This window comes from Pezoporus wallicus, unplaced genomic scaffold (genome assembly GCF_028554395.1).
Source record: "Pezoporus wallicus isolate ANWC-B61680 ecotype Strahan unplaced genomic scaffold, APGP_CSIRO_Pwel_v1 contig_1438, whole genome shotgun sequence".
Lineage (NCBI taxonomy): Eukaryota > Metazoa > Chordata > Aves > Psittaciformes > Psittacidae > Pezoporus > Pezoporus wallicus.
The window spans coordinates 1,257,235-1,383,682 of record NW_026638681.1 but is presented as its reverse complement, the minus strand read 5'-3'; the positions used below and the strand labels follow the sequence as shown (position 1 = coordinate 1,383,682).

The 126,448-nt window shown below is 41.3% G+C and overlaps 3 protein-coding genes and 1 long non-coding RNA gene across 8 annotated transcripts; 3 read left to right on the top strand and 1 right to left on the bottom strand.

The window, feature by feature from the left end:
* Window positions 1-23,277: 23,277 nt before the first annotated feature.
* On the bottom strand, window positions 23,278-25,032 carry LOC130600485 (uncharacterized). The gene is made up of 3 exons (XR_008972463.1): window positions 24,905-25,032; window positions 24,107-24,223; window positions 23,278-23,693 (listed from the first exon to the last, which is right to left on the bottom strand). It is a non-coding gene; the product is annotated as an uncharacterized LOC130600485 (long non-coding RNA).
* A 1,697-nt stretch (window positions 25,033-26,729) lies between these two features.
* On the top strand, window positions 26,730-58,589 carry LANCL3 (LanC like family member 3). The gene is made up of 5 exons (XM_057411846.1): window positions 26,730-27,404; window positions 52,866-52,989; window positions 54,758-54,955; window positions 56,986-57,193; window positions 58,286-58,589. The coding sequence occupies exons 1-5, from the start codon at window positions 26,856-26,858 to the stop codon at window positions 58,443-58,445; spliced, it is 1,239 nt and encodes a 412-aa protein (XP_057267829.1). The 5' UTR covers window positions 26,730-26,855; the 3' UTR covers window positions 58,446-58,589.
* Window positions 58,590-67,137: 8,548 nt separating this feature from the next.
* Window positions 67,138-84,650, top strand: XK (X-linked Kx blood group antigen, Kell and VPS13A binding protein). The gene is made up of 3 exons (XM_057411845.1): window positions 67,138-67,388; window positions 76,436-76,698; window positions 83,244-84,650. The coding sequence occupies exons 1-3, from the start codon at window positions 67,144-67,146 to the stop codon at window positions 84,068-84,070; spliced, it is 1,335 nt and encodes a 444-aa protein (XP_057267828.1). The 5' UTR covers window positions 67,138-67,143; the 3' UTR covers window positions 84,071-84,650.
* A 9,495-nt stretch (window positions 84,651-94,145) lies between these two features.
* Window positions 94,146-114,888, top strand: LOC130600481 (cytochrome b-245 heavy chain). Of its 5 annotated transcripts, XM_057411839.1 has the most exons (13): window positions 94,146-94,370; window positions 96,763-96,858; window positions 98,296-98,406; window positions 101,991-102,075; window positions 103,700-103,845; window positions 104,662-104,852; window positions 108,577-108,706; window positions 109,531-109,623; window positions 110,197-110,450; window positions 110,742-110,904; window positions 111,746-111,892; window positions 113,081-113,205; window positions 113,906-114,888. In XM_057411839.1, exons 1-13 carry the CDS (start codon window positions 94,326-94,328, stop codon window positions 114,030-114,032), a joined length of 1,713 nt encoding a protein of 570 aa, XP_057267822.1. In that variant the 5' UTR covers window positions 94,146-94,325; the 3' UTR covers window positions 114,033-114,888. The 5 variants fall into 5 exon arrangements, with proteins under 5 accessions (XP_057267822.1, XP_057267823.1, XP_057267824.1 ...); XM_057411840.1 differs by lacking the exon at window positions 98,296-98,406; XM_057411841.1 differs by lacking the exons at window positions 101,991-102,075; window positions 103,700-103,845 and having other exon boundaries at window positions 94,147-94,370.
* The last annotated feature ends 11,560 nt before the right edge of the window (window positions 114,889-126,448 follow it).

The window sequence follows — 126,448 nt, the reverse complement described above, 5'->3', positions numbered from 1 at the left end:
GTTGCAAGGTAATAAAGAAACAATCTTCTTGCTTTAAGGACTTGAGCTAAAAACTAAATGACTGTAGCAGCTCAGATTGTAAAAGCAGTGGGAAATTTAATGAACAGTGACCCCACAAGAAATCCAATCTGTCTGTTAATGTTTAGTTTTGTCATTTCTTCTGAAAAGTAGTAAACTTCTTTATATAATCTATTGGTTATGGGACCTGGGGTCAGGCTCCCATTGAGCTTAACTCTGCCAATCTGTCTCAGCTTAAATTGCTGACCTTCCCTGCGTAATAGGTAAACACCCCAAGCAAGAAATAAGTATGTGAGCACTGAGAGAAAGAGTTATGGTTGTGGGTTAAGGAAATTGTCATGAACTTGACTGCAAAAGCTGTAATGGTTTGTAAATTGCCCTACTATTAAGCTGATTCAAACAGCTAAATTATTTAAAATGTAAAGGATGAAATTGTGATTAATAACTAGTGGATGATGCCGCAGTTCTGTAACATGTCATTCATCTGGATGCTGTAGAATTATTTATTGCAAATCTCATAGCAAAGGTGGTAATCAAATAAGAGATAAAAATATGAACCTCTTTGCTTATGTTTAGCTATTAAGAACACGTATTTACTTAATCAGGTAGCGGAAAGAGGCACCTTGAAAACTAGCTGAAAGAAGTGTATTTTAGCTAAAATAATTAAGCTAAAAGCAGGAAAGCTGCAAACTTTAGATAGCACTATCCACACAGGTCACTGTGGTGAGCACAGTCGTGGAAGAGGCTGGAGAGGTTGGCTGCTCCTGCCCCCTGCCACAAGGCGGAACCAACCTTGTCCTGTAAAGTTCTTCATTCAGGCTAACGTTTCCGGTTGGTTTCATTTTAATCTTATCTAATTCTTAAATCAGAAGCTGATCCTCTTTGGTTATGCTTTGTGACCAGCATGTTCAAGCGGCTTTGCACAGTAGCTCGTCCTGTGAGAATGTGACCGTGTGTGCCTGGGATGTGACTTTGGAAGTGACTGAGCAGACAAAACTCTCCAGGGATTCGCCACTCTTCTTTTTTTTTTCCCCCAGTGGAATAGTGGGGATTATCCAGAGTCCAACCTCTACACATGCACATCCCTCAATGTTCAAATTGAACTGGAGATTTATGAATTGGTTACATACCACATGTCACACCTCTGTTATCTTCTTTATGATGCTTTCATAAAAATTGTGGAGCCCTATTTACATGTGTGTCTTAGATAAAATTTATTTAAAGTCCAATCTATTTTTGCTTTTAAGCCTACTTCAATTTGTGGTCAAATATATAACATAAGTAAAGCTTCACGTTTTAAAAGTTACAGAGCTTTATACAGTTTCCATCTTTTTCACTTTTCTCTTTTTTTGTTGCTGGCTGGCATTTGGTTCTGTGGACTGGAAAAACTGCTTTCCCCAGTAGTAACATCCTTTTTCATTAAGCAAATCTTGTTGCTGTAAAGGAAATTTTCCAGCTGGTGGTTTGCTATTGCTGAAGTACAGTGAAAAGTTGGTAAAAAATAGTCTGGAGAAGGCCACTATTTTAATGAAAAAGAATGAACCTATAAAGGGTGGTACTGACATACAGGCTGTCCTGGCACCCAGGCAGCCCTGCGCCAGAGCCAGATGGGAATGGTGACTGGGGACCACTGCAGATCCAAGGATGGCCAGGAACCACTGGGGATATGGGGCAGCTCCATGGCCAAGCCAGGGGCCCAGCAAATGAAGCTGGGGCAGCAGGGTCTGCTCCCAGCCCAGGGCAGAGGCCCCCAGTGCTCTTCCTCACCAGCTTTCCCAAGCGGAGACAGCCGTGGGAAGGGGCTGCAGATACCCAGGCACCCCAACCCTGGACCAGGCCATAGTTAGATACCTGTAACCAGCAGGATCCTCAGGTTGCCTTCTGCCTCTTCCACACAGATGTGATGGGGCAGGCAGGAGGACAACAGCTTCCCAGACTGGCTCTGGTGTCCCCTTTGCTTCTTCTTTGCACACCCAGGCACAGTCGTTATACACCACTATTTTTATGCATGCTTTAATCTGCTAAGCATTCTTATCAGAAATATATTATCTCTCTTTGCCCTGGTAGCGTTGTGCCTGTTCAGTGTGTGCAGGCAGCAGCAGCCACTCGGTTGTATCCACTGCTCCCACTGCACCTTTTTCTGAGCAGAGCTTCCTAGTGTCTTTCCTCGTAAATCTGGAAGTAAATTTGGAAACTAGACTTACTAAAGAGCTCTTTCAAACATACCTTGTGGGGAAAAACACCACACCTTGAGTGCATGGTGTCTCTCCGGACAGCAGAAAAGCCTTGGGCAGGAGAAGTGCTCCCTGCCCGTCCCTGGTGTCCAAAGGAAAGAGAAAACAGTATGAAAACAATGTAATTTTCCACTTTTCATGATGGCAGCACAGTCACTCCTCACAGTGGGGCACAGGACTGTTAGAGACTGATCTGTCCTTATCCATACAGAAGTACTTGCTTCATCCAGGTAATTCTCTGAGTGCAGTTTCTTCCCAACCTGCTGAGACTCCCCTTCAGTGCTGCCACAGTCTCTGTGGCACAAATGGCTCTGCTTTTCACCCTCTTCCCTCCTGCCCTCGGAGGGCGGTGGCACGTCCTCAGCACTAATGACAGCTTAGCGCATGTGTCTAAACCCCTGTGTTCAGGGCACCACGTACGTGAGCGACAATTTCACCGACAGTGACTAATCAAACTAGTTACTTCCTCCATTCCACAGAGCTGCCCAGTGGCTTACAGCAATTAAGCAGCATGATATGTGGGAGAAGCACACACAGTAACGTCTATGTCACGCTAAATATGTTGACCCTTTTGCGGCCATGGGCCTGGCACAACCTGCATCCAGGTCCCTGTCACTGCTGCCTGCCCATGCTGGCACAGTCAGCTGCAGGCTTACTGGCCTGTTTGCTCTGGAGGAGTCAGTGCTGCCAAACCTCCCTGTGTCCCTGCAACATTCTCCCTGCCTTCCTGTCCTCATCATCTGCTGTTCCTCCTGCTGCAAATAGTGCAGTCATAGCCTGTACAGCCCTTTATCTCACCTTATTTATACATTTGAAGCTGTTGCTTGTAAGGTGGTGTTTCCATCTTCTAACAGCATTACTCATAGCATTTCTGATGTGGTTCATCCCTAATTTAGCTGTCAAGACCTGGTTAATGACTCTGTTCTCCTTTCCAATAGTTGGTGATGTTGCAAATCACTGACAGAGCCTGGAGCTGGCAAGTAGCTTCTGTGTAATGCAAAGCAAAGACAAATCACTCGTCTAGAGATGAATCACTCAGAAGAAAAATATTTCAGCTGCATCTGATAAGCAAGCTGCAAAATATGTGTGGCCTTTTGGAACATAAGACAGAATATGAAATATGTGGAAAAAAAGCATTTCTCGATGGCACTATAAAAAATGTTTAGCATATGGTTAGCAGTTTCCAGTCAAGTGGGAGATAAACCTTTTATAGACTGCTGTAGGAGCAGTGATTTGCTGTCAGTGGCAGTTTCAAAAAGCTCATTCGGATCAACCAGATTAGGAGGTGGAACAGAAATTTGTCAGCTAAACAAGGGAGGTTACAGACCCGAGGAAGAGATACAAAATAAGGTATTTAATTACATGAGGGTCAGTGAAAGTAAGGACATGAACCCATAGAATTTTATTCATCCTGTTAGTCCTATTAAAACAACTAATAAAGGGACTACCCCCTGAGGATGAGTTGTAGCACTGCGCCTCCAGTTTATCTGTTTTGCTGAGCGTCTGAGATAGGAAAAAACTGGAGTTTTCTTCTGATGTTTAGTTGTCCTAGATTGGATAGCAGCAGAGGGTCATATTAGCTTTCATGAGATGAAAGAAATTTAATGCATACTGATTATATGTTACTGCTATGAGCAAAACAGCAACACTTTAGAAAAGTAAATGCTCTTTCTATAAATACTATGCATATATTGTAGAATGAAATTTTCAGCGCAAGAACCTGATCCTTTATTAAGCGAGGGAAGCGCAATGGATGTTGCTATATTGCCCTCTCGTGGGAACAGCGGCTAAAGGCTCCGGAGCTGCGAATTCCCCTCCCTCAGCGACACGGGTTTTCAGCGGCCTAAACTGATGGCCAAGTGATGATCTGCCCGAGGAGAAAGTGCTGAGAGACCTGCCCGTGGTAAATTTTTAGTCAAATAAGTCAATTTTCCCTTAAACCTTCGGTTTCTGCATAAAAGCAGCTCTGAGGCTAGGTCCCTGCTGGAATTGCAGAGGTTGTCCCATAAAGTCCCAACAAGAACCAGTCCAAGGATGGTACAACTCCTCTTCCCAACTCTCTTTCTGCTGGACTTGATGTAGCAAACCGAAATGAAAAAGCAGGACAATGAAGAACATTATTTCATGACATAATGCACAGACAAAGTGCATGCCAGAAGTGAAGAGAGCATACTAGGTATGCAAACCTACAGACATCCATTTTGCCTTATTGTGAATGATGCCATCTATCACACAGATTGCTGTAATTGCCTCCCACATTGCTATATCTCATCTCTATTCTGTGCTGCTCTTCTGGGAATTTTAAAGCAGCATATTCCTGTCTAGCCAAAGTACTTTTGTCACCCGCACTGAGAGTTGTCTGAGTACTTCATAGTCTCTTGAAATATTTATCCTCACACTTTTCTTGTCAGGTAAGGAAATTCTCCACTTTGCAGATGACAAACTGAGGCACACAGATGAATTCTGAGCTCCAAAAAGAGATTTATGCATTCAAAGTGGTGCTTAGGCAGAATTTAAGAGTCTATATCCAAAATGTATCTTGTGAAAAGCCCCTGCTGGCATGCAGGAAGCTGGCAGGGAGTTCCCTTCTCTGCCTGAGGGAGAAGGAAAAGTGACAGAGGTTCAACTCCTTGTTACAAGCCATTTATTTCTGTATGTGAAACAGAAGTTCCTAAATAAAACTGCAGATAAGGCTTCACGTGCAGCCTGTGTTATGCCTTAGGATGGAGGAGGAGGCAGAGCCCACAAAGCTACCCTGCTGTCAGTAGCTGAGGGAAACCCTTTCTCTCTTGTTTTATGCGCATGGGACACCTACAGCCCGAGAGAAAATCTTCCCTGAGAGCCTACTACAGTGTCCACAGGCATGCCATACATGGCCTTGGCTTCTCTGACACGACCGGATAGGTTTATGCTTACTTGTGAAATTGTCTGGGCCTGACCTGCTGCTCAGAATTAATTTCAGAAGCCTGAGCTATCCTGGAGCTCAGTTAAGATGACTTTATCACAAAGCAGGATGCCCTACTTCTGTCCAACAACCAAGAGCACTGCTTCAGGAAACATAAAACCTAAGGTCTTCTAATACCATGCAAATTGAGGCCCCACCTCCCTAAGCTTAGAAGAATACCCTAACTGTCAGGCACTGTGTATTTGGGGTCGGAACGGTCCCCATTTTTCTTGGGCCATTGTACATGTGAGAAAGGAAGGACCACGGCACCAGCAGAGCAGCCATGACCTGGTGCTCAGTGGGCTGTACGTTCCCTGAGAACAGGTCTCTGGCTCCTATTCTGGAACATTTTTCTCTGTCTTATGAGCACAATGTTCCAATTTTCTTAGCAGCCTGAGAAACCACAGAGCACCCCTCCCCAGGTGCCTACAGCCCCCCTCCCCATGGGGGCCCTTGCCTTCAGCTCTCACAAATTCAGCACTTTTGACTACAGAGCACCCCGAGTGCAGCAGGAGAGGTGGGGATCCCCTCTATACAAAATGCCCCATAAGCTGGTAGCTGACGTGATTTTCTGTAATGCAAAGCCATTGGTTCAACTCTCAGCAACGGTGATGCTGACTCAGGATTTAGCCTCCTGGGCATGTCCCTGGCTACAGAAGATGGCAGGCAAGACACCGCAGACTGTGCTTCCAGGGCTCTGAATCCCTGTTTCCCCAGGGAAACATCAAAGACAAGGTTTCAGCTCTCTCGATGCTTCTGACTGACTAGTTTAAAACTCCCCTGTGCTCAGCAGTTTGGCTTTCAGACGTTCCCACATGGATATCTGATTTTCCTGTCTTAAATGGAGAGTGACTGTCACCCCACTACCTCACTGTTGCAGATGGCATGGCAGGGCAGATGCTGACCACATAAATGCCACCTGCTCTAGATCGCCAGCCCTACAGCCCATACAAAAGCTGAATGCTTGCTAAAGTGTTCTGTTGAAGGCAAACAGCCATGCTGAACAGACTCCTTTGTTTTCTTTCTTGCCTTTATGACAGTGATTTTAGAGCCCATCTTCCCTAAAATGTTCTTTCTGAAAGAGTTATTCACCTTGCTTACCAACAGCACTTAAATTTAGGCAACTAATTTAGACATCTACATGGGGAGACTAACCTGCCTGATGTCCCTTGTGCAGCGTATGGAGAAACAAAAGCTCACCCAGAAGCTTTTCAAAGCTAGAACTAAAGGTCAGAGCCTGTTTTAAAGTCACCAGTGGTGGGTTATATTAAAATTCAGTGCCACATCTGGATTTCCTGATTTGTCCTCAAGGATTCTCTCATCTTCAACTGTTAGACTAGGCATATATAAGACTAGGCATCTCCTTCCATTACATAATGCATCTACCTCCTAAATGTAACTGTGTGAGGAGGAATACCATTAGCACTTTTCTACTTGATAATGCAGTGCAGCAGTAAAGGAAAATGTTACATTAGAGAAGAGATACGGTTTTTCTGTAGACTGCAGAGAGCTTCTTTTGAAGCCTCATTCAGCAAATCACTTGGGAGTTGATTCGAAGCCCACCCAAAGAAGATCACATCTTAGTATGTACATGTCTTTAAGCAGATGTTTAAGGACATCTCTATTCAGCAAAGAACACAAATGTGTGTTTAAATCCCACTGAAGGCAAATTTCCTCCACAAGTGCATTATTGAACTGGGATTTTGAAATACATCATCACCTCTATTTGAAATCCTTCCTTACTTTGGAGCTCTACTTTTTCACAAAGAAAAGCCATATGGAACTAATCATGCACATTTTGTCTAGCAGATAGGCATTATAGCAGGTTGTGTTTTCCCTTCAAGTGATTGTCCATATGATCACACAAACTGTGCTGTGCATATATCCAAAAATGCAAGACAAGATTGTTAGCCCTAACACCATCCATACCAATGTACCTCCTGCTTAGTTACATAGTAATTATGAGATGAGCACACTCATCACTGCTTATCTGCCAGCCAAATGAGGCTTCCTTTCTTTTTTTTTATCTAACGTGTGTGTGTCCTGCCCTCACACAGACCTTACTCTTTTTGAGATCGTTTTCATCCTTATTTTCTTTCATTTAACAACTGAACTTTTTCCCTTGTCTGTTGTCTCCTCAGAAACATACAGAAGAGTTCAGACTACAGGAGAGAGATTTTCCTTTCTGGCAGATATGCTATAGACTACTACACTGCTTCAGAGAAAAGTACGTTCCTTCTGGGCACGTTTTCCTGAAACTTCAGTACCGGTTTACAAAGAAACAAGGGAGGACCAACACTGCAGAATTTGTATCAACCATAACTCCAGTGCTAGCAAGGAGGCATCAATCACCTGCAAAGCAGACCAGGAAAGTGGCTCTCTGCCACTATTGACAACTTCATGATATGAGACCTCTCTTTATTTCTGAATCATATAAAGAGGTTTGAAAGAGCTACCTTTCCTTATCAGTGCCTCTACCTCTATCATGTAATGAAAATCAAAGACAAGAGAAGAGAAGAAAGGAGAGGAGAGGAGAGGAGAGGAGAGGAGAGGAGAGGAGAGGAGAGGAGAGGAGAGGAGAGGAGAGGAGAGGAGAGGAGGGGAGAAGAGAAGAGAAGAGAAGAGAAGAGAAGAGAAGAGAAGAGAAGAGGAGAAGAGAAGAGAAGAGAAGAGAAGAGAAGAGAAGAGAAGAGAAGAGAAGAGAAGAGAAGAGAAGAGAAGAGAAGAGAAGAGAAGAGAAGAGAAGAGAAGAGAAGAGAAGAGAAGAGGAGAAGAGGGAAGAAGAGAAGAGGAGGTTCATAGGTTCCTTGGCTCTTATGAGATGAAATAGTAGGTCCCCTCAAATTGCCCTATCATAAGACTCAAGCATGATACTCATTTTATATCCATGTGCACTATTTCAAATGGATCAGTCAATCCAAACATGGTGGGAACAGCTTTCTGAATCTGGAAGACCTTGCGCAGCACACAAGTCAAAAAGTGAGCCAGTGATAGCAGGACCATGCATCTGAAATCAGTTTTCTTTAAATTTACCTTACCTGGAATTATAAGTGACCAAAAGAGCCTTGAAAAAGACTCAGCTGTCCACCAATCCTTATATGAGAGGTCTGAAGAGAGATGATACAATAAGTATGTACATAGAAAACATATTTATGCTAATCATTAAGTATGGCGTTCTTTTCACCATTTATACGCCTCTCCTTCGTCTAAATGACAGAAGTTGCCGACAATCTGTCTCAAGGTTAATCTCTTAACCTTTTCCTTATTCAAGCTGTTGCCTTCATGAGTGTTTTACAAGTGAAATCTGATACCATGGTCTCTACCATTTAATGCTTTGTCTCTTCAGTTGTGGTAAAATACATGCATAGGGATTGCCAAGTGAAAAGCAGCAGGCAGCTGCCTGGAGATTCTTGCTCTAAGAAAGGATGGGACTCTGGTCCAAGAAGTCAGAGGGTACCATTTGATCTCTAAGAATATATAGAATCACTAAGCAACAGTGCACATTATGTTTATCTTTTACTGTGGTCATTCCAGAAGCCAGTCACCCTGCGTGACAGCATATCAACGTAATCTTGAGACACTAAGGTTCAGTGAGACACTGCTGCTGGAGGCCGCCATCTTGCACCTATCAGCCTCTGACACCTTCATATTCTACAGAATAGCTTTGGCAGCTTATTAAAGGATACAGTCTTTCTCCACACTGTCAATCTTCATTATCAACCCCTTTAAACTGCTAATTAGCCAGGTATCTTTCCACATTGGAATCAACCATTACAGAGGCTGAAGTGTCAGACAATGCAACTGTGGAGAGAGACTTCAGTCCGCTTTCTTTGGTGCTACCTATTCACCTTCCTCATCACTTTTCTGGATGCTTCTCACCAGTTTCAACTTTTGTAGAAACTGGCTTATCTTCTAGCATAAAGGCTAGAAAACCAGCCCTTCTCATTTCCCATCAGTAACCCATTTCCCTTAGAGAATGGATTCCTTTTAGATCACCAAGCCGCAGACTCTCACTGTCAACTGCTTTGACAGTCCCCTGCCTGATGGTATGCCCTCTTGTAGTAGCATGAACTTTTAAATAGCTGGAGGAAGTCTGTTTCAAAACAAAACTCTGACTGATGCAATCTGTAACGGATGGCTCCAGGTTTGAACACACTGTATACATTTGTTCACTCTTGTAAAATTGGGTTGCCTGTCCACTGAAGTGCTTGTTTGTGCATCAGTGCTTTAGACAGAGATGTGGACTGTCTGGAAAAGTGTGCCAGCCCTTCCTTTCATAGAGAAGCAATGATGCCTGATGCTAATTCTTACAAGCAAGAAGGGAAGTACCAGGAAATTTTCCTTTGTTGAGGAGAAGCAAACCTCTGTATCTCTCCAGGTGTGATGTCTCAGTCCAGCATTCTGCAGTCTACCCTATTTACAGGAATGTCACCATTCCTGCAGAGAGCCCAAGTCAGTACCGACAGTTCAAGACAGTATCTTTGCAAAATTTTCTATGATCAGCGATGTCCCATGGTCAACTTCTTATGACTTGGAAAGGTAGAAGGTCCCAAACTTCCAGTAAAGGGATGTTGGGAAGCGTGGCTTCATCTACATCATTGCATCCCACAGCACTGTGGCTGGAAGACTCTTGGGGTGAGAGCATGAATGATCTTGCCTAGAATGAAACCTGTTTATAGAGAACACAAAGTAGTCTACTAGATCTGAATGAAGGCCAGTGACATTCTTGACATTATGTATGTGACACACAGGGGGATTCTTTAAGCATGATCCTACAGTACTTGCTGAAACTTAAGAATATAGAGCTCTTCATCAGTCTGTTGAAAGTGCACCTGACAGCTGCAGCCACTTTGCCCTTTCCTACAGGAAAGTGCTTTGTTTTTCCAACTGTTACATCTCTTCAGAATTTCTCTTCCAGTCAGGCATCTGCTCCCTGACTGTGACCAAAATTTGGTTCTTGCAATGATAATGGACCATACATTTGAACTCATTACACCCAGTATCTGCCCTTATCTCCCGTAACTTTAGATAGAGATGTCGGGGAGATCCAGACTCTCATGACTGCTGTGACTGTTACTCCTTGTATAAGCTTTTCTATGGCACAACATTTAATTTCAGATATATCCAAAGTTCTTAAAACAGTTCTCATTCCTTCCTAACTGAAAGAAACCCATCCTTCTCTGGTTGTGACTAAATAGCCTTTATGAGCAACAGAGGCAACACAACACAGAATAGTTGTAAAACTTGATGGGGGTTTTATTTTATTTTAACAGAATACAGCTCTTCCTCAGTTCTTTATATCCAATACAGAGAGATCATAATTACAGTAGCAAGCTATTTGAGATAAGCCAAATGTAGCACCTGTGGAATATATAGCACAATAGCACAATTTTTAAAGTAGCATGTAATTACTCCTGTTATAACTCATGTGGTGAGTACTGGGTTCATCTAGAGTGAGACCTTATTGTGATTTAAAGAGAAATGGCAGGTTGTGTAAATCAGATACCAATAACGACTAAATAGCAAAGTTATGCACCTCACAGTGCACACTGCGTTCTTTCTCTTTAAAAGCGATGGGTATAGTTCCAACTCAAATTGCTGTGTCTGTCATTGTGTCATTCTTGCTCATGTCACAGCACTGGGGCTATGAGACAAACTCATCTCAGTTCTTCTCTCTTCAGGCTGCTTAGCATGAAGCATTCTGAGCATTTTATTAGCAGTTTTTTGGACTCTGTAAAGATGACATGTTCATCCTGCGTGTTGTAAATAGACCTCTGCATTATGATGTGATGCTGTCTAATTTGCACACATATAAACACACCTAGCACAGACAGATATGTGTGTACAGTATTTCCTACTGAAAAGTTGTACTTTAAATATTTTTCAGACATTTAGTGTTTGGGGAGGTGAATATTTAATGTAAGTGTAAAGATTTGCATTAATCCTTGTCTGTAAATCAAAAGGAGAGAGAAAACCTAAGAGTAATACAGCCAAAATGTCTCAAAAATACTATTCTATGCATTAAGTTTCTCTGTGTTTAAAGTATATCTCAGCTCTTTCCAGTTACCTAAGCTAGTATAGTGGGTATATATTCTGGGAAACTCCAAAGCTCTATGTTCCATTACCATATCAGCTCTGAAATGCATTGCATTGATCCTACCACAAATATTTGTCTACTGTAGAATATCTAATGTCAGGAGAAGGTAATGTTGAGGAACTTATATTTCCTACATGGGAGATGGATACAGAGAGGGTAGGAATTTATGACAAAGAGAAAATTTGAAACACTTTTGTAATGGCTATCATTTAGAATAGACAGATGATTGTAACGTTAAATGGGCATCCAGCAGAGTGAGATGGAGAAGTTGAATTGTTATTAACAGCTCTAATTTGTCATATAGCTGTACTTGTGAGTGGGTGTTTGTTATTTGCTTAATATACTTGTAAGAGAATGAAAAAGGAATGTTATCAACATTATAAACAAATATTAGTATTTTTCAGTCCCAGGTGGGACTGAATGAGTATTTTGTTTACTGAAAAGGCAGCTTGGATTCTCGTCTCACAATTCACATGGCAGATAATTTGGAGTTGGCCTTGATTTGAGCTGTAGGGTTAGCTGTGAATCAGAAAAGAACTGAAGGAGGTAGGTGTGTGTGCTTCCTTGCATGCTGTGATACTTGGCCTCGAAAACTTTCACTGAACCTTCCAATTTTATATAAAATACTTAAAAATTAATGGACACAATGGCACAAATGCGTTTCTTCCGTCAGCAGGCCAGTGCTGCAATGACCATGCTATAGGCGTGCTTAGTCCCTAATTCTGGCCAGTGATAAAGGTGAATAGATTTACTTCACTAGGAATAGGCAGCAATGATGATGCTTGCCCTTGCTTCATAAGGTTGTACAATCCAAGGTGGGGAGTAACCAGTCCTTTGAGAGAGAGCAACAACTGATCCAAATCTGAACCAGCTCTATTAATCAATTTATGAAAAGTGCCTGAATATAAATCACATTTTGTTTTTCAGTGGCATAAAATACTGTGGAGGTTGGGTTGATCTGCAATATTTTCATTGCTTAGCCATTTCAGTGAGAAATCAATCATTTGAAAAACATGGGTGGTTAGAAACTTTCAACTAGCTTTCGATTAAAAGAGGAATACAGCAGAAAAATGATTCTCTATTTTTCAGGTGAGTTATGTTATATATTTTATAGTGTTGTATGATTTGATCATTCTTGACAACTTTCCGAATATAATGCAGAATTCTCCACCTGGAAGCAATACTAACTCGTCTCCCTTATACAGAATAAAAAGAGCAACGATGGTTGGGTTTATGCCTGTGAGCAGAAAAACTGTGTTGCACTCTCTGAGGACGTGAAGAGAACAATGTCTAAAGGAATTATTCTGGAGTGGTTAAATAATTATAAAAGATGTGATGATTGTTTTATCTTGGCTCTTATGTTTACCTCTTTCTGATTTTCCGAACTGTTGCGTGTGTTATTCAGAATACCAGAAATTAAAAAAGGCACATGCAGATGTGTATTTGACAAACACGAGAAATAAGATTTTACTTATAGTTCTAATTCTCAATGTTTGCATTCCTTGCAATAAACACATAAAAGATAGTTTACAGATAATTACAACATATCATTCTTTGGTTGCTTCATTATTCAATGAGGTTATGAATGTTAAATATGTGACTGAAAGTAGTATATCTTATTTGAAAAAGCTCAATACCAGATTCCAGAGGCATTCAAAAAAGTCCTAGTTTGACTTTCATATGTCTTAATAATATTTCACTTTTAATTTAGAGATATCATTGTTCTTCATCTTGGGAAATTAAAATATAAAAAAATCACAGTAAGATTTGAGAATATTTTTCACCGGAGTAGCTCTTCTTTTTATGATGAAAACCACATCCTCCTCTCCCTGCTCTGTATCTGAGAAATTGCCACAGAGACTGAAGGCACACAGTAGATCATGAGCTAAGGCAAGAACTGAGATGAGTTTCTCTGATTTGTGAATCTCTGTCCTAGCCACCTAATTAGGTAACTTTCATTCAGTAGAAAATCCTCAATCTTTATTACATGCCCTGCTGTACAATCTAGGAAGCCACAAGCAGGGGCTGTAACCTACTGTTTTAGGCACTCTGAAAACACGAACAAAAAATAGAGTAGAGAAGGGTAAAAATGGAAGATGAAAGAGCAGTGCACAGTACTGCGTTTTTTCAGAGGGCATTCTTCATTGGTTTTCCACGTATCCTGGCAATACTACAGCCTTAAGATGAATTTGACAGTTTTCAAGTCTTCTTTCCATTCTTTGTACAACTGATGATGACATAGGATTTCTGAAGTAAACAGTGGCCATACAGAAGCTACCATTCAGTACCCAATACGCAGCAAGAGCTACAAGTACCAATTTCACACTTGTCTCAACAAAATGAGCAGTGACTGGGAAGGCAAACATCATTAAACTATAGTATGAAACTAAAGTCTTTTTATGATGTCTTGTGTAAAGTGAGTGGTCTCAAACATCACTTCTGAGACTCAGGAAATATTAACCAGCAGCTCGCTGTGCGCTCTGTTCAGCAGGGGCTATCAGACACTGACAATGAAAAGAGTGCACACAGGTCTGATTGATTGATTGATAATTTTTTGTTGTGTCTATGGCAGATAAGAGAGTACTAACATTACGGCCGGCCTTATCTGCAAAAACCAGCACCTTTTGTGGAAATTTATGTTATTTTTAGCGTATGTCATTATAAGCATTGCACGGACCTTTGGTAGTGCATATGAATGTAGTGCCTATGAATGGTAGTGCAATGCTTTATGAATGCTCACAGCTCTGAAGACCAGAAAAACCAGGTGAAGCAGCAGTGCTAGCGGTGCAGCTCCAAAGAAAGGACAGTGAAGGTCAGGCAGCATCTCAGGTGCCTGGGAGAACAGAAATCTGGAGGGCAGCTGAACTGAGCGTGACCCCAACCAGAGTCTGACAGCACTATAGATAGATACCATAAAGGTTATTTTAATGTGGGGGGCTTGGGATTTTGCTGGTTTTGTTTAGGGGTTGTTTTTTTTTGGGGGGGGGGTGTTTCTAACTTAAGATTTATACAAAGGAAGAAATCTGGAAAACAACTGTACTTATCAAATGAGCCTCAAGTGAGGATTCACCTTGAGCCTAATTATTACATTAGACTGCTGCAATAGGATCGTAGAATCATTTAGGTAGGAAAGCCCCTTTAAGATCATCAAATACAACCGTTAACCTAACACTGACAAGTCCACCACTAAAACATGTCCCTAAGTGCTCTTCATATCTTTTAAATACCTCCAGGAAAGGTGAGTCCACCACTTCCCTTGGCAGCCTCTTCCAATGCTTGACCATCCTTTCAGTGAAGAAATTTTTCCTAATAGCCCATCTAAACTTCCCCTGGCAAAACTTGAGGCCTCTCCTCTTGTGATGCATCCTTCTTTCAGGTAGTTGTAGAGAGCAATAAGGTTGTTTTGAGCCTTCTTTTCCCCAGGCTAAACAAGTCCAGTGCCTTCAGCTGCTCCTCATAACACTTGTGCTCCAGGCCCTTCACCAGCTTTGTTGCCTTTCTTTGAACGTGCTCCCATCCAAGCCACAAGCAGCCAGGAGAATGATGTGGGGAACAGCATTAAAGGCTTTACTAAAGTCTAGGCAGACAACATCCACAGCTTTTCCCTCACCAACTGAGTGGCTCACCTTGTCATGGAAAATCATATTAGTCAAGCAGGGCCTCCCTTTCATAAACCCATGCTGTCTGGGCCTGATTATCCGGTTGTCCTCTACGTGCTGTGTGATGGCACTCAAGATCGTCTGCTCCATAACCTACACCAGCACCAAGGTCAGACTTATAGGTGTATAGTTCCCCAGGTCCACCTTCCAGCCCTTCCTGTAGATGGACATCACATTTGCTAAACTCCAGTCAACTGGGACTTCATCAGTTAGACAGGACTGCTGGTAAAGGACAGACTACAGATATCAGATCTCATAACATATATGTCTACAGCACAGGACAAGTCATCCTGATGGATTTCTACTGAGTTGATCAGTTTCTAATTGTGGGTGCAAAATTCTATAATGCTTGCATTGTTTCTTATGTGTGGTTACCAAAAACGTTTCTAGCAATTCAAACATAGAAAATACAACAAAAGTGAAACCAGTCATCCAAGTCTGTTACACAAATGTCACAGTAAATTTAGCATTAGCTTTATTTTTTCACTCCATCTTTATGTTTGTATAGAGGCATACATCCAAAGATGTACATTCAAATGGTGTTAAAACAGGTGGAATTTTACAGTAGTAAAAATGTCACTTCCAAATAAATGCTTATGGACTAAACTGCCATGGTAATCAAGTATTATTAACTTTCCATATCTTTATTAAAGTTTTACACTTTTCAGTCTCATGTATCAAGAGACCTGAGCATGGTCTCATGGACATGTTCACAGATGTCAGCCCTGAAAACAGGCATTCCAGTTCTCTGTGCTTTATCCAACAGGTAAGCTGCAGAGGATCAATTCGGTTCATTCTGCAAATGAAAAGAAGGGCTGGGAGCAGGACCCAGATTTTTTGGAGTCATGTTCAGTGATTTCACCAGCATGACCACACTTTCCAAAAGCAGGGTGCACCAAAGGACAGGCCTGAGGAGCAGTCTATGTTCCTGGCTGTTCTCTGTCATAGGATTAGCCTGACCCAGTCACATGGATGTTTTTCCTCATTCCATGAGCATTAACTTAGAGTAAAAAAAATATTAGTGCAGAATAAGTGAAACATATTTGCATTTCTGTCTCCATTAAACACAGCAAATTTCAAGACGATCACAGTCTGTATGTGCAATCAAGAGCATTTGCCATGTCAGCCTTAAAATTAAATACAATATTCACCTTTAATTCTGGGAGAGTGTTCCCACCCTATAGCACCACCAGCATTTGAATTACATGCCTCAAAAGAAAGAATAGCAGGGGACTTGTGAAAAATAGAAGAAACTGATTGTGTGTGCAGATGTCAAAGTGAAGCATAAAATACAACACACAGAAATTCTTTTTTTTTTTCTGTTTGTCCTTTCCCTTGCCTTGCCTTGCCTTGCTTTCCTTTGCCTTGCCTTGCCTTGCCTTGCTTTGCATTGCCTTGCTTTCCCTTCCCATTTGCTCACCCCCCCCCTCAAGAGGGATGGGAGGAGAATCGAAAGATAAGAACAGCTTAATAACTAAAGTACAATATACTACTACTATTACTATTACCACTACTACTGCTACTAACAATAAGGGAAATAACAAGGAGATATAAAATTAAAAGAGAAGAAAAAAAAAACAAACAAACAATAAACTCAAGTGATGTACAACACAATTTCTCACCACCCACCGACCGATACCCAACCCGACCTGAGCAGCTATCTAGCCGGTCCAGGTAACTCTCCCCAGTTCATATACTGGGCATGACATGCTGTGGTATGGAATACCCCTTTGGCTAGTTTGGGTCAGGTGTCCTGTTTCTTCTTCCTACCCAGCTTCTTGTGCCCCTCCTCACTGGCACAGCATGAGATTGAAAAGTCCTTATTCAGGGTAAGTGCTACTTAGCAACAACTAAAACACTGGTGTGTTACCAGCACTGTTCTCAGACTAAAGCTGAAACACAGCACTGCATCACCTACTAGGAAGGAAAATAACTCTATCCCAGCCAAAACCAGGATGCTCATCTACAGATACATTTGAGACCCACTGAGGAATTCTGTACTGAGCAAGGCAAGGCCAGCTCCCCTTGCTGTGAGCCTGACAGTGCAGAGGCATGGCATTACGGGGATATCTCACCAGATGTCTCCCTTGTATCAAATTCTTAGGTGCAAAATTTATGTTAAGGTCCAATTAGACAATCTTCATGAATTCCATTTAAAAGATGTTATATATGACTATGTAAATATTGCTGCATAGTCATTTGTTCACTAGAGAAGACAGTTTTTATAGTAGTTTCTTCATTTTAAATTATAATGTTCCTTAAAAGAGCATCCTTTGCTGATTAGAGGTATCAGTTTGTTTAGCTGCAATGCCTGAAGCTTCAAATTTGATTGCATTCATTTTAATCACATAACTGATCTTATTTTCAGTAACATGGAGTTGTTTGTTCCAAATGCATTTATGAATTCTAAACTCATCTTAGTTCTCCCATATGCTGGAAATGATACTACTCTTCCTAATTCCCGACATCATAAAATCCCAACCTACACAGAGCAGAATGTGCTGGAAGAAGGTAGCATCCTTTGAATTTATTTAAACTAAAGAGACTAAATTTCAAGTCTTTAATCCTGTTTATGCTGCCCTAAGGGACAGGGTCCAAAATCACACATGACGCTTGTGCCTCTGATATGAAAGACCTGTCAAGTCTCACACATTGAAAGTGACACTAATATGCTTGACTCATAGAATTATGTCACACTTCCTCGGGCTATGGCTATATCTCACCTGTTTGCCACGATCTAGCATCTTCTTTCTTACTAGATGAAACCTAACTCCCAGAAGCAGCCAGCTGCCATCCTATATTCCTCCAGCTGACGAGGGAGAAGAAAATAGACCAAGTGAGGGAGCATCACTTCACAGCACATTTTCCTGGCTCCTGTTATTAACCTCTTCCTCTGCTCTGTGATTGGAGTGCCTCCCTGCCCTGTGTATGGGATCTTACTCTTTGGGAATAGAAAATCCTGAGCTTTCTGGGCCTGCAAGGTAAGCACCAAAGAGGGTAAGCCTTTAATAATGCTAAGCAGGGAGAAGTTTTGGTGATGGAAGAAATCACACTTGGCAAGTCACTGTCTACAGAACTTGCCTTCTCTCTGCAGCATGCTGGAGTCAGAGACGGCTTTTCAAGAAATATTTACTTTCAGCCAGGGCAAAGAGAGGGGCCTACAATGCATTAACTAGTAATTTTACAAACAACACATGTAAACTTCTGTTTCTAACCTCACGTTTATTTCCTACATAATTTCCTTTATCTACATTGTCTTTTTCATTAAAGAACCTGAATTACCCAGCTTACATGGAGAACTTTTAATAACCATGTTAGTGTGGAAAGGCTGTGGTTTTTTTCTGTCATTCACTAGTGTCACTTTGTGAAGCCTTAAGTGGTTTAAAATGCCCTTTAAACAGACTTATTTCTGCCTACTTCACTGAAATCTCAGCTCACAGAAAGCTGGAAGGGGAAAATCCTGTGCCAGAGCAGTATATGATCCACTCAAGCACAGACTTTATATCAAGTACGTGAGCAATTCTGACCTGTACAGCTTATTGAATCACAGCCTAATTTTGTAACATCCCATCCAATTTTATATCTTAGTACCTGATTATTTTTCCTTATGAACAGGGAACTAGAATGTCTCCCCTGCATAATTCATTAAGCTGTGAATTATTTTTATATATCCTCTAGCTTTTTTTAATAACAGCATTTGCAAACTGAAGGCTAGAAAAACAAAAACGCTTAACAGCATTCCAAAACAATCTTAGACCATGATCTTGCAAACCAGATTTGCTGAGAGGAGTGAGGGACCACTCAGACATGTAAGATAGACCCCAGGTGTAAACATTTCCTGGATCACAGCTTACACACTTCAGAGTGCAAAAATAAAACAAAATATTTTTGTTCAAAGTCCAATAACAATACTACATATTACTTTAATTTATAACTTCAAACCACTAATAAGGCTTACTCCTGCTAAAAAAACAAACCAAACAAAAAACTAAACAGAGTATAACGTATTTTACATTTCTGTTACCTCCCCTTGGATGCTGAAAAAGCAAAATATCATAAACTGCTACAGATGGATCTTCATCTAGCACAGTTTAACAAAGCTTCTATGCATCCCATCAGACTAACATACAGAACTGAAATGAAGACAGACAGTGTACTAAGTGCAAGAGCTGTAAATGAATGTGAACAGAAACTGATTTTGAAATGTTCTTGGCACTTTTCCAAGAAAACATTATCACTGTGTTTTAAAAAAGTGCTCCACTCATTGTTTCAGGATGCCTGAGTTAAAAACTCTGACCTCCTTAGTTATTTTCTCTTCTGAGACCTATTTTCAGCTCAGTTGCAACATCCACATAAACAAACTTTTATGGACTATTAAAATTTAGTAGACCAAGAATATTAGGTCATTAGGGACTGTAGTGATAGACAAGTGGTAACGGGTTAAAACTAAAACAGGGGAAGTTTAGACTGGAGATAAGGAGGAAGCTCTTTACTGTGAGGGTAGTGAGGCACTGGAATGGGTTGCCCATGGAAGTTGTGAATGCTCCGTCCCTGGCGGTGTGCAAGGCCAGGTTGGACAGAGCCTTGTGTGACATGGTTTAGTGTGAGGTGTCCCTGTCCATGGCAGGGGGGTTGGAACTTGATGATCTTAAGGTCCTTTCTAACCCTAACTGTTCTATGATTCTGCTATCCTATGATATTGCTGGTGTACAGTATCTAGTTCTGGGATCCCCAGTACAAGATAAGGAGTTACTGAAGAGAGTCCACTAAAAGTTCACTAAGATTATAAGGGACTGGAGTATCTCTCATATGAGGAAAGTCTGAGAGAGCCCGTATTGCCTGGCCTGGAGAAAAGAAGGCTCAGGGAAGGATCTCATCAGTGTATAGAAATACCTGAAGGGAGGGTGCACAGAAGATGAAGTGAGGACCTTCTGAGAGGTGCCCAGTGAGAGGCAAAGAGACAAAGGGCACACAGGAACACAGGAGGTTCTGTCTGAACATCTGGAAACACTTTTTGACTGTTAGGGTGACTGACCACTGGCACAGGCTGCCCAGTGAAGTTTTGGAGTCTCCATGCTCAGATATTCAAAAGCTGCCTGGAGATAGCCCTGGGCAACCAGCTCTAGGGAGCCCTGCGTGAGCAGTGGGGTTGGACCAGATGATCTCCAGAGATCTCTTCCAACCTCAGCCATTCTTTCATCCTCTCCATATTGAGAACTGTGCTTTAAAATGTGCAGTCAAAAAAAATTATGAGGAGACTGCAGTTTTGCTGAGTATCAACTTCATTAATTTTCGAAGTCTTAAATTAAGCCATCTGTTCATTTTTTGAGTGGACAACTATACATGCAAAGTCAGGTTGTTCTGTGTTTTCCTAGGTCTGCAGTTGTAAGGGATAATTCATCAGCATCCCATAGAGAGAAGTCAGTATTCTGCAGATTCACAAAACCATCTAGACCAGGCTGCTCTTACTTGCACAAAGTTGGACTGTGCAATTTTGCATGACTCGGTGTTCTCTAACCTAGGGTACTTTACTCCTTAGATTGTGCTGAAAATAGGTGGGATAGGAAGTTCTCAGAAATAGTCTCATTTCTGTAAACCCAGCCTTGTCTTATGGTTTTGCTAGTTTAACAAAAAGCTCCCACAACCCCTCCCCCAAAGTAAATAAAAAAATATCCCAAAAACCACCACAAACCCCAACCAACCAACCAAAAATAAAACTAAACAAAAACCACCCAAACATTAAACAACAACCAAACAAAAAAAAAAACAAACAACAAACAATTCCCCCCAAATAAACAAGCCAACCAACTACAATAAACTACCTGGAAAAGGTTTTGTTCCTGGACAATATTGTATTTCTATGCGTGTGCACCTCTTGTAACACACAGCATATCACCTGCCCCTGTAAATGTCTCAGATATGGCAAGGTAAGAAATTTAGACCAGGTCAATACAAATGGCCAAGATGGAAATTTTACAAAAGGTCAAATGCTGCACTAGTTTTGATGATTCAGAACTTGGAAATCTTCCATCCACATTAGCATATATCTAGCTGCCTAGCATATCATTAAACATTAACTTGTTTCTGGAGGTGCTCTCTTTCTTCAAGGACACAAACCCATTATCATCATTATAATCAGTACCTGCATTTAGGGCCCCAGGGCATTTTCTTATCAGACTCAATATTACAGCCTGAAATTCCAACAACATACATTATTACACAGTGCCTGTGCCCGATTTAGGGCTGTATTGGGTCCAGTCACTTTCCCCAGCTTTCTTCACCACCTGCAGGCCCACTGGATGAGGTCCCTGCCCTGGCTGGCAGAAGCACGATTCGTTAATAAAAGTCTAACATTTCCATCACAGCAATTACTGAGATGAGCCAGCACAAAGGCAAAATGCACACAGAAGAAACTTCAAGTAAAACATCATGGATAAAAATGTTAGCTGCTTTCAGGTTAAAACACTACTTGATTTCAGATATTGATTTTTGTTCCTGTACTTTGAAGTGCATCCAAATTCCGGTTCTGACAAAAACATTACAATTAAAATCCTGGATATCACACTGACATCAATTGTAGAGAAAATGCACTTACGGAAATTTAGACTTTACAATATATGTTGTACTGGCAGACTAATCAGTAAGACAAAAATAGCTATTTTGTTTTAATATTAACAGTGGAATGCAGACTGGTTTTTTTCCTTCCTTATTCAGTTAGACAATGTCAGAACCAGGACATAATTTGCTGGACAAAGAAACTGTGGATTGTGACAGATATGTCTGCAGAAAAGAGATTCACCATCCTCTTAGTCTTTATAGGTTCAAGCCAAGGAAAGGCGCACGACGAATAACAGTACCTATGGAAAAAGCTCAGGATAGGGTCAGGATAACACTATTTTGAAGTTAGATTTTTTACCATTAAGCCAAAACTCAGAATTTCAAACCTCCTGTTCTGCAGAAAGCCCTGTCATTTGTTAACAGCTGAATGGTGATTCACCCATTGCAAATAAGTCTACATAGAGATACTGAAAAATGCAATACTCTCTTCAGAGACTTCATAACAGCTGCTATGTTTTTATCTGCTGAAAGCTAAAACCCTTACCAAAATTAGCCCACTTCTCCAAATGGAAAATGTGATATTGGGTAAGTAGAATCAATTCTGTAAGCACTGAGTACCTCTACCCACACTTTCAGTATCTTGTTACAACAACCCTTAAGTTGGTCACTGTATATTCTCACAAAAAAAAACAAACAACAAACCAAACTAAACACAACCTGAAAATGTTCTAGCCTTGTTTCTTTAGGAAGCAAGGCTTGCATGACCACATGTGGCTGTCCAGGCACCTAATCAGCATTTCTCACTATCCTCATAACTTTGCATCTGTTGGAATATTTCAACCAAATTTGGTAATAAAGGCAGAGTCTCAAAGGAATTAAACTCCTGTTCAATTCCTAAGTTTCATGAAACTGAGCAGTGGGCAGAAATTCAGTGTGCCCTTGGAGCAAGAAGTGATTCAGTGCATTGCAATGGGCCAGATGTAATCCAACTCCACTCACCAGCTGCAGGTACCTGCCAAGTCACCCCAGCCATTTGTGGCACACCACGTGTGGCTGGGATGCAGCGACCAAGGTGAGAAATTACCAAGGTGACAGACCTGGGAATAAGATGGTGGCAATGGAAAGCAGAAAACAATCAGTCAGGCACCACACCTTATTAGTATTAGTTCTACTGCTTGTGGCCCAGCTTTATTAATAACAAATACATACAAGTCTCAGAGTGTAGGTCTCAGGCATAAAAGCACAACAGCAATCACTGTATGCCTACTAGAATTCAAACGAAGTAGGGTAATTTAAATATCTGACACCATATTTAACATAATCTTTGTGAAATAACTTGCTTTATCTTCTGACGTGTAATTTTCCTTGTGATTAAATGGCAATACATGCACTAAAACTTACATCACTTCTGTCACACAGAATTGTGTTTGTATTATCAACTGTACATAAGCAATAGAATAAAAGGTTGACTTAGGAAGAGAGATTCCATTGTGCAATGCCAGGAAGCACTTCATTTTCAAAATAGGTCCTCATTTCACTGTCAACTGATCGTCATGGAACAAAAACTACAAAAGCTTTTGTGTAGCTTTGTAAGTGGAGTCCATACAGAACAAGACAGCTCAACCTGAGATATTTGGGCAACTAGTATGATCTCTGTAGTGCACAGTGATAATTTCTCCTTCAAGAACCCATGGCAGGGAAGGTACAAGAAAGGCATACAGGGAATACAATCTTTTCTAATGCAGACATGAAACACCTCTGCCTAATTCATTCCCTTCTCTCAAATGCCAAAGGGCCAGCTGCCTGCCAAACACGAACTGATGACAGGGCAGGGATAGAGTTGAGTGTGGATTCCCAGGACAAAGCCCAAAGCAGTAGCAAGAGGAGCCAGCTGTAAAGCTGACCTGCAGTAGGAAAGCTCTCTAGGGAGAGAACAGCACTGGGTAGTGATGGTTGATTATAATATGTAAGGTGGGAACTAATTTTGGACTTAATAGCCTGTGTGCTCAAACCAGCCTGAAGACTGTCTAGCACAACCCTATTAATGTGTTCACACTATAAATACACTTCTGTTACTGAAGCTCAGCCTGTGTACTGGAGCCCAGCATTTCACCTTCAGCTCAGGAGAGATGTGGAACACTGGCTAACAGCAAAACTGGCAACCATGTGGGTATCCACAGCTCCTAAAGGAATACAGATTTTTTTTACATTGATAATAACTATACAAGATAAATGCTAGACTAACTCATAAGACATTTTTTAAAGATTCTTCAACTCCCTACACTACAACCAAGGGCAAACTACTGTTTTGTTGGAAATATCAGGTGGCAAGGAATATGCAATAAACAAGTGAACAAGCATGCATGAACAAGTAACCAGTAGTTAGCTCTACTTTGAGCATAGGCTGGACTCAATGTTCTCCTAAGGCACCTCCTAACCTGAATTACTGCATGGTTCTACATGTTATCAGTATGCAACAAGCCTACCTTCAGAATATGTGTTCTATAATGATGGATTTACTAGAACAGAAGAAACAGCTTTGAGGCTTCAGTTCCCTCCTCCACCATTACCTCCACCCACCATGCCAGTAACATACCCTTTTCTTGTATAAACCATGATTTGTTTCCCACTCCTTGGCTTGCTGCATCTGATTTACTGAGCCAAACAGGAGGCATGGCATGCCCAAGTTGCACAGACCAGGGAGATCAGGGAGCTGCAGTGCTGCAGAGAGGTGAGAGGAAGGAATTCACATTTTTGTCAACCTGAAGCCATACACTGGAGGCCCACTCTTACTCTGGGACTCAAGACAAGGGCATACCTCAAAGCATGATCTGATGAGGGACACATGATCTACATCTGAGAATCACCCCTGCTTCTCTTCCTTTTGCATCAGGACTGCATCTGTGCTTGGTTGAGTGAAAAAGATACAGAACACATCCTGTCTAAAAGTATGAAACTTTTGGACATGAAAAAATGAACAGTTTGAGACTTTTTTTTACAGCTATAAAAAACCACACATGTAATTTTAATGCAGCTCTCCCTTTTGTTTCAGTGGTTTAATACCTTTATACAAAAGTAAAGCAGAAACTGTCATGCTCATTTCTTGCCTAATTGCTGTATGACATCTGCTAACCCTACAGTAGCTAAGCACTCCTTTTGCCAAAGGAGTCCTGTCCATTGCACAGGTGACCCTTTTCAGTATGTCATTACTGGCTCCCTTTTGAAAAATACTGTAGCAGTCATATTTGACCCTCATACAGAAGAGTGCTGCTAACCCAACTGATTTTCTTACAAAGCCTGTATTTTTCTTAAATCCACTGCTGCTGAAACTGGCAGAGATCCATTTCACCTTACGAAGTTCTCTACAACAGGTGCCTGCACCAAGGTTACTCACTCAGCTACTTTCAGTGCAGGGAGACAAGTGCCTCCAGTCAGAAAGTTCCTTTATAGCAATGGGAAGACCATGTCCAAGTCAACTCCCATTCCAGAAGACTGCAGGAAAATGCCTGACCTTTTAATTTGAAAAAAAAAAAAAAAAAAGATTGGAAAGATGGAGAATATGGAATAGTGTCTGCATGAAAAATAAAACTTCCAAATTTTTACTTAAAAAAGCAGTTCTCTACAACCATCAGAAATTATGCTGGAAAATCCTTAGCTACACCCTGAATCTTATCAATGGGCTGACAAAAAGCCAGCTTATGACAGAAAATAATGTATGAATTAGATGTCCTATCCACTGGTAGGGCATTTTCACATTTTCAGTGCTCTAGATTGCCAAGATATGTGTGGTAGAAACCACATATGGTAGAGTTGTGAACAAGCCAGAAAAATGGAGCTTTAAGGAAAACTGTACAAACACAGACTAGCGGGTGGTATCTGGAATGTACATAAACATGGCAAAATGCACTCAAGGAAAGTGTAGAAAGCAAAAACAGGGTGGAAGCAAATGTCTGAGTGTATCAACCCCCCCCCAAAAAAAAAAAAGAAGGAAAGAAAAAGAACAGGTGAATTGAAACAAAAAGTGGGTGTGAACATGCATGTGAGGAGCTACACACAGTTGAAGGTACTTGAGGAAGAGGCAGGAAGAGGGCTGAAACAAGCAGCCAGCACAAAGCAGAGAGAAGCCAGCCACAACTTTAGAAAGGTCCTTCCATGTCCAAAGGACAGAGCTTTGGCTCTTGCTTTGCTGCTGGGCCAACTGCTGGCTACCAGCTGCAGCCTCCAGCAAGCAGCTCCCACTTTCCTTTGTGAAGGCCCTTGTTTATGGAGGCTGTTATCTCCAGAGAAAGTACCAGAGACCACCAGGTGTCCACAAGTTAAGCATCTCTGATAAATCCACCTACACTGCACAAGTTCACATCGTAAGGGGAAGATTTGACTACTGTTTATTTGTATCATGTAAGTGATGCTCTTAGTATCTGCTTCAAGATTGTCCTTTTTTGTTTGTTTTCCTTTTTTTTTTAAGTGGGAATTTATTCAGTGGCCTACATTTTCTGCTCCTCACAGGCTCTGCTTGGCTTCCGCATGACAGAAAGTGGCCAAAAGTGGACTGGTTCCATTGCTGGTCTTTTGAGGACTTGCTAGCTTTCCATGTAAACGGGCCTCAGGCTGCCCTCGTTTGGATTTGTCTACATCATCCTTCATATTTGGCCATAGCATCATCCCTCGAGGGGCTGTTCCACGGCCAGGAATAACTCAGCAGACCTCTGGCCACTCCTCTTAGCCCTGGCTCTCACCTGTAGGCCCTGCACTCAACCCTGACCCAAATCTTCCATGGCGGGGGACTATGAAAACCCCAATAAACCCCTTTGCCTGAGGGATCTTCAGACGGGTCGGGCGAAGGCGCTGCAGCGCCTTCAATGCGGGAAGGAGGAACCCCTGGCAGGACGAGTCAGAACCGGGCCGGCCTCCCCCGTGGCTCGGCTTGGTCGTCTGGAAGCCCTGATCAGCCCCACCAGTGCCTCCACACTTCAGCGGCGCGCGCTCAGGGCAGGTGGGGCACTGAGGCGGCAGCGGCGGCCGCTCCGCTCTGCTCCGCCCCGGGGTGGAAGAGAGGCAGCGGCTGCGCTGTGGCAGACCTGTCCCCGGCACCACCGCGGGGCATCCACCAGCCTCCCCCCACCTCCGTTCCTTGAGGCTCGGCAGCTCCGTCCCTCCCACCGCCCCTCACGGGCACCGCCGGCGGGGCGCTCGTTTCCCGCCTTCCCGCTCCCTCCCGCCTCTCCCGCCGCGCTCCCTCCGCCCCGCTCCCCCGCCCCCTCCTCCGGCAGCTCCCCGCTCGCTGGCTCCTTCCTCGCCTCCCTCCCGCGGCTCCCCGCTGCGCAGAGCGCCGCGCCGGCGGGGTTATGGAGAGTCAGCGCTGCTTCGCCAACCGCTTCGATGACTACCCGGGCAGCCCGGAGGCGGCGCCGGACAAGGAGGCGGCGGCGGTGCCGCTAGTGACGGCCACCATCGAACGGATCCTGCGGGAGCTGCCGCCCCTGGGCGGCCCCCGCGGCTGCCAGGGCGGGCTGTACGGCGGCGTGGCCGGCGTGGCCTACATGCTGTACCACGTCGCGCAGTGCCCTCTGTTCGCGCCGTCGCGGGAGGCCTACCTGCGGGCGGCTCGCCGCGTCGTGGACGCCTGCCTGCGCTACCAGGAGGGCAGCGGCGAGGCCGACGCTGACACCCGCGCCGCCTTCCTGCTGGGGGGCGCCGGGGTGTACGCGGTGGCGGCACTGGTCTACAGAGCTCTGGGGCTGCCCGACTTCGCCCGGCCGCTGGGCAAGTTTCGGGAGCTCAGCGAGGTCTGCGCTCCGCTCTCCTTCCTCGAGTGCGGCTCAGACGAGCTCTTCGTCGGCCGCGCCGGGTACTTGTGCGCCGCCTTGGTGCTGAAGCAGCGGCTGGGCATGGAGGTAAGGGCGCGGGGCGCGACGCCCCCCCCCCCCCCCCCCCGGGACCGGCCTCGCCGTCGGGGCTGTCGGTAGATCCTAGGAGCTGGGACGCCGGCGGCCCGCCCCGCGTTGCCGCCGGGATGATCTCACCTCTGCTCCGCGGTAAAGGGGAATCCACCTGTGCCGGTGCTCTCAACATCAACACCAGCAGAAAAGCGCCTTTTCCAGCTTGCACTTTGGGGGCAGGCTTCAGGAAGAGCCCCGGGTGGGGGAGCTTTCTCTAGCAGCAGCGCTCCTACCCTGAAATAAAAACTGCATCTTTTGCAAGAGGGAGCGAGGGGTGCGGGACGCGGTCCCGCTGAGTCGGGCAGGGCGCAGGGCGCTGCATCCCTCTCCATCCCTCTCCAGGTCGCTTCCCGGGGAGCGCTGAGAGCATCAGCTCTTGGTTGCCAGATGGTGAACTACTTGACAGGAGCCACCCCGGGCTTTTCAAGAATAATTTCTGTAAAATGAAGTGGGTGAGAAAAGGAATACTGTTGGGTAAAACAGAGTAAGAGATCTCATAATAATAAGTAGTGCTATGCTTTAATTTGCAAGAATACAGATTTTGAGAAGCATTTGGTTTTACTAACCTCAGCATACAGAATCTGGTAGTCTTCTGGAAAGCTGGCCATATATCGTGGTGCTTTTCATGAATAAGAGCTGGGTTGGGTTTTTTCTAGAAGCATGAGATGTGATTATGGTTCAACGTGCTGGCGGTTTCAGCCGGGACTTTACCTTAGGATATTGTGATTGTCAGTGCTGACAATTCAGAGCTTCCACTGACTACAGCATAATAATTAATGCAACTGATTCTGTTTGCTTTGGTGTTTGTTACTATGTGGTCACTGCAGTATCTGAGCAGGCATTTGTTACATTTTTGTTCCTGTCCTCTTGTCAGGTCCAATCTGTGTTTCCTCTGTTAATCCCTGATTTGCAAGTTCACATGCTTCTGGCTTTCTTTCCTTCCGGGAGAAGAAGCAACTATTACAAGTAAATGATGTAAAAACAAGCGCCTCTGCCCCATCCAATACCAGTAACTGCAGTCAGAGTCCATGGAACCGCTGAATGTTTTGATTCCCTTAAACAAAATTTCTTACAGCACTGTTTAAAGTAGCATACCATAGGTGCTGTTTCTTTGTATAGGACTGTATTTTATTTCTATTTTATTTTTATGTATTTGCATTTGTATTTATTTATTTGTATTATAACCTATGCCAGGTTAGATGGGGCTTTCAGCAACCTGATCTAGTGGAAGGTGTGCCTGCCTATGGCAGGGGGCTGGAACGAGATGACCTTTAAGGTCGCTTCCAACCCAAACAGTTCTTTGGTTCTATGATTGTCTGAAAATTATAACCATGGTTATGTTGTTTGTAACCATAACATAACCAAACTTTCCATTCTGACAGCATTTTATATGAGAGGCAAGTTTGTAGATGTATCACCATCCTATATGCAGAGTGCAGCAGTGTCAACCTGAGGAGATGGTTCCCCACAGAGGAATAAGCCGTACCTATTAGTTCAGTTTGCACTGGGGGAGCATGTCTAGTGCCCATATGGGGTGCTTAATGGTGATGTTGTGACATACCAGCTGAATAAGGAGGCACCCTGGCCTCTGCTGCTTCATTTAATTCCTTCATCCATGTCTTATGTCCTTGAGAGCAATTGCTGAACAGTTTGGAGAGTAGGTGCAATCACCTCTGACACTGTGAGGAAGGGAAAAGCTCTCTTCTCTGCTTGTTTGCTTCTGGAAAAATCATCCTTTATGCAGCGTAAAGAGTTAAACAGCCCCACAGATGAGCGCACATATACACTTGTGGAATGCATTTAGCAGGTGGGCTAACTACAATGATAGAGGGGTTTATTTTACCAGTAAAACATATTCTCTGTCCCCTTGGTGATGTTCTAATCGGTAAGCTAACATCCTTCCACAGTGTTATTTATTCTGTCACCACATTGTAATTTTAAATATATAGTGCAAGAAAGACTCTAAACTGTTAAGTATTGCTAAAACCCATTTTTATTTTTTGTTTTAACAACAATTAGAACTTTTAATTAAAATATTTTGCTCCTTAATGAGGAGAATTATAATGATTTCTAGTCTGTATGTACTTATGCTTGAGCAAAATTTGGGTCCTTTGATAAATGTTCCCATCCTAATACAGAATTATCTTAATTAGTACATTTCCAGACCCGACCATGCATCTTTTTTACAAATAAAAAAAGGGATGCCCAGAGAGTGCATGTCATTTATTACTCAAGGTCAAGTGGTAAGCCAGGTACGTCCCAGAATAGAAGCAATGCCTTGTGATTCGAACCACTAGAAAATGCTACCTCCTGTAATTTGATTGTGCTCCGTCTCACATGCCTCACTGCAGCATGTTTTCTTGTTTCCCACGTTCTTTTGGGGTTTGGGGATTTTGTTTTTTGAGGATGCTGTGCAAACATTTCCAGCACAAAGTGAAATCCATTCCTTACATTAAAACACAGCCGCTGCTGCCCATATGGTTGTTTTTTTCCTCTGAAGAAGTCAAATGGTGACCTATATACAAGAAATGGTTTGCCCTTGAAAAAAGGCTTTTTGAGCAATTTTTACGGCTTGTGTTGCGGGTTTGGTTCTTGTTTTTTTTTTCCGGGCAGGGAAGGAAGGAATTGGTGTTCAGTAAACACCAATTTAGCTCAGCTGCTCTGTACTGATGCTTCAGTTTCTTGCTAAAGAGTCTTGGTGTTTTAAAGCATTGCATATTCTTCAGAAAGTTAATGGATTGTCCTGAAGGATCCAGTCTGTTGAATAACACTGACCTCGTGTGAAGAAGACATTTGCGTTCAGCATTTTTCCCTGATTAATTAATTTTGAGTTTTTGCATGAATAAGGATTACTTCAGCAGTCAAGGCTTAACAGGATCTGACTTTCATGATGCACTACGCATTAGGAGAGATGCTTTCCATTGTTTAATTTCTTTAATTTTCATTACACTGTGGTCAATGCTTCCCAGGCAGAAATGGGTAAAATAGTGGTTTTGCAGAAGCAATATATTATTTGTCTAAGGTACGTATGAATAAGGTGCATGCTTTTTAGCTGCCCTTAACTGCCGTGTTTTCACTGTTCAGGGGAAATTTTATTTCTGTTCTGCCAAAGGGGGTACCTCTTTTTCTGATGTTTGTATGTTGATTCATTATGTGTTCTTGTGAAAATCGCTCAGTCCTGCTTTTAATTCTTTTTACTCAGTCTTTATTTTACTGTTTGTGCAAACAGTAGTAAGACACCATTAAAATGATGGTCCAGTCCCCCCATGTTATTTTATCCTCCCCTCATTTTTAATCAGTGGAGTTTCTGTCCCATTTAGTGGTGGATGGAGCATGGTGTGTCTCAGTAGTTGTGTTTCCTCCTGGCAATGTAGCTGTCAGATGACAGAGGACAAGGTGTGGAAGTTCAGGTGGATTCTTGCATCACCATCTGCTGAGATGGTAGTGCCTTTTAGCACAGCTCAGGTTTTCTTTTAACAACTGACTGAACCGATGGGGTTGACTGACTTCCGCTAGCCTTGAGTTGCAGTGATGGATAGCAGCATACCACAGAGGAGGCAGGGCAGCATTTTGCAATACTGCCTGATGCTGTGGTTTCATTAGAGACTGTAGTTTTGAAAGACACTGGGGACACCGTAGGAGACCCTGGCCTGCAGTTGCAGAGATGATGAGCTGAAGCAGCACACTTTTCCAGCAACACAGCCACAACAGTTCCCTTGGGGCTGACCCACTGAGGTGAGTCTTGAGCATCTGCAGAGACCTTAAGCTCTTCCAGTTACTATATGGTTAAGATTTATGTCTCTGTGGCAGAGGGGCATCTCAATTTCCTTTTGCAACTAATGCAGTGTCATGATTTGTTGTGTGTTTCCTAGATTGTTGTACTGTCTCGGGGAGGGCATAGTTCTGTTGTTAGTCTGTTGTGGGACGCGTAGGAAGGGCAGTGGTCTTTCCAGCAGGACTACACTGAGTGTAGTGCCCTGCTAAAAAACATACTTTCCCTGGATGCTGTCTATCAAGAGAGCCTCTTTTGGACCTCACAGGATTGCAAATCAAGCTGATCAACTTTACCTGATGGAAAACACAAATAGCACTGCTGTGTAGTGTGTGGGATCTCGGTGTATGGAAATGACAGGTCCAGCCAGTAAATTTCATAATATTCTGGGAGAGAGGATGCAAATGAATTAAAATTATCTTTCAGCTCCTCAAACAGTTCTAGATGATACTACTTGTTCCTTAGATCCCTCCAGCTAATATTTTAAGAGACTGTTGTAGGAAACTTTGCTCCAAATTTTGAAAATCTCTTTTTTGGGGGGTGTAGGGTTTGGTTTTTTTTTTTTATCTCTTAGAAAAGAATTCAGAAAGTATGAGAGGAAGGAGCTTCATAAATCCTGCCTAGAACATGTTCATTTGCAAGTCTTTAAAGTAGAATGTAAATGTATTAATGCTGAACATAGTGCTTATGAAAGACACTTGATGGAGTCATCTTAGAAAGGGAGATCTAAAAAATATCCACAGAAGAGATGAACCTCCAAGTGCTGTAGCACAGAGTCCCCATGTTAGGCTTTTAATCTCACCTGTGCCTGAAAGGGAAGGGTTGTCCTTTGAGGTGAGATTTTGTTCCTTTTCTGTGCCCAGTACAGTCGTTTCCCCCTGTGGAAAAATTAGCCAGCTCATCTGAAACATTGTGGTGTTTGAAATGTCAAATATCATGGTGCTAGCTGGAGCTGTACTGATTTCATGATTTCATTTTACACAGGCCACTGCACAGTCAGGATGTTGCGTTTTTTTGCCACAGAGAAGTAAAATAAGATAACAGTAAAGATAAATGGCTTTTGATCCTAGCCTGCCTCTTTTAAATGTACCTTGTTCTACCTGGAGTTTCCCCAAACCACACACATGGGATAGACTTTGCATTAATTTGCCTAAATTGGTGAATTTAAACCAGGAATTGAAAATGGGAGTTTTCTAAAGTAAACAGTGAAACAAAGGGAACTATTTGCACCTGTATTGTTTTAGAGAGTGTTCTGAAATAGTTTGGGTCTACATTTCAGAATGTCTCTGTTTCTCTTTAGCAGGGCAACATGAATAATTTTTATTTTAAACAGCCTTAAAATTCTGAGATGGGGACATCTTGATAATGGCTGCTTGGATTCAGTTCAACACAGGCGACACTAAATATCCGGTTGTAGTGTTGAAAGTAGAAAATCTGGGTTGAAAAAGTGAAATTTCAAGTGTATCCTTTAACAGCCAGTAAAAAAAGCACTATAGTACAGAGGGTTTGGTATAGACCCTGCCAGGACTGGAGGCTTGGTTGGCACAAGTTTAGCTACATACATTATATATTCTGTTGCAGAAACACGGATTTCAACTGCTTATAGCTGAAGAGTGGTATTAATCTGCCACTGTCTTCTAGAAACACAGTTTTGTACAAAAGCAGTGTCATATCTCTGTACTGCTTTGTGCTGTTGGAAGAATGTGCATATGCAGCAGCATCTTTTTTTGCTGAAGAAAAACAGCCCAAGCAGTCATACCAATGTTCTAATACCAGTTTTTAACAAAAAAGAAATATGTTTATCCAGAGGCATCTCTTGAATCCAAAACAGATCACTACTTTCCCATCCTTCTAACTCCATTATATTTCACATACTGGAACTTAACTCTGAAACTGTGTCAGTTCAGTTGTCTTCCTCATCATCACCAGGGAGAACTTTTGGGTCACCACTCCTCGTCCTGCTAGAAGCAGAGGTGTTGAACACAGTGTCTTTGTCCTCTGCAGAACAGGGCGTGCTGCCTGTGGCTGGAACATGAGCTCTGTGGAACAAAATGCAGGAATTGGAACGAGGGCAATTTTGTGGAAAAAGTGCTGAGCAGTTCTTTGGACCTGTGGAGCATCAGGTGACTGAATCTCTGGAGTCATCTGTAGCCATGAGAGCATTTGAAGTAGAGAAGGCGGGGATCTCTCCAGCAGAGAGGTGCAGGGCTTGGGTGGAAGGTACTGTTTTTCACAGCATTAGTTACTTGTGGTCGGTTTGGTGACACACTGTGGGAAGTTCCTTTAATATATTGCCTTAGGTTTTCAGATTTTTGTATGTTGTATTTTATACATATGTCAAATAACTTTATTACAGTACCGCCTTTCCCCAGATAGTTGTTTGACATTTATGTTTTCCTCCATGGCAAAGGCTAATAGTGATTTTTTTGTCATGGTTCTCACAAACTCACAGTTAACATATGCATGTTAACATACATGCTATGGATGGCGTAGCAGAAAGAAAGAATGCGTGTATAGAACATGCATATATGGTGGAATGTGTGAAGGCAAAAAAACAGGCAGGCATGGGGAAAAAAAAGATGTTCAGCAGGCTGAACACAGAGTGGAAAGAGCGAGCCAATAAAAAGTGATAAAAAGAGAAAAAAGGATAAGTTATTGGTGAAAATAAGAAAAATGGAAAGCTACAGAGGGGTAGGAGAATTTAAAGATGAAGGGAAAAAGGCAAGAAACAATACAGACCCTGGAGCAGGGGAGATTAAAACTAAAAGGTTCTCTGGCAAACTGGTGTGGATCTGATGGCTAATGTACTTGATCTAAAAGTTCAACAGAAGAGTAGAGGCAGGGAGAAAATGGGTTAGGGAGTGGGCAGGGGAGTAAGCTACATTTCTTTGAGGAAAATTACAAATTTTTTTTCTGCTTGTTTTTTTTTATTTGTCACTATTCTGTCACTGTATTCTCTTTGAATAGTCTCATACACTTACAAAAACAGTTGTCATCACATTTGATGCTTGCATATTCAGAACACAGTATTATGTCTGATATTCTATATTTTCTTTCTCTAAGATAAGCTGAAATAACTACTTAATGTCCAGAAGCAAATATGGACATTTTCATGAACATTACTGTACTACTTCTGACACTGATATTTTTCTGTTGCATGCGCACAATACTACAAATTGGTACATAACATAAACATTAATGCTGTTAGTAAACCTTAGTTTGGTACGAGGCTAAAGAAGCAGAAATGTGAAAGACTGAGCTGATCCTGAGAAGGAAGAAAGAGCACAAGGCTAACAACAATTGCCAATGAACTCATAACATCCTCAGCACTTTACAGCAGTGAAATGAAGGGATAAAATTAAGCCTTAAGTTTCTCTATAGTCATTTGATACACACTGTTAGAACATTAGACTTGTATGTAAATCACAGCACAGCTATACAGCACAACTAGCAGGGCCCCAAAATAGAAAACATCCTCTTCTTTCACCTCCATTAAATCAATCAATAGACCCTAGTCTCTGTTAATTCAGCTAGGCAATCTTAAAATCAACCTACCACCCTACTGACAGGCTGTGTAAGACTGCAGAGCAGTCTACTCAGCCAGTAAACCATTGTCTTCAGCCTCACCTCCAGGCAGTAAGGGAGCTGTGGAGAGAGGATCAGGGAAGCAATTAAAATGGTAAGTCACATGCTCCCGCTCTACTGCTGCAGGAGCATCCCATCACAGCATGGTGTAACGCTGTAGCAATGGTGTAATTGCTAGAAATGGGAGTTTTGTTTGTCAGCCAACTTCCCTATTCCAGCCCCTTTTTAAAAAATCAGAATTCAGTGTATGCAATCAGGTCACCATTTTTGACAAGACAGTCTGTCAAAATGCCTCTTTGTCTGTGTCTGTCATGCAGTTCTTTGACCATTGACAAGCATGAGATTAAGCACTGAGTGATGTTGCATAACCTCCTGTCCACTCCATTACAACAGGGCTCAATGAAAATAAGCAGTCAAAACCAATTATTTCTTATCTATGTTGTAGGATTATTTTCAAGTGATAGTTAGCAAGCTGATTATTTTTTTAGGAGTAGTAAGGCAAAATAATTGAAATAGCTATTTCATTTTAGGCAAACATGACCAGAAAGTATCTTAGTAGCAGTCCAGGCTGTTCCTGAGTCATTTGGTATTTCTTGGCTTGGTATATTTTGACCTGTGAGAGCAAAACCATAAATCTATTTTTGCAGCAGATCAGCATTCCTGAATTCCTCATTTTAATGGCTTAATATCTCCTGTTGAAAAACAGTGGTTCATGAGTGAGATGGAATGGATACCAGATAGCGCTGAATGATCTGGGGGAAGAAAAAAACTGTGTCAGATAAATACACTTTCTAGCTGTCCAAGATATTTAATTATTTTGTGTGGCTCATCTTTTTCTTCACAGAATACTTCTGTTCTGGCATTGGTACAATGATAATGTAATTGAGGATTGTAAGCTGGGGATGTGCTGGTGAAATTTAGATTTCAGTGTCAAGGAAATGGAAGTTGCTTTTAAAAGTGTTTGGGCCTGCGACTAGAAGCAGCACAGGACAAAGCAGCTCTCCACTGGTGGGTCAGTGCAAAACTGGAAAATGGTGGGTATTGCGTATTCCATACTGTCAGTGTTCTGCAGTTTGTGTGATCAGTCCTGACAACCAAATTATGTCCTTTCCACAATCAAAGAACTGGTATGGACCTTGAGAGGTAATTGAGGCTGCCGTCTAGCCCCCAGGCAGGTTTAACTGTGCCTGTGGTATCCTAGCAGCCTAACATGCTGCTCATACCCCCAGTGATGGAGCATCTGCAGTCTGCCATGGCTATCTGAGGCACTGTTTTGTTAGCTTCCCTGTGAGAAAGTCTAGCGTAATGACTGATCTGAATCTTGCTCTAATTTAAACCTGATACTCCTTTTCCTGACCATTGAGAAATAATGAGAACTTCTGTTCCTCTTTACAGAAGCTCTTTGTATATTTCAAGACTTCTATAAATTCTACCCTTAATCTTTTCTAAAGAAACAATCCTAATACTTCTGATCTTGCCATGCTTGTCATGTTTTCTACATTTCTAAGTCATCCATTGCACTCTGCCAGACTTCCTTCAGCCTTTCGTGAAGAGTGCCAAAAATTGGACACGATTCTGTCATGGGCCTTTCTAATTGAGCAAAGGAATAACTCTGTGTTTCTTCCAGGTCTTGTTTCTGTTTATACAACTCAGTAAGGTGTTTACATCTCACACCAGTGTGATGCTGACTCACATCCAGCTCATGACCTGCTGTAATTCAGCTACTGCATGGACAAGTATTCATTAGGAAAAACCTCTGAACAAGTGAAATAGGTAGGGGTCATGTAAAGACAAGGAATCAGTGAACCGCAGAAGCTGCGCTATGATACACAAAATGAGAAGCTTCTTCAGCTGAAGGAGCTTTGTTTCATTAATGCCAAGTAGAGAGTCTCCTTTCCTTTGTTCCCTGAATAAAACTGGAAATATGTTATTCTACTTTGTAACACCGCATGTGCCATTATATATGAAACATCTGTGAAGTGATAGAGTTAGTGGAAGTATAGTTGAAAAAATATGTTTGAGAGGATCATATTAAATTATTTATTTTGTCCACATTAGAGATGAAGGAATAAGTGAAATTTGAAGAAGTGTCTGGAGGCTAAACTTACAGTGTTCTTGTGATTTGCTTTCGTTGCTAATGTAAAGATAAAGCTCAGTGTTGTCTCTCTCCCTAATTCTGGTGTCTTCAGTGAGGGCCATTTGTGAGGTCCATGAATCCATTCTTGGATTTACCAGCAGCATGAGTCAATGAAAGTCTATCCTTCTATTTTTATGAAAGTTTCTTATAGTTTCAAACAACATCACCAAATAAGTTCTTTGGCTTACTGGAACTGTCTTAACAAAAGTAAAGATTGTCTTGCAATAAAGTAATACTATGGGCAAGGGTTGGAAGCATCAACCTTGCTATAGACATTCATAGGAGTTTGAGCATGCCATTTTCACAAAGGTTCTTTATCCCTTTGTAAAGCTAACTCCCAATCCCTAGATATTTCTATTTGTCATCTCTGAAATGGCTAATGTTGTACTTAATTGCTTCAGTTTTCTGAGGCTAAGCCAGTGATTAATTAGTCAGAATTACAGTTATAATAGCAATGGACCCTAAGATACACATTCCACATGTAGCTGTTTAAATTTGAACAAACATAAGTTGGTCGGATATGAACTCGGGGAAAATTCTTAGTTGTAGAACAGCAAAACAAACTTCTTCAGGCTCTTTATTTTAAATAAACAGTGATTTGTTTGTTCTTGGTCTTGCAGAGCTAATCAATCATGAGCTTTCTTATGCTAGGCTGCCATTTTCATACATACACATTTTTTATTATGCCAACAAAAATATCTGGAAACAATGCTTATATAACTGCCATACATCCAGGAGACAAAATGTGGACAGAGTTATGGTGTGAATGCATTTATCCTGTTTGGATTTTGTTCTCTGAGCACTGTGGGACTGCTCGCTTATTTTGGTAGAACAAATATTATGAGATAAATTTTAAAAAACCACACAGGTAAGCTGAATCAAACTCAGACTTGAATCTAATGATCTCTAGAAGAGTAAAATCCACACCATCTGTCTGAACAGTGTATTGACATACTCACATTTGGGTTTGGCTCAGTTGCAGAGTCAAAACCTGGCCAAGGCTGGAAGGTACCTCTGGAGATTTTCTGGTCCAGCCTCCTGCTCAGAGCAGGGTCCACAAGAGCAGGTTGCTCAAGGCTGTGTCCACTTGGTTTTGAGTATCCCCGCGCTACAACCTACTTGGGCAACCTGTTCCTGTGTTTGGCCACCCTCACAATAAGAAAGCTTTATATATAAGTAGAATTTTCTGTCATTGGGCACTGCTGAGAAGAGCCTGCCTCTGATTTCTCTGCTTTCTCCCATCAGGTGTTTATAAACATTGATAAAATCTGCCCTGAGCCTTCTCTTCAGACTGAACAATCCCTGAGTTAATACATGGGAAATACCCATGGAAGGGTAAAAAAATTAAATGTCAGTCATTGCTGCTCCATTCATCTCTTTCCCCAAAAGCAGGCTCACAGTGCTATTCCACCTACTCTGTGTCCCCCTAGTACCTTGGACAGGCAAAGGATTGCAGGATTTTAACCCTGCAGTTGCAAGTAGGGAAGAGTCTGAAGTCCAGAAGGGTCAAAAGGAGCCGTTCGGCACCATGCTTTGCCACAGAGCCTTAAACACTGGTTCCGGCCCTTGTCAATCTTTGCTGTATCAAGGAAGGGCAAAGTCTTTCCCTGGTAGCTAAGTATTAAGGTGAACAAAATAGTTCCTGGCTCTTGCAGATAACTGGTAAAGTTCTGGACTTTAAGAGCTTTAGTGTAAAGATATTTTTTAACAAAAACAAAGCAGTCTTGGAGCATGCTGCAGCCCAGGGGCTTCTGGATGCCTTGCGCCCCTGCAGCATTGAGTGTCTGTTAGTGAAAATGTCTACATGATGGTAAGAGGTGGAGCATGCCACACAGCTAACGGAAGAAGTACCCTAAAAGTACCTGCCCTCCTGAGTTACTGCAAGTTTGTTTCCTCAGTGCTCATATTAATCAAACACCTCAGGTTGATGCTTGCCAGTGAAGGAGGGGAGTTCCCTCCCACACACGTTATGTGTGAGGAGCCAAGAAGGCATCAGGGAAGAAGATGAAGCCTTTTTCTGAAAGCTGCTTTTAAGTACATGTAGTTTGACATAATAAGCTTGACATGGAAAACAGATTATGTCATCTGTAGGTCCCGAAACAGCTGGCTGGGCCCTTCTGTCTCACTTTGCGCAGTTCTTCCTGTAGGGCTGCAGAGAAGAATCATGTAAAATGACAAATGCAACAAAAGAGAAGCATGGCATTGAGTGCTTCCAGGGCAGGAACAACACAATGTAGTTTGTAGCATGGGGTAATAGTAATTCCTTTTAGTTAATTATACAGGACTTTAAGATCTTCAAATGCAGGTTAATGCCTAGGTGAAGTTAATGTTGATTATTGTTGATGGTGGTATGATTTGGCTCATGGCTCTTACTCCTCTTGCTTCTTTTTGTGTTAGGTTTGAACTTTTCCAGAGTAATCTGGACTGCACCTTCTGGCACAGCAGTCTCTTTTTCCCAAAGCGTGCTTTATACGTGGTCACAATTGAGAAAAAGTAGCTCAAAGGGAAGATTGATAACACGTTCCTAATTGCAATATAGTACTGACTGGCAATCTTTTAACCAGGAGAAAAGCACAGATGGTGATCCCATTACTTACCAAGTAAGCTACATTTGGAAGACCACAGTATCCCACATTTCCTCAAATTAATCCTATGACTCTTACTCTGCTCCTGAAATGTGGCAGTATCAAATTATAAGTGACTGTGTGTGTCTGAAGTACAACTTGAATTGTATTTGGAGTTGTGGGCATATTGCCAGGCTTTGTTAATGGCGCTGTGTGCCACTGGAAACTCTTTTGTTACTGTTTTTTGCTTCAGAACTGTCTTTGTCAATGTGCCTGGGAGGATCCAGGAGCCATCTACAGATCATCAGGATTTTGCTACTTCAGACTGCTACCACAGTCTAAGAGTAGGATAAAAGTCAGATGACTCAGAGGACTCAATCACCTTCATCTGGGTTTCCTGCATTATGTTGTCAGCATTCTTCTTGTAGCTTAAGTTAATATTTCTGTTCAGTGGCTTATTGGCGTGGCACAAATTGCAGGTCATCACACAAAGTAAAAGTGGCATAATGCCAGCGTAGAGTTCTCCAGAATTACCTTTACTTGAAAGCGGTGCTGGTGCTACTTTAAAGTGACTAATTTATGCTTCTGTTAGCCTGTGAATGATGCTGTTGTGTCATTTACCTCATTTAACTAATTTCACAGGTCGCCACGTTGTTCCTCAGCAGCAAATATTTAGACATATTTCTAGATGTCACATGACTCATAAATATCTGCATAATAGAACTATGCATATAAAGCAGCATGACCTAGAAGAACAAAGAAATCTTGCTAGACAAGCAAGATCAGTTGTTGCAAATAACAGAATTATGAAATTAACAGCTGATGAAAGAGCAATAGCCAATATCCTGTTTACATTTGAATGGGGCTTTTGATGCAGCATTGAAGATAATCTTCCTTGAAAACGTAATTCATGCTGGCTTGGATGGGGACATCGTGGATTTGGAATTGGCTGAAAGACCACAAGCAAAGCTAATAGTAACTTCTAATAAAGGACTGATTTAGAAACCAGCCTTATTTATTATCTCCTTTAGTGATCCAGAAGAGGCAGCTCACTGGATAAGAATTGGTTTGGCTTTTAAACCGAGACAAGTGCCAAATACCATGCACAGACAGAGGAAAAGTATGAAAACAGCTCAAGAGATTAAAAAATGAACTAAAACAAGGTTTATTTTTAGCAGTACAAGCCCATGTGCCTGGGGAGCATTATCTATACTTATCCTATATGCTAGGAAGAAACAGATTCAAGTAAGCTGAACACGACAGGGCCTGAGTTACTTGCGTACTCAGTTCACATGAGCGTTAGCATTTCATCTGCACATATGCTGCATCACTGCTTGTACATCTGGATATAACATGAACACAAGTTCTACACTTACTTTAATGTAAATTAGCATTACATTTCTTTGTATTCATCTTGCATGGGAATGAACAGCTAATATAAATGAAAAGTCATAACCAGTCCTGATAGAGGTTAACACAAGATGGCATCCAGAAGGTCAATGAAATTTTAGACTGCCTACACAGCTGTAGCACCCAACAGAGATACTACAGATTCATTTTCTGTGATTCTTCAGGCCTTTCCATTGCCTAAAAACCACTCTGTATGCCAAGACCTGAAAGCTTTGCAGTCAAAGCTTTTCCCTGCTGGTGACTAATTTTGGGTATACCTAAATGCCTAAGGCACCTAGTTTATGCCCTTGAAGTCTTGTAGGCATCTTATGATAAGCATGCAAATCCTGAGAGTGCTGCATTGTGGGGCTCATAAGGTACACCAAAATTGATGAGCCAACAGCTGTATGACTTGCTGCCCCTGGAGCTCTGATACAGATTTACAGTACTCTTTTTTATCCATGGTGTTTGTGCAACTCCTTCTAGTTGCCTTCCCACAGTAGTAGCAGCTTGCTCACATTTTTCACTTCATAGCTCATCTTTCCCTCCTCCAGAAGAGTCTCTAAAGCTACAGCTGGGGAGCATGCCCCACTTAGCTGGTCTCTCCCAGTTTGCTGGAGGTGCGCTTCTCACAGAACCCCAGGCAGGGTCTGGTTTGCTATGGAGTAAAAGTGAACTAAGCATCCTGTCTTTTCCCATTAGCAAGGCCAGAACGTGTTCACCTCTCATCACCTGTACAGGTTTTAAGACCAAATTGGGCTCGAAGAAAATTACAGGCCAAGTGGGGGTCATACTCTCCTCCTTTTTATATTCAATAACCTTGAGATTTCATCACTAACCTGGTAATTCAAATTCACAACCCTCCTCTTTCTGACACGGTGCAAGAATTTAAGCTGATGCTTTTAAGCTGCCTGTCCTGATGGCTAGAGCAAGTCTCTTAATGCAGCTGTGATTGAAATTACTTATATAAAATACTCAAATTCTGTTCAGCAGAGCAGGGCCTGGAGGGAAGTGCTCCAAACTCTGGCCTCCAAAGTCACTCTGTTTCTTTGTCACCCAGAGTGTAAGCATGGAAAGAAACTGTTCCTGTGTGGCAGAGACACACTTAACAGCAGAACAGCTTTGAATAACAGTTTTCAAATTTGTCCAACCAGTTGACTGCTTGCATTTGCTTGCAGTCAGGAGGCAGCAGTATACAAACAAATTTTTCTTCTTCAGGATTTGTTTCTGATACTCCATCTGGTTTAATATCTTGTACCAGTACTAGATGACTCAAAGTAGCTGCACAAATGTCTGTGGAAGGCAGTTTTGAAATGGGCTGTCTGTAGCTTGCCTAACCTGCATTTTTAAGGGAATGGCTTTATGCTCTGAAGCACAAGGGCTTATCTTTCTTCCAGAATTGATGGGCTGAGTTCTGGGAGCTGGTTGTATGGCTTGGACTTGCAACATCTGTCAGGAATAAATGTTCTTCAGTTGTGAGTTTTGATAAGTTGGAAGGTGATAATATTTATTTAAAGATCACAGGCTCTGAAGAATTGTAATTTAATTTAGTTGGAGTGTTGGGGCACTTCTGGCAGTTAACCTAAAATCTTAAAAAGAAAATAAATGTCATCTTATTTATAGAGAGGTTCAATTGGTTTGTTAGAATTCCACAGTGAGAATGGACTCATTGTGCAGAAATAAATTCCCTAGCTTACTTGAGTCTTGGGTGAGCAGAGAGATATTTTGTCTTTAAGCTTGCTATTTTTCATAAGCTATCGTTTTGTTCTTACATAACAAGGTAAAACAACTTTCTGTGGTTAATTACCTCCTGTCCAGAAAATAAATGTAGTAGTCTTTTTATCTTCATTTCTCAGGAGAATGTCTTACTTGTTTCTACACCACCTGTTTCTGCTTGATTTTTTGTATGTTATTGTGGTTGGTTGATTTGTTTTATTTTGATGACGAGAGAACATACCTGGAGACCTGCCCAGTCCTGTAGTCCTGACAGAAAAAAATATCATCCTGGAAAACAGTGGAAATTTGACCCATGTCCTACAATCACAGCTGCATCTGTGAACCATGACCTAGCATAACAGCTTGAAAGGCAAATGTATTCCTGTTAAACTGAATATCGAGTGAGATCAGATAGTTCTGTTCAGTACAATTTGATGGTGGAGGTATAAACTGCGGTCTTTCATTTTATTGCTAGGTTTTTAGCCCTTCAAACAACGTATTTGCAGTAGGAAAGAAACTTTACAGGAAGAGTGTAAAGCTCTGCCTCAACACAAAATATAAACCATTACTTGGAATCCTGGCTTCAGGGGAGTGGTGTCTCGTACCTCAACTGAAATTATTAATCCTTTTTCATTTAGATGTGGAACACAGTGTATTGCCCAGCTCATCATAGGAAACAATCTCCTTGAGAATATTTGTTGACATGAAGCAAAATTCTTTGAGGGGTTACAGGGAGAACTACTGCTTATACATGCAGTTCTATTCAATGCAGGCATAGAACATACACAGCCTTGAATTGTAAAAAAATGATGAAAGAACCCAAATGTTTTTATTATATGTAAGTCGTGCATTCCACATTGGTGTAGAGCAATGAATGAGAATGCATCTGCTTGTCACTTCCCTCCAAACTGACTAAAATGCAAGTAGGATCAATCCTTGAAGAATTAGATGTTTGCTCAGCTCTTAGGTTTTTCTACTCTGCGTCTGCAAGCAAGGTCAGCAAGAAGGCCTTACTCCTGTGTTCTCAATCTTTAAAGGCTACCTCAGACAAAATCATTATTGGCCTCAACTGCGAGCCAGCCACATGGTGTTATTGGTAAGACATCGACTAACAACAATTTATATGAATAATTACATGCCATAGAAACCCTATTTACTAAGTGAATTATTAGGCTCCATTTCTGGGGATCATTGAATTATTTTTAGATCTATGTTAGATACTATGCCAACTGGTAAAATTTTCAGCATTTCTTATTTCACATTTGCCAGGAGTAACATCCCTCCAAGTTCAGGACCCATTCAGTTCAGCGAGGACTTTGACATTAAGAGCCATATGGATGATCTAATAGGTAAAATGACATCAACAAATTAAAAAATGTAAATACTGCATGAAACTGAACTGGCTCTTTTCCTTTTCCATCATTCTGAGTAATTAAGATGATGGTTATCACTTAAGATGAATTGAACTATAAACATCTTTAGAGATATTCTCAAGGAACTAGAAATCAATCTTTCTCTATCCCTATCCTATACTTCTTATTTACTGTATTGCATAGTTGCTTTCAGTGTAATAAAACTATTCATCTTTTTTTGTGATCTCAAATGAACAAGATAATTAATGTTGTTTAAACAATGGAAGCTTTACAGTTATGTACAATTGCAACATGAAAACTGTATTGACAAGCTGGAAAGAGATAAAAAGTTTTGTGACCATACAGGTTCTGTGCAGAAGGGTGGGGCAGAAAAACATTTACTCATCCAAATGTGCTACATCCAGCCTGCTGTTTTCCCTAGGTCAGCACTACACTGAAGTAGTAGACCATTATGTAGACCACTGAAATGTAGACCATCCTCTTCAGACGCAGCTAGTTAACACGGCCTACAGGGCCCAGGAACAATTTCACTCTTTTATCTCTCTTCCCCTCTCTTTACCCCTTTTCCCTCTCTCATAGGGTCAGTTACACCAACCCATCTCTGTTTTGTGGTACCTTTTGCAGTGTAGCACCCAGCTGGTCTTTCCCAGCCCAGACAAGGAATAATGAAGGTATTTAGCCAGCATAGTCTCTACCGGGAGAGAGCACTACAGCAGTGAAGTTTCGTTAACTCAGGTGCATGAAGTGATACATGGTGCTCTTGTCTCTTTGTCTTTCTTAACTAAACATCAGTTTAAAGAAACTTTACAGGTATTAACATTTTTCCACACAAAACTAGACTAAGTTTCTCAGAGCTTAAATTTTGGAGATGAACCAGTGATGTCTTCATTTCCTCTTACCCCTTGCAACAGTGTATTTCAGTGCCTGATTTCACTTCTGTGTTTAATGACACCTTTAAAATTAACTATGTCTTCATGAACGTGGCAGCAATGTAATTCATAATCTTAAGAGGTCCAGAAGTAAACACATTACAATTTATTAGATCAGTGCCCTGTCAGGTGCTGAATGTTCTTGTTTCTAGAGGAAGTAAAGGAATGAAGGAATAGAAGTGCCCGGTTCTTTCTAAGATCTTCAGGACATCTTAAAACATGGGTTATCAACTTTGTTCAGTTGCTATATACAGTTGCCATTTGCATTTGTAGAACTCTAAGCCTAGGTCAGCCTCCCTGTGAAAAGTATTAGCCTTTACTGACTGACTCAAGATCAAGTTCTGACCATTTCATGTTGACCTGCAGACACACACAAACACTAGTAAATGCATTTTTCCAAGGAGCAGTCTGCCTAAGTTCCTGGTAGCAAATGGTGGTGCCCAATTGAAGGGGACTTGCATGATTTTTTGAGTTCAGACTAAAGACATGGCTACTGCAGAGTATGGGGAGACTCACCTTGTTACATAGTTTTTATATTGTGCAAAGTCTGTTTCATAAACCCTGATTCCTGCTGCTCAGGAGCTGGAAGAATGGATAATACTTCTTATGACTCTCCATTAGTTGCATACATAAACCGGTTATAACAACAGGGCAGCTTTGCTACAACCAGATATGTCTCTGGAACAGATGAGAACATGAATTCAGTTCCAGTGAACCAGCAGACCTGCTGTTAAGGGGAAGTGGGCTGATCCAGAACACAGGGGCAGAGCAGATGTTCCATGCTTACCAGTGTAAAGAATGGAATGGGATCCTGGGGTAGTACAGATACAACACACTGGGTTGCCTGTTACCCAAACAAGAGTGCAAGGTGTTCAGCTTGGAAGATGTTTATCATTGTAATGCAGAATTGTCAGGGACATGTATTTGGAGTGCAGAAGGATAGATCTCCCACCAGGAGATGACAGCTCTGCACTGCAGTTTTGGCATAAGCTAACGACGGCACTTTTGTACTGATGTACTTTCTGACTGAGACTAAACAGAGTAGAAGGATTTCCCACTGATGAAGTTTTTACATGAATAATCTTCCACCTACTCGTGTGGGGAGTGTAGATGGAAGAAAAACAGTATCCATGCAGCACTAATCTCTGACTCATTTTCAGCTGTCATAAACTGCTCCAATGTCTGGTGTATGCGTGGTTTGACACACAGGAGCTTCAAACAGGGATTTGGATTGCAGAAAGTTGATCACTGATGCATCCATTTTGGCCACTTCCCAGGCTCTGTGCCCCCAGAATGGCTCAGCCATGCATTATACAGCTGGTGAATAATAATAATAATAATAATAATAAAGGAAAGAAGAATCTTTCTCATTTGTTGAAAAAAGCTGGAGTTGAATTCTGTAATGTAGAAAAAAGCCTCTCCAAGCAGTGTTGGGTTTGTTTCTCAGTTAATTTGCAAGTGTTATATTTTTGCTATTTTTAAACATGTTTTTCAATTCATGCTCTTGAATTTGGGTGCAATTCTAGGGAGAGATGTTTGAAATTAAATTGTTGGCTTTCTGCGGTAACCCTAACTCTAATAGGCAGAAGAAAACATGCAGCTGGGGTGCAGACAGCTGCCATTTGAAAGCGTAACACAGGAATGCATCCCTGGGTACCTCAATTCTTCTGTGATGGGACTCATCCTCCTGAGGGATTCCCTGCTGTCTTTGAGGTTGACCAGCACCTAAGCTCTCAATAGGCAGGCTGATACCTCTTCAGTCATGTTGGTTATCTGAACTGCTCTGCTCTTAGATCTGTTCCTTGACATTCTTCCTGCTTCAGTTTTCTAGCAGCAGAGAGCAAGGGGTTGTGCTTCCTTACTTTCTTCAGGTAAAGAGTGTAATGGGGACCTCTTGTTTCCTTCCTAAGACCTAGGACAGCCACTATATTAGAACTGGGTATCTGTATCCAATCAAACCCAATGCAACTGAAAAGATGTTGGGGCCTGGGTGTAACTGGAGAACCTAATGTTTTTCCTCTCTCTTCATTGGCCCAGAATGGGGGACTTGAAGAAAGGCCAATTGCTGTTTTTTCTTCAAACTCTCCAGTGTTTGAGTCAGAATGGAGATGCTCATTGTGTTTGACCAACTGTGTAACAGCACCAGCTGTTCTCAGGCAGCCTCCTAGCTACAGTAACAGTTGTGCTGCACCATTTCTGCTACACTTAATTTGCAGCAGTGTTTGAAAGTTTCTCCTTCTCAAGGACAGGTTTAACAGCAGAATTTGATGGATTTAATGCTACACAGTCCTGGCAAGTGAGACCTGTGGAAATTTTGTTCTCTCTTAGCAATAAAAAAAGTGCTGTACTGTCTTCTTTACCAGTAACAGGACAGGACTGACATTGCTGTTTCCATGTTGCTGAGGCAAAGAAAGAGCAAGCCTCAAAACCCCCCAAATTTACATGTTAAAAAGAAGCAATAACAATGGGATGTATAGGGAAATCTGTTTTACTCAAGATTGCAGTCCGGTACCATTTTCCAGTGAACTGGCACAATCATATTAGTAGTTGTGCTGAGTCTACACACATTGCCATGTAGTTGTGTTAATATGGGAAATTTGGAAAAGTATGCTCTCTAGAAAGTACTATTAATAGTGCTGTTACAGCACGGAACATACTGAATTAGCAACAATGTCAGTAGTACTCCAGGAACTAATCTGATTCCTTGAACAAACTTTTCAGGAGATTTAAGAAAAATATTTATTTTTTACTTTTAAAGAAGGGTGAACGTAGCACTGCTTGTAAGGAAAGCAGACAGCTGTGCACATGGAGTTGGTTTTCCCAGTGTGCTGCAGGAGAGGTACATCGATCAAACTGGAATAAGTCTACGGGGAGGCAGAACCCTCTGTACATGCTAGTCTTCCATGGCTTCAAGCGTTAGCATCATCTGAAAGGGAAAAAAACCTGTCCATGACTGCACAGAAAAGTCCCTGAACAATTTCAGTCCCATCTTTGGTAGAAAAGAAAAGAAAAAAAAATCAAGTTTAAGGAGTGAACTTTAAGTATCACTCAGTGCAGTAAGGTGTCACTGAATTACCAAGTTGGCTCCAGCATCTTTGCTTGAGTCAGCTGTCCTGCTGAACACAGAATTGTGTATCTTTTCTTACAGCACTTTTGAGTATTGTAACTAATACACAAGCTCCCTCTGCTGGGCTTCCAGCATAGGAGACTAATGGCAAAGCTGCTGTTAGGTTATTGTAGACTTACCAACTTTGACAGCTTACTTTGACACTTTCTGCAGCATCAGAGAAAGTGTATGGTCAAATTCATGTAAATGGCTTTTTTGAAGTGTGGCAGAGAGGTTTTATGTGTTTGTTAGATACTTTTTTTTTTTTTTTTCCCATGCACAGAGGGAGTTTTTTCCCCCAATAATGTTAAAGTACTGGTGCATCAATAAAAAGATAATGATACGTGGCATTCAGTTATGCCTTCTGTTACATACAGGAAAGAGCTCTAAGAAAATATATACAAATCTTCTAAAAGAATTAAGAGCTTACAGTCCTCAAATATACTCAGTACAATATGTAGTTCTATGTAGCAGTGGTTTTCCTAAGGCAAATTATAAGCAAGGGGCTTGTAGCAGACATTCAGAGGAATGATGAAGTGCTGACAATTTTACGGTAATTGACAGCAAAGAAGAGCTTGTCCTGCTCCTTTCAGTGTAGTACTCAGGGTCAAGATTTCTGTCTAAAGTTCTAAAAACGTATCTAGGGCATAGCACTGTCATAACCGATATATTACAAGATCTCAGGACATCAAAAGGAGATGTGAAATTATTTACTTCTAACAATCTAAAGGTTGAGTAAGACTGCTAACAACAAAGGATGATGTTCTGTGATTGCTGTAGACATGGCACTTCTTTCCTGACTTTTTACAGGGATTTACTGAATAAAGTACCTGCCTTAAGTAACTCACAGATTTGTGGAGTGCCTTAATGAGAGAAGGCGTATTGACTGCAGTAGCACAAGAGAAAAATGGAGAGACTTTGGAAACACAGTGGCTTTTTAACTGTAAGTAGGGCTTCTAGGCACAGGCAGTAGTACAAATACTAAGCATTAAAGTGCTGCTGAACTGATACGGAAATTGCAGGGGAAATGAGGAATGCACGCATTGCAACCCTTGATCTAGTGAGGAGACTAATGAACACTTCTAATGCGATAGGACAGGTTGTGGTGTCTTTAAAATACAAAAAGAGCTGAAATATTAAACCATCAGCACTATATCTCTTAGTGTCAGTACTGACATGATAAAGAATAATTTTACCTACTGTGTAGCCAGCTCATATTAAATGATGTTCAAGAAATTTAAAAAAAAAAAAAAGTATATATATATATAGCTATCTCAAGCATGAAATTATTTCTGGGTAGCATATTCTCATTTTGGCTTTATCCTTCATCAAAGCATCTGACAGTGTTCACTAGACGATGTGATACCAATTTGTGATCCTTTTAAAGCCTTTGGCATGATCACTCTGTTTCTTTGCTGTCCCTAATTAAACATATTGTTTCAATAATTCACAGGGGCAAAGAGGCATTGCTATTGCAGTAAAATGAAAATGAACTTTGTCAAACCAGCTGTAGTTATGATTACTGTATTCTATTCTTGTTGGTTTGGGCATGGTTTTGAACATGAGCTGGCAGTGTGCGCTTGCAGCCCAGAAAGCCAACCGTATCCTGGCCTGCATCAAAAGGAGCATGACCAGCAGGTCGAAGGAGGTGATCCTGCCCCTTTAGTTTGCTCTTGTGAGACCTCACCTGGAGTATTGTGTGCAGTTTGGTGTCCTCAACATAAAAAGGACATGGAACTGATGGAACAAGTCCAGAGAAGGGCCACGAGGATGATCAGGGGACTGGAGCACCTCCCGTATGAAGACAGGCTGAGAAAGTTGAGGCTGTTCAGCCTGGAGAAGGCTGTGTGGAGACCTCCTAGCAGCCTTCCAGTATCTGAAGGGGACCTATAGGGATGCTGGAGAGGGACTCTTCATTAGGAACTGTAGTGACAGGACAAGGGGTAACGGGTTTAAACTTGAACAGGGGAAGTTTAGGTTGGATATAAGAAGGAAATTCCTTCCTGTTAGGGTGGTGAGGCACTGGAATAGGTTGCCCAGGGAGGTTGTGAATGCTCCATCCCTGGCAGTGTTCAAGACCAGGTTGGACGAGGCCTTGGGTGATATGATTTAGCGTAAGGTGTCCCTGCCCATGGCAGAGGGGTTGGAACTACATGATCTTAAGGTCCTTTCCAACCCTAACTATTCTATGATTCTATAAGCTTTTAGCTGCTTTCTTAAAGATACTCTGAGGTAGCATACAGAAACTAGCCAGAGATGTTATTTCTTGGCAAGGTGAAAAATCGGAGGGGATTTTAACACAGAATTGGTTGAAATACAGTGTAGCAAGCCAGTGGGGATCTTAAGTATGATTTCTGATCAATCAACCTTTGGGAGGCCACTAATAATGACAGTAAGTGAGGGTTTCTGTTCCAGCCAACCATTTCCTAGAATAAGAAGCAAATACAAATGCTCCATATTTTTGTAGAAGACAGGCAGCAGCCCTACAGTGACTGTGGATTGAAGCAGTTGGCAAGAGATAGCTGGAGTCAGCACAAAAATTTTTGCATTAAGTTATTAGTTAGGACACATCTCCTACCTGCCTTAAGCATTCAGGTCCATCCAAGTGGCCAGGAAGAAAGTTACTTTCAGGATACACAGATTACTTTCTTTTCCATTTTCTTTGGTAATGTGGAAGTGGGTCAGAGTAGGTTTGTTTCTATCATCCATTCTAATAATGATTTTAAATATCAATTTTTGTCTGGCTTAGCATGTGGGCTTTCTTTGCATTCTGAAAAAAAGGTGATATTTGTTAGCGTATTTCATTATGCCAGCCAGAAAGGTATACTATGTATGTACTTGAGTAATCATAGCGATTAAGTGTTTGACTCTTTACACTTACTTTATATTAAAAAATGGTGAACAATTAATTTCTTGGTAGCTGATACTTCTTTATTGTACAAGGCTGGATTTGAGTAGAAGTTTAAATCCATTTAAAATACACAATCAGCATTTTAAAATAGCCTTAACTGAATTTAAAAACTAAATGCCCTGAACATAAAAATAAGCTTCACAAAACACGGTATTGAAAGACAGTTCATTTTTTAAGTAACTGAAGTGACTAAGATTTTTCTAAACAGTGTGCCTTTGCCTTCCAGAATTACAGCTAGGAGATCTTATCATTCACATTTATTTTCAAAGGGTTACCTTACTAAACCTTTTACAAAGTACAGAATTTGCAGGATTAGATTCTAGGCTGCAAGGTGGTAGAATAAGAGCTCTGGAGAGAATGCACCGCCTCTCATTGTGTCTCCGCTCTCATTTGCTTAGGAATTAAATTCTTTCTTTAAATTCATTGAAGCTGAAAATATTCATTTAAAAATTACTGGAAATGAGTGAAGTCTCCAGATGTTAAAGGCTTATTTACTTCTACTGCAGTAACATTAAAGATCAGTAATCAAGATCAGAAGTAGGCTGTTCTCCAGGTTATACAAATATCATAGGCATTTGAAGCAGCTGTAATAAAATGTCTTGTTAACAGGGAGGAAAGTAAGATAGACAAACAAGATTTTTCAGCCATTAGTTTTCAGTCAAGTTCTAAGTGATACTAATTATCCATAGCATCTTTTACATGCCAAATGAGACAATATGGTTTATAACAGATGTTGACTCCATACTTAATGCTAACAGAATCATTTAAACTTGAAGAAGTAATTGCAAATCTTATTATAACACAAATTACAGCAAAACCAAATGTTTTCAGAAACATTTTAAATACATTACCTTGATATTCCAGTTAGTTTTAGGATTACTATTTATCTTGTCAAGCCTATTTCTACATATTTTTTTTTTCTTCTGCTTCATTTTGCTTTTTTCCTTTCTCAGTTCTCTTTTCAAAAGTTGAAATATATTTTTGCAAAGTACAGCTGCCATACAGGCTTTCGCCTAAAGCCAAAACCCTACTTCAGCTAAATGATTTAAATGACCTAGGTATTGGTCAGTAATGTTCAGATGTGGTTGACACAGAGGAAATTGCCAGTGACTGTAGTGAATTGCATATAATTAAAGCTGTAATTAAACCCTGTAAAACCAATTCCTGTCTGAATTCTTTAGGTCAGTAACTTGGAAAAGTTCTTTTCTGGTGAAATATACTATTTGCAAGTCTTACTTACATTTGACACCACTAAGAGTAAGGCATTAGTCATTTCTTAGGACTGCATTAAAGTCCTAAGAAATGACTTAAAGTCCGTGTTGACCTGTTCATGATAATAAAGTCTTAGAAACCTAGTTAGCCTGCCTTCATAGAAACCTGTCTTGCACTTCATTTTTCTGAGCATTTTCTTGAAATAAGAAGGCCTGATTGTTCTACTAAGATGTTTCTAAACCCACATAGGTAGTCGTGATTTTCAGTAAAATTTAGTACCCTCTTCCTTGCATTCTCTTTTCTGTCTGCAGAAAAATCTGTTCCTATATGCCTGTAGCAGTTACTTCTCTAGGTCTCTTTTCCACTCTGGAGATTGTTGTTCTGTAGCTTGCCTGCTGCTTGTTGCCAGCTTCCATCAGACTGATGGATCTCTGGGAAGGCAAGGCAGGAGCTCTTAGTGAGCCTCTTTTCACCTCCTCTATACAGCTAAAGGTGTGGCATTCGCTTTCCTGAGACAGGATGAAACTCTATTTTTAAGAAACATTATGTAAATTTACTGTTTAAGGTAAGAAACTCTTAATAATGATACACATTATGGCATGCTTATAAGATTAAAGGCAGTACCTTGTCTTGTGAACCAGCAAAAAAGCAGAGTCCTAAAAAATGTCTAAAAATAAAATTATTATAATGGACTTGATGTTTGGTTTGATCTTTCTGTTCAGGTACTGACCCCAGCACAAATAAAATCAATTTGCCTGGCCATACTAGAATCGGGAAAGCAGTATGCAGTGAAGAAGCGGAAACCATTCCCACTCATGTATTCATACTATGGAACAGAGTACCTTGGTGAGTAAAACACACAGTGTACTTTGAAACTGATGCTGTGCATAGATGCTGAGCCAGTCGACGTTTCAGAAATATGTCAAACATACAGTATGGGATTTTTCCGGATTTGGGGCCATCTAAACTCCTAAAACTGCTAACTGGGACTAAGGAGCTGGAAGTAAGTACTGATGCTGGCTAGCACTGGAGAAGGCTGGGATACCTATGCCACACCAGGGGAGCAGCAGGCAGCAGCTTATTTTAAGGGTAAATATGCCCTTGTCGGACGGAGGCCGTGAGAGGTGTGGTGACCATGCCTGTGTACAGAAGGTTACCAGAGAGAGCTTTCAGGGTATGATTCTGTGATGTTATTTGTAAGCTCTTGTTGCCAAGCGGGGACTTGCAGAGCATTTTTGGCTGTAGTAGTGGAACTCAAGGTTATGATCAGCTCCTACCCATCCCAAGCAGCTTAGTTGGAGCTCATCTGAAGCAGTGGTGAAAGATCACTGAGCAGATCCCTAGTGGGGTCCTCAAGGCACAATATCCCACTGCAGAAAGTGTAAGATTGATTTGAGATCTTAGTGAGTTCTCTGGTAGGGGAGAAGTCAGAGTGGTGCTGCTCCACAGACCTGGCAGACAATTCTTGCACTGAAATTTATGTTTTAGCTGACTGATACTGTCTGTCAGCAACTGGGAATACCATTTACGGTCCAGTATCAGTTTGGGTTCAACAAAGACTTCAAAATAATGGTATAGATTCAGTAGTTTGTCAAGAAGAATAATATCTTGAAATAGTATTCAGTTTAGGTTCAATTTATCTTTGCACATGGAGTTTCAGTCATATAGAATCATAGAATAGTTAGGGTTGGAAAGGACATTAAGATCATCTAGTTCCAGCCCCCCTGCCATGGGCAGGGACACCTCACACTAAACCGTCTCACCCAAGGCTTCATCCAACCTGGCCTTGAACGCTGCCAGGGATGGAGCATTCACAACCTCCCTGGGCAACCCATTCCAGTGCCTCACCACCATAACAGGAAAGAATTTCCTCCTTATATCCAATCTAAACTTCCCCTGTTTAAGTTTTAACCCGTTACCCCTTGTCCTGTCACTACAGTCCCTGATGAAGAGTCCCTCCCCAGCATCCCTATAGGCCACTTTCAGATACTGGAAGGCTGCTAGGAGGTCTCCACACAGCCTTCTCCAGGCTGAACAGCCTCAACTTTCTCAGCCTGTCTTCATACGGGAGGTGCTCCAGTCCCCTGATCATCCTCGTGGCCCTCCTCTGGACTTGTTCCAACAGTTCCATGTCCTTTTTATGTTGAGGACACCAGAACTGTACACAATACTCCAAGTGAGGTCTCATGACAGCAGAGTAGAGGGGCAGGATCACCTCCTTCGACCTGCTGGTCATGCTCCTTTTGATGCAGGCCAGGATATGGTTGGCTTTCTGAGCTGCAAGTGCACACTGCCTGCTAATGTTCATTTTCTCTTTGACCAGCACCCCCAAGTCTTTCTCCACAGGGCTGCTCTGAATCTCTTCTTTAAATATGAGAGTGAGAGCAAAAAAAAATTGTACCTATTTTTGCATAGGTAGGGAAACTGGAAATGAAAGGAGTAACAAAGTGTCTTGCACTTAGAAAGCTTTTATTCCAAGCACTACTGTAATAGACATAAAGAAGATGAAAGAGCCATGCACTTGACAAGGATATCAGTCCCAAGGGAAGGTTGCTGTGAGGTGGAGGTAGGATCTAAACGTACCCTCTAATTTGACTGTTTCTATTCTTTACAGGTGCAGCTCATGGGCTTTCATCAATCCTTCAGATGTTACTTTCCTATTATGAGTACCTGCAGCCAGCAGATCAGGAACTTGTGTGGCAGAGCGTTGATTTTCTTATGGACCAAGAACAGAATAGCAACTGGCCTCCTGAGCTGGGAGAGACAATCGAGCGGGAGAATGAGCTTGTGCACTGGTGTCATGGAGCTCCAGGTTCATTTCCCATTGATGCTATGAATAGCCAAATGCTAATCACATTGTTTTTCAATGTTAGGTGATTCCATATAAAAGATAGTCCTGGTTAAATTTGACCAATTTTGATGTTTTATGATATGCAGGGAAAATATTCAGGCCTTTTCTCCGGTTAAGAGTTTTTCAGTTATTGCTGAAGCAGCTGGGAAAATAAGTGTATTTTCTGCCTTAAAAGCATAGGTGATCACAGCTGAAAGAATTCTGGTGATCCTGAACTGTGTTTTTTCTGCTCTTCCTCCCTTTCATTATCAGATCTCAAAGACTGGTTCAGCTGAGTCAAAAGACAGCGTATGGGTAGGCACAGAAATAGCGTGCAAAAGAACATTGATATAGACACATCAGTGAGTTCTGGGAAGGCCTTCAGAATAGCTTTTCCCCCCTCATCAGAATCAAAGTTTAAGCTGCACTTACTACATGGATAAGACATAAATTTGACCAAAGTATTTTAATGTGAAGGGGAGTTTGTACTAGCAAAAAAGCCTTTTTTTCCCAAGGTTACCCATATAAAAATCCTTCTCAGAGATAAAGAGAATCAATCCTTAGTTTGGGTTCATGAGGTAAGGCTTATGTCTGTCAGTTCAGAATCTAATCCTATACCTTAGCAATTTTGATAAGTAATGCTATATATTGAAATAGCCTTTTTACCCCTAGGCAAAATTTTATTGCTAACTGGACATGTTGGCTTGGTAATATGAACCTGCAAGGTTACAAAAAACCTTACTTTTATTAAAGAACATCCGTGAATACTGATACATTACTTTTAAAGGTGTTCTATTTAAATTACAAAAAGTACGTTATAATTAACATCCCCTAAATGTGCTTTCTGCTGATGCTTTATCTTTTTGCTGTCATGGTTAAGGAACAAACTTCTTGCTCCCACACTCTAATGAAGTAAAGCCAGCTTTTGTTTAACAAACCTTTTTTACTTTTAAAAGGAAAAAATTTACTTCTGCAGGATGGCTGGCCTAGTGGTGGAGGCTGCAAGGAAGATGCCATCTTTGTTTCAGCATCTTAAGAGTAGCTTTTGACTTGGGTTTAGCTGTTAGTGGAGATGTATGCAGTGAGACTTGCCCAAAGAGACAAAATCCTAAAGCACATAAAGAAGTTACTTTAGGGGACATTTGGAGACATGCAAATGCATGAATCAGTATAATTCTTCCCCAGAAGATCCTGTATCACATCACTAGTTTTGGGTAATAATACACATGTAGCTTACAAGACCACTTTTCAGCTACTTCAGTGTATATTATATTCAGACCACAAGTAAGCTGTTCTAAACATTTCCTCAGGCGCTTGATTTGGTTATGTGTCATATGCATTCTTTGAAGGTTACCATGAACTGAGCTGTGCAGTGCTCTGTTAAAAATTATAGTTAATTTATTCAAATCCCCTCTAAAAATAAGCCAGGTTGTTTGGTTGGTTGGTGCTTTGTTTTGGGTTTTTTTTTTTAACAGAAGTTAGTATGTATAACTATTTATAAATAGAATAAAGCAGCATGGCTCCACTTTAAAAAAAAAAACAAAACAAAAAAAGGTTCTTTTTCTCATTTGATAAAAAATTATCTGTTACCAATGTAGGAAATTATCTTGCCCATCCTTGTGTCAGTGTAAGCAGGTGAGGTGTATGGAGATTTGAAACCAATAGAAGATAGCACTAAGAGTTTACTGTATTAAAGGCAAAAATATAACTACTGTTCTAAATTGTTACAAGACTGGGAATGTTAGAGTAAACCCTGAAATTCAGTAATGCATTGAAAAGACTGAAGATGGTTGTGTCACATGGGGTGGATAAGTACATCTTAACATACGCTTATATGCTTTTTAGCATACCAGATACTCTCCCCTCCATATGTAGCAAATAGATATGTAACACTGACAAGTGCAGAGCATGAGACTGCAGTTTTTAAGTGTATTAATCTTTATTTTCTTATGTGTTCTACAAAGCTCTTGGCCTACTTGTTACAAAAGACAATCTCACTGCTATTTTCCTAGGCATTGCATACCTGTTTGCCAAAGCTTACCTGGTTTCCAAGAAGCCTCAATATCTGGACACTTGTATCCGCTGTGGAGAGCTAACTTGGCAGAAAGGCCTGTTGAAGAAGGGACCTGGAATATGTCATGGAGTGGCTGGTAGTGCTTATGTGTTCCTGCTGCTCTATAGGCTCACTGGAAACTCAAAATACATATACAGGGCACAAAGGTTAGAATTCCAACCTTTCTGGATTCAGGGTAATACTGCAAAGTTTCAGGAACATTTATAAAGCTGTGCAGAGACTTTGATCACCACCCCTAGATGTAACCTGAATGTTTAAGCCTCAGGTTCAATTCTACTTACGAGCTGTGGGGCAGGCACACTCTGCAGAGGGCCCTGCAGTCCTGCCTCCAGGCTGCCTGCTGCAGGAGAAGCATCAGGTTCTGCTGGGGTTCCCTCCCTCCCTTCCTGAGAGCCTGTGCTCCTTTGAAGGGAACTGGGGTAGATAGGTAGCAGTGGTTTGCATCCAGGTCTCATTCTGACATGAGGTCAGAAAGCAGCCAAGCTGTGTACCTGTGTCCAGGAGGAGAGCAAAATGTAATTTTTTATGATTTTCAGAACATTTAACACTATCCCTTATTACTCATGGAAAGTAATGGAAAACAAGTATAAGAACTGCTTTGCTGTTACTTTACAGTTTTTGAATTTATCATTCCCATAGCCAGTTTGACATTGTGCTGTTCAGCTTAGCTAGTGGGGCTAATTCCATTTTGTCCTGATGCAAGCAAGTATGGTCCACTGAAAATTGTCACAGTACTGCAATTATCTTTAATTGTCTTTCTGCAACTTACAGTATTCAATGTTTGTTACTGACAGCATAGACTAATGAGGGGAAGTTGTGTAGTCATTAGGGTGATTTATTTTCAGCCGTCTGCTTTGAAGTGAGAACATCTTATTTGTGTAGTTATTTCAGCATTACAGAATTTGGTGCCTCAATGTGAAACACTGCTTGCATCCTGCTGAAATAACAATTGAGATAAAAGTTATTTACAAGTGTGTTTAAGGATATCTTACAGAAATCAGAAAAAGCTTATAGCTCTTAAGCACAGCACACATACAGATTGAAAAGGTTTGTCTCTTCTAGATCTGTTTAATGTGGAAATTGGATAGTTTAAAATTTGCAGGTAAGATTAAATAACAAACATTCTATTTTTTTTAATCATTGAATGTTATTAAAATGATGCATTCAAGCAACAAGTAAGTAGACTTAGAGGGACATAAAATAATAACAAGCCTTTTCTTTTTTTCTTTTTCTCCTAGGTTTGCAGAATTCTTATTTACAGAAGAATTTAAGGCTGGTTCCCGGGCATTAGAAAGTGTATATAGTCTGTATGAAGGTTTCTCAGGAACTGTGTGTTTCCTGACTGACTTGCTGCAACCCAACCAAGCCGAGTTTCCTCTCTTCAGTGTCTTTGTCTAGAGAGCAACATTCTCGAGGGCCACATCCTCGTGGGGATGGGAGAGGACACCTGCAGTTTCACTTATTTGTCAAGACAGGCTATTTACAGAACAAGCCAGTGGTACCACTAATGCTAGCCTTAACATAGCTGGGAGTCAGGTGAAAGAAACTACACTGGGGCTTTGGGAGGGAAGTGTGTGGTCAAAAAAAAATAGGATAGTGAAAACAAAAAGGGGGGGGGGGGGGGGAAGTGACTGAATCTAATGTGGTAGATATTTCACTGTAGTAAGAAGCAAAATCTAATTACTCAAGTGAGAGAGAAAGGGGCATTCTCAAATTCTTAACTTGGTGGTTACACTGGGTTTAAAAAAAAAAAAAAAAGGCAAGATAGAATTACAGGGATATGCAAAGAAGAAGCAGTGATGCATCCAGTAGGTTTTAAAAAGAGACTTGCAAAAAACTTCATGCAGCAATGCACTTATTGGAGAGGGTGTCACAGACATGTCACTACACTGCACAAGGGCAAAATCTGGGATTTTTTACCTAAACCACGTCTACTAGTTCTAGTAACATGTATTAGAAATACCTGTATCCTGGAGCTCTTTTGTCTTCATGTGCGTATAATGATGTTTATGTAGATAGCTATATATTTAGCCTGCAGTTTCACAGGTTCATTTCAGCTAGTGGGGTTTCATGTGTGTAAATGAGAACTTAATGTGACCCTTCCTTGCAGAGCTCAGTCATCATGAGGAGCTGGTCTCCTAACTGATTCACTGTAACTGTGTCACTTCTTGTCAATACTTTCCCTGTCACAGGGAAGATGAATGGAGCATTGAAAAGACTTGGATTGAAAAGTTCTATAGCAAAGATAGAGCAGGCAGATGCTCTCTTCATGGTACAACATTACTAGATAAGTATTGTTCAGTGGTACAAAAAACTTCCTTTAAAAATTACGTACTTACAGCGGCATTCCTGATCAATAACACACATATTTTAGAGAATGGAAAATTTGTTTTCCCTGATGCATTGTTCATTACAATCCCTGCAAACTGAATGCAAACCTTGGGTGGCATACTGATCTTAAACCCCCCCCAATAATAAATTTCAAATTTTATTCTTTTCCTGGTTAACAAAATAATGTGTATGCCCAGATAATCTGCAGCTATAGAAATAAACGGGTTGCTCAATACTAGTTGCACTAGCACTTAAAGTTGCAATTATATGCTGTTTTATATGTATTATATATATGACATGGTACTTGAAAACTAAAGAAAACACATAGATTTGTACTAAAACCTATAAAATCAATATCTGTATTTAAAATATATTTAATATTTATTTATTTTTATGGGACTAATGTAATGCAATTACCTTTAAAGACAGATTGGGAAGACCAGGATGTCGAAAAGTGGAATTAGGGTGAAAAATTTATCATGCATGCACTGCCAAACAATGCAGTCTCTCTTCCTGCATTCTCAGCTGGAGGATATTACAATTCTTTTATTTTTAACCGCTAGTGGATAAAGTTCCCATTTAATTTTGGTAGTCCTTGATCAGGCTGTACGTTGGAGCCAGGTCTGACAATCCTTCCACATTTTAACAGAGTAATCTCATTCCTAATCTTGCCACGTATTTTAATGAGATGTCTTGCATTATTATGAGCTGCAGATTACAACTTCTATTTTGTCTTGCACTGTGCAGCTCTAATTAGTAAGTCAAAGAAGTAACCATATTTCATTAGTGAATAAAGCAATGCAGCTCAGTATCAGTTTGTCAAGAATTTAGGGATTTTTTTGGTGAATGGAAATGTTAAAATTCAGTGTAGAGTTGCTATGTGTTTACTTATTTGTGGGATAAAAGGTCTTCTTAGCAAGCCATTAATGTCACTTTGTTACTCTGAGCAGCAATATGTGTACACATAGGAGCTACACCAGCCCCAGCAACAAGTACAGCAGCTACCCAAAACCCGACAATTTCACAGGGAGGTATACATGTGAGGCTAAATCAAAAAGTCAATGGAGATGTGCACATGCTCTGCCCAGCCATGCTGAAGTGCTCCTGTTAGATCAAAGTCAATTGTCAGTAGTGGAGATTGTAAATCCATTAGGATTTTTATCTAGTTGCTTCCTGTAATGCATGTGTCTCATATATTTCATAACTGGAATCGTTTTAAAAAAACGTTTAAGGAAGGTAAAACTGGGCCTATCCACTTTTCCCCTGTGCTAAATAGCTTTTCAGTCTCAATTTTTACTGGGGGGTAATGTCACTCAGTTAAAACATGTAACAAACAATATTTGTGCTATAGCTTTTCAATAGCTACTGTAACCGTATCCTATCTTATTGTAAAACAGAGAACTAGCTTTTGCCATGATCTAAACTCAAGCTGTTGCAATCTGCATATATTGCCAATCCTTTTATTTAGAGATACAAACATAAAACAAAAACATCTAGCATTTCGATAAGTACACCCTCAAAAAACACAGCCAACCGCAGAATTAAGCCTTAACAGAATCTACATTATCAGAACAGTAATCATGACCTTTTGATTTTGTACTCAGTGCCTACTTTTTAATTATCAGTGGGCCACGACATTTAATTGTTTCCAGTTAGTTATTTCTCAGGAGATGCTTGAAGAAAATCTTTGCCAAAACCTCAGTAAACCTAGAGCACAATAAATCAGCACAGTAACTTAGATCTTGACCAAGTCATTAATGCTGATACTGTAACATATACCACATATATGTTAAAATTTACCATAATAACAGTACATGAAATCACTCAATTTTATTATGCTTAACTTCCAATGGCCATGTTTCCGTTTGTCTTTTAATGTAATTCTTCATAAATGGTAGGAAATATACATTAAAAACTCAGTGTCAGTTTTCTAAGTGGTTTCCCCTCTGTGTCTCTTTGTAGAAAATATTCCTTCTGATTTACATTCAGATGAGACTATAATCTGCTCTGTGTTGTGTTCCAACAGCACACACCAAACAAATCTTCTGTACCTGCAACCATGCTTCGTATATGAAGCCATGTGCTTGGCTTCATTTGAGAAAGAAAATAGTTACCTGAGTAAGAGTCAGGCCATTCAGCAATGAGAAAACCCATGCAACCACCCAGTTTTCAAAATTTAGGTCCTAAACACATCTGTAAGTCATGCAACTTCAGCACTGACTTCATCAAGGGCAGCATGCAAACTTTGTTTACTGATAATTAAGATCAGTTACAGTAACATAAAGTCTCATGGGATACAACTTGTAAAAATCTTGGAACATAATTATTCATCTGTTTCATCAGACATGGCAGTTTGAGCTTCATGGCTTTTCTCACCTGACCTAGCTGGGTTAAGGTGGCTACTAGACATGCTGTAGCCACAGCTGCTGAACACAGCGTAAACATACCCCAGGGCTCTTCTGAAAATGCCAGTCATTAAATGAGCAAGTTTTTTTCCACCCTCTTCGTCCTCTTAATTGTCTACCTGCTTTTCTTCCTTTGTATAGTATGTATGCTGTAACATACATGCTATTGCAACCTTTAAGACATTGACAGGAAAGTAACCTGAGCAGAGCCATCAGCACTTTTCAGTGCAATGAAAAAACATCAGGTCCTTTGTGTTCCCCCTTTACTGCTTTGAGAAATCGATCAACCTTTATTAGACATTGTCAGCAGGATGCTCTCTCCTCCTGCTCCCGATTTGGGCCCTGACAGACTGAAAAAGTGTATTTCTGTACAGATTCTGCCATGGTGCTGTGACAAAAGGCTGCATTACCGGAAACTCGAGAAGCCTCTTTCGAAGTGTAAAACACAAGTTCCTACATCACATTTGCACATCAGTTTCTTGACTGTGTTTAGTTTATTAAGTGCAGGCAATAGGAATTTAAGTGATATACTAGTATTTCTGTGCTGTTAATGCAATGAGTATGCATTCTGTGGGTATTGGTGCTTATTTGTGGCGTACCTGTGTTTGTGTGGTGCCGTTTGTGAGTAAAGCTGTAGACTACAAATCAGTTTGTGGAGCTACATACTATTCATGATTTTTGGTAGGTCATCCATAGATTACTGTCATGGAATAGTTTTGAGGGAAACTAGATCTGTAATGTCCAGATTTAGTGATTTCAGGATTTATGGAGCCAGACGCAATAAGTTTCATCAACAGTACAGTTCTAACAAATATATCTTAATTTTTTCCTGCTACTTACAACTTCTCAGTATAATAACATATTCATTTTGTGCCACTGCTTTCAATTTCTGCTTTGTTTGCATTATTGTTTCCTTCAGTTTCCCTGCCTTTATTTCTCAACCTATGAATAACTTCAGAAGGCTGAAGCAGCAGCCCAGGTCTTTTGTTGTTGATAATAAGATTGATTAATTTTGCTTGAGGGATGTTCCACTTACTTGCATTACATTATTTTACACTCCCAGGTGGTCTCTTCTCACTGGCTCTGCCATTTCCCACCTGCCAAGGAAAAAAAAACATTATCTAGCAACTGCTACTGATGTTTTACATCATTAAATACAACATAGACTTTCCAAGGAACATGCTCAGTTCTCTAGTATCTCAGTTGTATGAAAACCGTCAAAACCAAGTGGAATGGCTACACATCCCAAAATACACATTTAAATAGTTCTGGGAAATATGCACAAATGAATGCAAGTAAAGTGGTTACCCTTTTTGCCGCTCTGTGAAATTAAGTAATGCCACTTTAATGTTCTAATAATAATTGTATGGACATGTAGAAAGTATGATAAGAATACTGATTAGTATTTTTCAAATACTGTGGAAAAAAACCAATGAAATGTAGGTATCTGACATATTGAGAAACATACAGGTGCAATATGTGCAAATGGATACTTTCATAAGCAGTCAAATTTTTATTTTTACATTGTTATCTGCATATAGAGTTATAGCATCTGCCAACATATTGCATGGTTTATGCAAACAATGACCTATTTTAGCATATGCATGCATTTTGAGAATATATCCTTGTTACTCAAACCTGTAAGATCCATGGACAGAGTGCATCTCTGAGGTCTGATAGGTAAATCTTAGGTGCGGTAATCTACATACCTTGAATATGCACTGGCAGGAGTGCATATTCTAATCTGTATGAAGATTAGTATATCAGAATAAGAATTTCCCTGTAGGTTTTAAAGAGTAATCTTCCCATGAAGAACTACACTGATGAGCAATTGCTGGCGAAGAGCACAGCGTAGATTGCTCTATGAAAGGTTTTCAGTTTATATAAATGTCCTGGACTAAGAAGTAAGCAGAAAGCTAAATGGAAAAGAAATAAGAGAATGACCAAAAATTGCACTACTGAGGGAACATACTTCAAAGCCATAAGCAAAAAATGCTCAGGGCCCAAAAAACCAATACAGCAATTTAGGGATGTGAATAGGAATTTTCCAAGAGAAGAGCACAGTTCACTTCATTGCACAGACAGTGCTACAGGGTGCACTGCACAGGTTTTTTTGCTGCCTTGAACAGCACTTCATTGCCATTATTGCAAAGTCATCATATGCTGAAAAGAGTCTGCCTGTGAAGGAGTTGCCTGTAGCTGAACCTACTGCCTACTCCAGTCATTTAATGAAAGTGATGTACTCTACTGATGTTTAGGCAGTTTAAAAAAATAGATCCCAAGAAGCCAACATGCACCAATTTCTTGACCTAGGCCTGTGAGTTACTAAACCTCCTGACTAATTAGTCCTGTCACTGATGTCACTGCTGGTCCTGTACCATGTATATTTAAAATATTTACATCATGCTCAGAAAAAAAGTCAATTTATAAATAGCAATCTGCTTGAAAATACATAAATCCATATTTATTTTTAATACTTACAAGAAATTCCCTTGACTTCATTCATTGCATGACTCAAAAGAGATAGTGAAGGCATTTAGTTCAAGTACAGCAATACCAACTAGAATGACAGAAAACTAATTAAAACCCATTCTGCCTAGTGGTATAATGGTATTTGAATAAAAATTATAATAGAGTGATATTCAGCAACAGCACTGCATGAGCACATGCATACTCCCCAGAAAATTTTACATAGAAGTCCTGACATCAATTATATCCCATAATGAAAACGAATCCTATTCAAGAATTTATTTTTACTTCCTATAGAAGAAAAAGCTGTATGACCACAAATTTAACTCTGCTTCCGTCTTCATTACCATGACCACACACAAAAGTTTTCCTGTAACAGTAGTCTGCTTTCAACGCTGATTTGGCCTCCTGTGCCCATTTAAGGGCCTGATATGCCACCTGCTGATGCCAGTGGTGAATCTTCACTTGATTTCAGGCATGCAAGGATAGGTCCTTCCACGGGTGTGAAATAGGGGCAAAACTGCATCGTTCTGGCCCCTAAGCCTACAAACTTTACATGAGTCCCATGGAATTAGTAAGGGTTGTTCATCTAGTAAGAGGAAAGCACAAGTGTTTGCATATGCGGAGCCCTATTTGATAGCAGTTTCATACCCATTTTCCCCAATATACATGAATGCCAATACCAACAAAAAGTACAGGGAACTTAAATAGCATTATTTCACGCTTAGCTTGTGCCGGTGACACATTTGATTATTCAATATATTCCAACATGTGGTGTTCATTTCTTGAGTATATGCTGCACCTTAGATTGGTTTCTCAGTGTAATAGCCATTCACAGCCATAATATGATACAGACCCTTAGAATCAAGATTGATTTGATTCTTAGAAATGCACCTTATTGTTTAAAACCAGGACCCCTGCTCTTCTGATGTTTTAAACACTGTGATCTTTTGAATGTGTTTATTGTATTAGTTTTGTATTGCAAATTATTATAGAAACTAGATTTTATAGCTTTTTAACAGCCGTGATAATACTAAGCTTCATAGTGGCAGAACAACCTCTGTGTATATCCATATTATGAATCTTAAAGCTGTGATTATATTTTGCCTTAAATAAAAGCCCAGCCTTGAACAGTATGATTTTGCACTGGATCGCTTATTTCTGTACTTACTTTCCATAGTGCTGGCAACTTTTCCTTCCTGAGCAGTCAGGGCTTAGGGCTCCAAAAGCTTTCCAGTGGTACTGTTTCATCAAAGGTAAAAATCATTCATCTTAGATAAAACATCCAGGCTGCACATCGCAATTAGGTAAAACTACCCTGTGGCATCTCTCCCCTTGTGAGAGAAGATAGGTTGCTTTTGGCCTGTAAAGTTTTTCATTTAGGTGTTTATTTTCAGCCTCCTTAAAGCTCAGTATACATAGCCTCTTCTCTTTACAGAAAGACCCCTCTCTTCCCACTGAAGGGCACTACAGCATTAAGTTCACCAAGACCTGCCTATAACAAGGTTTATTGTCATCATGAGCTGAGCTCACTTAAAGGTGAACAGGGGGGACTCTGGATTTGCCAGTGCAGCAATGCAAGAAATGGCCCAAATAAAGTGTCACTGGTATTTTCTGTATAAATCTAGTGACAACCCAAGTTGCATTATAAAATAGTAGCAGGCATGCAGAAATAGCCATTAGTGTTACCCCATTAATAGACCAACAGCATCTCAAACTCCATTATTTTGTCTTCCTGTTGTGCTGCTGGTAGGTCTCTGGTCTGTAGCTAACCTCCACCTCCAACTAACAGACGGCTGAAACAGTATCTGTCAAGGCAGGCATCAGATCCAGCTGATCATGAACCAAGTACCTGCACCAAACAGAGAAGTGGCAGTGATAGGAGACTCCCCTGGTGCAGGATGGAGGCACCTTCTGCTGACCTGATTTAGAACCTCAGGAGCCTTGTTTCTTGCCAGATACCAGGATTCAGGTTGTTTCGGAAAGACTTCAAAGGTTTACCTTGCCCTCAGGCTGTCTTTTATTGCTTGTCATCGGTGATGTTGCCTGCTGGTATGGGTGACCTTACACATACCCAGAATGCCTCCAGAGCACTAGCGGCAAGGGAAGAAAGCACGGGGTGGTCTAGCTCCTGCTGGTGCAGGGAAAAAGACCCACGGACAGCCTGCAGATGCCGCTGGCTGCAGCATGTGTTGCAGCAGCACTTTGGGTTTTATGATCCTGGGAGCCTTTGAAGGCAAAGGCCTGTCAAGCAAGGATAAGACCGACCTGAGAAAGCCCTAAAAGGGCAGCTCTGTCAGCAGGCTCACTGGCAGGGTGAGGAGGTCTCTGAACTAGGAGGGGTTCATCATGGGAGGGTCACTGTGACTCACAGCACCTTTCCTGCGTTTGTTTTTTTAATCAGATTTTAATGTTTCATAGGGTAATTTTCTTCCAGGTGTAGCCCTTTAGCCTGAAAGGAGGCAGGGGCACTTCCTCCTCAGCATGCCAAAGCCCCCCTGCAAAGAGCAGTTCCATCTTTCCACCCACCCCACCCAGGTCAGTTATGTATCTTATGGCTAAAGGAGACGCGAGGAGGGAGTGCCCTTCCCATTTACAGCGCAGCCCAGGCGCTACCAGGACCAAGCTCCAGCGCAGCCGACCGCACCCACACCGGGGCCGCCAACGGGAGGTCCCCGGCGACCCCCGCGCCTTGCCTCGGGCCCTCCTGGCTGGAGCCCGCTGGGCGGCGGCTGCGCCAGCGGCTCCCGTACGGTGGACGCCCCCTAGTGGGCGCTGTGCCTCAGCGAGCGGCGGCTGGGCGGGCCGGGCCGGGCTGGGCCGGCGCGTGGGGCGGCTGCAGCGCGGCGAAATCGCCCCCCGTGGGCTGTGACGGTGCGGGGCGGCCGGCGATGAAATTCCCGGGCTCCGTCCTCGTGTCGCTCGTCCTCTTTGTGGCCGAGACGGTGGCGGCGCTATGCCTGAGCGGGGCGTACCGCGCGGCGGGGGACCGCATGTGGCAGTGGCTGACGCTGCTCTTCGCCCTCCTGCCCTGCGCGCTGGTGCAGCTCAGCCTGGTCTTCATCCACCGCGACGTGAGCCGCGACCGCCCGCTGGTGCTGCTGCTGCACCTCCTGCAGCTCGGGCCCCTCGTCAGGTCGGTGAGTCCCGCCTCGCCCCGTCCATCCCAGCTCGGCGGGGAGAGCCCGCGGGGCTCGCTCGGTGTCCGGAGAGCCCCGGCCTTTGCGCCACTCCCGAGCTGCCGCTGCTGCTCCACACCGGTGTTAACCCGGCACCGCATCCCTCCCAGTCCTATTTCTGAAGCTGCGGAAAGAATCCTTCCTTTTGCAGGGAATCCTGTCCTTAGGTAGGAGAGCGGCGGGGGGCGCGGTGCTTTGCGGCCCTCGGTAAGCGCTTGGTGTTGGAAGGAGATGGGTGAAGCCCTCCGGAGGGGCGGGGCAGGGCAGGCGGAGATCCCGCTCCCTTTCACGGGTGGCGTGCCTGCCCTTGTTTTCTCTCCTTGCGGCTCTTTGCAAACAGCACTGATCGGTGCTGGTTCCTCCGTAACACTTTACCCTGAGATTACCTCCTAGAGAGAAAAGGAACACTTGCTCAGTCGCTAGTTTAAAACAATGATAGAACCCGTCTCATCTGTGCATCTTCGGAAGACCAGTAATGCTGTAGTCTGTCTCCTCTTTCCAAAAGTGAGATTCTTGCCCCAAATTGCCTTGGAAATTTTTCAACTTCATTTCAGCTTCTCACGGAAAATGCCCTTAAGGAAAAAAACCCAATAGATACATGAAAAGTTACAGAAGGAGAGAAGTACCATGACAAAGTGTTGTTGGGCTTTCATTTGGAATTTACATTCAATTCTTTCTTTAAAGAGAAAGGCAATAAATACAGTATCTCTGTGGTAGAGGCTAGGAAAAGATCCCCAATTTTTTTAAATTCCTGGACAGTGTGGAAAAGGACGATTTGTTCACATTAATAAGGGTGATGTTTGGATGTTACAAAACATCTTAAACTTCAACCCCCCATTGAATTCCTCTATAACTGTGGCTGGATTGTTTGCTTCTTCTGTGAATATTTTCAAGATATTTAAGTTATAGTGTAACAGTTAGGTTCTTGATATTTCTAAAAGCTAAAAACAAAATACTTACATGTTCTTCAGAAAATAAGAGTGGACCCAAAGGGAAAGCAACTACCAGAATAAAAACTATGCTCATGACTTTTGTCATTCTAAATCAGTTTCTTGAGATTAGACAAGGAAAGAATGTCATGTCAAACTGCAAGAAGTGCAGCAGCAAGGATGTAAACAAAATCCACAAATTAGAGGATTTTATTTCTAATTACTGGGAAGAGACATAGACTTCTGCTTTGACCTTAACCACCAAGCACAATTTCACTTTTCCTTTCTCAACAGAAGTTTACCTGTTTGCAACAGAAGTTTCATCTGGTGCAGAGCACCCTCTGTACTGTGTTGGCAAGCTCCCAGCTGCAGTGGCTGATGTAAAAGTAGTGTGTATACAGCAGCCCTTTTCTCTCCTGCCCTCTCCTCTCCATGATACTGGAGTGTATGAGTGTGTCACCAGCTCTGCATTTGTGCCTTTCTCAAAGATTTACAAGTTGAGCATTTCAGGAGGTTTGAAGATGCTCTGGAGATGTTGTAGTGTGCCTGTGCTGCAGTTCCCATGGCATCCTTTAGGCAGTACAAAGTGACGTGTGTTAACCTCTCTAGACCCAGGATAGCTGGAATTATAATTACTGATAAAAAGAGGGTAGTGCCACCTGAAGAAACTTACTTCCTGCTAAAGGCATGAAGGACTTTACAGATCAAAGGGGAAAAGTTTTGTAGAAAATGACCTCTCTTTAGATTTAGGGAAATGTGTCTATTTGTATGACAGAACTGAGGGAAGGTGATGTGATCTGTCTGCGACAGACATTAAGGGTCTCTCTTTTGGTTCCTTGTCTTCCTATCCACTGCCACTAAACATTGTTTTATCTGTCAGAAGAGGAAACTGATCATTTCCCGCCAGGTGTAGATGTGCACTGTAAAGTTGAAGTGTTTTCAGCATGCTAAATGCCTTGCCTTTCCCTGCTTTGCACAAGAGGCTTTCTATTCTGTGTGGACTGGAATACACGTAAGTCTGAGGTGATAGCTAGAAGACAAAGTATTTTTTGGCTGTGTCATCACTTCATTGTAGCTTTAACCATTGTAAGCTGAAAAAGACCATTTTCTCTGGAGATGTTTTCTCCCATCCTTTTAGGCAAAGCTCTGCTTGTTTGAACCAGAGAGTCCAGCTGCTGTTAGTCATCTGCTTGAAGTCACCCAGTATGAAGCCTCACTCCATTCCCTGTGTTGGGTCTCTCTTACATCTCAACTGTCACAGCCCACAGCCTTTTAGGGAGGGCTGGGTTAAATTATGTCAAGTAGGATACATAGTCACCCCACGTTATCCGAACAAAATGTTAAGGAGCCCTTGGGCTGTGTGAAATGACCATGCTTCAACAGAGGGCATTCTGCTTTGTATGGCTTTAAAGAAGCTGACACTAACTTTTTAATCAGCTTGGGTTTGCGACATGATACAGGACAGTATTTCTCTGTTCACACTCAAATATCAATGCACTGCTTTACAGACAGCCCATGCATGTTGTGTGAGTTTCCTTTATCATCTTAAAAGCTAGATGTTTTGCTCCCCTTCCTTTTTCCCTTAAAAAGTCAAGTTTAAATTTTGGGGAATGGTTTGGCAATATCTTGGCAGGGAAGGAGGCTATTTAGCTTTGCAAGCCAAATGATCCAGCCTATTTTGAATCCTCTCCGTGATGGGGGAAAAAGTACATTCTCTCATAAAACCTTCTTGCATACTACCACCTTCCCCAAACACCCACACTCCACCTGTTCAGGAGGCACTTGCTGTCCTGCTGCTACCACTGGAAGCACTAAAATTAGGAAGCATCCCTTCTCATGCAGAGGACTTTTGCTGTACTGGGAGAGTAGTGTTAATGTACCCAGTTTTAATTCCTTCTCCCACTGTCTAAGAACTTCTCTGTATATTCAGAGCAACTTGTAGAGTATAATTCCTACCTCCTTAAGTAGCCTGGCTCTGATCCCCAGGATGCAGGCATGCCTTAGACTATGCAGAGAGTTGGCTAGAGCAAAGTGACTGCAAGTTTCTAGGGACCATGTGGTATTCCTGCAGTATTTCAGGTCCGTGGCACTCCTTGTGAACACGCTTTGTCTGGATGCTTAGAAAATGTATTTGGATACTGTTTCTCTCCCTCCTCTCTCTCCCTCTCTCTCTCTCTCTCCCTCTCTCTCTCTCTCTCTCTCTCTCTCTCTCTCTCTCTCTCTCTCTCCCTCTCTCTCTCTCTCTCTCTCTCTCTCTCTCTCCCTCTCTCTCTCTCTCTCTCTCTCTCCCTCTCTCTCCCTCTCTCTCCCTCTCTCTCCCTCTCTCTCCCTTTCTTTTTTTTTTTTTTTTTGTAAAATTAGATCTATATTTTTTTTGCCACATAAAGTAAATTATAACAAAAAATTATTTTAAATAATAGTCAATGTCATAATATCAGCAAGAGATTTAACATTTTTCTTTTCTTTAGAGAAAATCATGGTAGGCTTTTTGGCTCATTATCAGCTGCTCCTGATCCAAGAACTGTCTCTTTGTTCCCTGTTCATTTGAATGACACCTGTAGCACTGAGATTGTCTCAAGATTTTAGGTTGTGTTACAATTCCAATAAATATCTGGATATATTTTTGCTAGTGTACTGCCCTGCACTTAGGGATTTATTCAAAGTGCAAATAACCCTTCATGAAGGGTGCCTGAGAAACCCCTGTTAACTTCCTTGCCCTTTTCTGTTCTGCAAGCAATGGATAGGTCGGGGGCTGAAGCTAGTAGTACAGATTTCTGACAAGCTGGCTTGAGCAGTTGGGGTTTATAGTCGCGAGTTGGGGGTGTTGGTGGTATTGAACCATAAATCTGCTGGGTGTGGTGGTTTCCTATGATCTAATTTACTGCAGACAGTACTGAAGTGACATATCCACTAGAGACTGGGGTGAGCTTGGCAGTGCTTCCTTCTGGTAGCAGCTCCATTGAGAAGAAAGCTAAGTGACTGCTGGTGTCCCTGAAACTACAGTCCCTAGTGCTCTATTAGCTGAATGTGGACATACAGGCTCTTCCTCACAAGGAACATGCAATCAGGAGATGTCTCTGCCTGCAGAAGGATGAACTGCTCTTGCAGAAAAACATTGAAAGTCCCTGCCCGTGGCAGGGGGGGTGGAACTAGATGATCTTAAGGTCCTTTCCAACCCTAACTATGCTGAGATTTTGTGATAACAGGCCTCTCTATAGGACACTAATGACCATTTTCCTCAGATTTTAACAGGACAAGGATACAGACAATAGACTACAATAGAGTTGGGGGGATTTTTATTGTTTTATTTGTGGTTTGTTTTTTTTTTAATGGGGTCCAGCTTTTTTTCTCAAGGCATAAGGAGAAACAATTACGTGTGTCTAGTATTGTGTAGACAGCAGCAAAGCAGATGCAGTAGGATGTTTGCGTCAAACTGCCAGGGGAGCTGCTGTTACAGTCAAAGTTAGATTCTGTAAGCAGGAAGTGAAAAAAACCCAAACCAACAAAAAAAAAATTAAAACATCTATAGACTGAAATCATCAGAGGCATTAATGTTTTGGCTGCCCAGTTCTGCAGTTTGAAATCTAAAATGTTCTTAACAGTGCAGATAGTCCTTCAGTCACATTGTGCAGAAACAGAAGGTCTCTCATGAGTAGTCTCTCTTTCTTAGTGACTTGTTTTGTAGTTCTGAATAGCACAGGTCTAAAAGCCTCTCTTCCCTGTAGGACTTGGCTGACCTTGCTGTAGGAGATTCTGCAAGCTCTAAAATTTACAACTGTTGATGCATCTCTCTCTTTTTCTAGATGGGGAGAATACACCTAGACCCTTTTCAGGCTTTTTCATTTTTCCCTTGTTCTTGAGCAGGTGTGTTAGGTGTCCATGATGTGATGAACAGAACAGATAGTGCAGATAAAAGGTAGAACAATGAGTGAGGAACGGATCTTTGCCTGATGCAGGTAAGTAAATCTGCAGGGCTGACAAATCTTTTGTACGCTTCTCTAAAGAAAAGAAATTACTAAAAATTGAGCCATTAGGGAAATCTGTTTATACATTGGCAGTGAGAGTGTGTGGATAGGTCTTGAATAGAGATTTGTTCTTGGAGTGCTTGTTGGCTGAGGGAAGTTCTGGTTTTATTGCCTGCTCCCTCTTCACACCATTATTTTGCCTGCATTTAAATCCCACGCATCCATGATTAAAAGAGAGAATGAGGTTCTTGCTCACAGCAGGCGTGTAAATATAGGATTGTTCCTCCTACTGACTGTGTAGAAGAAGAATGTGTGGCTGCTGAATCACCCTGTGAAGACACCATCAGGATCCTTGAAAAAGTATAGCTCTTCTCTCTGCCAAGATCTGGCAGCAGGGGAGAAAGCAGCCCCATCTTTTACTTATCTATTGTTTTGCACTGTAAAGAGTAGATCTGACATTTATTTTCTTCAGAGTAACTTTAGTTCTTTCTGAGCCTGTACTGCGACTGCCATTACATGCAGTGAAAATGGCCAGCTGCTTGTCTTCTGCTGTGGATGGCATGGGAGGATGTATTGAAAGTACCCTAAACACCACTGCATTGCAGGAGATGGATTGTGCAGAAGTTGAGATCTCTCACTGCTGTTGCTTTGGAGGGGAGCAGTGATGAGCAGTGAATTCCCATTCTGTAGCAGTCTGTAACTGTGGAGGAAAACTGGCAGGAAACAATTGCTTTATCATGGAATCATAGAAAGGTCTGGGTTGGAAGGAACATTCAAGATCATCTAGTTAAAATCCTTCTGCCATGGGCAGAGACACCCTCTGCTAGATGGGGTTGCTGAAAGCCCCATCCAAACTGGCCTTGAACAATTCCAGGGATGGGGCATCCACACCTTCTCTAGGCAAGCTGTTCCAGTGCATCACCACCCTCATAGTGAAGAATTTCTTCTTAATGTCTGATCTAAATCTACCCTCTCTTGCATTGTCTCTTAGCTGTGTTTCATACTAAAAAGGAACAAGCCAGTTCATTTAAAGACAAGATGCCCAGCCCTTCAGAATGCACTTCACAGGCACAGTTGTAACCCACCACGTGTATGATCTGAATTGATTCTTCATCACTATTCTGAGCTCTTCTCACCTGGATGGTTCTTCAAGTGCTTACTAAAACATTTAGATTGGTGCTTGCTCTATCAATTACCAATGCTTGCTCTTTCAAGCACCAACCAATGCTCTTTCATCTCCATCAGATGACTGCCTGCTCCTGTTTGAAGCAGTTGCTTGGGCAGTGGCTCCAGCTAGAGTCTTGAGTGCATTTTTTATTTGCCCCAGAAAGCATGATCTCCAAGACACTTTCTGTGTGGGATGGGATGGGCAGGCCTTGGGGAAAAGATGAGCATCGTTACTGTTGTAATCTGAGTGCTTGCACATACCATTTTTATTCTCTGGTAAAACTGCCCTTTGGCTCTAAGACTTGTTCATTAGACAGTTTCACATTGTGTTTGCTTTTCTATACAGGTATAAAATTTCCCATCACAAAATAGTATACTTCTACTTAATACCTAGGTAATATATATGAATCAAATGCTTGCTCCAGACCCCAGCATTTTGTTGATTATAGTATTTGCTATAGTCAGTAGTCTTATGAATTTTATAATCTGTATTATGGGATTACTGCATATTTCTTAGATGGGTCCCTAGACTGTATCCACTTCTAATGACACGCAGCAAGAGTTCAGAGGCGGATGCTGAGATTTCATTTTCTGTAATAGCTTCAGACTTGCCCTCAGCTCAAGATGAATAGATGGCTGTGAATACTAAGTGAGACAAAAATGTTCTGGGATCTTTATTTTGGAATAAAATCAGTGTTTTTGTTTCAGAATCTCTGTTGGCTTCATAAGATGTGCTTTATTAATTTTTCACACTTTATTTTTGGCTGCATGGAGTCTTTCACATGGAACAAGACTGGCAGGGACTGAAATGATTAATAAGGGGAAAATAGAAAGTTACCACTGTGAATGGAGCCTCTGGAACACCAGCATTTTGAATGGCTTTAGTGATAATGGTAGCTGATGCCTAGGGAATCAAGGATAATACTACAGGATCCTAAAACTGCTTTCCATCTAGAGCAGTTGAAAGTTGCTAGTGGTCCTGTTAGGGGGAAAAAATAAGTTTATTAAAATAAAAGTCAGTATGCTTTTATTTAAATTTTCATCAGTTTGGTCTGTTAGCTTTCCCCTAAAAGGCTGCGGTAAACTCTGACTTGCAGTTGTTGAAAAAAGTCAAGCTGAGGAGGAAACGGGAGTTCAAATTCTCAGACAAGCATAGTTCTGTGGTTTGTAATTGTGTGATACTTGTAAATAGAAGGTAAGCTTTATTTGTGCATTACAAACTCATTGGCCAAATCTGACCTGTCAGAGACTTCGAGGCTCTGCATTCCAGCAAGTTTTACCTACAGAGGCAGCCAGGTGGAGGAGATGAACCTCAGCAGGCACTATGGAAGGAAAGAAGACCTCAGTCCTTGTCAGAGGATGATGCTTGCGCAAAAGAAGATGCCATGTGTGTTGGGCCATAGAAGATGTGATGTGACCAGATCTGGTGCCATAGGTCACCCTCTCAGTTGAGGGTTTCTCCTCCCACAGCTTCTCTCTGGATTGGAAGACAGTCCTCACCAGTTCTGCTGCTCACACTGTGATTGTTTTATCTCTTGAAGCCTGTACCAGTATTAGGCATAAAAGAAAACAGGTTGTGTCCACACTGGGTTTGGACTTCTGGGGGTTTTATTTTTCAGTAGTCAATGCCATTTATCCTTTATAGTCCCAATGTACATGGACAGCATGCCCTCTATTTTTAGGACCCCGTGCAATGTGGTAGAAATAGAGGTTCGTTCCTCTCTCTTCTCCCTCAGCTTGTGACTTCACCTGTAGCTAAGTAGACCCTTGCTTGTTATTACTTTCCAGACAAGGCTGAGTATTGCTGTTATGTGTTTTGGGTCCTGTGTGATGCCCAAGCCCACCTTTGAATCCTTTGTATCCAAGCAGCTCTCTTAGAATAGCTTTTCAAAGCTTTTGTCAATCTGAAATCAGTTGTTGGAAGAGAGTTTCAGAAACTTTCCTTTCAGGCATCTGTCTGAGGCTCTATTATCTTTAATAATCAAGGAGCCAGATTGTCCTTTTTGCTATAGCATTTGCTGCTGCCAGCCCTCTAGGATTACTGTCTGTGTATATTTAGAGGCAGCAAATAGTACAATATGTAATTTATATATAGAAGTGGATGCGCTAGCACCCCTTTGTTACTTGGAAGTTAGTCTGTGGTAACTTAGACCTACATAAGCAAGAGGGTTTGTTCCCCCTGTGTTTAAAGTATGAAGACCTGCAGCAATTGGAAACACTGCATCTTCTTATTTTGAATATTTTTGCAAGATTGTTTAATATTCCTTAAACAGTGTAGAAAATGTAAGCAAATGTAAGGAGCAAAGCCCCTATTTCTGCGTAATTTTTAAAGAAATGTGAATTTCCAGGGTTGTGAGGTTTGTTCTCATTCTTGCTGCTATGGCTTGTTAAGGCAAGAGTTAAGAGTCCAACTGTTTATGAAGTATGTGCACCCACTCATACTCTGAACTCCTCTCCAACATCTTGAGACTTTTTCTTTAAGACATAAAAAGTGTTTTTACTGTAGTGTCCTGTTGGCATGTCACCGATGTATGGATAAGTAGAAGAGAAAAACATGATTATCTGAAGACAAACTTCCAACTTGATTTCTGTGTTAGCAGCCTATGAACATTGTAGTGGATGAAGAGTTTAGGGACTTTAATAGGACAGCAGAGAGCAAGGGCAGCTTATAGGAAACAACTAAACCTCCTTCCATATCTGAGTACTACAAGCAGCCCAAAGGGCACTGCCAGATTCTTGCTCTTTACTTGCATGTAGTTCGTATTTTTAAAGAGCAAAATCTTCATATTCCAAATTTACCAGAAGGAGAAAATATACAGGCTTTGCTCTATGAACATATTACTTAAGTCTTAGTATATGATGGCTTAAAATACTTAGGAGTGGGAAGACCTATGCTTTCCTTTCATTTTTTTCCTGTTACATTAATTACTGATTTGCTTCTAGGTGTGTGGAAGTCTTTTACATTTACTTCCATGCTGGCAGAGTTGAAGAGCCGTATGTCAGCATCACAAAGAAGAGGCAGATGCCCAAGGATGGGTACTCAGAAGAAATTGAAAAAGAAGTGGGACAGGCTGAAGGCAAGCTGTGTACGCACAGGTCTGCATTCAGCAGGGCATCTGTGATCCAGGCATTCCTCGGCTCAGCACCCCAGCTCACGCTCCAGCTCTATATCTGTGTCCTGCAGCAGGAGATCACAGCTGCCAGAAGTAGGTAGAGCTATTGTTTTCACCTCTCTATTTTGGTGGGAGGGAGAGGAGAAATGTCAGCAGTCAGATATAGGTGTCATGGACAAGAATCAAACTCAGTTGTACTAGGTTTCATCTGCCTGACAACTTTTGATGGTTGTTTTGATGGTGATGTTGCTCTCAAGTTTGTCTTTATATGATCATATTTTAGACTATGACAATTCATGTAGCATACTTGGGTTGCAATAAAACCAGTAATTTGATAAATTGGCTATTGTGGCATGCCAGGTAGGCAGCTGGAGGGACTGAGCTGTCTTCTTGAAGAGATAAAACAAAAAATTACCTCTGTTCCATTTTGAGTTTTGAGCATACTTTCTGGAAAATTCCGTGGGGTGCAGTGTAGAACATGCTTTTCCATGCTGCAATAAGGAAGGTGTACTTTCAAGAATGTGGTTTTAAATATGGACTGAGGGAGTGAACAGACTTTACTTGTGCCAGACCCTGAATTTGATATCTAAAGGTAGGACTCACTAAGCTGGTATGCAAATGTGGCCATCTAATCTCTGGACCCAAGATGTTAAGCCTTCACCACACAGTGCTGCACCACATGGATTTACCAGGACTGTGGGACTCTGCATCTTGCTCCAGTTCATTGAAAAATCAGTCTTGATTTGCTGGCACACTGCTCAATAAAGAACCTATTCCAGGGGGTCATAGGACAACCAGCCTTTTGGTGTAAAAAGGGACTTTGGCAGCTATATGAACTGGAGGTGTGTTTCCCCTGAAATGTATCTCGTTCCATCTCTGAGGTCCTGAGAGGCCAGGGATCTTTACCAGCGTTACAGTTAGGGAGGCTGAGACTCGGGTAACACATTATGAATCGGAAGACTTTCTTCAGTTCTGGTGCCTTGGTTGGCACTGTACCAAGGTAAAGAACTAAGATTTTTAGAGAAGCCTTTATAATAACGTCAGGGTTCTCCCCTCAGTTCAGAGAACAGAAAACTTTAGTATTCCAAAGGATGAATCAGTGCATAACCATATTACAACAGGTTAAGGTCTTTTTACAAAAGTACTTGTTTAAGGTCATAGCAGTTGTTACTTGAAAGACATTACTCCTGACCTTACTTCACAGCTAGGGTAGTCTCTTTGAATAACCATGGCATCTGTGCTGTGGGATGAGAACAAAGCAGCTGAATCCTTTGCTGAGTGGTGCAATTAGCGGAATTTCCAATCATGTTGCTGCAGGTGGCATTTTTATTGTATTTCTTCTATTACTGGTGTTGACCTTACTGGTCATGATTGCCAAGGTGAAGTGCTGTGTTCCAGATGATTAGAGAATTTCATATTTAATGATTTGTAACTCCCTATTCTGACTTTTTTTGAGTCACTGCTGAAATAAATTCTGAATCACAGACTGATAAGTGACCTTCTGTGGGTGTAGTTAAACAACCAGAGATAAGCTGGCTCACCAGGGAGTTCAGTAAACCCACCAGCAAATGCAGTAGTCATCTCGTGTCTCTCAGGAGCCATCTCCATAGCAGGTGTAATTCTAAAATATAGACATTTAAAGAAAATGTGTGTGTATATATATATAAAGAGTGGTTTTCTTTTTTTTTTTTTTTTGTCTACTCAGTGTTTTGGGAACAGCAGCAATGTCTGTTAGAGCTCATTCAACAGAAAAGCAAGAGTCCTGACCACATTCCTCTTGTGTATATTTTACCTTCTGAAATATTTACACTTTCTGCAATCTCTTCAGCCACCTTATTCCTTAAGTAGTACCTTCTATCCACCAGTATTATTCAGCCTCCAGAGTAAATAGGAATGATGCATAGCACAGTGTCAGCTTGCGGTTTGTTGTGTTGTCCTGGGTTCAGCAGTAGCAGTCATTTTTCTTCTTCTTAATAGCTGGTGCAGTGCTGTGGTTTTGACTTTCAGCCTGGGTACAGTGCTGGTAACACCGATGTTTTTGGTTGTTGCTCAGTAATGTTTAGTCTGACCAAGGACTTTGTGAGTCTCATGCTCTGACAGGGAGGAGGGGAAGCCACGAGGAAGCAGAGACAGAACACCTGACCCAAACTAACCAAAGAGGTATTCCATACCACAGCATGTCATGCCCACTATATAAACTGGGGGCAGCTACCTGGAAGGGCTAGATCACTGCTCTGGTCGGGCTGGGTATTGGTCAACAAGTGATGAGCGGTTGTATTCTCTCTCCTTGTTATTTCCCTTATCATTATTATTGGTGGCAGCAGTAGTGGTTTGTGTTATACCTTAATTACTGGACTGTTCTTATCTCAACCCATGGGAGTTATATTCTTTTGATTCTCCTCCCCATCCCTCTGGGAGCAGGGAGAGGAATAAGCTGGGGGTAGGAGTGAGCGAGCGGCTACATGGTTCTGAGTTACCAGCTGGGCTTAAACCATGATGTATGTACATGTTGATTCTTATGTACAGATACATGACTTTAACCTTTTGATCTTGCAGCATCATCAAAGAAATTTAACAGTCAAGCTCTTTCACACTTCAGATGTCTTCAACTTCCCTGTTTTTGACACTGATCTTCTAAAGTGCACTATTTTTTTTTCCGTTTATTTATGTTACAAATGTCACTGTCTCCTTGTCTTTTCATTTCCACATTTTTTGTCTTGTCTCCTCACGAGTCTCATTATTTCCTTTTCTTTTTTTTTTTTTTTTTTTTTTTTTTTGCATTCCTACACTAACCTGTCTGTTAGTTATTCTGTGTAAATTCTGCTTGGTCAGTGGTAATGAGATCAGTATCAGCTGTGAACCTAAAGCAGTTTACCATCATGCTACATAGGGTGGCTTGTCCGTTTCAGATATGTTTGAAACTCATTACTGCTTCCACTATTGAATTGAGCAGTTCTGCAAAAAGCATGCATCCTTGCCTAGAACTTTGTCAACAAGAACCATGCTGCATCTTGTGTATTTCCTGACATTCATTAACTTAGCTGGATGTTTTCTTCTGGATGATCATGCCAGTGTTCTCCAAAATTGTCATTTCACTGTTCATCAAGAATATAAGATCAAGAGAACTAAAAGCAGGACAAAGCCTCTAGGTTACTGATGAAAGACAAAAAGCTTTGGTGACTGTTCAGCATGAAATGTATAGAAGTGTTGTTGGGTGAAATGCCACATTGGAAACCCACCAGTAATGGCCTAATCTGAGTCCTAGTTCTAGGCTTTCTTTGGTTACAGCATAACTGGGAAGAAGTTCCTAACTTGTTAGTGTATGAAATGCCCAGTGTGAGTTTGTAATTGCCACTCCAGACCAGAAGCTAAGGTCTCTCTTGTGCATGTGGGCTTTGCCCTGTATTAAATGCTTCAGCATCTGTCTGTGTCATGCATTGCCTTAGAGCCAGCTATTACTTTGTGTTGAAGAGATGCCTGACATCAGGCTCAGGTCCACTTACTTACTTACTTATTGGGCAATAACCTAGACCTCTTCACTTAGGGAATACCACCTGGAGAAGTGCAGGGCCAGGAGGTGCCAAAAAGACCCAAGTTAATTACAAAACTCACAAGCTGGAGGTGGGGGTTCTGTGACTTTGCCTCTTACCCTTGAAAAAGGGCCAGTTCTTAGTGTGCAGTATTGAATGTGGAAGATATGTTTCTGGTAAGAGTGAGCTTTTTGTAAGCTTAAAGTTTTTGTGCTATTAACGGCGGTCAAGTTATCTTTTCAAGTGTTGCTTACAGTGACAAAATAATCTCAGAAGGTGGATTTCTTACCATTTAAAAGTAAAATTATTCTGCTGAAGAAGGTACTTCTTTTTAAGTGAAAATCTGCAGCAGTCACTGCCATCCTCAAGAATAGTATTTTTTTTTGATTTTGCAGTGTCACTTTCCTAATGTTCATGACTCGGCTTTGTAGGTGGTCTTACTAGATATCTGTAAGATGCTTCTGCTGTTGCTTCTCCTCAACTCATTAAGCAGACTTCTTTTATCATTGTTTAAACAACATAGTCTGAGTATTAATAGTTGGTTTTAAGTGTTGAAATTATATCTTAAGGCAAAAACAAAATATCTAGGTGTCTTGCCCTAAGTAAAAAAGTGCCTTTATTTTTCAAGGGTTCTGGTTATCAGTTTAGAAAACTATAGTATAGAAATAACTTATGATTCTTCAGCAGAATATAAGATTTCAGTAATAAGTATTTGTGATGTAGTTCATCTAGAGCAGAATTCACTCTTTTAGCGATTTCTGAAGTGGGAAGCACCAGGTCTTGAAAAGATTTAACACATAATAAAAAAACAAAGTAAACTGGTGTCTCCCTGGATGACTGAGTGTGCACCTTTGATTTGTAAGAAAAGTTCAGCCTACTAGGAGCAAGAAGGAAAAAGAGAAATGCCACCTTTATAAGGACTGTTAGGGAATTTGGGACTGTTCCCGGGCCTTTCAAATTTTCACTTCTTTGCATGCTCAGTATGAGTAAAAGCAACAATAAGGTCACACTCCTCTGTTTCCCTTTGTGGTTGCTTCATACCATCTTTTACACAGACCTAAAAGTGATGTTTGAACTGAAGGTTTGGTGGCAGTACTGAGCTTTTGAGAAAAGAGGACTGGGCTACTATGTTAAACCAGAGTCACGAGTGATCTGTTTTCTATCAGTAGAGAAATGCTCTTTCAAAGGCTTGAGTTTTTAAGACAAGTTTGAGATCGATTAAAAAATCCCTGAAATAAAGCTGGGTAATAAGATGCATGTCCAGTTTATCAAAGCAGAAAGCAAGCAGAGTTCCAGGACAGCAGCACCCTGTACCTAGTGTGTAGGGGTTTTTGTTTCTTTAACTTTGAGAATATTCTTTTGTTTCATTAGCTGCTGGAGGTTAGTTGTTCTTTCACAGTTCTAGAGCTGGCTCAAAACTGCAGGAAAGATTCTTGTGAAGACCCACAGGGTGTGAAGCAGTGTTCTTGACTGCACTTGCTTGCTGCTCTGCTTTCAACCAAATTCTGCGAACAAGTACACTACTGAGTAAGAAAGACATTTTAAAGCACCTAATAAAAATCTAAGTGTTAAACAAGCAAATAAGTAACCATCTTCTGAGAATTTATGCACCACCAAACTGGCCTATAAAAAATTACCATATAATATGGCAAACATTTTTCAACTTAGTGCTATTGGAAAATTAGATATAAAGGATTAATTATTTTCCAGAATAATTCAGAGGTGATTGAGGATCAGGGTGGGAGAGAGGTTAACTAAAATTATAAAGAATATCCACTTAGCAAGTTGTTAGAGATCCTGAAATTCTCTTGTTTATTTCAAAGTCATGCTTATAAATTAATAACTTTAATTAGAAAAAGTCCTGATAGTCATGGCTATAGAGCTATAGCAAATCAGGGAATCCAGTTCATTTGTAGGACATTGACACATAAACTAATTGAATGCTGCAGAAAGCACTGGTTGCTAAGCAATGCAGCAGTAATTGACATAATCAAGAATTCCCAACTCTGATCGTTTTGTTATATGTGATGCATATAATGTTCTGTAGCATGACCAGAAAGCTTGATTAGTTTCATTGAAAGTTCCTTGCATGGACAAAATGTTAGATTGAAACGAGAAGTATTGGTTGGGGAATGCCTAAAATTAGCCCCTGAATCAGCAGCTAATTGGCATGTCAGTAAAAACTGTGAAGAAAGTATGCAAATGCTAACAGAACTGTGGGCAGTTAGCACTTTGAACATCAAGGTACTTTCTCAATGGATGTTTATTCTATGCATCCGGGTTCTTGTATGTTTGAACCTACTTAATGTGGCAAGACAAGACTCCTTCCTGGAATGCCAGAAAGCTTTTCTCCTATTGCAGCTGGAGGGGAAGCCAGGTAACACTTGGCTTCTGCCTTCACTTTCTAAGAATTTAAAAGCCATGAAACCTTCATTTGAGGGCTTCTGGATAGATGGGAGTTACTAAAAGTTTATCTGAATTTAAACACATTTTTTAAAAGTGTTGATTTTAAATGCATGATACAGATAGGTGTATAGGAAAACACAGTGTAGACAGGTGAGCAAATCTTACACAGTTGCAGATCTCTGTCTGCACAGGCAGAGAATGTGCAGGTGGTTCTGGGTTTAAATTGCTCAGGCTTTCAATTTTGAGCTCCATCACAGAGCTTTTCATTTTAGACAATTTGCTACGACACAAAACTTCACAAGCATTGAGGTATCTGCATGCCCAAATTACTCCAATATTTCAGCTCCTATTTTGCAGTTTTTCATCTGTATGGGGAGGGAGTGGCACCCCTCTGCCTTCTGGAGTACTGTGAGAGTTTGAGAGCAGGTTGGATACTCTTATGACTGAGCTATATAATTACCAAGGACAGTATATGTACAAACAGCCCCTGTCAGGGGGAGGAGGAGAGATGCTTCTGTTAAGTGCCTTTTTACTTTCTACTTGGAAAAGTAAAAAATGGAGTCTAAAACAGGAGGTAGGGTTAGAGTAAGAACCTAGATGTGTATACAAGGAATGGGGGATTTTTGCTGTGAAAACAGTTAATCTGCAATGTCTTTAACTTCTGCTAAGATGAAGGTCCTGATCTGTCTTTTCTCTTTGTAGGTATTTTTATGGTCCTTTCTCTCCTGTCAATTGTATATGGTGCCTTACGCTGCAACATCCTGGCTATTAAGATTAAGTATGATGATTATGATGTCAGCGTGAAACCAGCTGCCTACCTCTGCATATTCATGTGGAGAAGCTTTGAGATTGCTATACGGGTTACGGTGTTGGTCCTTTTCAGTTCAGTCCTTCAAATCTGGATACTTCCTGTTGTGCTAGTGAATTTCTTTGGTTTTTTCTTCTACCCATGGATTCTCTTCTGGCAAAGCAAGTCCCCATTTCCTGAGAACATAGAGAAGGCATTGAGCAGGGTCGGCACTACCATTGTCTTGTGCCTTCTCACCTTCCTGTATGCTGGCATTAACATGTTCTGCTGGTCAGCAGTGCAGGTGAAGCTCAATGATCCTGACTTAATTAACAAATCCCAAAATTGGTACCGACTGACTGTGTATTACATGCTGCGATTCATCGAGAATGCATTCCTCCTGCTGATGTGGTACATCTATAAAACTGATATCTACCTGTATGTATGTGCCCCATTGTTGGTCTTGCAGCTCCTGATAGGTTACTGCATGGCTATCCTCTTCATGTTGGTCTTCTACCAGTTCTGCCACCCTTGCAAAAAGCTGTTCTCATCCAGTATTTCTGAAGGTCTGCTGTCCTGTTTCAAGTTCCTCTGCTTTATTTGCAAGCCTCCCAAATCCAGCATACTTATAGACAAGGCAGAGGTGAAATCTCCTGAAAATTCCGATGAAGCACAGAGCAGTAGCAAGACAATATATTCTCAAAAGGGGAATCCTCATCAAAGCATTTCTTCCAATGCCTAGTACACCTGGGAGCAAGTATGTGCCTTTGGAAGATGGCAGATCACCTGCTGGGAACATTGTGTATCTTGGACATTGTGTCTTGTGGATGGGTTTACTTTCTTACAGGTGTAGTACTGCATGACAACTGACAAGCTTACCTTTGTGGAAAATGTAGTGTATGAGTATGTGTATCTCTGTGTGTTTGTGTGCTGAGAGCAGTCTTTCTTTGTAGAATTCTATTTCAGGGTTTTCTTGCACATAGGTTTATTATCACATGCTTACTTTGACACCATAGAAGACATCCTTCAAGAACTGGCCTGATGCTCATCTCACTCAGGAAATCTGAGGATGGAAGGAAAGGCATTTTATTTCAGATAGAATGTTATTATGGCATGCAACCCTAGCATGGAAACAGAGCATAGACCTTGACTATATACTGACTGTAGCTGTGGTCTGCTTTGATCCAATTGCAGACTTTTTACACTCTAATCAAGTGTAATAAGATAATACTTCTCTCTGAGGTACAAGAGTTGGACTTCTACAATGCAGTGTAGTCTGGGTTGCCAAGAAACAGCCAATTAGCCAGCACTAATACTGAAATGTGACTTGTTACCGAGAACTGACAGAGGCGTTACTGGCTTTGCGCTGTTTCACCCTTCACATTTGCTGCTTGTTAGCAAGGGAGTTAAATTTAACACATTAATTGGGATTTTCTAGAATAGCTAATTTTTCTGACATCATTTGTCTAATACTTCGTTTGTGATCAGCTAGTATTAGGATGGTGTTCACTTTATATAACTTTAAATATCTGAAAGCTGGGCAGATAGTGTGAGCTAGTCATGTGGGTGCTATCCAGAGCACATCTCCAGGGAATGATTCAATCCATCTTATAAACATCCTCTTAAGGCAAGTGATATGAATCATTCTCTGGAGACCTATTATTCAGTGTTAACCAGATGCCTTGACAATTAGTTTTGACTTCCATCTCTTTTTCAGATGGCTAAAGTTAAGAGATGAGCGCTACACTGATTGTCAGGGAGTTGGTAGTACACCAAGCAGGCAACTCGGTGACTTATGTGGTGATAGAAGACACTGAGTGCTCCTTTTTTAGGCTATATGTTATGGTTAGTTTAATATCAGTAGTCCTAAGCCCTCTGACTTCTTTACTTCAGAAGTATCACAGGCTTGAAATCCGGAAGAGGAAATGAAAGTTACTGACTTTTTCTTCTATGCACTATATCACCATGAATAAAAGTGTTCTGTTATTTTTCAAGTTGCTCAGAAAGCTTTAGCAGATGGATACCCAAGAGTTTATTGGAAATACCCAAAACGAATTTTATTTTCAAAAATTGAGTGAAACCTTTTTGCACTCTGTTTGCTTAGCGCCTTGCATTTCTTTTGAATATTATCCATTATGGCTGCTAGTGAAAACAAGTAATCTATGACCAAAAGCATCAACTAGTGTCCTAAGCTTAGCCTTCATCCTGTTGTCATGGAGGATGTGAAGTTCTTCAGTTGGGATGACATCAGCATCATTGTACTAGATGTGTCTCAAGTTCAGGTCTGAGGTCATTTACCATGAAATATGTCACATGCAGTGCTGCAAAGAGCTAAGATGTTTTGATTCCTTACTGCATGGTAAATGAATGTCTTCATGCTTCAGTTTTGTAATGGAGTTGTGTTTCTTATTTTGCTTAATATGTGTCTCTGTGTGGTATGTGTATGTAGTTCTCATTAAATTACTGGGGGCTGGCAATGGGAATTTTTGGCCTGAGCTTGCCATGGGAATGTACCTCAGGTATCTGGGGAAAACACCAAACACCTCAGTTCAATTTCTGTCTCCAAGGAGCATAGAATAGTGAAGTGATGCTTTGAAGACACTGTGGTATCTCTCTGTCCTTCTGTATGTAGATGTACAGTATAGTGTTTCTCTGTACTTTTTTTAGATGCAGAAGAATATTTCAAGTTTGGTTTTTTTGTTTGTTTGTTTTTGTGTTTGTTTGTTTGTTTTCCTTTTCTGTGTGGGGTTTTTTTTTTGTTTGGTTTTTGTTTTGGGGTTGTTGTTTTTTTTTTGTGGGTTTGGTTTTTTTGTTTTTTTTTTTTTGTATGTGTGTTTTTTTTTTTTCCCAGTAGTGAGTTAAAGGAGCAAGTGAGACTGTAACCCCTTGCTTCCAGACCTGCGGAATTCAGTACACAGGGACAAATTTTCAGGTGTTCTTAGCTAAAACTGAGTATCTGACTTCATAGTTGGATACTCATCAATAATCAGGGAATTACGGCTGTTGCCTATCTACAGATGTACCTTGGGTTGAAACATTAGTCTTTGGAGAGGAAAAAAGTGGCTTCATATGTAGAAGTACTTTGTATCTAAAGAGAGAGCTCTCAAATCCTTAAAGCAGACTTTGAATACCATGCAATGATGATGCAGTTCTGATTTGGCCACTTGGGAACAGTGGAAGCTTCACAAACTGCCAGTGAAATGTTTGTGCTACAATGAAGTTACCAGTAGGAGAGCTACACAGCCAGGAATCCAGTGTGGTTGCATGGCAAGTACCATTTAACTTCACAATACCAATGATGAAGGCTACTGTATATGCATATTTTTAACAAGTATGCCATATGACCTCCTATTTTTATACCAATCTCCTGAAGTGCATGCATAGGGAACTGAATATTTAAATCACTGTTATGAGAGAGAAAATTTAAAGATATTTGCATAAGTTACATTGCTGTTGTGTGGTTTTTCCTTAGTTGTGCAGGCAAACCAAAAAGAGTTTAAACACTCCAGGAACATGAAGGCTGTTGCTTTTGCAGTGCCTCATGTCACCACAACATGGAGTGCAGATATAAGTATTGCTGCTGGTATATGTTTTGATCTAGCTGTGCTGCCATTGCTGGTAGAAAGAAGATACAAGAGCGAGTCATAGAGACAAAGATACTCTGTTAAGACCTTTGTTTTAAAGGACAAGCTTGCTTTTCTAAAGTGTGCTGTAATGCTAGGAGAAGCATTTTTTTTTCTCAGGTTAATGACAGTCTAGTGTTGTTACCAGCACACCCAGTGGCTACACTGAGAGGATAATATTAGCTGTAAAGGTTGTATGTGTATGAATGAGTGATGTTTTGCTGCAGGTTGACTGTGATTTTACTCTCCTCTACAAATGTTAGAGGTGTATGTGTTGAATGGAAGACTATAGGGCTATTGTTGAAAACTGTACTCACTTGTGTAGTCCCGAGTCACACAAGGGATTGTTCAGTAAGGATTATTATGTGTATAAGAGTATGCAAGATCTGATACACAGGTTTTCTTTTATACTTGTAAAGCAACACAAATTAAAATGTTGAAACACTCCCTTAAGTTGTGCTGGTATCAGTTCTTAGTCTGCTTAGTCTTAAGAAATCCAAGGTAAAGGTGATATAGCACACTGTCTTCTGTTACCACGTAGCAGAAGAAATCTTTTCAAGCAGACCTGACAGAGAATAATTTATGATTAATTTAGGAGTTCCTTATCTCTGACCAGTAATGTTTCCATGCTGTTTTTAGCTGGTTGGGGTCTCAGCAGATTTTGTAGAAGGCGGGCAGTTTAAGAGACCGGTATTATACTGACCAAGATCAGTATAGGTTATTTATTGTCAGAATGAGAATGTTTAGTTGGTTTACACTGAGAATCAGAAAGAAATCATTATGTTATAAAGGATCTTTTAACTTTCGTTCTGCAAACCTGTTTCATGCTTATATGGATTTACCAGGTGCTTGTCTCTGACCTTAGGAATAGCCATCATTTAAATGAGGAGCAGTGAGAGAGGATTTTAGAAGTCCTAGTGGTGGTGGACACCACTATCTGCTAGTAAGAGCTGTGCTTCCTAACACACAGAAAGTAGCTAATCCTCTCTTACAGATGTTATATTTAGTCTCAAGGGATGATTTTTACATTAGTATCCAGCATATGTATTTTTTAAATCAAGTGTAGATTAAAACCTCTAAGAAAGATTTCAGGTTTAGGCCTAACATTGATAACTTCTGTTTTCAACATGGTTTCTTAAAGAAAAGCTTATGTGACTACACTGTTTCTTTGTCAACCCTGTTCTACCCAGTACGTACCAAACTCACTGGACACATTAAAACTAAATTTTTCTAAGGGCAGATATCTGAGGAAATAAAGCAGTTTGATACAAGCTTTGGGAAGGCTATGAGCTTCCAGGAGGAAAAATGGGAATTGATAAAATGATCATCCTGATAAGAAGGGTTTCAGCATGACCTTGCTTACCACTTAGCAAGCCAAGCAATTGGCATGCTTTAGGAGTTATAAACCTGTGTATCACTCAGTGATCCACACACCGGCTACCTCTTGAATTTAGCTTCATTCCCACAACTTCTAGTTGAAGTACAGAAGTAAAGAGGAGGAGGAGGAGGAGGACATAATGAAGTCATGGGAGATAACAGGAGTCACTTCAGTTTAAATGATGGCTTCTACAGGACAGTTTACTTTCTGTATTGTTCCATTGATTGTATAATACTTGAGTTTGGTAATCTGTAATCTAATTTTTTTTTTTTAAAGGGATTTTTTATTTTTAATTCCCCAATAATTCCTATTTTTTTCCATAGCAGCTAATAATATCTAGTCTAAAACAATAAATCATTTTCTGTTTGAGAGGCTTATGTACCAAAGAAAACTCGGAGATACTTGCAGGCCAAATATCATAGCAGTTTTTTATAATCCTGTATTTTAAGATGCAGTTGAGGTGACTACCTCTATTCTATCAGGAATCATACAGGAACATGAAGATATAGTAATTTGGCAGAGATGGTAAGTTTGATTTACCAAGGACAGAAGACTTGAAAAGTAAGAAATGTTAAGGATTATGTAATTTCTTAATGACCAAGAAAAATAAGTATAATAAAACTGTTAGGTCTTGAGTTCACCCTAAAATTAAAGTAAAAATGAAAGGTAAGTGCTTCAGAATGAGTGTTAAAAGTCCATTGAATGGATAATAATTTTGTGTCTTGGAAAAAATGATCAGTTTTATGCTTTTTTTGATAAATCAGCCAAAGATACTTTCAAGAAAATGATCAGGGATGGATTCAGATGGAGAGCAATTCCACAGATAGTCAAAGTGAAGATTAATTCATATCTGGCTTCTACATGAGAGGTAACTATCAAACCAGTAGCACATCACCTTGCAGACAAGGCACTAGTGTTGCATTTTGTTGTCTTTATGCATGGATTTGCAGTTCTTGCAAATCTGTCCTGTAGTAAGGTGTGTGCTATACTCAGCAGCCAAGAGAAAAGAGAGGTGCTTGCAGTTGCTTTAGCTTTGCAGTTGATGGCCTTTGTAACACCAGTTATGTTCTTTAGAACGTATGTCCTAGCTATTCCTCCTTCCTCTCTGCTGCTTGGTGATCATTTAAAATGGGGATCATTTTAAACAGAAATGGAGAAACAAGGTGGGGTAAAGCTCAGCTGTATTTTTAAGTAGTGCTGCTTTTTAGAGCCAAAGCTGAATGGCCATGAGAAGGGCTGAAGTCATGGAATGTATCCATTCTTCATTGACACACTCGAAATATTAATAATAGTGGGCAGTACAGTAGTGCAAAAACATGCAGGTGTTGTTTAAAAAAGAATGGAAAGGAAATCTTTTAGCATCAACTTTAGGTCTACAAGGAAAGAAAGGGAGATTTACAACCACAGGGTAATTAGGTGTTTCTTAAACATTTTTTCCATTGTGTTTATAGATTAGTGTGGGCTTCCCCTTCTGCCCTCATCCCCTTTCTTCTTTTTAGCAACCAGGAGAAAACAGACCAAACATGAAAAAAAGAAACATTTTTATGAAGAAGTAAAATGTTACTGCAAACCTACAGAAATGTGCAGGGCAACTCAGAAACATTCAGGGTACACCTACAATTATCTGCTGGTGCTCTCTGAGATGCGTGGTGCAACCCCCAGTAAGGAGTCCGGGTGCAGACAGGCAGTGTACCCCAGCCTTAGAAACTGAGGTCTCCTTGGTCTAAACATAGCCCTGGTTTATTAAAAAAAAATACAAACAAAAAAAACCAAACAACTTTCTTTTTTGTTTGACTGGTTTCATACCAGCACAGTCATAGAATCACAGAATGTTTTGGATTGGAAGGGACCTTAAAGATCATCTAGTTCCAACCCCCCTGCCATGGGCCTGGATACCTTCCACTAGACCAGGTTGGTCAAAGCCCCGTCCAACTTGGCCTTGAACACCGTGAGGGATGGGGCAGCCACAGCTCATGTTGAGCTTCTCATCAGCCAACACCCCAAGTCCTTCTCAGAGTGCTGTTCTCAATCCATTCTCCACCCAACCTTTAGCTGTGCCTGAGCATATGCAGTGTCCCTGACCCACATGCAGGACCTCACACTTTGCCTTGTTGAACTTCATGAGGTTGTCATTGGCCCACCTCTCAAGCATGTCCAGGTCCCTCTGGATGGCATTCTTTCCCTCCAGCGTATCAACCGAACCACACAGCTTGGTGTCATCAGCAAACTTGCTGAGAATGCACTGAATCCCACTGTCCATGTCGCCGACAAAGGTGTTTGAACAGCACCAGCCCCAATACCCTGAGGAACGCCACTCATTGCTGGTTTTCACCCAGACATCAACGCTATGACTGCAAGTGTGAGTGCAACCATCCAGCCAATTCCTTATTCACCAAATGATCCATCTGTCAAATCCATGCTTCTCCAGTTTAGAGACAAGATTGTTAGGTACGACAGTCAAACACTTTCCAGGAGTCCAGGTAGTCTGAACTGTATACATCGTGTTGCAGTACACATATTAGATTTGATCTCAGCACAAGTAGACAATTTTGATGCTGGTCAGAACAGAAATATTACTACTGATGCAATATGTGCAGTTTGCTTAGCCAATTCCACCTTCCTTTTGTGTGTGAAGAAAAGTAGTGACCCATGCAATATATCAGAGTTTTTAACATCATTTGGTAGCTGGCTGGTTCCTGCTTGGATCATGTTTTCTTCCTCAGCTGACAAGATGCGATGCCCTGAAAAATCAAGTGTCTGTTCTTTACACAAAGATAAAATATAATCAATTGGAAAAACCTAAGACATTGCACATGCTAAGCCTTATTCATAATGATTTGGCTGTGTAGTTCAGAAATGAACCAAAACCCTCCAGAGTAAGAGGAAAGTGAAAACATTGCAGGGGAGACAGGTTATCAGCTGAGAACAGGCAAGGAATGCAGTAAGTGAAAAATTACTTCTGCCTTGCTGTGAGATGTGGACCTCGGTAATGATGTTGATGCTGTGCCGTAAGGATTGATGGTAAGGCAAATTCAGGGAGTGCTAAAGAGTGGTGTACTATGAACTTACCAAACAACTCAAATGCCAATTACACCTGACTCTTCAGCATAACTTGCCATTGATACAAAATGAAATGGAAGCCCTAGAGGGCTCCAACCAGGAATCCATTACTAAACACCTATAAATCACTTGTCCTATAGGAAACAAGGACTTGTATTTGAGCTGCTGTCTTAATGAACCATACATCACTATTCTTTCCAGGGCACAACAGCAAATGAGCAGTTGTGTCTTCAAGCAAGAAAAGAAAAATGAAATCGGCAAGGGAAAGGGAAGAGTAACTAGCAGGAGATCTAAAATGAAAACCCACAAACTGTCTATGGTCTTAAGCACATCACTCATTCATGAGAACTTCTAGTGTGATAGAAAACTAAATGCAATTTTAACATGTGTAAAAGCGTGTTTGTATGGAAAAAATATTGAATAAGGAGTATGATTTGACAGACCCTCCCTGCCAGGTAGCTCTAGTGAATCCTATTTGGAAGCACAGAGGTGGGCTAGTGGATCTCTGAAGGTCCTTTCCCAGACTGTGATTGTGAGCTGCTAATTAGAAATGGGATTTGACAGCCCAGCACTGAAAGAGAGAGGGGAAACAGAAAAGCTATTTTGACCAGGGGTGTGATAGAGCAGGGGACAAGAGGGTAGGTGAGAAGGTCTGAGACAGAATGGCCATGTCTCCAGCTCCTTGAGCTGAGCTGCTCCATGAGTGATGTGGGGTCCCTGCTCCTGGTGCTGTGCCTAGGCTGGTCAGTGCTGCCCAGTGGGTGGCATTGCGGAGCCAGCCTGCAGCAGCACCCAGCTCTCCAGCGGTCCGCATCTCTATCTGGGCTGAAAGTCTTCTTGGCGATGCATGGTAAGAGCATAGAGGAAAACTGCCCTCCTTCCCGCAGAGAAGAGTTACCCTGGGCTATCAGAGACATGTGTAAAGTGGTGGAGCAGAAGCCATAGGAAGAGAAGTCTAGCTACACAAGGGGAAGCAAACACCTAATAGCTGCGTTGCAGTCTCAGAGCCGCACTAGCAGATCATAAAGCTTAGTACCCTGCTGAAAGACTGCAAGCTGGGCTCCTTCTCCCTCAGTCCCATGTGAAGCCAGGTTATTTTGGCCTCTGCCTTTATGCATGGGAAGTTATGCTACCCTAACTTTACTCCGGCTCTACCTGGAAATTACTGGCAGCTTAATGTAAAGAATTTTAGACAGGGTACATTGCTGGTGGTGGTTCTCCTGGTAACACAGCAGCATGCACCCATTCTGGCCTGTTGGCTGTTTGGCTTCCAGCCAAGACTGATATGGCAAATAGCATCTGTATCATACATGGACTTTTTGAATACAGCACGTGGTCTCTCGTGTTCATTGCAAAAGGCACTGTGAGGAAGTACTGGAGCAGGGAGCTACACTGAGGGTTACAGTGTAAAGCAAAGACAGAAGGATCTGCCACTTCTTACTGGAGTTTCACTGACATTTTGTTTCCTGGTTCACATTTATCCACTTTTCTGCCCTTGTCTTAGCATGGAATAATTTCTTTTGTAAACAAAACAAAGAGCAGAAGATTCAAACTATGCCATTCACTTGAGTGAAGGCAAGTGACACCTTCAGGCTGTGTGTGAAGGCAGTCATAGAATCGTAGAATGTTTTGGGTTGGAAGGGACCTTAGAGATCATCTAGTTCCAACTCACCTGCCATGGGCAGAGACACCTTCCACTCGACCAGGTTGCTCAGTCCCTTCAGGAAAGACAGCTTGATAGGTCTCTTGTCTGCTTCTTCTGCTGTCATATGGAATCAAGGGAAGACTGGTGAACAAGGATTGCACATTATTCAAAATAAAGATACCTGTCTACAAAATAGAAGAGGCTAATCAAGGTCTCTCCTTGGCTTTCCTCCTGCTACATGGGAAGGAGGAGCTGGGTGTCTCACTATGTTCTTCATGTCACTATCATGCAGGATTTTACATTGTCCCTTTTAGGAGGCAGGTGTGAAACACCTACACCTATTGCAACTGTTTGGCATTAAATTTGTGCAGGAATAAACAGAACACTATTGCATAGAGGAGGAGAGGAACTAAATTAATTCCTAAGCAAGGGGGTAAAATTACTGCAAGGAAACGAAGAACCCTGGGACCTGACTTTTGCAAAACTGTCATGCTGCAAAAGTATCCCTGTTCACTGATGCCTTCAGTGAAAAAAAGGCTGAAAAATGCTGTGTGTAATCACCTAGCTTGAAAGACATTTTAGAAACAGAATGAGATAGTGCTTATGTTTTTTCCATACTCCAGTTTTACTCACTCCTACATAATTAATACTCAGCTGCCAATGTTGCCTCTTCTTGTGCAAGATGCATTTTTCAAATTAGATCAAAACATGGAAGTTTTTGTAAGATTATAGCAAAGATGTCTTGCTCATTCAGAAGGTGCCAGCATCAGAATTAAAATGGTGTGACATGTGAGTGCTTTTGGTACCAGTTCTACCCACACCTACCATTTGTGATTATTTCTCGGAAATTCTAGTGCTTATTTATCAAAGAGGATCAGCAGGAACAACAACTCATACCTGAGGAGATAAAAAAGGACAGGGCTGGGAGGAGGTGACTCTTCTGTGCATTCTGTATTACATTTCAGCACTGAAAGTTATATAGGGTGGCGATACATTTTTTAGCAGAAAACCTGACCAGTTGTGTTACTTGTTTTATCCTCTGTCTCACAAGGAAAATACAGTCTATTCCAACAGTTTATATATATATGAGTTACAAACAGTTTTATGTAAAGATGATAGAAACATGTTTGAAACAGAACTATGAACATGATTCAATGCTTAACTGATTTCCTAAATGAATGAGAAAGGAAACAGGTTGCTGCAAGCTGCTGCTCTCACTTCCTTGTGAGAGAGGACATAGTCGCTGTCCCAGAAAGACGGGGACTGTTGTGTGCACTGATCTTGGGCAGTCATGGGTAACTGGGTGGAGAATGAAGGACTGTCCATCTTCGTCGTTGTAAGTACAATTTTTATTGTGAGTTGTGTCTAGTAAAAAGTTCTACAGAAAGCTGCAGTAAGCAGTTCTCACTGTGCCAGTGAACGATGCATCCGACTATGCTGAAACTAGGGCACCAGGTGCAGTGAAATGCTTGAAGGGAATAATTTTTAAGCAGCTCTGTCTGGTATCTCAGTTGCTGTAGGCTTTATTGTCAGCTGACAGCTGACTGTATGTTAACTTTCATTAGCCTTGTTAGAAATATTTACGTGTCTGGGATTTTTGGATGCAACAGTGACTTAAGAAAAACAAATAACATTGCATCTTACTTAACTATGTGTGCTTCAACAGAGAAAGCAATTACAGCAACCACCCTTTCTTGCACTTTTATAAACAAAAGTGGGTGTAACTGAAAGTGCAGTGTCTTGATGGTATAAAATTTGTATTAGAGTTGGATTTCAAAATTTAGCAGAGATTCAGGAATCCTTCATTAAGACAACTGGTATTTGAATTGAGTTTGTATCCAGCTTTCATAGAGCAGCTGTGAAAGCAGGTTAAATTAATTCTGAGTAAGATCTGAAAGTACTGAAAATCCCAACCACGTTTAAAAGCGATGAAGAGGAAAGAAGGGCAGTCCTCCTTGGAGAAAACTTAGAAGTTAAGTATTTTTTTTCATGTCACATGTGATACAAGAGCTATAGAAATACAATTTTACAAGTGTATGTATATATATAAAAATATGTAAAAGTTCAAATAACGAATTTGTTTTTAGAGACTCAAAGCTGTAACAAGGTCAGTTTATAGGTAAAGAAACTAACAAAGTCCCTGAGAAAGTAATCGGCTAACAGGATATTTCCCTGGAAGCCTTACCGAAGTGTTCTGCATTGTCCTCTCCAGCTTTACTGTACACTGACTAGGTACAGGGTTGTCCAGCGCTTGATGGGAACAGGACAACCATAGTTACTATTCATGTAACTCAATAAAACAAAAACACATCAGCCTTAATCCCAGCCTATGCAGCCTCTCCTGGGTTTAGCTAGAGAGCACAGATGGCTGTGAACTCTGCAACTCAACCCAAGCTGCCACAGGGTCTCACAGCTTTTTTCAGAGGATTCATGGTCCATATGGGTTAACACCAAGAAGGACTGTGAGAGACCATTAAGCATCATGCCAAAAATCTTGGTCTGCCAGGAATGCTGTCAGGCTACTGTACATGGCAGTGGCACACTCTCACTTTAAATACATATCCTAAGCATTTAATCCTGACATGAGGTTGGTTGGTTGTTTTGTTTTGCTTTGTTTTGTTTTGTTTTTCTTTTTAATAAGGATCTGGGGATTTCCTATATGCTGCCTTACCCTGAAGGAAATCCCTTCATTTCCCTGTATTTATTCCACAAGAGTAAGACATTTTCCAGATCTAAACTAATCCCAAGGTTTTTTACAGTGTCAGATGGGCCAAATAGCTACCAAAACATATGAGTTAGAAGGGATAAGGGACTGTAATGTCACAGTTTCTGGCATCCTTAACTTACAACCAGAGACTTATTTTTCTCTCAGTTCTCAGACTTTCTCTTCTCTGATTTCATTTGCCATCTACTAAATCTGATTAGACTGAGAGTGCACGATGCAGGTTGGTTTCACTATGGCATGTGAAATCAGTCAACCAGAATCAGGATGGCATATGCCCAGATTCACTATGATCTGTTGAGACAGATGGGCTTGTAGCTGCTTTAGATGGCCTTGAGAAGGGCTAATAACTTTACTTTCCCTAAAGAAACCTGCACTGTAGGATGTGAAAGTGAGAGAATAGTGCAGTACAGCAACGAAGAAGCTCAGTTTTGGATAGTCTAAACACTGCCCAAGTGCCTGGGTTGAATATTTCCTGCTGGCTGATTTCAGACCTTCAGAGTGCCCTATTCAGTTAGGCCCTACATGTAGTTTGGGCCATCTATATTTAGAACTCAAGTTCCTTTTCTTTGGCACAGCTCCTAAGTCTTCTTCTTACATTAGCCTTACATAGGTGAATATGTCTGAGGACCTGCCATTTGGAAGAGGCCCTAAGCTTTAATGGTGTTTGGAGATTCAACTAGACTCACAGACGTAGCTAAACACCTGTAATATAATGGTCCTTATATAACCATGTCTAAACCCCTCTGGCTAGGCTAAAGTTTAAGCTACCCATTGCTGTATTTTTGTTTATTGCCACTCCAGTACCTCTGAATGCACATATCAGAGCCAATTTCCACCAGAAAAAAATTCTATTGCCCTTGCAGAATCCTATATACCCTGCAGGTACACTTCTCTGTGCAAACAGGAGCACAATAAGCTAATTGGCTATTAGCTGAACTATGTAAATTCAGACATACGATCCCTAACAAGAAACTGTAAAGCTTTTTGTTCATTTCTCTTTCAGCTTGTATGGCTGGGGTTAAATGTCTTCCTCTTTTGGTGGTACTATCTTGCATATGATATCCCACCAAAATTCTTCTACACCAGAGTGCTCCTTAGTGTAAGTATAAAACATATATTATCTTGGCATAGACAGAACACATAGCATTTTTCCGTAGCGTTATTTGATTGAAATAGGATAAAGTGGCTGGAGCAGCAGGTTCATGTAAGAGTTAAAAGTCACATTCAAGCAGACAAATGAATGCGGATGTCCAGTGCTTCTGAGCAGAAAGCTAGTATGAAAACAGAGAGATCCCATTCTAAAGATATTTTCAGGTAACTATCATGCTCCTGGTAATTAAAGTCATTGTGAATTGTGGCTGTTTTATTAAACAAAATATGAATAAAATATTGCCACTGAACTGTTGTGCACTCATTTTCCCCTGTGATTATTTTTCACAGCATGAATAGTTTGCAAAGCTTTTAGTTCTGAAAAGCAGTCATCATTCACGTATTCATCAAACATGTATATAGTAGTAAAGTAGTGAAGTGATCCTGAACCCTGGGCCGTTCAATATAATCCAACTGGCTAATGCAATATTATGTGTCCTACTGCAAACTTGATTCCAAAGATACTATAGGTCATAACCAATTGACAGAGAAAATTAATTTATTCACATATTTTAGAAGCCTGATCACAGACATGAAAATCAGTCTAAGGTTCAAATTGCAGAACATAGCACCGTGTAAAAGGTTTGCAAAGCCACAGTTTAATTCTGCAAAGCATGAAATCACATTTTGTATAGGGCTTAAGGTCTATGGATCAAACTCTGTCCTTTGCAATCATGGTGCCTTTGAAGTCTCAGAGACCTGTGCTTGAATAACTAGAGCTCAGTGTAACCCCAGTTCAGTAACTGAGATTTGAAACCTGAAAGTGTCCCAGTCAATGCAAGACCAAACATTATCTTTTGCTCTCCTTCATTGTGTTTGGATTGTTATCGTCACTTTCAACAGTCTTTGTTCAAAAGTCTGAAATCATTCAGGATAAGAAGAGCAACATTAAGGGAACATATTCCTAAAACATGAGGCAACATATTTCCCTCCACTTCCTTTACTGACAACAGAGAACATAAAACCGCTTCCCTCATAAACTGTCCTGCCTACTGTTACACCCCAGCCAACTGAAACTGCAGCAGTGAGACTTTCTTTACAGCCCTGGGACAGAACACTCTACTAATAGCTTAGACTAGCACCTGTGATTAGCCATTGACTGTCAGACGGGACAGGGAGCTTTTTGTGCAACCATATTATTTCAAAATTGGAAACAGAAGGTGTCTGTCTGGAGGAATGTGTTGTACCTCCATACGTGTCTCTAACTTGGCTAGAGTGTGACTACTGTGGAATGTGAACATTATTAATCAACTCTAGATCTCACACTCATGGAAAGTTGTGTAACTTTTATATGACAGATATAACACATAAATGAATTCTGTCCCTATCTATGTCCTGGACAATGTCTTAGGTAATGCATTTAGTAACAGCATCTCTCCAATTACAGCATGCTTTGGCTCTGGCAAGGGCCCCTGCAGCCTGTCTGAATTTCAATTGCATGCTGATTCTGTTGCCAGTATGTCGAAACTTGCTGTCCTTCCTCAGAGGATCAAGTGCGGTAAGATGAAGAAACAATTTCAAAATCTATGAAAAATAATAACCCACGCAGCCTTGCAAAGAAACCAGGGAAATTCATCCAAGTTCCCCAAATATACTATACTTTGGGCATGTCCTCTTTTAAGAAGCAGATAAGCCTGGAGTTTTGCTATGAGCAAGACTGAGATCTATATGCCAGTGCGGTATCTAGAGCTCTGTTGAGAGGTTTAGCTTTGGATTAGCCTCCTTTGAGTCTTCCCTTTTCTCTTGCCTTCTGGACATCATGCTGCCCTGGATGCAAAGTGCCTTGGTAGTGCTTACGTACATTTGCCGTATTTGTCACTCATGCAACACGCATTTATAAGGGAGATATTAGCCCATGTCTTCTGTCTTTGCATGTTCAGTTCTGAAAGTAAATGTAGTCTTTCACAGATTTTATTTCAGCTGGTTCATAAATTACGTTCTTTCTTGTCTGAGTTGCATTTCCGTCTCAGGATGAAACAGTTTGCAGGCCTTTTGAACATTTCTAGGTCCCAGATGCAAATGTTATACACAGTACTGAGGAACCACCATTAAGGGAAGGACAGCTGATTCTAAGTGACAGCTGGAGAGACTTCCTATGGTAGTATTTCTGTGTGCAGCAGAAATAATGCACACAATGCATGTCACGGTGCAACAAAAAAAAACAATATTCTCCTTAAGCTCATGAACTGTCTCTCCAAATATGTAATGATTCCTCCTTTCTTTCTAGCCTCCATAATATACACATGGTCAACAAAACCAGTTTGCAGAGGTTGGTTTTAATTTGTAAATCTAGTATAAATTCTTTCATGCAAATAAGAAAGGCCTGCCGGGGCTGAAAAGCAGAGCAAAAGGGGAAGCAATAAAGTAGATGCAGTGTTCAAGAGTCCTTCATAGGGGAATAGAATGGCATACAAAGTAATAATAGCCAGAGACAGCCCATGCCATACCTCCATCCAGTACATATATCTGGACAATCATTCTGGCTGAATAAATGAGAAGTGTCTGCCACATAATGCTCCTAAATTACATTTAGGAGTAAAGCCAGTGCCCTGGACTTTTCCAGGCATAACAACTCAAAACATAAAGTTGGAACTATGCAGACCAGGCTTTCAGTCTTCCCTTCCGATTCTGAAATGCTACAAAAGCAGTCATACCCCCCATGTATGTAGAAGGAAAACGAGTAGTAAAAAAAACAGTGGGGTTACAGCTAATCTTCCCTGCCCTGAGAAAGATCAGTTAGTATCTGCCAAAATCCAGAGCTGACTCCCCAGGATGCAGAACAATGAGCATAAATTTAGTAAAAGATATTGTTGATATTAGATGAATGCAACTTGAAGATATTGATGAGATTTTGATCATATTAGTCCTTCAGGAGGTCTGAAATAGATTCCAGTGGGGTTGAGCTGAAAGCAGGCTGGGCAGAGGTATTCTGAGGTCAAAGCAATGGAATAGCTCAAGGCACTTCTGAAGGCATTACTGGAAGATAAAAACTGGTTCCAAGGGTGCACTGTGGTAGTCACTCAGGCTACACCCAGTTTGCAAGTGAGAACCATGCAGGGAGCTACAGCTCCATTTTGGCTTCCTGCCTGCAGCCAGCAATGCTGCTGACAGTGGTAGACTATGAGGAAGCACTCTGAGGATGAACAAGAAGAGGAGGGAAGAACATAAAATAGGACTGTTAGAATGTTGGTGTTTAACTTCAGCTGCTTTCTCCAATAAAGCTATACCCCAGGAAGGAGGTAATTTTATATCTTAAGCAAAACACACAGGACCCAGTGTGCCAATGGTAGTGCCAGGACTGAGGTGCGGGGGTACAACCGCTTATGCCAGTTCTGGTGTTGTCTCTAATTAACTACGTAATTGTACAAAAGTAAAATTCTACACAAGTAAAATCTGTGAGGATCTCTTAAGAAAAATCCTGATCTTAAAATGTCAAATAACTTACTGAAAGGATAGTGACCTTTCCAACAGCAATGTCATTGGGGTTATGGAGAGGGGAGAACTGTTCAAATCCGCTGCTCAATAGGAATGTGCTGTAAACTCTTACCCTTTACATCCTGCTACCTAGCAATTATACACTACAAAATTATTTATTATTAATTGAAAGAACAGCTGTGTTGTCTTTGCATGCCTTTTATTGCTGTATTCATTACTGCTGTTAATGATCTTCACTTCTGAATCTAGCTGTATCATTTTGCCATTGCTTTGCCTTCTGCTTCTTGAACAGAAAGATCAAGTGGTTTTTGCAAGGCAGTCAAACAGAGTTGGCATTTCCTCACTGTGCTACAGTTTGTTCTATAATCTTTTTAATTGTGTCCCAAGATACGTGATACAGAGAAGGCCAAACTTCTCCTGGCTGTTGTTATAGTCTACTGAAGTCATTGCAGTAGGCTCAGAGTGTTAAAGGTTGCCCTTTAATCAATGTCCCAGTTGGAAAATAAAACAAGGAGAGAACTGTTTCCTGCTCATCTATTCATCTGTAAAGTTAATACTCATGGGATCTTTAGAAATGGACTGGTATGGAAGAGTAAGACTACTGCTGGTATATCTCCACTAAGAACAAATCAGAACTGAAATTGTTTGTGTGTTTCATCATCCCATCTGCTGTCTTACTCGTGGATGGCTGGGATGATTAGTTCTATCCTATCAGCTGGGAATGTACGTTACCTTACCCTGCCATCTATAATGTTGATATCACGTGGGAGAATATTTTGTTCTCTCTAAATTTGTTGTGTGAAATATCTACATGGTTCTTGTGAGGAAATGTCTGTGTAGTGTGCATAGTGTTTTCTTCCCTTTGCCAGTCAGGAAAAGCAATATAAATATACAACACAGGATAATCATGCTTCCTACTGTGTGAAGACAGAAAGTTTTACGGGAACTTAAAGTTATAGGAAAACTCCCACTGACTGCAGCACAATTCAGATGGGGCCTGTTAGGAACCTGTCATTATTCTTAATGAAAATATAATTCTGATTTTCTTAAGAACCAAATTCTTCAGTTTGTATCAGCAGAGATTTTTATTTCCTGTTTCTCTTTGGGTTACTCCAGAAACAAGTTGTAAGTCAATGCCCAACAAGTACACCCCAAATTTTGGGGAAGGAATCGTTTCATATTAACTGACCATAAGTGGCTAGCACATGAGGGGTGGGAGCTCCCTGAGACAGTTATATCCAGACTTTACAGTCCATTTCTACAGGGTGAACCACAGCAAGATCCTGATGCTAGGTGGCAACCTGAGACTCTACTAAAGCAGTCACCCTGCCATGGCAGACTGTCATCCCTCTTTCTATTTATAACATGTGATTCAACAGAGATAAGATACATACTTTTGTCATACTGGATGTTTTTTTCTCATTATCAAATATTTCGTTTCAATGGGCCATGTTAAAACATTATCTATTATTCCTGTATTCTGGAGTAGGGAGGAAAATATTTTTGTCTGTATTTAAAAATCTGAAATTTTTATTAGTAATGCCACCAGTTATCGTGCTCAGCACCTCTTGTTTTGTCCCTTCATTTAAATAAGTATGCATAGACATCAGAAATAGTCTTCAAATACTTTTTTCTTCAAACCAAAAGTGCTGCTCTACCCGTGTCAGAAGACAGCTGGACAGGAATCTCACCTTTCACAAAATGGTGGCCTGGATGATCGCCCTTCATACTGGTTGGTACTCAAATGTTTCTTTGTTTATTGCTTTCTTGTGCATTTTACACAGAATCCATATGGGATTTAAGTTCTTAAAGATAAGGACAGAGACCTTATTTCATTAACCTAAAAGAGTCAGCATGGGCCAAGGCTTAAATCAGTTTCCAAAAATTAGACCTCATAGCAGCCTTTCCGTATCTGAAGGGGGGCTATAGGGATGCTGGGGAGGGACTCTTCATTAGGGACTGTAGTGACAGGACAAGGGGTAATGGGTTAAAACTTAAACAGGGGAAGTTTAGACTGGATATAAGGAAGAAGTTCTTTACTGTGAGGGTGGTGAGGCACTGGAATGGGTTGCCCAGGGAAGCTGTGAATGCTCCATCCCTGGCAGTGTTCAAGGCCAGGTTGGACAGAGCCTTGGGTGACATAATTTAGTGCGAGGTGTCCCTGCCCATGGCAGGGGGGTTGGAACTAGATGATCTTAAGGTCCTTTCCAACCCTAACTGTGCTATGACTCTATGATTCTGTGGTACTATTCTGCAACTGGCAGAAAGCGAAAGAGAAGAAATAATACTTTCCTTCTGAACCCCCAGCACCATTTATGACACTGGTTAACAAAGGGTGTTTAACAATGCCTTGAAAAATAGATACCCTGGCTTTAATTCTTGTTTAGATTTATTTGTTAGTTGGCAAGTGTGATACAAATAAAAGGATGAAATTGTATGAAAGAAAAGGACATAGAAAGCTTGGGCAGGCCATGGAAATGTTTTCATATTTTATCTCTCATTTCCAAAACTAAGGGTTTTCTATGTTTTCTTTCATCAAGTTTGTCTCTTTTCAATGCAAGTACCTTACAATCATATACCCTAGAACAGTCTTAATATCAATAGATTACCTGAGGTGAGCAGGCTCCCTTTCTGAGCTGTGGGCTTAATCTCACCACCACTTCAAGGAAAAGGAGCAGGGTGGGGGAGTTAACATAAGGCCACAGAGGGGGTCTGTAGCAGAGACAGGTTGTTTGGGGCTGTTATATCTGAGCTCAGCAGACCCTGTTTTGAAGGTTAGTAAGTATCTGGTGATACTAAAGGGGAAACATTTCAAAAGGCTTTGTATGGCTTACCCCTGCAGTAACGTGGAGTAGAAGAAGTGTGAAACACCTCAGCTGTCCTAGGTTTATGGACACATCAGCTCAGCAAGAACACTTAGTTATTAGTTAGTATTTATAAGCAATGCAGCAGAAAAAAGCAGCCCTAGCAAATGTGACACACCAAAGAGATCCAGATTAACTTCCTGGCTCTTCCACAGAAATCCTGGATGATCCTGACAAATAATTTAAGCCATCCCATGCTTCAGTTTCCTGTGTATTAGGGTACTACTACTTGAACTGTTGGAAGCCTTTGTTGAACACAGACATACTGGAAACTTCCTTTTACTTCTTTCCTTCCCCCACCCAAAACCATGTAAACTTCAGATAGTAAAGCTTCAATAATAAAACACATCAGGAATGTAAGAACTTGTGACAAAGAGGTGAGAGTGGCACAGGCCTTAAGCTGTCATTGACAGATGTTACAGTTTCAGATGTTACCCAAAACCACTGAGTATTTGTGCTTCACGCTGATTTTTTCTTTCCTGTTACTCCCAGCAATTCACACCATCGCACACTTATTCAATGTAGAGTGGAGTGTGCAAGCACGTGTTGAGGAGAAACAAACCCTGGCAGCTGCACTTTCTAGCCTTGGTGATGGCCCAAATGAAAGCTATATCAACTTTTATAGAAAAACTATTGGGGTAAGTGACTTCAGGCTGTGAAGAGTCATTATTACATTTGTTTAGATAATCATATAAGATTATTTGAGCAGAGAGACTGTTTCTGGTGTGCGCAACCTGGGTTTGGGCCATATTGTAGCAAAACTTCGTATATTTAATTTTTCTTATCTGTTAGTAATATTGTTGCTGAATTTTGGTAGTCCTTCAAACTTTTTCACCTGGGGACTTCGAAGTGTTTTTAAAACATTACGTAAAAACGAATGGCCTGTAAAGCAGTCTTCTGACTAAAGTAGACATGGCACACAGAAATATACACAGAAATCAAGGCAAAAGTTTTGAACTTGGGCTGCTTCTGGTTTAAAAACAAAACAAATTAAAACAAGATAAGGAACTTCCCCATTCCTCAGAAGCACTGAGCATCCAATCACTGTGTCAGTTACGAGCCCCACAGGTGCACGATGCCACTGGAAAGGACAGCTTCCATTCAGCTGTCTAAAGCTGGAGGTAGGACTCCAGCTCTTAACAACAGACCTGTGCAAATGCGTTCACCTTTCCCAAGCCTGTATTGTTGAGCAGTGGCATATTAAGAGACAATATTCGGCCTGTGAATCAGTGGAAGACCCTTTCTCTCTACTTCCACTTTAGTAAAGGTAAATCTACAGTACAACAAAAATGCAGTAGGATTTTGGCATTGTTAGCTTGCAAATTCTCAAAGGATGATGACTTAAAGACTTACAACAATGTAAAGGATTTGGCGAGTGAGACCGACTGATAATTCAGCTGGCTCTGCTTGGATGCAACTGCTTCCTTACACCACTGTGTGCAATTATTTCACAGAATCCTGTGGGGGGTCTATATGTGGCTTTCACATACTTGGCTGGTCTCACTGGAGTCATAATCACGCTGGCTCTCATACTAATCATCACGTCATCCACCAAAACTATCCGAAGATCATATTTTGAAGTATTTTGGTACACCCACCATCTCTTTGTCATCTTCTTCATTGGTCTTGTTATCCATGGTGCTGGGTGAGTATTCACACTTATCACAAATTACATAATAACTACTTTATCTGAATGTAAAGCCCTCTGCACACATAAATACGGGGACTTGAGTCACTAAGCAGCAGTTATTTTTGATTGTAATGATGGTCCAATACAGGCTTTGAGAGCCAACAGGCTCTCACTGATACGTGCAACAAGCTATAGAGATGCATTAGGCATTATAAGACTTTGGCATACTTAAGCTCATTGATACTCAACTTCTTATGAGATTTTAATTGGTAAGCTCTTTTCCAAGGTGCCTGTTTCTAATTATTAATTTATCTTTCTTTGCTAAAAGGAATTGCATCACACACATGCATTAAGGGGACCTCTACGATAGAGTCTTGGATTTTGTTTGGTAAATGAAAACTGTAAGAACACAGATTTATCTTTCAGACTTGGATGAACTTTTAATATCAGCAGCGTTTTAGAATAGATTTTTAGCTGTTGCAGCTTGAATATAGGCAACTATAAGTTTCTGTAACTTTCAAATGCTGAACATCTTTTTCCACTTCTAGCCTTTCCACTTCCATGCCTTCTTCTGAAATAGCTGAAAAGTCCAATGAAACAATTTTAGCTCTATCAAACACAGTTTGAGCACTTAGAAAAATTAATTTTAGTTCCACTTTATAAAACAGAACTGTGCATAAAAAAGAGGCTAAAGTATCCAAGCCACATTTCATAGTTCATAATTACACTATATTGACCATTTAAAAGAAATTTTAGGTTCACTAGAAAGTGTGCTTTAAAAATGCCCAGCAAAAATGACTTTCAAAACCACTTCCTCTCAGTCCAGTAGTGCCAGAAAAGACAGAAATGAAAGTGCAACGGGAAGAGCAAAAATAGAAGGCAGATGAGAATTGCCACCAGCATATTAGTCCATTCCAACTTCCAAAACAAGAAGGACTGAGCAAAACCTGTTGAAAGAGGAAAAGGTTTCATGTTTTCTGCAGCAAACATTGTATATTTTATATATATAGCAAATATTGACGAAATGTCCAAACTTGCCAGTAGTTACTACACAATGCTATCAGACCTTTCTAGAGGTCAGTGAGGAGCATTTATTTCATAAAAGTTGATTTTCTGTTTACTTGGATATTCAGTATCTTTTCAGCATTTTAATTGCACTGTATTGAAAAGACAAGCATTTGGCCAGAAATGAGGTTGTCAGAGAAGTTCAGTGATCCTTTGGAAGGAGACAAATGCAGGAATATTATTATCTGTGTGATCTGTAGAGGGAAGGCTGTTTTCTAGCTGTGAACTCAGTGGCCTCGCTTATTTGGCCTTAAAGTCAAGAATGACATTCTGAGTTTAGAGAAAGTGCTAGTTCACTAAAAATTATTGGGCAGGCCTTTTACGCTCAAGGAAGGCATCTTAGGTGTGCAAAGATGAATGCTATGGAGTAAGTATGATCTAACAGTCTCAAAGTAGCATGTTAGAGAGAGAGGTATATAGATGTCAGTTGGAGACAGAAGGCTGTGTGTCATACCCGTGTGTGTATGCATACATATATGTATATACAGAAAGCTGAATCAAAGATAATAGAATTGTTATAAGCTGTTATAGCATTTTGTAGCACTGATTGGTTTTGTGCATGAACTATGTGTTAAAGGCAAGTGTCCCAAACTTCCTGTCACAGTGAATGTAAAGAGGGGAGAAGAGATGCAGACCACCCTGCCTTGGAAGCTAAAGTAAAACTTTAAGCTGAAAAAGAAGTAATTTTAAGGCTATACCAGTGAAAGCTTAATTACAGTACTGGAACACCATCTACACTGAGTAATAATGGAAAACAAGACTTTTGTTTCTGTTGTACAGGGTACTGACATTGTCAGAACTTGAATGGAGCATAGGGTGAGGCAAAAACCCTCAGGCTCATTCTCCATTAAGCAATGGAGAGAGCAGTGGCAGGAAGTGGACTCCTTCTCTTCCCTTAATTCATACCAGATAGCAGCTCAGCTGAACCCGTTGTCATTAGTGGGGAAGTTAGCTGCAACTCGTGATGCTCCTGGGGCAGTGTCGTGCCTTCCCTTTATTTTTCAGGCAGGATGTTAATCAATCCTTTAATGAGGAAGAAGTTCATTAGTAATATTTATGAGCAGTGCAATCTTTTAACTTTCAAGATTGGGCACACACTTTTCAATAATCCCTGGAGAAATCTGTCACTTAGAGCTACGCATACATATGACTTGGATACCATGTTTTTTTTGAAACATCAGAAACAGTCTAGTTCACAGAAACTAGAGTTAGAAAAGCAGAAAGAGAAGTTACAGGTCATGGGAAGAAGATACCAACAGCATTGTATTGGTCGTTTCTAAGGAAAATCAGCAGATGTCAATCTGAATTTCTCTACTATGAACCTCATCCTACTAATTGCCATCACTCTGGGGCCTCTCACATGCTCCTGAGGTTGGCAGAACTCCAGACAGGGGCAGGAAATAGTGAACAAGATCAGAATATATTTTTCCCCCCTCAAAATGAAAACTTTCAGCACTAGCTCTGCCACTAGAAATACAGCTGGTCTGGAGCGCTCAGTCTTCTCTATCATAAACCAAACAGTAACAGAAAACCCTAAGTAAGTAAGAATATAGAGGCCAGATCGTCAGATGACACAAGCTGGTATAGCTGGCATAGCTGCTTTACATCAGAAACATCTGTGTTCATCATTCACACCAACTGAACTGCTATCTTCAGAGGGAGAGGAAGGGTGTCGTGGTTTACGCCAGCCATAACTCAGAACCACGCAGCTGCTCTCACTCCCCTCTCCCCTTCCTCCCTCCGGCTCCTGAAGGGATGGGGAGGAGAATCAAAAGAATATAACTCCCATAGGTTGAGATAAGAACAGTCCAGTAACTAAGGTATAACACAAACCACTGCTGCTGCCACCAGTAATAATAATGATAAGGGAAATAACAAGGGAAGAGAATACAACCGCTCACCACCCACTGACCTATAGCCAGCCCAACCGAGCAGTGATCTAGCCCTTCTGAGTAACTGCCCCCAGTTTATATAGTGGGCATGACATGCTGTGGTATGGAATACCTCTTTGGCTACTTTGGGTCAGGTGTCCTGTCTCTGCTTCCTCCCGGCTTCCCCTCCTCCCTGGTAGAGCATGAGACTCACAAAGTCCTTGGTCAGACCAAACATTACTGAGCAGCAACTAAAAACATCGGTGTTACCAGCGTTGTTCTCAGGCTGAAATTAAAAAACACAGCACTGTACCAGCTACTAAAAAAGGAGGAAAATGACTGCTACTGCTGAACCCAGGACAAAAGGTCAAAAGAAAGGGCTCTCCAAATTTCTAAGAGAACAAACAGAAATAATTTCTGTACTGGTCACAAGGAAATTGTTTACTTTGCCCATTCCAAGTTTTGGTTTTATTGAAGAAAAAAGTAGGATAACTCTGAAAAGAATGAAGTTTTCCTACTGTGACCACATCCTGGAAAGGGTTATGGATATATCTCTCAGTTCCTCACCTAATGTTGTAGTCAGTATTTTCCCCCACAAACTTTCCTCCCCATTTTTATCACCTTAATAGTAATTTTGTGGGTTGATTAGAGCAGTAAAGCTGTATCAAAGCTGTAGCACTGCAGAAGTCCACAACTCCACTTAAATTGGGTAGATAAGTAAATTGAGTAAATAAGTAGAACAGTAAGGGACAGATGCCTTCATTTTCATTTAATTGCCTTAATGATTGTTATCTTTTTCCCAGGCGTATTGTACGGGGGCAGACAGCTGAGAGTCTGGCTGAACATAATCCAGAGCTTTGCTACAAGAACTTCACTGACTGGGGGAAGAAGGGGTCTTGCCCAATCCCCCAGTTTTCAGGGAATCCTCCTATGGTAAGAGCAGTTGTCTTGACTGTAAACCCAATCTAAAATGTTTAAAGTTTTCTCTTTTTGTTAAATAACTTAAGCACCTGCTGTAGAAAAGCAGCTGTATGACCCCATGTGCTCTTCAGTTGCAGAAAGTGCTCTTTCATTACATAAAGCCATAGATTTCAACACAATGGATTATATGCAGAAATAGACTACTGACAGACAAACCACTTCCAGTGTGCCATAAAATGAGCAAAATTAACAGGCTAAGCAAAAAAGCAAATTGTATCTGAGAACTGTTTACCCAAAACGTCTTTTGTGGTTTGTGGGGATTTCTAGAAAGTGCTATAATCCAGATAATAAATAGTATCACATTATTATGGACTAATGATCATTAACAGAAAAGTAATGCCTCTGGAAATCTGACACTGAAACTTCAGCTTTCATTGACTAACCAGGCTGGTTGCTCTTTCATATTTCAGACTGATCTGTTAATAGAAACCACATCTTTTTCTGCAGCAGTACAGCCCTGAGTCAATAATACATTCAGAGCTTAACTTCACGTTTTGCTTAAGTTACCTTAATTTTCAGACAGAGGCAAAATCACTCTGGAAAATACCTTGCTCTAACTGTAGTAGCAACTGAAAAGCTAGTTGTGACTCTCAACAGAGAAATAAATTACCTCTCTGACCAGAAGTAATTTTGAAGGTGTCATATCCCTTAAGTGTTCCCTACTCTGGTTAATAAAGAACCTAGATTACTTGAATTTCACATCTGCTCATAGCATTTCCAGGACTCAGTTTAATCTAAGTTGCCATCCTCCTCATCTGACTTTATTCTGCTTACAGACATGGAAGTGGGTAGTAGGTCCCATGTTTTTGTACCTGTGTGAGAGACTGGTGCGGTTTTGGAGGTCACAGCAGAAGGTTGTTATCACAAAGGTATGTGTTGACATTACATTGAACAATGGGCAAAACATTATAAACTTTTCCAAATGGTACAGCAAAGTCAGCAGTTTCTACTCAACAGTGTTAGCAGGGAAAGGAGCGTTCTGGCTGCTATCATGATGCTAACCTCTAACATCTAAATGTAGCCTGCCACTGAAAGTTTCCAGTGGTACTATCTACCCAGTTCCCTCTCTTATAGCCCTGTGTTTATGCCCCTGTATATCCATTACCACTGTGCTATGTGCCACTGTGTAAGGTTCATCTGGAATTAGCTGTGCAAATATAGATCTGGTGATGTGTTAAAAGATGTGCCAGTCTGATCTGTCCCTTTTGGAGTAACTACAACCATAGTCTGAAAAAATACTTCATCCAAAAATTCAGCATGCTCTGTAGTCTTTCATCTGGCTGTTAGGTGCTGCTCCTCACTCCCAGTTCTGTTGGGAACAAAGTTTCACCTGCTATCCTTGATCTCATAGCAGAGGACAAAGTTAGTGGTGGAGGATCCAGTGAATAGTGACAACAGCCTTTTCTTTTTCCCTGCTTTGCCCTTTTTCCTCTTAACTGTAGGTGGTCATTCACCCCTTCAAGACGATTGAGCTCCAGATGATGAAGAAGGGCTTCAAGATGGAGGTCGGGCAGTACATCTTTGTCAAATGTCCAGCGGTGTCTAAACTGGAATGGCATCCATTCACATTAACCTCTGCTCCAGAAGAAGATTACTTCAGCATTCACGTCCGTATTGTAGGAGACTGGACAGAGGGCTTGTTCAATGCCTGTGGGTGTGATAAGCAAGAATTCCAGGAGGCATGGAAATTACCCAAGTATGTACAAAGAGTCTCCATGGTAAACTCAACCAAAAGCTATGACAGTTTAAATTTTGCTCAACCAGTTTGGTGGTACCCATGATACAATCCTTAACTACTTCCATCACATACATGGGCCTTAAATGTCTCTTTGCAGTTTCTTCCTATCAACCCCACCTCTTCTTTTGCTAACATTTGGGTTGAAGTATTCAGACCAAATGTGCATCGTAGCAGACAAAACAATTTGTTATTTTAAATGCTGTTAATAAATATTCAGTACTAATTTACTACATGTACTTTCAATTTCAGGATAGCTGTGGATGGCCCCTTTGGAACAGCGAGTGAGGACGTATTCAGTTATGAAACTGTTATGCTTGTTGGAGCTGGAATAGGGGTCACCCCTTTTGCATCTGTACTCAAGTCAGTTTGGTACAAATACTGCCATGATGCGACCAACCTAAAACTCAAGAAGGTATATGTCCTCTTTCCCAGAACCCATGTAAATCGTTCAGGGACCATCAGCCCAAAATAAAACAGGCCCAGCAATGGTGATCTGGCTCCAGACATGTCTGAGTCCTACAAGAGGAACCCAATTACCTCACAAGACTAGAAGGCAGGGAAGCAGGGGGGTCAAAAGCAAAAACAATGAAAGAAGAAATAGCCTATGAGCAAAATTACACAAGCAAATCCTGACTGTACCCCTTGGGATTTCCACTTGCAGTGGAGATACTATTCAACCTGTGTGGGAAACAGAATGTCCAAGACATTAATACTGCCTGTGCAAATATTGCATTACTTCCCTAATCACAGAAAGAGCAACTTTACGTTAGTAGAAGAGCACTGCTACTATCCTCCGCTTCCCTCCTGCCCCTGGAAACTCCCTGTGTAAAAGTGTGGGGTCACACTTTGCAGTTATGGTCATATTCAGAGAACAGAACTGGTTTTGTTACCTACTTTGATTTACCTTGCCTGTCAGCAGACAGGGTGATAGAGTCTACCTCTAAATCATTTATTTATGTCCTAACAAACTGTTTTACAAGGATGTAAGTGGGGAAACATTATGAACTAAAAATGTAACCTGCTGGTGGAAAAGAAATAAGATATTTCCTTGTTCTTGCAGTCACTTAATCTGCTTCACAACCCTCCCAATGTCAAACCTCCTGAATAGTTTTGATTCCAGCCTTCATCTCCATCGACTGAAGTGGTCAGAGCAACTTGGTACAAGATCTCTACAATCCTCATTCTGTCAGTGACATAAAACCAGAAACCATAAATGCCTGTGTCCCCTGACAGCTCACTCTTGTCTCTTCCAGATTTATTTTTACTGGCTTTGCAGGGACACTCATGCCTTTGAATGGTTTGCTGACCTCTTGCAATCTCTGGAGGCTCAAATGCAGGAGAGGAATAACGCAGACTTTCTCAGCTATAACATCTACCTGACAGGCTGGGATGAATCTCAGGTAACTACATGGTGGAAAGTATTGCTTCCATATGCGCTGCGGTTGATGTTAGCAAGTCTGTTATGTTTTGATAAATGTTCAAATGGTTTATGTCCTTGGCCTCCATCTGGTCATAGAGGTTTTAAATGCAGACAGGTATTGTCCACCAGAAGTTACATGGGATCAGCTAATCCTGTCTCATTTACTTTGGCTGTGCACTCTGGGAAGCAGTCTTTCCTCACGGCAGCAACCTCAGCTGACCGTATCTCTTTAGACAGCTAATACTGCTTAAAACAGTTAATGGTATTTGGGACAGGAGAAGCTAATGGCACAAAGTTTGAGTGATGACAGCATATTCGTTTCAGGATTTTCCTGAGATGTCTATGTCATCCCATGCATGTATGTTGCTGGGTCACTGGGGGGTACAAAGTAACAGCTCTTCCATGAGCCACTTGAAAATGTGTGATTGAGTCAGGAAAGGTGCTCAGTCTGTTGCTTTTAGTAATGTTTTATTTTACCTACATCTCACCATTGCAAAATTCACCATGTGCCTAAAGTGCTGTAGCTCAGCTAGGCACACATGGAGGGGCAGGAGCAAGGTAGGAAGTTAATCACACATGCAGTGGAAAAAAATAGGAAGGAGAAAAGTCCCACTATTTTTGCTTGGGGAGAAAGTTACCTGTAACTTTTTCTCATGTAAAAGTGATGCAGAATTCCTCAAGTCCTGAAGTTATGCTCTTAACCACATTTTCTCTTCCTGGCTTAGCTTAGCTTAGCTAAGTAAAGGTGCAAGTTACACAGGGAGAGCGGACAAAACCTCCTCATATGGATCAATCCTTTCAGAGATCAAGCTGGCAGAACTTCATTAAGGTCAAGGGGTCTGTATAATTGTACTTGAAGGGAAAGTTTTGTTTTAAATTACAGCTTTATCTTACAGTTCTTAGACTAAATCAGTTCACTGCAAAAGAAATATCATTAATTGCTGCACTCAATGCTTCATAGCTTTAACTCTTGAGATCACCTGGTCTGGGGAAAAGGAGGAGGTAGACACTGATAGTCAGGATTTTACCAATGTTAGCTTTCCTTTCTAAACACCATATTCTTGTTTTGGAAATAATTCAGTGTGTATTATTATTTTTTTTAACAGGACATAATGCTGCCATCTCTAACTCTGTCTTTACACTGCCCCTTGTGTTTCGTTTCCCACAGGCCACTCACTTCGTAATGCATCATGAAGAAGAGAAAGATGTGATTACAGGCCTTAAACAGAAAACCTTGTATGGAAGACCTAACTGGGAAAATGAGTTCAAAACTATTGCGGGGCAGCATCCTGGGTAAATTTGTATAAATTCAGAGTGTTTATGGACTTCCTCTAAATGCCATAATAGCACAATCTTATTCCTTTGGCTGACAAAGTTTGAGGAGCACTTTTTTTCTAACTATCTCTAGGTATTTTATACAATCTAAAGTCTAGACCAAATCATTTTACCTACAGGTTTTAAAAAATCATCCCTTTTTGGTGAGGTGCTTCATGGAGTGTTCAATTAGTAGTGAAGTTTAAGAAAAAACATACCCTATCATTCCAGCTGAAGTAGATAGGAATATCACGTGATGTCTAAATACCTCCAAAAATACTTCCTACCTCAAGAAACAAAACCTGAATATGGATGACCTTTAGCTGAGCACCCAAATTTATTACTGAAAAAAAAAACAAAACCTCAGAACAGTTCCTTTCACGAATTTGTGCTGTAAGCTATTGAAGCTTTGTTTCCTTGATTCCACTGACATCAACTAACCTGTCTTTACTGAGTTGTGCTGAGCTGAAATTTAGACTACCATTTGTTTTAGAAGCAGCACTAAGTGCCTTTCAAGTTTTAAGGGGTTATAAGTTTTAAGGAACAGATATCCAGTTCAACTTTAGTTCCTATAACTGAGAAAAGAACCTTGCACCTACAGAATGGAAAACTGATTCACATGAGGAACATCCAGCTGCCCCATACCTAGTTCTTGACCATATTTTCATTTTCTTAACAGCTCCAGAATAGGTGTTTTCCTGTGTGGACCTGAGGGCCTAGCTGACACACTCAACAAAGAGAGTATCAGCAACTCAGAAGCTGACCCAAGAGGAGTACACTTCATTTTTAACAAGGAAAATTTCTAACTGCCAAGCGTATGGGAGGCATTCAGTACAGCAGCTAAAGACTGGATATCTTTTTCTATTTGGAGTCTGGGAAGGACAGCCCAGCTTCTAATGTCAGCTACACTAATGCAGATCTGTTTGCTTCTTGGAAAATACTTTGGTGCTGTGGTAGAGTAAAAGAGTTAAGTTTTATCTTAGGCAAGTTTGCACTACCTTCTGCATGCTTGCAACTTAGTATAAATCTATTTCCTTTGTTTGTATGAGGGGATTTCCACTCGATTAACTGCCTTTATCCTCATATTATTCATAATGACTGCTGAAGCGTCTAGAAAGCCATATGCATTTGGGACCCAATTCAAACCGATAAAGCTTAATGCTATTAATCAATAAAACATTCTAGCCTAATGCTTACTATTAGGAGACAGCTTATCCTGGGTGCAGCCAGGCCCTGGAATGAGGGGTGTTCAGGAACAGTGACTGGGAAAGATTATTCCTTACAAGAGGAAATCTCCTTTGCACACCAGCATCTTTCAGGCTTCCAAATGCATGCCTATATGTCTGTCTGAGAGAGAACACAGGCAGCTGAAAAGCAGCCATTCCTCTTTAGGAAAGTGGAGCACCAGAAAGAAACCACCTGGATTTCTGAGTGCCACCCCCACCCCAGCTGCTTGGGGATTGATGAGGCTGGATTCAAACCAAGTCCCACACCTGGCATCTGAGCCATTGCTCGGCTCCTTTGAACACTCTCAGTTTCACATCTTCAAATTCATGGTGCAATGATCCAAAGAAGAAGGGCTTTGTGTTTTAAATACTGCAATTTCTGGTCTTTGAGGCTGAAAAATCTTGTTGCTAAATGATTTAATGGGTATTTTCTGAAGCATTCTATTGTTTAGCTGTTCCTCTTTGATGGTGAAACAGGTTTGAGAAAGCAATGATCACATGGGCAGTAGCTGGAATAGCTATGAATAAAGTTTCTGATGTGTACAAGACACCCATACACAGCACAGTACTCCTGTATGTACATTACAGGTAGCAGGTTCTTAAAGAAAAAGGAACTGAAACTTTTAATGCCAGCAGCAAAGGAGAAAAAAAAAAATGAAGGGGGAGGGAGGAGGAGGCACTAAAACCTGCATCATAGAAATAAGTGAAAAAAACAAATGCAAAAAGCCTTGGTAAAAGACACACTTTAGTATAGCCTGTCTCCTGTTCAGCTTAACGACTTTTAAACTCCACAGGCAAGACCAGCAATAGCTCCTACACAGCATAAGACCTTGCTTGCCATATTTAAATATTATCCAAGCACTCCATGCTACTTCAGAAGTATAGCTTACCAGTTTCTATTTAACAAGATCAGTTTCTAGTGAATGCTGGCAAAGATTACTGGGGAATTTTTCAGTTCTTTCCCTCAGAAGGGTCATATTTAAATCCACAAATTTCTGTTTGAAGCACACCTATTAAATCAGAATAGGGGCTGAACTAGATGATCTCAGAGGACCTTTCCATCCCTAACAATTCTGTGATTCTGTGATAAACAGAATTAAAGAAACTTCCGTGGAATAAAAGTATTGCTACTGAAACATAATAAGGGTCTCATCCTGTGCAAAGAGCATTGAAGTATCTGCCTTTGATTTTAATGGAAACGTGTTCAGGCTTTTATACTGCTAAAAGTGGGCAAAGGAGAATTGCAAGGGGTCTAATGGGGACAGTATATTTATCATGTGAAGAGTCTTGAAGGAGTGTATTTTAATTCACCCTAAACATTGCCATGTTTATTCTTAAAACTCCAGGGATCTATCTTGACTCAGCCAATTGTAATGACATTCCCTGACATGCTGCACACTGGTACCAGGGGTTGTTTGTCACTTTGAAGTCAGAAAAAGGAATTCTATGCTTGTTAATAAATGTCTCCCCAAAATGTGTAAAACAATAAGCAGGTGAGAGCTTCTCAGTTTATTTCAAAGGTTTCTTATATTAAATCCTGCTAATATAACAACCCATGCATTATTAGGCATGGTCTGAGGTTTTTAAAATCTAGGATACATGAGGGAAATGGATGGATAGCACTGAAATCCAAACATAAGAAACAAATGAACTTCAGTCCTCCCCACTCTTCAGCAAAGCACAGAAGGATGTCAGTGATACTGTTTGAAGTAAATGTTCCTGTCTTCTAGTGGTAAAAGAGTAAAGCCCTTCTGCCAAATGCTTGCCTGGTCCATAGGAGTTCCCCAGATCAGTGTTTCACTGGGGACCCACCTTAGATACAGACCTTTTCTTAAGCAACTTTTACAATATTTACATTAGATATAAAGCCCATGCCTGTGTTAAATTAGTGGACAGTTGTGGCTGTGACACCAGCAGAGCTCCCCATTCACCTGAGGGAGATGGCTAGGGCAGCAGGCAACAGCTGATCTTAAAGGACAGTCCTCTTTTGCGGCCAAATGACACTGCTTGCACTGACCATTGCTGTCAGCTGGGACTTGCTGAAAATTTCCTCTTTCCATGTGTTTGGGGATTTTCTCTCTTGGGGGAAGAAGAAACGGTTCACTTTCATAATAAACTGATTCTTTGCTGTCAAACTGCTGACTCCAAATGGCCTGCCCTGGAAACAAAGGGCAGCTTCTCCCCTTTGAGAAACTGCATATGGTACTCAGCAGTTTAGGCAACACTATCTGTCACCATGACTGTGCTGCAGTAGCACCAGCAAGGTTTTCTGAAAAGCAAAGATGTCTCCAGGTTGCTTCTGTGCACAGCGGGAGGAAGCAGCATGAAGGGGATGGCAGTGCGTGGTTGAAGGTAGGACTCTAGGGAGCTCCATGTTTCATTGATGAGGGTCAGTGACCACCACAGATCCCTCACATCTTTACTTTGCTCCTGATATGTTGAGTGCCGAAGTAAAGGAGCTATTGTGCTTGCTCTGGCAGAGCTCTGCCACTGTCCGTGTTCACCAGGGTCTCTGGGCATCCTCCAGAATCATCCCCACTTCCAGTGGGATCTGAGCACTATGAGTAGCTCTCCCATTAAGGCTGTCCTTTAACAGTAAGCTTTGGTCCTTGCTCTGCCTCATCTGCAGAGGTGACTCTAAAAGAGGTTGTCGCTTAGCATTCCTGATACCATCAGCAGAGACAGGAGCGCAGCCTGTGTGACACCCACCGTTGAACTCATGCTGTACCTGAGTTTACAAACGGACTCACATCTGATCTGTCCTGCCATCCAGTTCCACAAATTCTCTATTCAAATGAAAAATGCTCTGCTGATGGCAAGAAAAGACAGTTTGGGGATTATTAAATTAACAGTTTCAACCAGTGAAAGCAATTCAGTTCAAAGCGACTGAAGCAATAAGTTGGTCTCACTTACGGCCTCAGCTCAGCATGTTTTCTTTCCCTTTTTGTACAAATTTTTTTCTGTTTTCCCATATATAGTCACTGGAAAAAAAACCCCAAACAATTAACTGATTCATTAATATCCTTGATCTCCAGTTCAGTGTAGTCTTACAGTCGAAGACCCTGACCCTCCAGGGTGCTGGGCAGCTCTCATTTCCATTGACATCATCTTGATTTTGTAAACTTCAAGGGGCTTTGGGGGAGGCATGGTACTTGGCCGTATTCAGATAATCTATTCAAGTGAGACCTCAATATTTACTGGGCCTCACCTAGTCCTCCTTCCTTTCCTGATACATACTTGCAAGGTGTGCAGATGGGGAAATGAAATCCAAGTTTTCCTAAGTTTTAACGTACAGTCAGAGTGATACTCTGCCTGTTCACCATCATGCATTGTCCCAGGGGAAACCACCCTGGTCGCAAAATAGGTCTTCCTTTTTTCAGTCTTGTAAGATTTCCTCTGCTGGGTGGGGACTTTCTGCCTTTTAAGTCCTCAGATAGTGGATTAAACCAAATTAGTAACAGAAAAGCAAACAAAAAGCTGCCTGTGAAACACAAGGTACCTTTACACAAACAAGAAATAATGTTAGGGTCTCATTATGGCACTTTTTCTCCGAATCCTGCTGTATTTTGGAGTGTTAGCAAATTAATGTTGATTGGTTTTTGGTTTTTTTTCCATCTTTCAATGGGTTCTTTGTAGAATTCACAGCAAGGCGTAAGCCCTGAGACCTCAAAACCATAGGTATATATGCTTAAAGGAAGTTAGAAGCATGCATCAAGATGCTAATGGTTATAAGTGTTGGCAGGATCAAGATCATTGTGTCTGACTGTGTACAACAGTGTTGGTTCCACAGACACAAACCAGAGTAGTTATTTGTCATCAACCACACATTTGTTTTGCATTTCATACAGAGGTTAGCAACCCGCTGGTCTCATTTACATTCAATACACACAAGCCAGCACAGGCTAGCAGCAAAATTAATTACAGTAGAGTGGAAAAGTGTTGAGAGACTTGCTGAAAGCCTACAAATGCTTTCCAGCCCATTCTGCACCTGCACTAACCCCATTCCCCCCCCTTTTCTCTGGTGCTCTTCTGCTTGGGTAACTGGTGTGTCTCTTCCTACCCATCTACCACTGATTTCTCTCAGTCCATCCTCTTCTACCAATTGCTGTTGTCACTCTTTCAAGAGATTTGATTTTGGGTTAGAATAGCCAGTGAATTAAACTGTATGATGTTGATTAGTATATAACACAATATATAATCACTTCTATAGCAGCTATATGCCCATCAATGCACAGGGGGCACTGCAGCACCCATGTCTGCCACTCCAGATTTGAGGAATGTGAACCCTTTCAATTGACATATTAATGAAGAATGAACTTCGATGAAACTGAACAAGCACGGTGGTGATAGAATCAGACCTGGGTTCCACATGCAGCAATCCAACACCACATGCCATCTTCTCTGCCCTGAAAGACTCTTATGACAGATGTAGCCCAAGGTCATGGACTAAATGAGCTCATTGGACTTTCATAGGGCTGGTCCATAGACTAAGAGCGTGATATCTATGTGTATATATCAAAGGATAGGAAAGGTGATGGTGCATTGGGAAGTGTGGGACCTGGCATGAAATAAATGGAATAAGGGGTGGATATAGTCCTGGTTTCAGCTGGGATAAAGTTAATTTGATTCTTAATAGCTGGAACGGTGCTGGATTATTTTTATTTAGTGTGAGAATAATAAACTGATGTATTAGTTGTTGCTAAGTAGTGCTTACTCTATCTACATCAAGGGCTTTTCAGTTTCCCATGGTTTTTATTATTATTATTATTATTGTTGTGGTGGTGGTTTTGTTGTTATTATTATAATGATTATTATCTTGGTATTGTTGTTGTTACATGTTATTTCAATTATTAAACTGTTCTTATCTCAACCTGTGGGTTTTACCTTGTTCCAATACTCCCCCCCATCCCACAGGGAGGGGGCTTGAGAGGTGGAGGGGGAGTGAGCAAGCAGCTGCATGGTACTTAGTTGCCAGCTGGGTTTAAACCATGACAGTTATTCAGCTGCAAACCTTCTCTGTCACTGCAAATAGATCACGGCTGTAGCCATCTCTGCATTGTCCAAAAAGACTATTTTGGTCTGAGCATTATTGCAGAGGGAGGCAGGGAAAGCCCAGCCAAGGGGGAGTCAGACCATCTCTCTGCCTTGGAACTGATGCTTTATAATTCTGGAAACAATCTACAAAGCAAAGTACCCTGCAAATAACTTTTTGGTTGATTTTGTTTTGTATTTGTAGGTCAACTGGTGTTAAGATCAGAAAATATGCAAATACCATGAGTTTTATGACCTTCAGGACAAATAAGCTGAGGCATCTTTGGTCAAGTCACCTTTGAAGTAAAGTGTAAATGCTTCTTATGCTGGTTTTGTCTTTTTACAGTCGTATGAGTTAGACTGGACCATACAAAAGTCTGGGGTCTGTAAGGTTTCTCTTTGAATGAGGGAGAGCACTGAAAAAATTCAGGTGGAATTTTTGCGGCTGCAGAAATGGCATAGGGAAGGACTGGGACAGGGTAATTGCTGTCATCTCTTTGCAGTTAACAGTACAAAATGTGGTTGTCAATACTGGTGTTACTAAGGGGCATTTTGGGGCAAGTGCCCAGTTTCATATCACAGACTATCCATCCTTATAGACCAAAGAGATTTCTACCCTGCAATCCCATGTTTGGATTGGTAAATCCTGGATGCAGCCAGGATGTAAGTTAATACCCTTGCAGGATGACCCAAGGCTGGGCAAGTTGTCATGAACATCTGAAGAAGACAGCTGCTGCTGTGGTTTTATCACCCTCTCCCTCTTTTTCTCATACTTCCCTTTCATCTGTGACAGCCAATGCTAGCTCAAGCCTGTTTTCAGGTGGCGAATTCACACAAGCCCTCTAAGACCTTAACCTTGCTCAGACAGCAGCAAGGAAATAATCAGCAAACACTGACAAACCGACTGTGAGAAGCACTTTCTAGAACCAGTGCCCCTGAGAAGACAGAAAAGAAACCTGTTGATTGTGAGCAGCTATCTTCTGCCTCAAAATTACGAATGTTCCTCTCACCTGTTAACAATTCATGAAACATTCTCACTGTGAAAGGGCTGCAAATGGTAAGAGGGCTGTACATGTGTGGATCATTGTCCATCACTCATCCCTCTCAGGTACATAAATCAAGCACAGTGTGTACAGGACAGCAACACAAGTTGCCATGAAATTCTGCTTACAGAGGACTAACTGATGCTCAATTACCCAATATTACTTACATTCATTTTACAGGAAATCTCTAAAGGTTATAGTCTTTGCCACAGTTATTGCTGCAGTTGGAAGCAAGGCCTTTCCCTGCCATTTCACACCCTCTGAGAGAGAGCAAAGCCTGTGTCACAAGCATAGCCAAGGAATCTTCCCTCAAGTTAGTCATTGTTGTTGGTAATTTAATGAATACCCCAATGCCTTTATTTGCATTAATCTGTCAGACATTCATCTGGTATGACTATAAGAGTCATCATGATGAATGAAGTGACCATTTGGGGACTGCAGGTTCATATGCTGTATGCCCTAACATCACTGCCTGGGGTATATCAGCAGCTTTTCCCCAAGCAACCGGTCTGAATATGCCATATGCCCTCACATCACTGCCTGGGATACACCAGCAGCTTTTCCCCAAGCAACCATTAACTCCAGGAAAACCACAGTGATATGAGTGTTGGCCTGAGCATTGCATTACAGGGCCAATACATTATATTTAGAGCGTTTGCCAGTGTTCCTTGTTGAAAGCCTGCAAGAAGACAATATGCTATTTAAGCCCTGTATGTACTGATTTGCTCTCTAGGTACTTGTATGCCCTAAATCCTTCCAGGGTGCTGGGATAGTTAACTATAAATTAGCAGGATTCAAAGTATCAGTGACAGATTAAAGATCCCTGTAGCGACATTTGGGGAAGGGATCTTGAGGCCAGCTGAAAGGTAACAGTAGTAATCAGGGAGTGGGATGATGAGACCCACTATATGAGTCTTGGCTTGTGAGGCTAGGTAGGAAAACCAGCACTCCCTGATTGTTATGACTCAGTAAGGGGGATGGTAGATACAGGCAATTTACTACCAGGAAAATTTAACAGGCACAGTCGCATTTAATGTAAGCAACAGAAACTAGACCCAAACCCAAGAAAATTATGAAAGTTCTCATGCTACTATCAACTCATTTGCAAAGGCTAAGTTGTAACCCACTAAGATGGCCACTTCCCCTTTAGAAGTAATAGGTGTTCCCTCCTTATTTAGCTCATGTCCACAGCCATTAAATTTGTTTCAAGATGCTGGGCCTTTCCCTCTTCCCTACAGTGGGCAAAAGCACTGTTCATTGCCAGTTAATGGTGACAGATTTTGCATTTTGTAACCACACAATGAAGCTGTATCAGCAGAGAAAATACTGCTGGGGCAAGCTAGCAAACCGCTGCCTTACATGCCAAGTAGGTATTTACTTCTCCCAAGCAAAGTGTCAGTGGGAAAGGTTGCCCAGGGCTGTCCTTTGTGTATCTTGTAAATGCCAAACAAGCTGAAAAAGGGAACCTCTCACCTTGTTTGTCTTGCTCTCCACCCAACTCAAGCAAAACAGTTTCTTGCTGACTTAATTACCAGACTTTCTTCTCGTCCATCTATAACTTAAAAAGTATTTTATACAATTGCCAATGCTCCCATTTAAATTTTATCCTTTCTGACTTCCAACTCAGTGTGACTCTCAGAAGGCTGCTAAGTCTCTAAGTAGGCAACTCCTCAGCCTTCTGTTATTGCTGCCCTTGTCAGCACCATCATTCTCAGACACCACCTTCCTCAGGTATCTTCATCTCCTCATCTTGAGACAACTGTTGGACTCAAATGGTTTGAGGTAGCTAACACTGCTTGCGTTCCTAGGACAACCTGTGTCCATCTATTTCAGTTTTATCTTTGCAGTCAATGTGAATAGCTTTCAGACAGTAGCTGGGCTAGCATCCAGCATAGCTGGGCATTCTTCACAACTTAGTGCTTCTAGGTGATGCAGCAACAATAACATCATTGTGATAGCAGAACTACTACTACTGCTGCTATTGCTACTACTACTACTGTGAAGAACCAGGATCACACGTTCCAGTGGCTACTGTCTGAGCAATTGTATTGGGCTTGTGTGAAAAGGTTTTGGTAGCAGGGGTCTACAGGGGTGGCTTCTGTGAGAAGCTGTCAGAAGCTTCTCCCATGTCTGACAAAGCCAGTGCTGGATGGCTCCAAGACAGGCCCACTGATGACCAAGGCTGTGCCCATCAGCAACAGTGGTAGTGCTTCTGTGAGAACGTATTTGAGAAGGGGGAAAAGTAAACAGCAACTGCAGCTGGAGAGAGGACTTAAAATATGAGAGAGCAACAGCCCTGCAGACACCAAGGTCAGTGAAGAAGGAGGGGAGGAGGTGCTCCAGATCTGGAGCAGATTCCCCTGCAGCCCGTGGTGCATCCCATAGTGAGGCAGGCTGTGCCCCTGCAGCCCACGGAGGATCCACACTGGAGCAGGTGCATGCTCAAAGGAGCCTGTGACTCTTGTGGGAAGCCTGTGCTGGAGCAGGCTCCTGTCAGGACCTGTGGTCCCATGGAGAAAGGAGCCCACTCTGGAGCAGGTTTGTGGCAGGACTTGTGAAGCTGAGGGGGACCCGTGCTGGAGCAGTCTGTTCCTGAAGGGCTGCACCCCATGGAAGGCACCAACGCCGAAGCAGTTCATGGAGGACTGTCTCCTGTGGGAAGGACTAAAGCTGGAGAAGTCGATGAAGAATGGTCTCTTGTTCGCGGGACCCCATGCTGGAGCTGGGGAACAGCATGAGGAGTCCTCCAGAGGACAAAGGAGCAGCAGAGACAACATGAGATGAGCTGACTGCAACACCCCCTGTGCCACTGAGAGAGAGGAGGGAGAGAATTTGGGAGTAAAGTCGCTTAGGAAGGAGGGAGGGATGAGGGGAAGGTGTTTTTGAGATTTGGGTTTATTTCTCATTACCCTACTCTGATTTGATTTGCAATAAATTAAACTAATTTCCCCAAGTCTGTTTTGCCTGTGATGGTAATTGCTGAATGATGTCTCCTTGTCCTTATCTTGACCCGTGAGCCTTCTGTTTTATTTTCTCTCTTCTGTCCAGTTAAGGAGGGGAGTAACAGAGCAGCTTTTGGCAGACATTTAAATCATTTACCTCTGTGTGGAAAATAAAAAATAAGCCTGTAGCTCTGTATTCTTTCTTAAGTTTCTGTCTCAGCTGTTGGTGTTTTCCGTGCTCCTTCACACTGCCCCTCCTCTTTGCTTTTTTCTATTTCAAGTTTGGCTTATTTATAAAAGAGAAAACATCATGCAAATTATTACAAGACTGTACAGCCCCACGGCTGGCTCCAGTGGGTGGATAAAGGAGGCTGGCAATATGTAACACCAGTTCTAATTCCCCAGCATCTGCTCAGTATCTATAGATATGACTACTGCTGTGGTCTAACACATGAACGGCAGTCAGTCCCGTGTCTGTTCTCAAGAGAAAGTATTTTTAACAGCAGCAACACTGAAATTAGAAGTACGTCATATACATAGCTCAGCACGCATACTAAAAGCTGACTTTTATGGGGCCAAACAGCCGATACAAAACCCGCCGAAGCCAGAAGACGGGCGGGTGATTGTCACATACACGCCCCACAGCTGCTGCAACTTCGGTAGGGAAGTCGGAGCGTGTGCGGGGTGTCTGTCGGCTAGCAGCGACGGGCAGTTTGCAGTCTCGTGTTTCCTGGGGGATACACCACTTTCCCACGCCGCACATAACGTTTCAATAGGAACGGCATAACCGTAACCGCCCCACGCTGTTTTGAAAGGACGTTACTGTTACGCATCATCATTAACACGTGAGGCTTCCGCCGGCGCATTCCCACCGCGGCTGTTTCCCCACGCACCGACGGCGCTCCCGCCTGAGCCACCGCCGGGCCGAACCCCCGGCCGCTGGCGGGCTTGCCTCCGCTGCGGGCGTGCTGCCCCGCCGCCACCCCCCCGAGCATTACAGGTCCCGCGCTCTGGACACCGCCCGCGGAGGCTCCCCACGCTCACGGCCCGAGCGGAGCGGGACGCTGTGCGGACATCGGCAGCCATCTCCCGCGACCGCCACCTGCCGCCGACTTCGGGCCTCGACCCGGCCCCGCGGTGCTCGGAGCCGTGAGGGCCCGCGCCGCGCCGCAGCGTGGAGCCGGAGGATGGGAGGGGTGGCGCAGCCACTGACAGCCGGAGGCGCAAGCAGCCAGCTTACTGTTCACAGCCATGGTGCTGCTGTGACTGGGAAATCAATGCGGGGACCCAAATACAGGATCGTTCTCCCGGTGTGCGATAAGTCAATCTCACACACCGAGTCGAGATATTAACTCCTATTTGCCAAAGATGGGCGCTAAGGGAAAGTTCCACAAAGGGAGCACACCCTCAATCTCACAGATATACAATTTTATACATTTCAAACAGTGAAAATCAGCATTTTCCACCCATCTACAATCACTGGCTCTTGCATTCTCCCATCTCCGTTTAGACACAGTACGTATTTAATTCACTACATACATCCCATAAAGATCTCTGTGGGCAAGGGTCTCTTATTTCAGAGGGCATGATCTTTAGTATTATAATGAACCAAGTTCCTTGAGGGCCACGGTTATGTGTTGCTCAGCTTTTCAAAATTACTTCTGTATTTCAACCTTGGGTTCATTCCTAATCTTTGTGAAGTTAGTTGAGTCTTAGTGAACCACTTCTGATCCATGTGGTTCATTTATCAGCCGTCTACTTCTCCTCAAGGCCTACAAGCTTAATAAGCAAACACTGTTTTTCAGACTCAAGATTTTCAAGATTTCATACACACAGTCCTTTATAAAATCTTAACTTTTTCAGTGCCAGGTAACAGCTTGCAGCTTAGAGTAAGCACCCAAGGTCCAGGGTGAAAGGAAAGTAAGGAGTATTTTTCTCAGTTCCCATTTATATAGATCACAACACGATGAAAAAATACAACTAAGGCAAAACTTTATTATTTTTTTTTTTTGGTAGAAAGAAAAATGAAGCAGTCTTATAATTAAGCAGCATTTTCTAGGTTTCTTCTGCAGCAGAACCTTGATCAAGCCTCATTAAACTGATAGTCTTATTCAGTGCATCATATATTCAAGTAAAGCAAATGAGTTTACAAGTGGCTATTTGGAATATTTCTTCAGACCATGGCCCATTAACAGGGGGTTAACAGCCACTGCTATCTTTACTCACCTACTTCTTAAACTGCGTCAATCATACCAAACCTTTTTCCAGTTGGTACCCCACTGATTTTTAACTTTCCACCATCTCAAGTATCAGTGAAACTTCTGCATTTTTGTCAGTTCCGCAACTCGGTTCTTCAATGCTGGCACCTAGTTCAGAAATTGCTGTTCTAGCCCAAATAACTTTAAATTATTATACATTTGAAGGTCAGTACAACATACACATACACCTTCACATTACACTTGCCTGTTAGGCAAATGCAGTATTACAGTATTAATTTTACTTGCACTTAGGTAAAAGCAGAACTCTACCTGTCTGCAAAGCAAGAGATTTTGAACAATATTGAGAATTACACATATACATTCCTTCTGTAGTCTCATACTAGGTATATGCATACACAATTTAAGCAATGAAATGGTTTTTAAGCTTGTTCTTTGTACAGGACACTTGTTACACGCCCTTAGAGTCTACATAATAGTGCTTTAATAGTCATTTGTTAAAATCCAAACCAGCCTTACAGTAGCTGTTAGGTAGTTACCAGTCTCTTCCAAGGACATGCAGTAACAAAGAAAAAATTCTACCTTTAAGCAGCATCTGAGGAAACTACTTAATGCAGCTGCCACGTAGTGTCAGCTATCATTTAGGCATTTTTGGTGTTGATACATCTATTTATAATTTGTGCATTAATCAACAAAAGCATAGGCCCCAATCCAGCAAACACTTGTGTTGTGTGCAAATGCTTTTCTTCCGTGTGGAATATTTC

Coding starts and splice junctions, on each gene's coding strand:
- LOC130600481 (XM_057411839.1), top strand. CDS start 94,326: ATGGGTAACTGGGTGGAGAATGAAGGACTGTCCATCTTCGTCGTT. Junction 110,451..110,741: donor GAGGCATGGAAATTACCCAA/GTATGTACAAAG, acceptor TTTCAATTTCAG/GATAGCTGTGGATGGCCCCT. Junction 111,893..113,080: donor CAGGCTGGGATGAATCTCAG/GTAACTACATGG, acceptor CGTTTCCCACAG/GCCACTCACTTCGTAATGCA.
- XK (XM_057411845.1), top strand. CDS start 67,144: ATGAAATTCCCGGGCTCCGTCCTCGTGTCGCTCGTCCTCTTTGTGGCC. Junction 67,389..76,435: donor CAGCTCGGGCCCCTCGTCAG/GTCGGTGAGTCC, acceptor ATTTGCTTCTAG/GTGTGTGGAAGTCTTTTACA. Junction 76,699..83,243: donor GGAGATCACAGCTGCCAGAA/GTAGGTAGAGCT, acceptor TTCTCTTTGTAG/GTATTTTTATGGTCCTTTCT.
- LANCL3 (XM_057411846.1), top strand. CDS start 26,856: ATGGAGAGTCAGCGCTGCTTCGCCAACCGCTTCGATGACTACCCGGGC. Junction 27,405..52,865: donor AGCAGCGGCTGGGCATGGAG/GTAAGGGCGCGG, acceptor CTTTCTGTTCAG/GTACTGACCCCAGCACAAAT. Junction 57,194..58,285: donor TACATATACAGGGCACAAAG/GTTAGAATTCCA, acceptor TTTTTCTCCTAG/GTTTGCAGAATTCTTATTTA.